This window comes from Erinaceus europaeus, chromosome 2 (genome assembly GCF_950295315.1).
Source record: "Erinaceus europaeus chromosome 2, mEriEur2.1, whole genome shotgun sequence".
NCBI classification, from domain to species: domain Eukaryota; kingdom Metazoa; phylum Chordata; class Mammalia; order Eulipotyphla; family Erinaceidae; genus Erinaceus; species Erinaceus europaeus.
In genome coordinates, this window is record NC_080163.1 from 118651106 (window position 1) to 118770943 (window position 119838).

General features: G+C 50.0%; 5 protein-coding genes across 8 annotated transcripts; 3 read left to right on the plus strand and 2 right to left on the minus strand.

Annotated features, from left to right (window-relative positions):
* The first annotated feature begins 8210 nt into the window (after positions 1-8210).
* Positions 8211-67249, plus strand: PIEZO1 (piezo type mechanosensitive ion channel component 1). Of its 4 annotated transcripts, none has more exons than XM_060185030.1 (50): positions 8211-8560; positions 40936-41031; positions 44387-44509; positions 45317-45359; positions 45472-45607; positions 48570-48738; positions 48866-49079; positions 49165-49330; positions 49404-49511; positions 49579-49660; positions 50288-50388; positions 50743-51003; positions 52009-52120; positions 52208-52386; positions 52485-52633; positions 52707-52883; positions 52983-53373; positions 53467-53643; positions 54253-54378; positions 54470-54670; positions 55734-55938; positions 56061-56165; positions 56695-56848; positions 57027-57270; positions 57344-57440; positions 57579-57750; positions 58012-58101; positions 58170-58267; positions 58609-58668; positions 59040-59143; positions 60838-60952; positions 61034-61078; positions 61149-61321; positions 61474-61556; positions 61672-61851; positions 61992-62250; positions 62327-62515; positions 62602-62878; positions 62989-63103; positions 63178-63325; positions 63405-63619; positions 63709-63867; positions 63944-64091; positions 65368-65556; positions 65658-65750; positions 65841-66013; positions 66085-66207; positions 66313-66392; positions 66478-66667; positions 66744-67249. In XM_060185030.1, the coding sequence occupies exons 1-50, from the start codon at positions 8497-8499 to the stop codon at positions 66991-66993; spliced, it is 7608 nt and encodes a 2535-aa protein (XP_060041013.1). In that variant the 5' UTR covers positions 8211-8496; the 3' UTR covers positions 66994-67249. The 4 variants fall into 4 exon arrangements, with proteins under 4 accessions (XP_060041013.1, XP_060041014.1, XP_060041015.1 ...); XM_060185031.1 differs by having other exon boundaries at positions 62992-63103; XM_060185032.1 differs by having other exon boundaries at positions 61720-61851.
* On the minus strand, positions 13825-35645 carry LOC107522928 (guanine nucleotide-binding protein G(I)/G(S)/G(O) subunit gamma-5-like). The gene is made up of 2 exons (XM_060186369.1): positions 35607-35645; positions 13825-14049 (listed from the first exon to the last, which is right to left on the minus strand). The coding sequence occupies exons 1-2, from the start codon at positions 35643-35645 to the stop codon at positions 13825-13827; spliced, it is 264 nt and encodes an 87-aa protein (XP_060042352.1).
* On the minus strand, positions 67217-74005 carry CTU2 (cytosolic thiouridylase subunit 2). Its single transcript, XM_007531930.3, has 15 exons — positions 73811-74005; positions 72607-72678; positions 70429-70507; positions 70212-70271; positions 69894-69954; positions 69271-69380; positions 68905-69191; positions 68696-68831; positions 68457-68588; positions 68216-68307; positions 68033-68127; positions 67798-67945; positions 67617-67683; positions 67474-67532; positions 67217-67391 (listed from the first exon to the last, which is right to left on the minus strand). The coding sequence occupies exons 1-15, from the start codon at positions 73870-73872 to the stop codon at positions 67316-67318; spliced, it is 1536 nt and encodes a 511-aa protein (XP_007531992.1). The 5' UTR covers positions 73873-74005; the 3' UTR covers positions 67217-67315.
* Positions 74006-74130: 125 nt separating this feature from the next.
* RNF166 (ring finger protein 166) lies at positions 74131-80107 on the plus strand. The gene is made up of 6 exons (XM_007531336.3): positions 74131-74469; positions 76963-77119; positions 78111-78223; positions 78504-78618; positions 78743-78850; positions 79119-80107. The coding sequence occupies exons 1-6, from the start codon at positions 74159-74161 to the stop codon at positions 79182-79184; spliced, it is 870 nt and encodes a 289-aa protein (XP_007531398.2). The 5' UTR covers positions 74131-74158; the 3' UTR covers positions 79185-80107.
* A 4466-nt stretch (positions 80108-84573) lies between these two features.
* On the plus strand, positions 84574-101122 carry SNAI3 (snail family transcriptional repressor 3). Its single transcript, XM_007531355.3, has 4 exons — positions 84574-84876; positions 88467-89042; positions 90505-90707; positions 100975-101122. The coding sequence occupies exons 1-3, from the start codon at positions 84687-84689 to the stop codon at positions 90684-90686; spliced, it is 948 nt and encodes a 315-aa protein (XP_007531417.2). The 5' UTR covers positions 84574-84686; the 3' UTR covers positions 90687-90707; positions 100975-101122.
* The last annotated feature ends 18716 nt before the right edge of the window (positions 101123-119838 follow it).

A 119838-nucleotide genomic window follows, 5' to 3' on the forward strand; every position in this document is an offset into this window, starting at 1 on the left:
GATTTCCTAGATACCTACCAACTTCCAAAACTAAGTAAAGAGGAAGTGGATAACATGAACAGGCCCATCACAGTTAATGAAATTGAAACAGTTATCAAAAATCTTCCCAAAAATAAAAGTCCTGGACCAGATGGTTTTACAAAAGAATTCTACAAAACTTTCAAAGAAGAACTAATACCTCTACTTTTAAAAGTCTTCCAAAAGACTGAAGACACTGGAATACTCCCTGCCAGCTTCTATGAAGCCAACATCACCCTGATACCAAAAGCAGACAGGGACACAACCAAAAAATAAAACTACAGACCAATATCTCTGATGAACATAGATGCCAAAATATTGAACAAAATTCTAGCCAACCGGATACAGCAGTATATCAAAAAAATTGTTCATCATGACCAAGTGGGGTTTATCCCAGGCATGCAAGGTTGGTTTAATACACGTAAATCAATCAATCTGATCCACCACATCAACAAAAGCAAGACCAAAAACCACATGGTCATATCAATAGATGCAGAGAAAGCCTTTGACAAAATACAACACCCCTTTATGATCAAAACACTACAGAAAATAGGAATAGATGGAAAATTCCTGAAGATAGTGGAGTCTATATATAGCAAACCTACAGCCAGCATCATACTCAATGGTGAAAAACTGGAAGCATTTCCCCTCAGATCAGGTACTAGACAGGGCTGCCCACTATCACCATTACTATTCAACATAGTGTTGGAAGTTCTTGCCATAGCAATCAGGCAGGAGCAAGGAATTAAAGGCATACAGATTGGAAGAGAAGAAGTCAAACTCTCCTTATTTGCAGATGACATGATAGTATACATGGAAAAACCTAAGGAATCCAGCAAGAAGCTTTTGGAAATCATCAGGCAATACAGTAAGGTGTCAGGCTATAAAATTAACATTCAAAAGTCAGTGGCATTCCTCTATGCAAACACTAAGTTAGAAGAAATTGAAATCCAGAAATCAGTTCCTTTTTCTATAGCAACAAAAACAATAAAATATCTAGGAATAAACCTAACCAAAGAAGTGAAAGACTTGTATACTGAAAATTATGAGTCACTACTCAAAGAAATTGAAAAAGACACAAAGAAGTGGAAAGATATTCCATGTTCATGGGTTGGAAGAATTAACATCATCAAAATGAATATATTACCCAGAGCCATCTACAAATTTAATGCTATCCCCATCAAGATCCCAAGCACATTTTTTAGGAGAATAGAAAAAATGCTACAAATGTTTATCTGGAACCAGAAAAGACCTAGAATTGCCAAAACAATCTTGAGAAAAAAGAACAGAACCGGAGGCATCACACTGCCAGATCTCAAACTGTATTATAGGGCCATTGTCATCAAAACTGCTTGGTACTGGAACATGAACAGACACACTGACCAGTGGAATAGAATTGAGAGCCCAGAAATGAGGCCCCACACGTATGGACATCTAATCTTTGACAAAGGGGCCCAGACTATTATATGGGGGAAGCAGAGTCTCTTCAACAAATGGTGTTGGAAACAATGGGTTGAAACATGCAGAAGAATGAAACTGAATCACTGTATTTCACCAAATACAAAAGTAAATTCCAAGTGGATCAAGGACTTGGATGTTAGACCAGAAACTATCAGATACTTAGAGGAAAATATTGGCAGAACTCTTTTCCACATAAATTTTAAAGACATTTTCAATGAAACGAATCCAATTACAAGGAAGACTAAGGCAAGTATAAACCTATAGGACTACATCAAATTAAAAAGCTTCTTCACAGCAAAAGAAACCACTACCCAAATCAAGAGACCCCTCACAGAATGGGAGAAGATCTTTACATGCCATACATCAGATAAGAGTTTAATAACCAACATATATAAAGAGCTTGCCAGACTCAACAACAAGACAACAAATAACCCCATCCAAAAATGGGGGGAGGACTTGGACAGAATATTCACCACAGAAGAGATCCAAAAGGCCGAGAAACACATGAAAAAATGCTCCAAGTCTCTGATTGTCAGAGAAATGCAAATCAAGACAACAATGAGATATCACTTCACTCCTGTGAGAATGTCACACATCAGAAAAGGTAACAGCAGCAAATGCTGGAGAGGATGTGGGGTCAAAGGAACCCTTCTGCACTGCTGGTGGGAATGTCAATTGGTCCAACCTCTGTGGAGAACAGTCTGGAGAACTCTCAGAAGGCTAGAAATGGACCTACCCTATGACCCTGCAATTCCCCTCCTGGGGATATATCCTAAGGAACCCAACACATCCATCCAAAAAGATCTGTGTACACATATGTTCTTGGCAGCACAATTTGTAATAGCCAAAACCTGGAAGCAACCCAGGTGTCCAACAACAGATGAGTGGCTGAGCAAGTTGTGGTATATATACACAATGGAATACTACTCAGCTGTAAAAAATGGTGACTTCACCGTTTTCAGCCGATCTTGGATGGACCTTGAAAAAATCATGTTGAGTGAAATAAGTCAGAAACAGAAGGATGAATATGGGATGATCTCACTCTCAGGCCGAAGTTGAAAAACAAGATTAGAAAAGAAAACACAAGTCGAACCTGAAATGGAATTGGAGTATTACACCAAAGTAAAAGACTCTGGGGTGGGTGGGTGGGTGGGAAGAATACAGATCCATGAAAAATGATGAATGAAATAGTGGGGGTTGTATTGTTAAATGGGAATCTGGGGAATGTTATGCATGTAAAAAAAAAAAAAAAGAAGTAGAAACGCAAAGCAGAAATTGACTGAGTTTGGAGTATGGCACCAAAGTAAGAAAGCAGAAGTACACTAGAGTTTGCAGTGAGTACCTCCCTAATACTTCTTCTCCACTTTTCCAAGCTTTGGGTCCATGATTGCTCAACAATTTGTTTGGCTTTGTATGTTAACTCTCTTTTCAGTCACCAGGTTCCAGGTGTCATCAGGATGCCGGCCAGACTTCCCTGGATTGAAGACCCCACCAATGTGTCCTGGAGCTCAGCTTCCCCAGAGACCCACCCTACTAGGGAGAGAGAGAGACAGGCTGGGAGTATGGACCGACCAGTCAACGGCCATGTTCAGCGGGGAAGCAATTACAGAAGCCAGACCTTCTACCTTCTGCAACCCACAATGACCCTGGGTCCATGCTCCCAGAGGGATAGAGAGTGGGAAAGCTATCGGGGGAGGGGTTGGGATATGGAGATTGGGTGGTGGGAATTGTGTGGAGTTGTACCCCTCCTACCCTATGGTCTTGTTAATTAATCCTTTCTTAAATAAAAAAAAAATTTAAAAAAAATTGTCATTGCCATAGTGGGGGTTGTATTGTTAAACGAGAATCTGGGGGATGTTATGCATGTACAAACTATTGTATTTACTGTTGAATGTAAAACATAAAAAAAAATGACTACAACAATAAAAAACAATAAGGTCAACAAAAGTGAAAAAATAAAATTGTCATTGCAGAATTTCACCACTTAAGGTTGGCCTTTTTCATATAGAAAGATACAGAAGGAAAAACACTACAGCACTAAAGTTTCATTCAGTGCTGGGCTCCAACTTGGGTTGTGTGCTGGGCAAAGCAGGCACATTATCCAAGTAAGTTCTTTTGCCAGTCCAAAACACTCCTTTTTAAAAAATATTTATTTACAGGAGTCTGGCGGTAGCGCAGTGGGTTAAGGGCATGTGGCGCGAAGGATCTCGGTTGGAGCCCCCGGTTCCCCACCTGCAGGGAAGTCACTTCACAGGCGGTGAAGCAGGTCTGCAGGTGTCTTTCTCTCCTCCTATCTGCCTTCCCCTCCTCTCTCCATTTCTCTCTGTCCTATCCAACAACAACTACCAATAGCAACAACAACAATAATAACTACAACAATAAAGCAAAGGCAGCAAAAGGAAATAAATACTAAACAATATATATATTTATTTACTTATGCCCGTTTGTTTTATTGTTGTAGTTACTATTGTTGTTTTTGGTGTTGTCATTGTTGGATAGGTAAGAGAGAAATGGAGAGAGGAGAGGAAGACAGAGAGGATAAGAGAAAGAGAGACACCTGCAGACCTGCTTGTGAAGCAACTCCCCTGCAGGTGGGGAGCCGAGGGATCAAACTGGGGTCCTTCTGCAGGTCCTCGTGCTTGGCGCCACGTGTGCTTAACCTGCTGCACTATTGCCCAACTACCAGAAACTCACTCCTTTAAGTTAAGTCCTTTGGAAGCTTATAACACAAGGTCTAGACGCTTTCCCAAGAATAAGTACTAAAGGACAGGAGAAGATGGGAATGAGGATGGGAGGAGAATCTCCAAACCCTCTACAGCCTTTCAGAGGCCCTGTTCCAGGACTTTCCACCCACCACCAGCTCTAAAGCAATTACTATGGAGAGAAAGGAAGTCTGGGAAGTATAAGGTATTTCTCCAGAAATTCTTAGTAGCAGGAGACTAGAAAAGTAAACTGCCAGCCCCAGGGATAGCAATGAATACAAAGTATCCAGCAGCAGCCTTCCAGGTTGCAAGAGAATCAAGTGTATCAAAATAGGACATCTCTGAGATACAATTCCACAACAGGAAAGTGCAGGTGCCTGCTGACAAGGATGCTGTGAAGGGGTGGGGTGAGACCCCCACCAGGCTGAAAAGGATGAGTGATGCATGCTCCTTAGCAAACATTTCTGTGGTATTTTTGTTTGTTTTTGTTGGCTGTATTTGTTTATTTAAATAATAAATTTAATAATGAATAAAAACTGGTCACAAAATAAATTTAAAATAATCAACAGCGGGAATAGAGTTTCAGAAAAAGAACTTTCCAACTTGCTCACCTGGCAGGTAGGGGGCAAAAGATCCCCTCTGCCCAGTCAGTAATCACACTCAAATCCCAGTGCTTTGCAGAGGAAGACACAGAACCACTTTTCCCACCCCCAAGTCCAAAGTCATTTCAGCACCCCTCCCCAGCTCAGACCCTTTTGTCCATTTGTCCTTGCCTATTAAAGGGTAACTGAGGAGCTGAGACATGTTATCATGCACAAGGGCTTAGGCTCAAGTTCCCAGTCTCCACTTGCAAGAGAGAAGCTTCTTTCTTTCTTTTTTTTCCTTTTTGTTGCCCTTGTTGTCTTTTTATTGTTGTTGTAGTTATTAGTGTTGTTGTTATTGATGTCATCATTGTTGGATAGGACAGAGAGAAATGGAGAGAGGAGGGGAAGACAGAGAGGGGGAGAGAAAGATAGACACCTGCAGACCTGCTTCACCTCCTGTGAAGTGACTCCCCTGCAGGTGGGGAGCTAGAGGCTAGAACTGGGGTCCTTCTGCTGGTCCTTGCGCTTTGCGCCATGTGTGCTTAACCCTCTGCGCTACCACCCAACTCCCCAGAGAGAAGCTTCTTGAACAACGAAGCACTACTGCAGGTATCTTTCCTTCTCCCTCTCCCTCTATTTTATCTCTCTCAGCCTCTATCAAGAAAGAAAGAAAGAACCACTAGGAGTGGTGAAAATGTACAGGCACTCATCACACTCCCAGATCTCAGATTGTATTATAGGGTCACTGTCATCAAAACTGCTTGGTACTGGAACATGAATAGACATACTGACCAGTGGAATAGAATTGAGAGCCCAGAAGTAAGGCCCCATACCTATGGACAACTAATCTCTGACAAAGGTGCCCAGACTATTAAATGGGGAAAGCAGAGTCTCTTCAACAAATGGTGTTGGAAACAATGGGTTGACACATGCAGAAGAATGAAACTGAACCACTAGATCTCACCAAATACAAAAGTAAATTCCAAGTGGATCAAGGACTTGGATGTTAGACCACAAACTATCAGATACTTAGAGGAAAATATTGGCAGAACTCTTTTCCACATAAATTTTAAAGACATCTTCAATGAAATGAATCAATTACAAAGAAGACTAAGGCAAGTATAAACCTATGGGACTACATCAAATTAAAAAGCTTCTGCACGGGGAGTTGGGCTGTAGCGCAGCGGGTTAAGCGCAGGTGGCGCAAAGCACAAGGACCGGCATAAGGATCCCGGTTCGAACCCTGGCTCCTCACCTGCAGGGGAGTTGCTTCACAGGCGGTGAAGCAGGTCTGCAGGTGTCTATCTTTCCTCCTCTCTGTCTTCCCCTCCTCTCTCCATTTCTCTCTGTCCTATCCAACAACGACAACAATAATAACTACAACAATAAAACAACAAGGGCAACAAAAGGGAATAAATAAATAAAATAAATATTTTTTTAAAATTTTTTTTAAAAAAAGACTAAAAAGCTTCTGCACAGCAAAATAAACCACTACGCAAACCAAGAGACCCCTCACAGAATGGGAGAAGATCTTTACATGCCATACATCAGACAAGAGCCTAGTAACCAGAATATATAAAGAACCTGCCAAACTCAACAACAAGACAACAAATAACCCCATCCAAAAATGGGGGGAGGACATGGACAGAATATTCACCACAAAAGAGATCCAAAAGGCCGAGAAACACATGAAAAAATGCTCCAAGTCTCTGATTGTCAGAGAAATGCAAATCAAGACAACAATGAGATACCACTTCACTCCTGTGAGAATGTCATAGATCAGAAAAGGTAACAGCAGCAAATTGTGGAGAGGTTGTGGGGTCATAGGAACCCTCCTACACTGCTGGTGAGAATGTCAGTTGGTCCAACCTCTGTGGAGAACAGCCTGGAGAACTCTCAGAAGGCTAGAAATGGACCTACCCTAGGATCCTGCAATTCCTCTCCTGGAGATATATCCTAAGGAATCCAACACACCCATCCAAAAAGATCTGTGTACACATATGTTCTTGGCAACACAATCTGTAATAGCCAAAACCTATTAGCAACCCAGGTGTCCAACAACAGATGAGTGGCTGAGCAAGTTGTGGTATATATATATATCACAATATATATATAATTCAGCCGATCTTGGATGGACCTTGAAAAATTCATGTTAAGTGAAAGAAGTCAGAAATGGAAGAATGAATATGGGATGATCTCACTCTCAGGCAGAAGTTGAAAAACAAGATCAGAAAAGAAAACACAAGTAGAACCTGAACTGGAATTGCATATTGCACCAAATTAAAAGACTCTGGGGTGGGTGGGTGGGAGAATACAGATCCAAGAAGGATGATAGAGGACCTAGTGGGGGTTGTATTGTTATATGTAAAACTGGGAAATGTTATGCATGTACAGACTATTGTATTTACTGTTGAATGTAAAACATTAATTCCCCAATAAAGAAATTAAAAAAATAAATATGTAAAAAAAAAAAAAGTCCGGTCTCAGATGGGACTCCAAACCAGAGTCAAGATAGGAGGGAGCAGCGAAAAATTTATCACCTGCCAGCACCAGAGTACCTGCATTTCTGGAGGCTTTGGCTAAGCTACGGGCAGTGACCATGTCTCGTTGGCATCTGCACAGGATTGAGTGGGTTTGCTGGCCGTTTACTCTCTGGATCCCTCATCCGCCTCGCTTACTACTTTCTGCAACAGAGCCCCCCCCCCCCATGGAATAGTGCCACACCACACCCCAGTGTTCTGTTTCTTATACCCTAGGACCCTTTCTCTTTCTCCTTCTGGTGTTCACCCCAAGGGTGGTCACAACTTAAGCGAAGTGACCTTGGCGAAGTGCCTGGCACAGTGTACTCAGACCCTAGCTTCTACCACCCCCCCCCCAAGGGGACACAGTCTCACGGGGTCACTGACACTCTTATTGCCTACATCCCAAGGCAAAGAGATCAAGGAAAAGCTGCTGCTGGTGGTGGGTGTGGCTGGAGGGACACAGAAAGTCCCGCGGGGACTCCCCGACGCCCCGCAGTCCCCAGGGGGCGCTGCGCCCTCAAGTCTGAGGGACCAAAGCGAAAGTCGGTCTGGCCACGAGGTGCCCCGTTGCGCGTGGGTGCCCCTAGGGAGGCGGGTCGCGACCCGAGTCCAGACCCCGCACGCCCCACCCTACCCCTAGCGACCAGCCTTTGCGCACCCCCAAGTACTCCAAGCGGCGGTGCTGCGGCTGTTGGGGTGGGGCAGGGGTCTCTCTTGGGCGTGAGCCTGTTGGGGTCCCCAATTCCGCCGCTGCTAGCCAAGGAGGAGGAGGCAGTATGCGCGGGCGAAGGGCCAGTGGAGGGGTGGCCGGGCCACGCCAGGCCGTCGGGTAGGCGCGGAGGCGGGCACGCCGAGGAGGGCGGGCGTGGGGGGGGCCGAGCTTATAAAGGGCCGCGGCGGGCGCCGGGAGGGAGCAGCTGAGCCGCCCTCCAACCCAGCCCGGCTTCCCCGAACCGCCCCGCACGGAGTCTCGCGCCCGCCGAGCTCCGCGCTGGGGCCGGGCTGAGCCGGCCGTCGGCTCCCGCTGGGCTCGGGGTCCCCGAGCGTGGAAGAGGAGGAACGGGGCGCACAGGCGGCGGCCCCGCCACCAGCCGGGTCCCGGCCGCGGCGAGCGGCACGTGCGGTGCCCCGCGCTGTGGCCATGGCGCACGGGCCTCGGGAGCCCCGCGCGTCCCCTTAGCGCCCCGGGAGGCCCCGATCCCGCCGGGCATGGAGCCGCACGTGCTCGGCGCGGTCCTCTACTGGCTGCTGCTGCCCTTGGCGCTCTTGGCCGGTGAGTGGGGCAAGCGCGGGCTTTGGGTGGTGCGCCAGGGGCTGTGGCCCCCACCCTACTTTCCGGCCGGGCCTGCGGGGCTGGCAGGGGCGGCGGAGACTCCCGGGACGCGCGGCCCTCGGCGCCCGCATTCCAGAAGCATGAGAGCGCCGGTCAGGCCGGAACGGGAGGGTGGCCTCGGCGGGCCCATCCGAGCACCCGCCTGGGAGAGAGAGGGCGACCTGGGCGGCTGCGAGTCGGGCCAGCGAGCGCGGCGCAACCTCCTCCCTGGCGCCGGGCACTGGCAAGTGGGGGCACAGGGCGGGGGTCGTTCGATTCGTCCGTCTGGAAAGAGTTGGAGCCCTAAAGGGGGATCTGAATCTCCTGTTCTCTTTCCTGTTTGGGAAAAAAAAAAAAAAAAAAAAAAAAAAGCTCAAACTTCCTGACCAATCTGGGAGAAGGCAGGCTTCCTGCCTGGTGCTGTTTAATCTGGAGCCTCCAATGAGCCAACACAGTTGCCCCGGGCTGGGCCCCTCACTCTTCCCTTTCCGTTCCCACCTCCTGCTGTCCTGGGAAGGCCTGCACTTTGAAAAAAAAAAAAGTTTGGGTTCCTCCCTGTCCATCCCATCCCTTGGTTTCTTCCACTACCCAGAGGGCCGGGTCTTGTTCTGCACAGACTGGTGGGAGCCCCTAAGAGGCTCTGCAGGAGCAGGGGGGCACCCTCAGGAGGCTCTGCTTGGAGGACCTAGTCTTGCTTGCCAGGTGTAGATGCCCCTTTTGGAAAGGTGATTTGGTTCCTGAACTCTTCACCTCTTGCACTTTTACCCACGGGAGTATGCCCACACGTTCATCCTGCCCCCAACTTATCCGATGGGTCACAGGAATCAACCCCTCCATGTGGGTCTTCTCCACTGGGCGGGAGCTGGAAAGCAGTCTGAGCTTCATCACGGAAACATGGCATGCACTGCGTTGTGAAAGCATGTGTGTTGGTGGAGATCCATCATGTCATGTTGGGTGGGGGTGTTTTGACTCTGAAAACCTTTCCAGCGCCTCTGAAATCACCCAGGTAGGCCTCTGCCAGCCTCTGTTCTAGGCCAGGAGGGCCTGTGGCCTAGAATGTAGAGATTGGACAGACCATTCTGGCTCCCAGACAGCCTGTGGTTTTTTTTGTTTTGTTTTTTTTTCTCTGTAGTGAAGGAAGGTGGGGAGTTTTCAGGACAAGAATCAATGAAAACCATTGAGGCGGGAGAGGAGGGTTTGAGTCAGCCCTGTGTGGACAAGAGTCTGGGAGCGGCAGGCTCAGATTGACTGGAAGCTCTGCTGGCTGCTTTGGCTTGTATCTCTAGAAACTGAACAAACCCCACAGATACTACTGAGGATGGGGGGCAGGCAGGCCCCACCTTCACCAGATGCTGGAGATGGGAAGGGACTCTCAAGCTCAGACAAGTGCTGGGGGCTCTTCCTGAAATTGAACACACCCCACACATTGGTTGGGAAACTTTTCCTATAAAGGACCAGGTGGTAAATATTTTTGTATCTTTTGATATTTCCCCACCCACCAGGAAGTGGAAAAGCACTCTCAGCTTGTAGGCTGCACCCAACCAAAGAAGTGGGCTGGAGTTTGTGGACCCTAAGATTTAGCCAGGGGGTCCTGGGTTCCCCAGGTCTCTTTCCTCATATGGGGGACAGGGGTTTTGTGACCTGCATGCTGGTGAGACTCATTTGGGGGTCTCCCTGAATGTGAGAAAGTCAACTAAGCATGAATTCTAGGCATGCTTGACTCAGTTTTCCAGAAACTTCTCCCTAAATAAGATCAACTGACTATAAAATCAACTTGGTTTCCAAGTATGACACACTGTACTGACTGACTATGGGACCTGGATTGCACTGTTTCTCTTGAGCCCCAGGCAGAGCAGTGAGCCACCAAAAGCTGGCCTGGGTGATACCTGAGACTTGGCAAGCTCTGTTCTGGGTGTGGGCAGCTCCCTGGGGGCCACCGGCCCTGCTGATGTCAGGGCAGCTAGATATGGCCCTGACTCTGCTGTGAGCATGTCTGAGACAAGTTTGAGTAGAAACAACCAGTTCTGTGGTGTCTGGGGGTGCTCCATGGTGCCAGGATCTGTAGAGGGGTTATCTGAGTCACCCTTGGGTGCACCCCCATTACCACACCCTGTGGGATGGTCTCTGAAAGCTTAACTCTTCATGGTCAAGGCAGAGACCCTGATCCAGATAAGGTGAGAAGGTCTGCATACCTCACTTATGATCCCTGAAGCAGGGGCTCGGGCCCTAAAGTTAGAAGCTTCTAGAGCTGGGCAAGGCATTGATGATTCCCATGCCACAGTCCACGCCTCCTGACCCTCCACCTAAATGCCAGCACTGTAGCAGAAAAATGCTGGGCAACATGGCCTTTAGGGTGGCAGGCACCCTGGGCGTCACTCTACCAGATGGACTATGGCAGACTGTCACCTTTCAGGAAGGGACACTTCCTCCTTTTCATAGCATTTCTACTATTGCTGGCTCAGTAGTGTTGGAGGTGGGTAGGGGTCCTGTCCTTTTCAGAGGATTAGGAAACAGGCTGAGGATGGCATCCTGTGAGGGAGCTAGCCTGTGCCCTGTGCTACCCCACAACCCTCAACACCGGCACAGCCTGCTGTGTCCTATCCTGAGGCCACAGCTTGCTGGTGGCAGGAATAACAGCAGGGCGGGTGTCCTTAAATCAAGGGTTTCTCTGTGACCTTGGGGAAGAGAGCTTCTAGGAGTACCTATAACGGGGGGCTGGCCACAGGAGTAGGAGGACTGGTGGACAGGATGGAAGAGTCTGTGTGGATGTTCCTGGTGCCTAGAGCTGAGCCCAGGTCATCTGTGGTCACTGCAGGTAGCTGGGGCCTGGTAACACTGTCACCAGTGGGGAGGGTGGCACAGAGGAAGCGGTGGTGGCCGGGTGGCCGAGTGGGATGAGTTTCAGTGTCTCTGGCCCCACGTGGCTTCCTGGGCGGTGTCTCAGTCCTGACAAGGCACAAATCTGCTTTTTTGCTTTCAGTGCCTAAAGATGGAGGGGAAGAGGGCTGGGTCTCCTGCCCCAAGCTCAGTCCATGCAGGTCACAGGTGTCTCTTCCTGGCTGAGCTTCCTCTGTAGTAAGTTGGTAGAAATGCCCCTTCCTTAGAATTCAGTGTTGTGGTCTTTGTTACTGATGTTAGAAAAGGGTCAGATTGGCTTTTCTCATGTGACTTTTTCTACTTTTGGTTATAAAAGCAGTGTTGTACTTCCCTAAACAAGGGCCAGCTTCCAGCCTGATCCAGCAGCCCTCAGCCACCTATGTCCTTGGGGCTTCTAGAGGGTCAGGGTGGTGTGTGTGTGTGTGTGTGTGTGTGTGTGTTGTGTCTGTTTTACACCTGAGCTCAGTTTATTTATTCTATGAACATCTTTGAACATCTCTGCTGGGAATGACTGGCTGACTATTTTCTGAGAGAGAAGTAAAGCTATTCCCCCAAGTGTCACAGCTAGAGATGTATCTGTCCCTCCCCTGCTTCTGGTAGAGTGTTTTCTCAGTGGTCAGTGATCTCTGCTGGGAGGATTGGGGTGGCTGAGCTGGCTTCACTGCAGGACCCTGGGCAGCAAGCTGTCTCCCTTACCCCCCCCCCCCCCGCTTCAAGTTCCTGCCCTGTGTAGGAGATGTGTTCAGGTCTCTGATCTCTCAGTCTCTAGGGCTTTGGATTAGAGCAGACTGGCTGCCTTCCCACTTGGTGCTGCTGGACCCAGAGTCCCCAAGTGCTTTCCCAGATGTGCAGGCACATGGCTCTGTGCTGGGGGTCAGTAACCAGCCTCAGGGGAGCCCAGTGGGGGTGACGGTCCCTGCACACAAGAACTGCCAAGGGAGGCCAGTGAGGGATCCATAGGATCCTGCATCCAGCCCAGATCTACACATCCCACAGATTCCTGTGTGCTCCCAGCACTTCTTCCAGTCTCATTTATGCAGGCTTCTTTTCTGATCTCTGGGGATTCATTCTGGGCAGGAACCAGAGCCTCAGTTTTGGTTCTAGGCCAGCAGTGGTCAGAGGGTGGGGAGTGAGGGGTGGGGCAGAGTGCATGCTCCCCTTCCTGACCAGGCCTGGTTTCCTGGACTCCAAGGGAAGGTCAGAGGTAACCCTTCCTCCCTACCCCCAAGCTCCCAATGCTTGGACTCTAAAGGAAAAAAAAAAACCTTTCATGCCTGAGGTTCAATGCCCAACACAGGTGGGGAGCTGGGGGCTCAAACTGGGATCCTTGCTCTTTGCACTATGTGTGCTTAACCCTGTGCGTCACCGCCCGACCCACATATGGAAGGCATAACCATTATGCTATCTCCCCAGCTCCCTGATATGAGATTTTCTAGGGCCCAGTACCCTAGAGGTATTTGGGTGGGATGGGTGGGGGAGTCAGGAGGGATGTGTTGAGGCAGTCTGGGCCAGGGAAAGAGCTGGAAGGAACTGAGTGGACAGTCAAAGATGAAGGCTGGAGGCGTCACATCCTCACAGAGTTTAAAATTATTAAAATTTATATTATACATTAATTTAAAATTTAATTATTTTCATTGGGAAAATAGCTCAGCTGGTGAAGCACATGACTTGCATGCCCGAGACCCCCAGTTGGATCCCCAGTGCTGCATATAGCAGAGTGGCCGCTCATGGCTTCTCTTTCTCTCTCACACGAAGCATACTCTCTCTAACATGAAATAAGTCTTTTTAAAATTTTTTAAAAATATTTTTCTTATCTTTATTTATTGGATAGAGACAGATAGGAATTGAGAGGAAGGGAGATGTAGAGAGGGAGAAAGACAGAGAGAGACACTTGCAACCTTGCTTCAGCACTTGTGAAGCTTTCCTCCTGCAAGTGGGGACCAAGGGCTTGAACTTGGGTTCTTTTGCATTGTAACATATGCACTCAACCAGATGTGCGACTGCCTGGTCCTGAAATAAGTTTTTAAATGACAAAGTAAGACATAAGTCTCACTTTGAGCATGGAAACTATAAATTCCACAAAATACTTCTTTGTTTTACTTTGTATTTTTTTTTGTTTTATACTAAGTATTTTATTGTGTCTGCCACCAGTCTATATAAAATAATTACCCTTGTGAAATAGAAATCCATGAAGATTCAGAGAGGTAGATGTTAAGAACCGACAGAAGTTTACATAGTATGGCACGTGTTATAGGGATAAGCTATAGAAACTTCAAATTTAGCTCCTCTTTTGAATATTGACTGGGTCATGAAAAGTAGATCAAAAAACCTTCCAAAGATATGTTTTACTACAAAAAGGAATAGACTTTCTGAGGTCTGAAGGGATTCGTACTTGAAGACGCTCCGGTCAGCAAGGGGTCATGCTGAGCATTCTGCAGACAGAATTGTTTTAAGTCTGTAGCTGCTTGGGAAACCTTCACGCAGTTCAGCCGGGCTTCCAGCTGGAGCTGCTGAACCACCTTCCTCATAGCCGCGACATTGGAGGAGCTAGATAGATATGGCGCAGGCGAGAACTGAACCGGTTTGTCAGTCCGAGAGTCACTGAGTCGCCCGCGGGTCGGCAGGACCAGACGGCGGGATGGGTTTATGGTGGGGGTGGGGTGGGGGTGGGGTGGGGGTGAGTCTTTACTTTGTATTTTAAAAACATACAAAATAGAGTTTACTTAAATATTTATTTATTTATTTACTGCCTCCAGGTTATCACTGGGGCTTGGTGCCAGCACTATGAATCCACTGCTCCTGGAAGCCATTTTTCCCCCCATTTTTATTGGATAGGACAGAGAGAAATTGAGAGGAGGGGGAGATAGAGAGGGAGAGAGAAAGACACCTGCAGACCTGCTTCACTGCTTGTGAGGTGTCCCCCCTGCAGGTGGGGAGCCAAGGGCTCCAACCTGGATCTTTGCATGCGTCCTTGCCCTTAGTATTGTGTGCGCTTAACTCGGTATACCAACCCCCCCCCCCCAATTTGAATTTATTGTCACCACTGGGATTTTCACTGCTCCAAGTCAGTTTTCAGATAGAAAAAGAAAGTGTATTATCCATGTGAGCTATCTTGCTGGCCCTACGTTACGTGTTTACTGAGGCAAAGAATTTGTTCTATTGAAGATAGATTTGGGAATAAACCTTTGTACAGATTATTGAACCCCTGAAACCACAGTGTATGACAATTCTCAGCATAAAAGTATTAACATACACCAGGTGTATTTACTTGACTCAGTTGTAAATGTGGATCAGAAAACGATAATAGATTTTCCTTATCAAAGTGGGCCACAGCTTAAGAACTTGGCTTCCTTGTTTGTTACTGCTAGAAGAGAAGTGGGGAACTTTTTTTTTTCTGCCAAGGATCATTTAGATATTTACAACATTCCTGGGCCATACAAAATTATCAGCTTAAAAATTAACACTCAATGTTGCCATGAGAAAAGCTCCTGGGTTTATTGAATTTCAGATCTGAGCTGTGGTTTGCTTTGACAGTGCCAGACCAAATGCACTAACCCTGCTGTATACAGCCCTCACGCTGGACATTCCCCACCCCTGCTGTAGAATCAAGACTTATTAAGCACCACTGTGTTAGATTTATTTCATTTCACTTATTTTTGAGAGAGAGGGAAAGAGAGAAAACCAAAGCATTACACTGGCATGTGATGTAGGAATTGAACTTGGGGCTCCAAGTTCACACTTGAGAGTCTATTTTTTTTTTTTTTCAGAGCACTGATCAGCTCTAGCTTATGATGGTGCAGGGGATTGTACCTGGGACTTTGGAGCCTCAGAGATGAGTCTCTTTGCATCACCATTATGGTATCTACCCTGGTCCAAGAGTCTAATGCTTTATCCACTGTACCACCTCCTACGTATCATCTAGCTTTCTTTTCTTTCTTTTTTCTTCTTCTTCTTTCTTTTTTGTGGGGAGAAAGCTCTGGAGTCTCATGCCTATGCAGTTCCAGCACTCCCAGGGTACACATACTCCCTCTTTCTTTTTGTCTTTTAATCTTAGATAGGGAGAGAAGGAGAGACATCACACAACTGTTTACCATTCATGAAAAATTTCCCTGGTGCTGTCATGCTGCTCCCATGTAGTAGCAGGGGCTTGAATGAGAGTCTTCACACATGGTAAACTATGCACTCTACCAAGTGAGATATCTTCCAGATCCAACCTTTTCTTAAATTATTTATTTTCTGGATAGAGACAGCCAGAAACTGAGAGGGTAGGGAGAGATAAAGTGGGAGAGAAACAGACACCTGCAGCACTGCTTCACCACTTGCAAATCTAACATTTTTTTTCATAAGAGAGAACCAGAGCATCATTCTGGCATGTCAGTGTTGGGGGTTTAACTTAGGAGCTCACACACTCAGGTCCTTTGCTCTGCCACTGAGCCATCTCCCTAGCTGGGTGTATATATATAAGCCACATTTCTATATCTGAATTTCCTCCTTCTGAGAGTAGGAGATTATATATATATATATATTTGCCTCCAGGGTTATTGCTGGGGCTCAGTGCCAGCACTATGAATCCACTACTCCTGGAAACCATCTCCCCCCCATTTTTGTTCCCCTTGTTGTTGTTATTGTTGTTGTTGAAAGAAATCGAGCGAGGGGAAGTCAGAGGGGGAGAAAGAGATAGACATCTGCAGACCTCCTTCATCATTTGTGAAGTGACTCCCCTGCAGGTGGGGATCCCGGGGCTTGAACTGGGATCCTTATGCAGGTCCTTGCACTTTGCGCCACCTGCGCTTAACCCACTGCACTACCGCCTGGCCCCTGGGATGATCTTTTTAATGAAAAATTTCTTTTCTACTAGGATTATTGCAGGGGGTTGATGCCTACATGACCCCACTGATTCTGGTAGCTATTTCTTCCCCTCTCTCTACATAGAGTGAGAGACAGAGATGAGGGGAGAGAGAAGGAGAGACAGTGAAGCAACAGTCCATTGCTCAGGAGACTTCCCTCTTGTAGACATCCCCCCATGTGGTGATCTAGGACTTGAATCCAGGTCTTTGCAAGTGATAATGTGTATGCTCTACCCAGTGAACCACTTGCTGACCCCAAGGTAACGTTTATTACATCAAAAGGCACATCAAGGGAATTCTGGTCTACCCTCCTCTGGCTCACAAAGCTAATTTGTACCCTGACACCCACAACTTCCAGTACCCCCTTGGTGTTTTGTAAGTCTAGGAATGTTCCAAGTTGGATTTCAAATAGAGATGATAGAAGATCCTGTCACATCACTGGCAGCTCTTTGCTTTCCCTTTTGGTTTCTCCACATCTTTATTATTATTATTATTTATTTATTCCGTTTTGTTGCCCTTGTTGCTTTATTGTTGTAATTATTATTGTTGTCTGTCTTCGTTGTTGGATAGGACAGAGAGAAGGAGAGAGGAGGGGGAAAACAGAGAGGAGGAGAGAAAGACAGACACCTGCAGACCTACTTCACCACTTGTGAAGCAACTCCCCTGCAAGTGGGGAGCCGGGGGCTCGAACCAGGATCATTCTGCTGGTCCTTGCACTTTGTGCCACATGCGCTTAACTCGCTGCACTACCACCTGACTCCCACTCCACATCTTCTAGTGATGTTCCTGCTAGTGGACTCCAGATCCTGAGCATGGGTGTGGGCTTTCCCTCATGTGCAACCCCCCAGTCCCCTGCAGGAGACAGTGTGAAAGGTGAAAGCAAAGCACCCCGGCACTGACCCCAGCTCTGGGACTCCACAGTAAGACGAGGGAACAGGAAGTGGCATGAGGAATGTGTGCCACACTCGTGGGGCTGCCTCTCTGGACCCCAGAAGGATGCAAAGTCAGAGAGGACCCTGAACCCCAGAGTCAACCAAGAGGGAAAAAGAAGACTTAACAAACAAACAAACAAGAACAACAAAAACTGTTGACCAAGGAGAAGACTTAGCAAGTAGAGAGCACTGGACTTGCATGCCTGAAGTTCTTGGTTAAAACCCGACACCTTGTGTGCCAGAGTGGTACTCTGGCTTCTCTCATATGTAATAACTAAATCTAAAAAAAAAAAAAAAAAGATTAAATATTTCTTTCTTTCCTTCTTCTCCTTTTTTTTTTTTTTTACAAGAGCACTCCAGTTTTGGATTATGACTGAACCTCAGGCATGAAAGACTGATGCATAACTTAACTGGCTGTGCTATTTCCTTGGCAAAATAAATCATAAAGAAAGAAACCAAAAGGTCACACTATTCTTTGCATTCAATATAAATGGAAGAGGTGCTTTTAAGAAAGTTCCTGTGTATACAGAAGCTCTCAGAAAAGTTGTAAACATGTATAACAATCAGCCAGGCGAGTGAGGAGGTTCAGTGGCAACTTGGTATATGCCACTCGGCAGCACCCCTACTGCTGCCATGGTCTGTGTCTCCATCAGCACTGTCCCCACTATGGTTGTGGTCCCTGAAGTGGCTGCTATGGCTTTGCCATGGGGCCTAGCCTGTGGCTGATAATGACACGAAGAATAGATAGGCACTTTTCCTCAGACAGTGAAGTGTAGCTCAGATCAAGTCCTTTGTGAGCCCTTCGAGTCTGTGTATTCTCAGAGCCCGTCGGTCAGGTGCTTGTGTACCTGTGACTCCTCTGTGTGTGTGTCCTTCGAGGGGCCTGGTGACTCCTAGACATTTGGGGTTATGGCAGTGTGGCTCCTCTTCTGCTCATAGGTAAAAGTTTTTTTTTTGGGGGGAGGAGCCTGTTCTTAAATGAATACAGGAATTAGCATGTCTGTGTCCCCAAGTGTGATGGACCCAGACGTGCCCCTGGGACTCAGGCTCCTGACACATGGGGTGGGCCGTTTTTTCTGGCATGTTTCAATAACATAATTACAGGGAGTATTTTTAGGCTCCCTCTAACGGGCCGGCTGTTTACCAGGCTCTGATCGTGCTCCATTCTTCTCCATGAATATATATAGAGAGCTTGGGCCACTTCTTCTTGCTCGGGTTTAGCTAAAGAGGGACAGTGGCTGCCACAACCACCTCCTGTGGTTTCCTCCACCAGCACATGGGCTGGGCAGCAGAAAGAACCTGAGAGCTAGCCTCTCCTTTTGAACAGTGGCGGGGGCTGGGGGGGGTGTACCTCTGTCCCTAAAACAATGAGGTTTTAGGGCTGACTCTATTATTGATAGTAGGAGAGATTCAAAGGGTCTTCCATCTCTGAAAGCCAGAGTGGGCTGAGAGGTATCTCTGCCCCTGACGGCAGGATTGGGAGTGGTACGAGGACTGGGAATATGTCTCTATCCTTGAGAACAGTAGGGAGCTATGCCACTGTCTCTGAGAACTGGAAGGACTAGGGTGTCTTCTGTCTCTGAGAACAGTGGAGGACAATATCTCTGTCTCTGAGGACATTAAGCACTGGGGGGATATGTCTGTCTCTGTCTCTGAGAAAGGCATGTCTGTGAGGGGCATGCATGTCTCTGTCCTAGGCCCATAAACTGCATCTGTCATGTTCTGGTGGGGGAGTCGGGAGTGGGGGGGGGGGGCTAAGAGGAGTTGGCTCAGCTGTGCCCTTCTGTGCCCAGGTGGACCTTTCTCCTCCTCCCACCCCCATCTACTCTACCCTTGGATAGCTGCCTCTCTGAGGGAAACGAAAGAACAAAAGTGCTACATCAGCACATTCCTCTGGAGCAGTCTGGTGACCAGCTCCTGTGACTGGCCTGGGAGGGACAGAGAGAGGTCATTAAGCAGGTGGTTCCAAGGACCTAAGTGGCCTGAGTCTTGGTCTGTCACCTCTTGGAGTCACTGGACCTGGGTCCAATATTCCTGCATCACCTAGCTTGTGTTTGTCCCTTCCCCCACCCTTTTAACTTAATTTCTGCTTAAGGTTAAAACATTATTGAAAACAAACATATCATTGTTTTTTTATATTTATTTCTCATGTTGCCCTTTTTTATTGCTGTTGTAGTTATTGATGTCGTTGTTGTTGGATAGGACAGAGAGAAATGGAGAGAGGAGGGGAAGACAGAGGAGGAGAGAAAGATAGACACCTGCAGACCTGCTTCACCGCCTGTGAAGCGACTCCCCTGCAGGTGGGGAGCCGGGGGCTTGAACTGGGATCCTTATGCCAGTCCTTGTGCTTTGTGCCAAGTGCACTTAACCTGCTGCACTACCACCCAACTCCCACAAACGCATCATTCTAACAGCATTAGTGGGAGTTGTTAAAAGGAAATGGCCTCCCATTCTCTGGCCCTACTCACCAGCTGTTTTCTATCCTTCTGCTGTGCTAACTCTGAACCCAGGACACACCTCTCTGAGTAACTTCTCGTCCCACCCTTTGGGTGCATTTTGGTATTGTCCCCATTTTGGGGGTACACCTTCTTAAGGAAGGAGCCCCTTCAAGCCCCTCCTGAACTTGAGGTCCTGGTACTTATCTATGAGCAGTGGGGACCCCCCTTATTCTCTTCCAGTGACTGGTCACTTGTCCACAGACCTTTATCTTTTCTTCTCCCTTGTGTCTCCTCTTCAAGCCTCTGTGCCTCTATGTCCACTACCATATGTCCTCCCCACCCGGGCTCCCTGCTTCAGACTCCAGTGCATCTACCAGACAGCCTTACCCACACAACTGGGCAGCTGCTTCTACCCTGAAACCCCAAGAACTGCTCATATCCCCTACTTAATAGCCCCTCCCCCCGACTCTTGACTTTGCTGTGGCCTTACTCTCTAGCAGGTGCTCATTCCTAAGTGAGGGAGCAATAGGGACCCTTTTCAAAATAGGATGTGAGACCTGTGTGGTAATCTGGGGGGTACAGCAGTATCAGCTCCAGCTCTGCCTGCCTGGAGCAGTGCTCTGACTTGGGTCACTCCTGGTATCCTGGGGACCTCATGCTTCAGCCTTTCTATCTGGTGACCCCACAGTCTTCTCCAGGCCTATCTGGTACCCCATGTCTCTTTTCCCAAACCTAATGTCTATGACCCACACACTCCCTGATTCCAGTCACCCCTACCTCCTGCCTTCTATAAATGTGTGGAAAAGTTGTCCTACTGTAGGTTTTGGAAGGCATGCAGACAGGGACCCTAAGTATTCTGTTTGAAGAGGTTTTTTTGTTTTGTTTTGTTTTGTTTTTTGCCTCCAAGGTTATTGCTGGGGCTTGATACCTGCACTATGTATCCACTGCTCATAAAGGACATTTTCCCCATTTTGTTGCCCTTGTTGTTGCACTTGTTGTAGTAGTTATTGTTATTGTTGTCATAGCTGTTGTTGTTGTTGGATAGGATGGAGAGAAATCGAGAGAGGAGGGGAGACAGAGAAGAGGAGAGAAAGATAGACGCCTGCAGACCTGCTTCGCCGCTTGCGAAGCTACCCCCTACGGGTGGGGAGCTGGGGGCTCGAACTGGGATCCTTACACTGGTCCTTGCACTTTGCGCTATGTGTGCTTAACCCGCTGTGCTATTGCCCAGCTCCCCCCCTTCTTTTTTTATGGATGTCACTGGAGCTTCATTGCTCAAGGTTAACTTTTTCAGATAGAAAGAGAGATGTCATAGCACCAACACTTCCTTCAGTATGGTGGGACCCAGGCTCAAACCTGGGTTACGCCTATGACAAAGAAAGCAAGTGTGCCATCTTTTTTTTTTTCCTTTGCCTCCAGGGTTATCACTGGGGGGTTAGTACCAGCACTACAAATCCACTGTTCCTAGCAACTATTTTTTTTCCATTTTATTGGATAGGACAGGGAGAAATTGAGAGGAAAGGGAGAGAGATAGACATCTGTGGATACAGGTGGGGAGTGGAGGCTCGAACCTGGATCCTTGCACTTAGTACCAGCTGTGCTTAACTGAGTGCACCACCGCCTGACCTCTCCCCCTCAAGTGCACTATCCAAGTGAGTTATCATGCCAGCCCTGTATGAAGAGTTTTGACAACTTGAATACACAGATGATGTCTTCTCTAGAATAGAGAGCCCTCCCTGTTCAGCCAATGCTTCCATGTTTGGGATCTTTATGATGGAACTAGACTTGGGGCTCTTATGTTTGTTGTGTTCCTGACATTTGGCCAGCCTTTTCTGTTTTTAGGATCTGCTCACCGCACCACTTCACTTATTCATCTGCAGAGACCTCTGGGGACATGATCACACTCATGCGCAGCGACTTTCAGTCATTCCTGCAGGGCAGGAGGATGCTCTCGACCAGCCTGGTCATGAGGTGCCACTTGCAGGTTTTGAATTGTATCACCGTGATCCTGATGACTCACTTTCTACCTTTTATGAAGCATCTCAGAATCTTACTCATCTTTCTTCCTTCCTTTTCCTTTTCCTTTCTCTCTCTTTCTCTTTACATAATGAGAGGAGAGGGCCTGGAAGATACCTCACTTGCATAGTGCATGTCCTTTGTCATGGACATGACCCAGGTTTGAGCCCAGCTTCCATCTCACTGAAGGAAGCTTTGGTGCTGTGATTCCTCTTTCTGTCTCTTACCAGAGCTTTTCTCAGCTCTGGCTTATGGTGGTGCTGGAATTGAACCTCTGTCACTGTTTTTCTTTCTTTTTTTTCTTTTTGCCTCCAGGATTATCGCTGGGGCTCGGTGCCTGCACTACAAATCCACTGCTCCTGGAGGCCATTTTTCCCCCATTTTTTTTTGCCTTTGTTGTTGTTATTATTGTTGTCATTGCTGCCGTTGTTGTTGGATAAGACAGAGAGAAATCGAGAGAGGAGGGGAAGACAGAGAGGGAGAGAAAGATAGACACCTGCAGACTTGCTTCACTGCTTGTGAAGTGACCCCCCCACACACACAGGTAGAGAGCTGGGGGCTCGAACCGGGATCCTTATGCCAGTCCTTGCGCATAGCACCATGTGTGCTTAACCTGCTGTGCTACCCCCCTGCCCCCTGTCACTGTTTCTATATGAAAAAGTTGGCCTGGGGGCCAGGCAGTGGCAGACCCAGTTAAGTGCACATAGTCCTAAGCACAAGGACCTGTGCAAGGACTCTGGTTCCCCACTAGCATGGGGGACACTTCACAAGTAGTGAAATAGGCCTGCAGGTGTGTATCTTTCTCCCTCTCTATCTCCCCTTCCTCTCTCAATTTCTCTCTGTCCTATCCAATGAAATGGGGGGGGGGGGAAATGGCTACCAGGAGCAATGGATTTGTAGTGCTGGCACTAAGCCCCAGTGATAACCCTGGATGAAAACAAGAAAAGAAAAGAAAGAGAGTGGAAAGAGAACCAGAGTGCCATTCTGACACAGACAATGTCAGATACTGAACCCAGGACCTGACGCTTGAGTGTCCAAAGTTTGAACCAGTGTACCACTTACTGGGCTGCTTGTCTGATTTTTTGAAACTGGTTTGTTCATGTTTTTTGTTTTTGCATCAGGAATTACCCCTGGATTCTAGATTTGGAGTTCAGGAGTGTAGATTTAAGCTCTTTATCAGCTACTATGCCTGTTGTTTCTCACCTGAGGCTCTGAACTAAGTCACTTTATTAAATGGTACCTTTTAGGAGCAGGTGCTTTTTATCTGAAGAAGTCCTGTTAGTTCAGGACATGCTGTATGAAAGGTCTGCTTCCTGCCAGGAACCCCTCATTCCCAGGTGCTGATGTATTGTTTTTTCCCTGTGTCCTGACTATATCCTCTGGCCACTCAGTTCCAAAGCTCCCCTGGAGCCTCTGTCCGTCCACACCCAGCAGCCTGCTCTCTTGCTCAGTCAGTTGTGCCAGCTTTTGTCAGCTTCTGGTGCTGTCTTTCTCTATACCCCTCTCCTTGTCTACTTTGAGACAAAGCAGGCCCCTTTCAGAGGGTGCAGTGATGGCCCAACCTGGGTCCCTTCCTGAGTTTTTCTGCTTTGCTGGGTGAGCCCTACTGGCCTCAGGCATACCCAACCTAGCCTTGTGTCTGGTTTGTATTGAATTTTGTTTGAGGCTCCAAAGTTACTTTCCTGCATTCCCAGGTGGCTTCCCATGAGTCCCAGGGGCCATTTGTTCTCAGGTACTATCCTTCCCAGGTGCTATTACACAGTTTTTTAATTTTAAAAAAATATTTATTTATTCATTCCCTTTTGTTGCCTTTGTTATTTTATTGTTGTAATTATTGTTGTTGTTATTGATGTCATCGTTGTTGGATAGGACAGAGAGAAATGGAGAGAGGCAGGGGAGACAGAGGGGGAGAGAAACATAGACACCTGCAGACCTGCTTCACTGCTTGCGAAGTGACTCCCCTGCAGTTGGGGAGCCTAGGCTTGAACTGGGATCCTTATGCCAGTTCTTATGTTTTGCGCCACCTGCGCTTAACCGGCTACGCTACTGCCTGACTCCTGCACACAGTTGTTTTTTTTTAATTATCCTAATTTATTGGATAGAGATAACCAGAAATTGAAGGGTAGGGGAAGATAGAGACAGAGAGACGCCTGCAGCCCTGTTTCACCACTCGTGAAGCTTTCCCCCTACAGGTGGGGACCAGAGGCTCAAACCTCGGTCCTTGTGCACTGTAGCATGTGTGCACCACATGCAGCCCCTATTACACACTTCTGTAGAGGTTGTACTCTCAGGATGATACCCCCTGGTGATGCCTCTCCCTAACTACTGTAGCCATCCCAGACCTTATCAAGGGAGAGGCAGGATCCATGGGCCCTAATCTCCACAGGTCAGGCGGGGCTCTGCAGTGGAGGCTGCAAGGACTGTGGGTAGTTCAGGCCCTGGGGAGGTGGCACCTCAGGGGCCCTGGATAGGGGACAGTGTCTTACAGAAGAAGCTGTAGGGTCCCCTGAGTCTGTGTTTGCTCTGTGACTATGATGGGCCATTTCTGCCTTAGTTTTCCCATCATGGCAGATTGGGAAAGGTTGTGCCTTCATGAGAGTGACATTACATAGACCATGGTGCTGGGAGGCAGTTTTGCACTGGGAGAGGTGGACAGGGGTGAGCTGGTTCGCATGCATTTATTTCTCTGTGTCCTCTGAAGGTGGAGCCCTGCCATCCTGCTGCTCTGCTAGTTCTGACAGCCTCTTCTGGTCAGACTCCGACCCTTGGAGCTGAGGGATCTCTGGGTGGCGGTCTGCCCATGGAAAAATTCTGGCCATGAGGCCTGCTGCTCAGTCCTCCCAAAGGGAGACTGGGCTCAGGCTGGTAAACAAAGCCTGGGCTTGCGCAAGTCCACATGCAGAGGAACCTGCCCCCTCCTACCCGCTGTCCCTCCACCTAATCTCAGGACCACCCCTTTGCTCGCTCCTTTTCTGGGGCCCCCAGACTGGGTTGGAACTGATCATGCCCCACAATTCCCCACCCCTTTGCGGACACCCCTTCTGAGTCTCCCTCCTGTCTACCTATTTCATTTGCCTCAGTGCTCCATGGGGTGGGGAGCAAGGCATGAGGAGCTGAGGCTGAGTTCTCTGGAACTCAAAGAGGGACATGCTCCAGGGCCTGCCGTGTATGAGGGAGACCTCTCACCCTAGAAAGCTAAAAGAAGATAGTGGGTGCTGTCTTCAAGGGAGGCACTGGGGCTGCTTTGTATTCCAAGATGTGAGCCACATGAGGAGGGGCACAAGTCTCTTGGGATGAGGGCCTGTGACTGAGTGCTTTGGTGTCAGAGGGGAGCTGGCTCTGCGGGAGGGCAGCACTGAGGGGACCTCCTTCTAGGACCTCCTTCAGGAGCTAGCACCTCACTGGGGGTGACTCAGGGTCTTCTCTTACGCAGGAGGAAGGGGTAGGGTGGGAGACATTTCCTACAGTCTTAACCTGCTGTGCAGATGTAGGCTCCTTTCTTGACCCACCAGGCCTGCCAGGAACAGAATGTCCTTGTGAAGCTTCTCCCTGTGGCAGGCTGGGCTCCTGACCATCCAGAACCCCTGGCAATAGGTGCCTTACTACCTCCTTCAGGATTTCCACTTCCACTTCCCAGTTCTGGCCCCAGGAGTGACTTTAGGGCCTTGGATGTTTAGGCAGGTCCAGAGGTTGTCACCTGTGTTACTATTGCATCTTGTGCTGCCCTTCAGGTGAGTGGGGGTGGAAGGAGTGTGTGTCTGAGATTGCCTTGAGGCCTCAGAGGCAGAGTTCCCCACTCCCCACCTGCAGGGGGGGACGATTCATAAGTGGTGAAGCAGGTCTGCAGATGTCTCTCTTTCTCTCCCCCTCTCTGTCTTCCCCTCCTCTCTCCATTTCTCTCTGTCCTATCCAACAATAACGGCATCAATAATGACTACAACAATAAAACAAGGGCAACAAAAGGGAATAAATAAATATTTAAAAATAGTAATAATATATAATAATAATATTAAACTAAGTGAAACAGTTTGAAAGAGAAGCTTCTAGGGAGTATGGATCTACCTGACAACGTCCATATTCAGCAGAGAAGCAATTATAGAAGTCAGATCTTCCACCTTCTGCACCCCACAATGACCTTGGGTCCATACTCCCAGAGGGATAAAGAATAGGAAAACTATCAGGGGAGGGGAGGGGATACGGAGGTTTGGTGGTGGGAATTGTGTGGAGTTATACCCCTCTCATCCTGTAGTCTTGTCAATATTTCCATTTTACAAAATAAATAAAGCAATAACTATTTACAAAAAGAAAGGAAGAAAAAGAAAGAAAGAAAGAAAGAGAGAGAGAAAGGAAGAAAGAAAAGATTCTGGCATGTGCCTTTGGAGCAGGGAAGGCCCTTCATCCTGAGGCCTCTGTGCCCCAGTTATGCATTTATAGCACCTGCCCTACCTTATGTTCCTTGGGGTGGAAACACTTTGAGAGGCCCCACTCCTCCCACATCCTCTGTGCTCTGGGCTGCAGCCTGTCAGTCACAGGGGGCAGTGACAGGGTGGGCCCAAATGCCATAGAGCAAACCTGTGATTAGGAGCTCCTGGCAAAGCCGAGGGCACGTGGCATCCTCACCCAAGAGGAATCCACACAGTTACGGGTCCTGGTAACTTCCTGCCTAGTTCATCATGGGGCCTGCACCTTGCTCATTTAGGGGACCCAGGCTTAGGGCTGTATGCTGCTCTCATGAATCCTTTCTGTCCCCCTACCCCAGCATGGTAGCTCTGATGCTGGAACTGACCTATGGGGTCTCTGGCATCCTCTACATCTGATTCTTGTCCCAATGCTCACCTCCCCTGCCTTCAATTCTTGTCCCAGCCTCAGAGGTATTGCTGTTGTTGAGCTGATGACTAAGGTGGCAGGTGGGAAGGGAGACCCTCAATCTCTCAGCTGGAAAGTGGCACCAGCTGATAGGATTGAGACAGCTCTGGACTGGGGAGCTGCTGCCAGTGGGTGCCAGGGCATAAAGGCCCCCAGACCTGGGCTACAGGTTTCATCTGACCTACAGGACCCATCTAGACCCAGGCTGAGTGAGGATAGCAGTGCATCATGATTGACAGGGCAGGCAGGGACTGTGGTATCTGTGTATCTGCATGCTGGGAATGTTCCCAGCCTGGGACCTTAGGGAGGGATATTATTGTCACACTTGGGGGAGTTGGACGCATGCCACTCCTCTGTGTCTTTTTCTTGGCATCTAACTAGGGCCTCCAGGAACCTATAAGCTGAGCCCTGATGGGGTCTTGGGGAGCAGATACATGGGGTGGCCATAGCAGGTGGATACTGTGATTGTGCTGGTTCCAACACCACAGCTGTGTGACTTGGACAGGTGCAAGGCTCTGTGAGCAGCCTTCTCTATCAGACTTGGGTGGTGCCAGAAAGCTCTCCTCTCCTTGTTAATAGGAAAGTGCCAGGTGATGGCATTGGTTTCACTAGTGGAGTGCAAGCCCCTCGTCCTCACCTGCAAGGGCAAAGCTTCACAAGTGATGAAGCAGTGCTGCAGGTGTCTCTCTGTCTCTCTTCCCCTCTATTTCCCCCCTTTCTCTCCATTTCTGGCTATCTCCATCCAATATATAGACAGAGAATTCTTTAAAAATTTTAAAAGAGGGGGAGTCGGGCTGTAGTGCAGCAGGTTAAGCGCAGGTGGCACAAAGCGCAAGGACCGGCCTAAGGATCCCGGTTCGAGCCCCCAGCTCCCCACCTGCAGGGGAGTTGCTTCACAAGCGGTGAAGCAGGTCTGCAGGTGTCTATCTTTCTCTCCCTCTCTCTGTCTTCCCCCATCTCTCTCCATTTCTATCTGTCCTATTCAACAATGACGACGACAACAACAATAACTACAACAAGAAAACAACAAGGGCAACAAAAGGGGATAAATAAATAAAATAAATATTAAAAAAAAATTAAAAGAAGGAGAGAGAGAGACACCTGCAGACCTGCTTCACCACTCTTACAGGTCCTGCAGGTGTCCCTGCAGGTAGGAACTGGGAGCTTGAACCCAGGTCCTTGTGCATGGGAACATGTGCACTCATCCGGGTGTACTACTACCTGCTTCTCTCATATATATCGTATATTGATAACAGTCTCTTTTGTGATTTAAATAATAAGATAAAAAAAGAAAAATGTGGAATCCCTGACAATCACCACACTATTATGCTTTCAGCTGACTTTGGTGAGAGAAGGTTGATGTTCCATTTAGTTCTTTTCTTTTCTTTATTAGTATCTCATATTTTTACAAGTCAGGAAATGGACTTAGACCTGGGTCATCCTAAAAGAAGTCCTTGCCTGCACAAGAGGGTCAGGTCCCCTCTGCCCCCCAAATCAAGTCTTGAAGTGACAGGCCTGGATGTAGAACTAAGCAGTAGGGGCATTCCTACTTTCTCAACTGCCATTGGGGGACCCAAGGTGACAGAAGCTGACAAGCTATAAGACCTTTTGGGAGCTGGCTCACACTCCCACAGTCAGGAAGGCCCCCCACCAGGAGCCAGTAGTGGGGTCCACTCTGCCACACAGGACCTCGCAGGGCCCCACGGATGTCTGCTACTGGCTTTGCTGTTGGAAATTAGATTAGTTTTCCATAAAAACAGGATGCTCTGAGTGAGGCGACAGGCAGCATGTTGCTCTTTTCTCTCACTCCTCTTTTTCCAGGAACTGGATGTATAGCTCCAGCCAGCACTGCTGTCCCTGCCTACTGCTCCCCCGAGTCAGCCTGCGCTCCGCTTTTAAGTGGCTGCCTAATTGGCTCCTCCTCTGCCTGGGGAGCTTGGTCCATCACCAGGAGGCAGTGTGCTGAGTGGGGACACTCCTATGTGTCCCAGTGGACAGGGCATTTGAGAAGGGGCTGCAGGCCTTGCTGGCGCCCCTTATGGGATACTGTGGGTTAGAGGGGCCGAAGGGGGGGGGCATGCTTCCTGGTCATGGGTCCCTGCTGCTGCAGGTGAGTCTCAGGTGATGGCTGATGCCTTGACCTCTCCCCCAAGACAGCATAGAACTTCTGGCACTTAGGGTCCATCCAGCCCTGGATTAAGAGGCTATTTAATTCAAGATGTGGGGGAGAGCAGGGTCCAGGGGTCATATTCACAATATATGCCTGGAGGTTTTAGAGAACCTCAGAATTTCAGGGTAGGGGGTACTGGGGGATATCACTTTTGTCCTAGGGAACTGAGTCCCTGGCTTCTCCAGTTGCTCTGAATCCCAGGGGACATAAGGGGCTGGTCACTGTTCCTAGCAATGGAGAGGGGTTCAGCCTGGTACTCACCCACTGGCCGTGTAGACTTCACTTGTGTCCTTTGGGGGCCCTCAGCATGATCCCTCCATTATGAGTAGATAGAGCACAAAGCCCCTTATCTCTGACCCAGCAAGGCTATCCTCATGCCCTCATGTGGAAGGGTGCTGGAGTTTTTTTCCCAGTAGGCTGAGGCTTTACACCATGAGAGAATTGAGGACAGATTGAAAAGCCTCACCCCCATTCTGGAGAAGGTACCCAATGGAGGAGTTCCAGAGTTCAAAGGTGACTCTTTTCTTGGAAGTATATCCCAGAATTTGTGAAAGCCCATTTTAGGTGGGGGTTGGAACTTGAGGGTGAGTGGGTTGGAGATGAGCAAAACATTTAGTACTAGTAGTGGAAGTTATTTATTTATTTATTTATTTATTTATTTATTTATTTTCACCAGCTCTGCCTTATGATGGTGCAGGGGGTTGAACCTGGGACTTTAGAGCCTCAGGCATGAAAGGTGTGTGTGTGTGTGTCTGTGTGTGTGTGTGTGTGTGTGTCTGTGTGTGTGTGTTTCCCTCCAGGGTTATTGCTGGGGCTCGGTGCCTACACTACGAATCCACTATTCCTGGAGTCCATTTTTTCTCTTTGTTGCCCTTGTTGTTTATCATTGTTGTTATTATTGCTGTCGCTATTGGATAGGACAGAGAGAAACTGAGAGAGGAGGGAAGACAGAGGAGGAGAGAAAGACAGCTTCACCACTTGTGAGACAACCCCCACCTCCCACCCCCACCCCACTCCCCACAGGTGGGGAGCCAGGGGCTTGAACCAGGATCCTTGTGCTGGTCCTTGGATTTCATGCCATGTGCACTTAACCTGTTGTGCTACCGCCCAGCACCCAAAAGTCTTTCGCATAACCATTGTGCTATCTCCCTCACCCACTACAGTAGAGTTTTATTGGGTGAAATACTCCTTGGCAGGCAGAAAAGTCCTGGCAAGTTATTAGTGGCTGTACTTCCTGCATCCAAGACACTAGAAAAGGAAGAAACGGAAAGTGATCTTTCATGCAGAAGGGAAACTGAGGCCACTCTTGACCTCAGGATCAAGCACGGGTTCAAGGGGTTTGAGCCAGGCCTTGTGGTCATGCACTTTGTGTGATTTAGAGCCTCAGGCCTGCTCTTTCCAGGATGGGTGTCCTGGGGGTGGGGCTGGACTGCCTTGCCCAGGCCAGTTATGAATGCACTGTTGATATTTCCCTACTGAGTTCACTTCGTGGGCTTGTTGAGCGTCTAGAGAAGGTGTGGCCACTGTCCCTGCCAGTCTGCAGCCACCTGTGCCCGGATGGAGCTGAAATTAGCCTGGGCAGCATGTGCAAAACTTGGAAACAGGAGGGTCAGTCAGGTTTCCCTAGAAAAGCAGAAGCAACAGGAGGCAGAGAGATGGAGATGTAGGGCAAACACGACACCTTATTATAATATGTACACATGTGACAGGAGGGGTTTACTGTAAGGAACCAACCAGCAAGTCTGACCTCTGCCTGTTGGCATCTTGGGTGAGGGTTGCTATTACAGTCCCTTCCAGATTTCACAGGCAGGCTGTAAGCTAGGAGCTCCTCTTCCAGGCCTTCCTTTCCTCCCCAGATTGGTTGGCTGTGGTTGCCTCCTCAAGGTGGTCTGATGTCTGTCTTACTCAGCAGGCTGATTGAAATGTTAATCGCATCTAAAACATACCTTCTCAGCGATGACGTGACATGGAAACCAGCCGGTGTTTGCTAAACATGTTTGACTAAAATCAAGCCCTTCTGACATGCGGTGAGCCACCACACCCTTCACAAAGCCCGTTACAAAGGCAGCAATCTGCCACCTCCAGAACAAGCAGTGTTGGTTTGCATCGGCATCTTCTCACAGTTCCAGGCTGAAGGCATCCTTATCCTGGACATGCCATCCCTGTCACCACATGCTGGGGATCCCTGTGCTAGCTCTGCGAGGTGATTCTTCTTCTTCTTCTTCTTCTCCTTCTTCTCCTTCTTCTTCTTCTTCTTCTTCTCCTTCTCCTTCTCCTTCTGCTTCTTCTTCTTCTTCTTCTTCTTCTCCTCCTTCTCCTTCTCCTTCTCCTTCTCCTTCTTCTTCTTCTTCTTCTTCTTCTCCTTCTTCTCCTCCTCCTCCTTCCTTAAGATTTTATTTATTTATTTATGAGAAAGATAGGAGGAGAGAGAGAGAGAGAGAAAGAAAGAACCAGACATCAATCTAGTACATGTGCTGCCAGGGATTGAACTAGGGACCTCCTGCTTGAGAGGCCAGTGCTTTATCCATTGCGCTATCTCCTTTATCCACTGGGCCACTTCAGGGCACTTCTAGTCACAGCTGTGGGGCCTTTTCCCCACTGCTGTGTCAGGTGGGTGTCTGTTGTGGGCAAGGTGGTCCTGGGCTGTGGGAGCCCATTATCTCCCCTCTGCTTGGAATTTTCAGGGAAGAGCTAAGACATGCAGAACCCAGGACAGCTACCTTCCTGAATTCCTTCACCAATACCCTGTATACCCAGCTCCGATCTCTATGGGCTAGGGAGTGTGCCTGCCTCTGGAGGGGGTGGCTAGGTGGCATTCCTGCTTACGTGCCAGAAAGGCCCCAGAAAGCAACACTAGTCTGTGACCTGGCCCTGGCCGCCTGCACAAGCCAGACTGGACAGACAGACTGAGTCACAGGGCGGGGGCTCTGAGTCAGCACTTCAACTTCTGTCTGTGCCCAGAACTGGGGAGTGGTAGTGGGCAGTGGGGCTGCCTGGCTTGTGCCCCAACATCTCTGGGGATGACCCTGGCACTTAGGAGTGTTTCCCAGAAGGCTCTGGGCCCAGTCCCTGTGGCCTTTCCTCAAGTGGAGCTAGCTCATTCTTGGTGAAGGAGACAGACAGGTGACAGCCACCATGTGACAAAGATGGAAGACTGGGTAATACTGGTGTCACAGGTTGGGGCAGGTTCATTGCATGAATCCTCTTGTAACAGGGGGTTAGAAAGTGATAAACCTGTTTCTTTCAAGCCTTGAAGTTGTGTCCCTGAGCCTGCTTCTCTGCATCCCCTCAGGGTGTTGTCCTATTACCTGGGCCAACCTGAGAATCTGCATTGTCACTCACAGGTGATGCTGGGTGGCCTGGGAACCCACTGTGGAGACCACAGCTCTGCAAAATGAGTATTGCTCAGATTTGGCCCCAAAGAGACCTGCATGGAAAATGTGATGGCTGTTGGCTGAAAGGGACTTAAAGAAGGCCCAGTGTCCTGTGACAAGACGTTGGGACTGCCTGTGGCCCATGCCTTGGTGTCACTCTGCTACATGCTGCCTTCCTGGGGTCTCCCAGAACTTTGTACTTGGTGTTCTTCACCTGGGGAAGGCTCCCCAACCCCCCACCCCAATTTTTCTCTGTGTTCTCAAAATCTCATTTTTTTAATAAATTTTTTATTTATTTATGTATTTAGTTATTGGATAGAGACAGCCAGAAATTGAGAAGGAAGGGGAAGATAGACAGGGAGAGGGACACCTGCAGCCCTGCTTCACCACTCACAAAGCTTCCTCACTGCAGGTGGGGATCAGGGACTTGAACCTGGGTACTTGCGTACTGTAACATGTGCGCTAAACCAGGTGCGCCACCACCCAGCCCCCAGATTCTCACTTCTTTATGGCCCTTTAGTCACCCACCTTGACCCCCATGACAGTGGACACAGTGGGAACACCATGTCCACCTCCTCTAGCCCCATGATACATCACTATGCCTGTCCCTGGCAGACTGAACTGGGTATGTGATTACTAGATGCCTATGGCAGCCATGAGCCTGCCCCTGCTCTCCCAGAGGCTCATTGCCAGGCCTCTCCTTAGTGGGGACCCTGAATTCACCCTCTGTCTTCCACATGGGGAGCCAGTACCTCTCTCATCCACAGTCATCAATCCAAGCATTAGTGCTGTTAGTGTGGGGTGGTCCTGCACTGCTGTTGGTGCTGGACTGGCTTCTGCTTGTCTGAGGACATCAGGGACCAGGTCCTGATTTAGGAATTCCCTACATTCCTAAATCACCTGGCCACATCACATCACCTCCACCTCCTTTTTAAAATTCTTTTTTTTTTTCTTTATTGCCACAGGGTTCTAGCTGGGGCTTGGGGAAGGCACTATGAATCTAACACTCTCGGAGGCCATTTTTTCCTTTTTTAAATTTTACTATGTATTTTTAAAAAATATTTATTTACTTATTCTCTTTTGTTGCCTTTGTTGTTTTTTATTGTAGTTATTATTGTTGTTATTGATGTCGTCGTTGTTAGAACAGAGAGAAATGGAGCGAGGAGGGGAAGACAGAGAGGAAGAGAGAAAGGTAGACACCTGCAGACCTGTTTCACCACTTGTGAAGCGACTCCCCTGCAGGTGGGGAGCCAGGGGCTTGAACTGGGATCCTTACCCTGGTCCTTGCGCTTTGCGCCACATGTGCTTAACCCGATGTACTACTGCCCGACTCCCAATTTTATGATATCTTATTAGATATGACAGAGAGAAATTGAGAGGGGGAGAGAGAGAGATACCTGCAGACCTGCTTCACTGCTTATGAAGCATCCCCCCCTTCAGGTAGGGAGTGGGGGCTCGAACCCAAGCCCTTGCACATAGTAATATACGCATTCAACTGGATGCATCACCACCTAGCCCTCTTAAATTCCTATAAGCAAAGCTCTGCTCAGCTCTGGCTTATGATGGTGTTGGGAATTGAACCTGTGAACTTGGAGCCTCAAGCATGAATGTCTGTTGCATAACCATTATGCTATTTCCCCAGCCCTTATCATTTCTGATGCTTTCCATGTGCCTTTCACAAGCCTCCCACTGTGTAGGCCCCTCAACTCTATAGGAATTCCACACTGTCACATCCCCATCCCCTGGTTGTGAAAGGAGGCTCTCAGGAGCTTTGTTTTCCTCCATTCTAGGAATTTGGATGAGCTTAGTCCAAGACCTTTGTGTAGCCACTAATTGACGCCTTTCAGGCTTATCTTTTTGGCCAGGGATTTGGAATTTGCTGTCTTCCCTGAGGGTCTGTTATGAGCATAGAGGCTCCACTGTGCCCCAGAACCAGTGAATAGTACCAGGTACTGAGTACCTAGCTTGATGACCTTTCTGCGATGTAGAGTGAACTTCCTCACACTGACCCCTCAGGCAGCCCCACACAGCTCTCTTTAGATCCTCAGATTGGGAGGGAGGCAGTACTGAACTGTGGAGTCCTTTTTTTTTTTTCCTCTTCCCACTAGGTTATCACTGAGTTCTGCACCTGCATGATTTCATTGTTCCTGGTGGAGATATATATATAGTGAGAGCCAGAGAGGAGAGACACCGCAACATTGCTCCTCTGCTCATGAAGCTTCCCCTTGGCAAAGTGTTCCTGTGTGGTGGCCTGGGGTTCAAATTGGATGCCTACACATGGTAAAATGCATGCTCTACTGGGAGAGCTATTTCCTGGCCTCTGGCCTCCACTTTTTACTTAAAGAGACAGAGTCACAATGGAGCTGCTCAAATGTTGGGGGCAGCCAGCAAGGGGATCTGGAACCCTGCTTGCCTTGTATCTGTCTGGACCTCACCTTCCAGCCCCCAGACAGGCACCAGACAATAAACTGGGACTCCAGGACCTTGCCACCCCACCCACCACCTCCCTAGCTGACTTCCTGTTACAGTACTTCTGGGACTTTCCCTTCCCACAAGTCCAAGAAGATGCAAGGCTCTGCCTGTCTCTGGGGAGTCATGACAGGGACCTGAGTTCCAGGCGAGGATCCTAAACAGGGTGACCTTCTGGGAGACAGAGATCACCAGCTCCCCCCACCTTCCCCACTATGGCAGAAGGGCCCTCTGTGCATTGACCTTGGGGACCCAGCAGCATGGCTCACCGTGTCTAGCCCTCAGCTAGACCCAGAACTTCAGGGGATGCCAGGAGGAGGTGATGCCAGGCTACCCAGGCAGGGAAGTCCAGGCCCACACCTGATCCCTGTGTCCATGAATGCAGTGGCTGTTTACCTGTGTGTGGCCAATGCCTGGGGACGTCCCTGGTGTGGAATGTGAGCCCCACCCAGGCCCTGGAATCTGACTGGGGGTGGGGGTGAGGGTGCTAAGGGCTGGACTACAGGGGAGCTAAGCCAGCTGAGCACACACCAGGTCTCGAGTGGGCCCTCTGTTTTGAGGCGAGCTGGAGACTGGGGCCCACAGTGGTGGACCCTGTCTTGTGGGAAAGGTCTGTCTTACAATAGAAAGTGGGGTTCCTAACAGTACTAGTTAGTCTAAGTGCCCCTGAGGGAAAAGCACCCCTCAAGCCTATCTCTGGATAAGCACACAAGAGGTGGGGGGACAAGAGGTCACCCCCACTTCTAGGTGGAGTACTTCCAAGCAGGGCAGCCTGGAAGTTGGGAGCTTGAATTCAGGTGGTTCAGACTCCTTGCTGGCTGGGTCCTCATGTCCCTTGGGTGTTTGCTGCTGACTGTGTGGAATGTCACAGCAGAGCCCATGGGGTCCTGTGTCACTGACATCCCCATCATTTGATTCACCCCTTCCCTGAACCCTGTACCCCTGTAACTGTGTGGTCAGCGTGTGATCCCTACCCCATGACTTCTATTGATTGTGAGCCCCAAACATCGTGGGGTACCAGTACCCCGTCCCATTCCTGCTGGTCCCCTGCAGTCATCTGCGTACAGCAGAGCTGCCAAACCCCTAAAAGTCAGGGCAGTCTGGCATGTGTCCCTGTCTAGAACTGAGTGGGGGTTGGGGGTGAGCTGCAGGGTGCTCCCACATCCAGGAACTGAGTGTGGTGGGCTTTTTCCTCCCAGTGTCCTGTGCCCAGCGCACCATGACCTGTATCTAGAGACTCATTCTGGCTTCACAGAGATGAGGGAGGGCTTGACAGTTAGCTCCCCACCCTGCATGTGTCAGGTGAGCCCAGAAACTCATATTCCTGGACACAGTGCTGGCTTAGAAGTGTCCCAGGCTCTTGTCTTAGCTTCAAGTAGGTGACAGAATGTTCCCCGATCTCTCCTGCCTGGGCTACCATTGGCCCCAGGTGGTCCTGGGTGCTGCCCAGACCTGGCAGGACTTGTTTCCCACAGAGGCCTCATTTCTCTCCCCTGAGAGGAAAGGGTTTCTGTGCAGTCTGAGGTTTTTGAGCTTTGTGACCCTCCCTCTCCAGGCCTTTTTGTCAGCAGTGCTGGGCTTCTGCACATAGAGTGGGGTGGGAGGACCCCTGTCTCCTGCCTCCTCTGCTGGTGTGCTGGGGACACCTGGGCATCTCTCCGTGGGACCAACCTCAGTTTTTATCCTTTAGGGTACGACACTCTAGGAAGGCTGGCTCCCCATGTTTGTGTGTCCACACCAGACTACTCATCCATAGAAGGCTAAACTGAGCCCAACACCTCACGTCTGGGTCAAGGTTCACTTTCCTACCTGCCAGGGCCATGAACAGTGACCCATGAGAGCTGCTAAGAGCTTCCCAGGAGAGGTGACTTTAGGTTGGAAGTGAGGAAGGGACAGCCTGCCATGCCTGTCTATTTTCTCTGATCTCTCCCTCCCCCTTGCTGGTAGGAGCCAGCTTGGAGAGTGTTTATGGGTTTCTCTTCCAGCCAAATAAGGCAAAGTGAGAGCATGGGTGCAGTTGCTGGGGGCTGGCAGACTGGGGCCCAGACCCCCACTTCTGCCATTCTGGGCTTGCAGCTGTCATTTGGGGATATTGAGCCTCCTACCTTGAGTTCCCTACCTGCCAGGAGTTCTGCCTAGCTGGTGGCAGAGGGCAGGTTCACATGGTGGCTGCCAGGGTCAGGAAACCCCGAGAAGGTCTTGCTGTGGCTTGTAGCCTGGGAGCCCAGAGCAGGTACCCTGTACCTCCAGGGAAAAACAGAAGATCTGGCAGTTCTAGAGTCCTGGGCTAGGGTGTCATGTTCCCTGAGCTGCAGGCTAGCTGTGTTGTGGGGTACCATCAGCTGTGGTGCCTGGAATGTTCCAGCTAAGTGGTGTGGGTTCCCTGTGGTCTGACTCTCCCTGCCTTCTTCACTTGCACCTGGCACTGACTGGGACAAGGGCTTAGTCTCCCCAGTGAAGGATGGGCCCCTAGTTGGGAGCTGTGAAAGGTTAAGCATGCAAGGGTTAAGGGTCAAGGGGTTCTGGCAGTGGCTCTCTCCCCCCACCCTTACTCTAACCCTATTGTTCCTGCCGGAAAAGGCATGTTTCCCCCATGAAGTCTCGCTGCTCCATGGTGGAGGGGAGAGCTGGCAATGTGCCCCCCTCCAGCCGGTTACTTCCTTGTTTGCAGCTGACCCTCTGCCCCTAACTTCCCACTCAGTCTCCAAAGCAGAGCCACCTCCTCCTGATGACCTGCTCTGATATCCCTCCTCAATTGGCAGAGTCACTGTGAAACCATGTTCTTGGCAGTTGGACCAGTGACCTGGAGGACAGGGAGAGAAGGGGCACAAGGATGAGAGTGACATGTTCTGAAAACCTGAGGTTTGGAGCTAGAAATCTGGGCTCAGAGTGCCATGTTCTGAAACCCCAGGATTTGGAGCTGGGTGTCGGGGCCTGAGTCCTGACTGTACTGTTGTGAAAGTCTACCCTTGCACATCTTGTCTTCACCTGCCTGGCCCATGCCAGCTTCCTGGCTGACACTGGAGTCATTGGCCCTCGGCAAGCACAGAGCTGAGGTCCTCAGGAAGGCTGGCGCTGGTAGGATCTTCATTCCTTCACTACCTTCTCTGTCACAGAGCCTAGACTGTGCCTCCACTGGTTAGATCAGCTGTGCAGTGTGAGGGACCCTGGGGGGCATTGTTGCCCACCCAGTCAGGACTTGTGCAGGAGGCAACATCATCAGCACCTGTCGTGCCTGAGCCAGTGTGCTGCCTGCTGCCCTCTGCCCCTGCTCACTGTGAGTCTTCAGCTCCAATTCCACTTTTGGCAAAGGAACTTCTTAGAGATTTTTTTCCTCCTGCTCAGCCTTGGGAGGTGGGGGAGGCACATGGATCCTGGCTTCACAAAGGCAGCTCTGCCTGTTGAGCTCTGGTTATGATCCATTCCTTGTTTAGGGGCAGGTTTCTTCTTCCTCTCCTCCTCCTCTTCCTCCTCCTTCTCCTTTTGTCAAATACATTTCACATCTGAACTATTTTTTAAGTGCTCAGTTCAGGGACTTTAATATTGCTAATTTTCAATGCTGCACAATCATCCCCAGAACTTTCCAGCTTCCGGGAGCCGGGCAGTGGCACAGCGGGTTAAGCGCACGTGGTGCAAAGTGCAAGGACCGGCATAATGATCCCGGTTTGAGCCCCAGCTCCCCACCTGCAGGGGGTTCACTTCACAGGCGGTGAAGCAGGTCTGTAGGTGTCTGTCTTTCTCTCCCCCTCTGTCTTCCCCTCCTCTCTCCATTTCTCTGTCCTGTCCAACAACAACAATAATAACAATAACAACAACAATAAACAACAAGGGAGAAAAAAACTTTCCAGCTTCCTAAAGAGTCCCAATCACTCACCCTCCACCCTGCTCAGTCTTGGGTCTGTTTATATCTGGTGGGGAGGCCTAGGAGACATGGGGCGTAGATGCTCCTCCTTGGAGCTCTGCTCTGTGGAGCTACCGCAAGCTTTGGAAAACCCACCCTGCACGTGTCCTCCAGTGTCCTGAACCTGCAGCAGGTCATGATATGAGCATCTCAGGTAGACACCTGTGGAATAGACAGTGAGTGATGCTGATGGGTGGGTGGGTGAGTGGATAGATGGTAGATGGGTGGATGAGTGATGGTGGTAGATAGGTGAATGGATGGATGGTGGGTGATGGATGGATGGTGGACATCAGCAGCCTGGATCTCTCACCAGACTGATATGAGTAGGGGGGGATGTGACCTTCTCTTAGGACAGGGTGGGGTTGGACTGTGGTAGGGAGAAGGCAGAACCAGTACTCTGGGAAACAAAAGGAACTTTAGAAGCCTTTGCTTTGCCGTAAATGCATTTCCCTTTTGCCTCTTGGGCCAGAACAAATCGATTCTGTTTTGTGAAAAAGTATGGTTGTGAAAATCTGTGATGTGAAGAGTGGAGCCATGGTATACCCAGAGGGGGGTAATGGGAGGAGGGGACTCAGCTGGGGGGTTGACTCCAGGGTCAGGTACTACAGGATGGCCTGGGCCTCAGTGCCATGTTCCTACCAGTTGTGTCAGGGTTTTGAAGGGTCCCTCTTTGATTAATTGGGTTTAATTAGGCAAGTGGGAAGAGAGGGGTTTGCTGAGGCCATGGGCCCCAACCCTATGCTCTGTCTCCCAGTTGGATTTCTCTTTGTCCCTGTGACTCCCCCTTCAGCCAGGACACTGACTACATAGCACAGCGGTGGATTCGGGACTAGGTCCAAACTGGCTGTGGAATGTGAGGGCTTCTGTCTGCACCAGGACTGCTCTGCTGTGGGAGCTAGTCCCTGCCTTCTTGCATCCTGGTTTGGGGGCTGGGGACTTGAACTGTGCTTCCTCCAGAGACACTCTGGTGCCCCACAGCATGGGGAGGAGATTTGGGCAGTGCCTCTGGGCTAGGCTTCAGGGCTGCAGGCAGGCAGGGGGCCACTGAGTTGGGGCCAGGAAGTAGGAGGGGTACCTCCCTCATCTTAAGCCCACATGGGGGCAACTGGGTCCAAGTGAACCTGTCAGTCCAGAGAGCCACCTCCCTAATTAGGCAGGGCTGAGGGGGACCAGTGATCACAACAGGCCTAGAAAACCCCAGGAGATGCGCTGGTCAGGCAGCGAGTTTATGGGAAAGAGTGGCTCTGTCCTGGCCAACCCACTCACACACCTGGGACCCCATGCTCTGATGTCACAGGAGCCTGTCCAGGCCCAGGAGTGACAGCCTGACTCCAGTTTATTTGGGGTACTTCCCCCTCCCTCACCACCACATCCTACCCCCCAGTTTTATGAACTCTCAGGGGACTGTCCCAGGCCACACCTGGGGCTGTGTCAGGTCAGTACTGGGGCCTGAGTTGTTGCCAGAACCCTGGTCACACTGGACATCCAAAGACTGGGAATGAGGTTAGTTTGACCCCCCCCCCCTTAGCTCTATTTTTCTTGAGGGGCTAGAGGCCAGGTCCCTTCTGCTCAGTCAGATCTCCATCCATGGGGTAGGCATGGCATCTGTGACCCCTCATCAAGGGGTGACAACAGTGCAGGGCCCAAGCTGTCCCAGTGGAGCCCGAGTTGAATTTTAACATGAAAAGAGGGGGAGCAGATGCTGAGTTGTAGGGCTTCCAGCCCGTCAGAGCTGGCCTGTCCCTGAGGACATCAGGCAGCACAGCACACAGTGCAGACCCGCTGTCATGGTGTCACAGTGCTGTGGTACTGCAGGACAAGAGGGGACATGTGTATCCAGAGGGGTGGCTACTTCTGTGTCCTCTGGTCAGCAAGACTGGGAATGAGTGAAAAGAGCTTTCTTTTTTTAAATTTTTAAAAAATATTTATTTTCCCTCTTGTTGCCCTTGTTTTATTGTTGTAGTTATTATTGTTGTTGTCATTGTTGGATAGGACAGAGAGAAATGGAGAGAGGAGGGGAAGACAGAGAGGGGGCAGAGAAAGATAAGACACCTGCATACCTGCTTCACCACCTGTGAAGCAACCCCACTGCAGGTGGGGAGCCAGGGTATCGAACCAGGATCCTTAGGCCGGTCCTTGTGCTTTGCGCCATGTGCACTTAACCTGCTGCACTACCGCCCGACTCCCCATGATCTTTCTTTCTAAGAAGAGAGAGCACAAGTGAAAGGAGTCAGCCCTGTTGTGTCACAGAGTTAATGGAACAGTGCCCCATGACCACAGTCCCCACTCAACGTGAGAGAGCTGGTTGGAGGGCTGTGTGACAGTGTTCAGAGTGAAAGGATATTTGTCATGTCTGGGGACACAGCATGACAAATATGGAAGAGGGTGTGTGGAGGGACCCTCAGGCTTGTCCCTGAATCCATTGTAAGCCCTCTCCTCCCTGCAGCCTGCCTGTTCCGCTTCAATGCGCTGTCGCTGGTCTACCTGCTGTTCCTGCTGCTGCTGCCCTGGTGCCCGGGGCCCTCCCAGCACAGTCTCCGAGGTAAGGGATGGGTCCCATACTGGTCCTTGTGGACCCAGCAAGTGGAGTGGGTGGGGGCAGTGCTGAGTCATAGCTATGGAAGAAGCCACAAACCTAACCCTCTCCCTGGCCAGGGCCGTAGAAGGCACACTAAGTAATGGGAGTCATGGAGGTGGAACCTGGACAGCTCTGAGGTGCAGCTTTCTAATGTGGGGGCTCCCCCTGTCCTAGATGGCACCTACAACTGGGCCATAGATAGTCAGGTGCAGAGGACCAGGCATAACTCACAGGGTAGAGTGCATACTTCAACATACAGGAAGATATGGGTTCAAGACACTGGCCACCATAGGAGCACCTACACAGAGGAAACTTCATGAATGGTATAGCAGTGCTGCAGTATCTCTTCTCTCTATCTTAAAAAATAAAATATTGGGGGACATGCGGTAGCACAGTGGGTTAAGCATACGTGGCACAGAGCGCAAGGGCCAGAGTTAAGATCCTGGTTCAAGCACCTGGCTACCCCCTGCAGGGAGGTCTCTTCACAAGGGGTGAAGCAGATCTACAGGTGTCTTATCTTTCTCTCCCCCCTCTGTCTTCCCCTCCTTTCTAGATTTCTCTCTGTTCTATCCAACAACAATAGCTATGACAACAATAACAACTACAACAAGGGCAACAAAATGGGAAAAATGGCCTCCAGGAGCATTGGATTCATAGTGAAGGCACCAAGCCCCAGTGATAACCCTGGAGGAAAATAAAATAAAATAAAATATCTGGGGCAAGACAGTGGTGCACCTGGTTAAGCACATGCATTAACTGTGCACAGGGATCCAGGGTTTAAGTCCCTGCTCCCCACCTGCAGGGGGGAAGCTTCATGAGTGGTGAAGCTAGTGCAGGTCTCTCTCTCCTCTTTCCCTCTCCCCTTCCCCCTCCCTCCTCTCTTAATTTCTTTCTGTCCTATCAATTATAAGAAAAAAATGGCTGCCAGGAGCAGTGGATTTGTTGTGTAAGCACTGAGCCCCAGTGATAATAAAATAAAGTAAAATGCCTGAGGCTCCGAAGTCCCAAGTTAAGTCCCCTGCACCACCATAAACTGGAGCAGAGCAGTGCTCTGGTAAAAAAAATAATAATAATTAAATTAAATTAAAAAATCTGCCAGAGCAAAGGAATCGTGCAGGCGTGAAGGCCCAATAGTAAAAAGGAAAGGAAATAGAGAAGAGAGGGGCCAGACTCTAGGGGAAGGGCTCAATATAGGTGCAGGTCTGGGAGAATCCCTCAGGCCAGCTGCTACAGCTGTCACTCAAGTCACAGACCACTTGGCCAGGCCTGTCCCCAGCCCCCACACCCATCCTCCCTCCCCCTCCTATAGCCATCTCTTCTCAGAAATCTATAAAACTTATTCCTGCTCACACAAAGTCAGAAATAGCCCTTCTAAAAGTGGGGAGCAGACTTCTAGCGAGTGGTGGGGGATTGTTTCCAGTTAGGCTGGAGGCACAGGGAAGTGTTGGGAGCAGAGGGAAGGGGTCACAGGGAGACTTCCTGCTTGGCCTCTGTCTGTCCCTCTGCCTGTACTCAGAGTCCTCAGGGGCAGAGGCCTGAGGCTTTCCAAGTGGAGTCTCCGTTCCTTTGGCCTTTGGCTAGTGTGGATGGAAGGTGTGGAGCTACCTGGTGCATCTCAGGAGGGGTGGTCTGGTGTCCCCTTGGCAAAGGGGAACATTACTTGACTGGAACCTGGTCATCCAGGTCAACCAAACTACCCCAGGCTACTTCTACCTCTTAGTAAGCAGACCCTCTAACCTTTCCCTCCTTGTGGCTCAATCCTGGGCATTCTGGCTCCTCCTGCCCCTCCCCCCCCCAAAAAAAAACCACCCAGAGAAAGATGTAGAAACTGGCAAGTTGGAGAGGTTCATAGGCCACCTTTCCAACCCTCATCCTCTGAATCCAGCTTCCTATATCTGCAGTCAGTGAGACACAGGAATGTGGAAGAACTGGACATTTATCCTGGGTCTCACATGTCACACCAGAAGTGTCACCACTGGGCTGGGCCAAGCTGGCCTGGTGCAGGGACAGACTGTTTAGTTAATGCTGAGATGGACAGACAGCTTCTGCCAGGGGAGCAGTGCTGGCTTTAATGGTGACACTGTCCCTGAACTCCAGGAAATTCACAGTGCTGGCAGCCTCACCTGGTCTAGGGTGAAGTCAGGGGCTCCTGCCCACAGAGGAGAAGTGAACCCGCCTCCCCACAGCCAAGGCCCCCTCCAGTGTGCTGAGTCCCGGTGTGTAACCTCCCACCAAGCAGTGACAGGCTTTTTTAAAAAAACATTTTTTAAAATATTTATTTTATTTATTCCCTTTTGTTGCCCTTGTTGTTTTATTGTTGTAGTTATTATTGTTGTTGTCGTTGTTGGATAGGACAGAGAGAAATGGAGAGAGGAGGGGAAGACAGAGAGGAGGAGAGAAAGATAGACACCTGCAGACCTGCTTCACCACCTGTGAAGTGACTCCCCTGGAGGTGGGGAGCCGGGGTTTGAACCGGGATCCTTATGCCGGTCCTTGTGCTTTGCGCCACCTGCGCTTAACCCGCTGCGCTACAGCCCGACTCCCAACATTTTTTTTTAAGAATTTATCTATTTATTCATGAGAAAGATGGGAGGAGAGAAAGAACCAGACATCACTCTGGTACATGTGCTGCTGAGGATAGAACTCAGGACCTCATGGTTGAGAATCCAATGCTTTATCCACTGCACCACCTCCCGGACCACGACAGGCTTGTTTAGGGGGAGCTCAGGCCAGCACTTGAGCCTGCTCACAGACCAGTTCCTACCCCCTCACCCCCATAATTGGGCTCCTGCAGATGGGCCTGAAGGTACCTCCTGAGGTAGTAAGTGCTGGCAGCCTGATTGGCCCCTGCTTGTTTCTGCAGTGAATCCAACCACATAGCTGCGTGACACCCTACCCCCAAAGTAAGGTCACATCCTCCTTCTCAGAGAATTAGGAATCCTGTCCCTGCCTCCCTTCACTTTGTGGCCCAGGCCCCCAGAGCTGAACCCTCTGACCCTGGCTGCTATGCCAGCTGGTGACATGGGTGTCAGCTGCAGGTATAAACAAACCTGTAGGGCCCAGGTGCAGGCCAGCTAGAGGTGCCATTCTGCTGGTTCCCTGCAATTCCTCATCTTACTCCTCTCTCCCACTTCCTCATCGAAAGTGCCTGCCTTTCCTCTTGGAGCAGTTGAGTGTCAGCAAGGGGTGTAAGAGTCAGGACCAGCACTGTCCATGGTGCCTGGGGCCCCAACTGTTTGAGGATGGATCCTGCTGTGTGAATGGGTGAACATGACAAGGCCCCTCCTGCCCAGCCTCACCCTATCCTCTCTGCCCTCAGGCCACACTGGCCGGCTGCTTCGAGCCCTGTTGGGCTTCAGCCTCCTCTTCCTGGCGGCTCACCTGGCCTTCCAGATATGCCTGCATACCATACCCTACTTGGATCAGCTGCTGGAACCCAACTGTAAGTGCTGTGGGACTAGAAGAGGGGGAGCTTGGGGCCTTTCAGAAGTGATGGTAGGGTGTAGGGAACCCCAGTTCTCCTCGTGAAGTAAGGCTCTGCTTGCCTGGGTCTTAGAGTTTATCAATCTGTGTGGCACTGGGTAGGTATTCCAGAGTTAATCCCAGGGTTTGGATACAGCACTGGATATTGCACTGCATGTCTTGGCCATCCTGTGCTCAGAGATGGGATTTTACGGGCACCCAACCTCCTCAATTACAGGATCAACCTCAGTGGTCATTGTTTGAGGGGTTCCAGGCTCCTGATCCCTGCTGCCCATTAGACATCCCAACCCACCTCACCTGTTATGTGAGGATGACTATACCCCCCACGGTTAAGAAAATGGAAAAGCAGAGGGCCAGGTCTGCAGGTGTCTGTCTTTCTCTCCCCCGCTGTCTCCTCTCCTCTCTCGATTTCTGTCTCTCCTATCTAACAACAATAACAACAAGGACAACAAAATGGAAAAAATAGCCTCCAGGAGCAGTGGATTCGCAGTACAGGCACCGAGCCTCTGATAACTCAGTGATAACTCTGGAGGCAAAAAAAAAAAAAAAGACGGAAAAGCAAAATAAAAAAATAAAGAAAAAGAAAAGAAAATGGAAAAGCAGTGCCTGTGGGCTCAGAGGCTCTGAGTCCTAAACCCCAAAGAGTAGCTCTCCTTGACCTTCTACTGGACCTAAGTGTCTCTACTGGATACCCTGGGCATGCAGGGGTTCAGAGATTAGGGCAATTGAGCCAACTAATTGGGCTCCCCCATGCTTTTATCTGCAGGCAGCTCCTGGGAGATCCTCTCTCGACATGTGGGTATCACGAGGTAAGAGCTCCACAGCCTCCCTCATGGATTTACTGGGCCTGAAGCAGGGCAGGTGGGGGAGATCCTGCGCCAGGTTTTTCTCTATGCTGCTGGTGACTCCCTGCCTCCACAGGCTGGACCTGAAGGACATCCCCAATGCTATCCAGCTGGTGGCACCTGACCTGGGCATCCTGGTGGTGTCATCCGTGTGCCTCGGTCTCTGCAAACGTTTCATAAGATCTCAGCAGAACCAACACACCCAAGAGCCGGTGAGAAGCCAGGCAGGACCATTCCCCAGGTGTAACCCAGCATTCGATTTCACCCTCTTGCCTTTTAAATGTGAAGTTTCTTTTTTTTTTTTATTTATTTCTTTATTGGGGAATTAATGTTTTACATTCAACAGTAAATACAATAGTTTGTACATGCATAACATTCCCCAGTTTCCCATTTAACAATACAACCCCCACTATGTCATTTATCATCCTTCATGGACCTGTATTCTCCCCACCCACCCACCCACCCCAGAGTCTTTTACTTTGGTGTAATACTCCAATTCCATTTCAGGTTCTACTTGTGTTTTCTTTTCTGGTCTTGTTTTTCAACTTCTGCCTGAGAGTGAGATCATCCCATATTCATCCTTCTGTTTCTGACTTATTTCACTCAATGTGATTTTTTCAAGGTCCATCCTTGAAAACGGTGAAGTCACCATTTTTTACATCTGAGTAGTATTCCATTGTGTATATATACCACAACTTGCTCAGCCACTCATCTGTTGTTGGACACCTTGGTTGTTTCCAAGTTTTGGCTATTACAAATTGTGCTGCCAAAAAAGATCTGTGTACACAGATCTTTTTGGATGGATGTGTTGAGTTCCTTAGGATATATCCCCAGGAGAGGAATTGCAGGGTCATAGGGTAGGTCCATTTCTAGCCTTCTGAGAGTTCTCCAGGCTGTTCTCCACAGAGGTTGGACCAATTTACATTCCCACCAGGACTGTAGGAGGGTTCCTTTGACCCCACACCCTCTCCAGCATTTACTGCTGTTACCTTTTCTGATGTGTGACATTCTCACAGGAGTGAAGTGATATCTCATTGTTGTCTTGATTTGCATTTCTCTAACAATCAGAGACTTGGAGCATTTTTTCATGTGTTTCTCGGCCTTTTGGATCTCTTCTGTGGTGAATATTCTGTCCAAGTCCTCTCCCCATTTTTAGATGGGGTTATTTGTTGTCTTGTTGTTGAGTCTGGCAAGCTCTTTATATATGTTGGTTATTAAACTCTTATCTGATGTATGGCATGTAAAGATCTTCTCCCATTCTTTGAGGGGTCTCTTGGTTTGGGTAGTGGTTTCTTTTGCTGTGAAGAAGCTTTTTAATTTGATGTAGTCCCATAGGTTTATACTCGCCTTAGTCTTCTTTGTAATTGATTCATTTCATTGAAGATGTCTTTAAAATTTATGTGGAAAAGAGTTCTGCCAATATTTTCCTCTAAGTATTTGATAGTTTGTGGTCTAACATCCAAGTCCTTGATCCACTTGGAATTTACTTTTGTATTTGGTGAAATACAGTGATTCAGTTTCATTCTTCTGCATGTTTCAACCCATTGTTTCCAACACCATTTGTTGAAGAGACTCTGCTTTCCCCATGTAATAGTCTGGGCCCCTTTGTCAAAGATTAGATGTCCATAGGTGTGGGGCCTCATTGCTGGTCCTTGCACTTTGCGGCACCTGCGTTTAACCCGCTGTGCTACTGCCCGACTCCCTCAAAGGATATTCTTAAGGGAATAAATAAATAAATAAATAAATAAAAGATATTCTTTGCAGCCACAGGGAGGCAAGTGTTTTGTAGTTCTGGGGGTGGGGGTTGTGGGGGTGTTGGACTATGCATCTGTCAGGGAGCACCCAGCATAGACAAACAGGTGAATGCTTGAGAAGCTGAGTGCACAGTGGGGCTTCATGGACTATCTGCTATGGTCATGAACCCAGCCTGGCCACTCCAGGAATCTAGCTGCTGGGGAAGCCTCAGGACTACAGGCTCCTCCCACCCCCCACATCCTACCCATTTGTCCAAAAGCTGTGAGACTCAAGGACCTGGGGCTCCAGAGGGACCAGAGGAGGAGAGAGTTCCCCAGGACCACGTAACATTTCATAAGGTCATAAGACCAAGCATTAGTGGATAACTCTGCCAGAACCTTCCAGGTCTGCTGCCCCTCTTTTCTCCTCTAATCCTTAGGCAAGGCTGGCACCCCTACTTCAGAGGCAGCTTGTCTTTTCCAGAGATTTCCCCCCCTCACCCTCATGATCCTCCCATTGTGGCTCCATTGTCCCTTCAGGCTGCGTGGGCACCAGCCAGGCTGCTTCTGGTTTCCTCATTAGTGGGGCTGGGACTTCCAGGAAAAGCCCTACCGGGAAGGGACTGGCCCCACTCCCAAACCTGATCAGCCCCTCTTTGTGCCCAGCACTCTGAACACAGGTGGCAGGGGACTGGTATGGGTCACCTTTATTTAAGTGTCCTTGGTGACAAGTGAGAGCCCAAGTCTCCTGCTGACCCAAGGTGGCTGGTGTAGACAGACCTAAGTGGGTGAGGCATCCTTCCTGGTGGGGTGTCCTTCCCTGGTGCCCAGTTTTTCAGGCCAAGGCCAGGATCAGCCAGTTTGCTACCTGTGTGTGAGGCATACACACTGTAAACATGGGAGGCAGGGAGGCCAGGGGAAATTTTTTCCCAACTCCTGGGGACATGCTAGCTCTGGCTAAGCCTGACTCTGGCACCCTTGCACCTGTCTTTCCACCAGCAGCTGCTCAGTCTCCACTCCCAGAATCCCAGGTTTCTCAGGGCTGGGGTCCAGGCTGGGGGCGGGTGACATCAGGCCTGGCTGCAGGGCCTTTGGCCAGTTTCCCCCTCAGTCTGGCAAGAGCCTACACCCTCAGGCTCTCGGTCTACCCAGAATAACAGGAATTTGGGTGTGTTCTCAGTCCTGTCATTGGTCCTGTGGCCCCCCTCCAGGGATGTCTCCATGGCCCCTCCCTGCGCCCTTAAGCAGACAGGAAAAGGGGGATGGTGGCAGGGAAATGTCCACAGGCCCACCTATTCCTTGAGTACATGCTCAGACTCAGACTGGTCCTCAGTAGAGCACTGTGGGTGGAGGTTCAAAAGACCCCTGCAGAAGTGCCCCCATCCCCAGTGTGACTGAGCACCATGTACCTGACCTATGTCCTTTCCCCTGATCTTAACAGCATGATGATGAGAGGGACTTGAATACACAACACCCAGTGGGGCTGTGCGATACCCCTGCACTGACCATGAAGCGGAAGTCTCGACTGGCTGCCCGCTTCCGGATCACTGCTCATTGGCTGCTGGTGGCTGCTGGGCGCACCCTGGCCATCACACTGCTGGCCCTGGCAGGTACCACTGCTCAGGGGCAGAGCCCCTAGCTTAGACCCTTACATTCTAGGGAAATCACACCTACTCCCTTCCCCATGAGGGGATAGTCAAAAGTGATTCAGGCTGACCTGCCTCTGTCTACTCACAGGCATCGCCCATCCCTCAGCCTTCTCCAGTCTCTACTTCCTGGTTTTCTTGGCTATCTGCACCTGGTGGGCCTGCCACTTTCCCTTCAGCACCCTGGGCTTTAGCACTCTGGGCATCATGGTGGGCTGCTTCAGTACCAGCCATCTTATCTGCCTCTACTGCTACCAGACGTACTTTGCGCAGACCCTGCTACCCCCCACCAGCATCTGGGCCAGGTGAGTACCACCCTCCATTGGTCCCATCTACCTTGCCTGCTGCCTATCTGGCCCTAAACACCCCTCAGTGACCCCATTCCTACAGGGTATTTGGTCTCAAGGATTTAGTGATCCCCGCAAACTGCTCCAGCCCCAACATACTGGTACTCAACACACAGCATGACTGGCCTATCTATGTGAGCCCTGGGATCCTGCTGTTGCTCAGCTACAGCCTGGCCTCCCTCCTGAAGCTGCGCTCACCCACTGGCCAGGTGAGCCTACTCCCACACCCATGTCCCCCACCCCTTTGGGCAGGAGCCTGAGCCCACACCTCTGTATTTGCAGAGGAAGGAGGCTGCTGGGGGCGAGGAGGAGCGGGAGGTGGAGTTGACCGAGCTGGACCAGTGGCCACAGGGCCATCCAGGGGCTGCTGACAAGGAAAGGGCCACCCAGGTGAGGAGTGGGCTGGTGGAGGGCTGGGTTGTGTGGCCAACTGGACTCACAAGTCTTTCCTCTGCAGCTCACGACACCCACACCCGTGGAGGCTGACAACTGCATCGTTCATGACCTGATGGGCCACAGCCCAATTCGGCAGCGTGCCTGTGAGTACCCTGGTCACCAGGGACGCTTCCTTCCATAGGCATGCTGGTGCTGCCCCCTGGTGGTCATGGATGACATCACCTCTTGGCTTCTCCAATTGTCCTGCTCTGGGCCACCCAGGGTGGAAGGGGCAGGTACTACCATCTTAGACAGTGGGTGTTGGAATAGGGGCTAATGATCTTCCTCAGATATCCACCACCACCTGTCTCCAGACTGAGAGGGCATGATTTTTCTGCCTTGAGAAAGGCCCTCAGGGAGGGCCAAGTATTTTTTCTGGGTTTTTCCCCCCTAATCCTTGACAACCATTTGGTGAATTATCTCTGCCTGAAGCAAGAGACTATCTCTGGGACTCTAGGGACTACTATGTGCACACAACAATCAGGGATATTCTATTCCTTTGGAGTGATGGAGAGTGAAGGGCAGCCTGTGGAGACAGGAATTGGGTGGGTGTTGGGTGCTTTGCAGGTGTTTTCTGCCTTGGTGTCTATCCTGAGCTGTCTTCCAAGTGCCCTCCTGCCCTCGGGCCCTGCTCCAGCACCCCATCCCCACTTGGGGGTGAAGTAATAGGAAACTGGGATTTCCCCCACCCCATTCCACCTCCCCTAGTGACTTCTGCCCCTGCCCTTTAGTGCACCCCCGGCTGACTGAGCCCAGAGAGACATCTCCACTGCACGGCCTGGGCCACCTCATCATGAGCCAGGGCTACGTGTGCGCCCTCACCGCCATGATGGTACGGAGCAGCCACCCCTCACCCCCAGTCTCTCACTATGCCAGAGAGCACATGGCAGCCATGTTTCATAGGGGGAGACCTGGTGCCTCTGTGCCAGCAGTGTTTCTGCCACAACCCGCAGTCACACATGTGAACACAGTGTGTGTGGTATGTGACAGATGTCTGAGCATATCTGGTGTGCATTCAGATGTATGTTTATACCACCCATGGTGCCGTGCTCTGGGTATTTGCGTCCTCTCTAAGTGCCCCCTTCTCCTCAGTGATGTCACCACGTCTTGCTGGAAGGCTGGGCAGGGGGCAGTGGGGAGACTACCAGGGTCCTGCACACCTCTCACCCCATGCTCTGACCTGCAGGTGTGGAGCATCACCTACCATAGCTGGCTGACCTTCGTGCTGCTGCTCTGGGCCTGTGTCATCTGGACAGTCCGTAGCCGTCACCAGCTGGCTATGCTCTGCTCGCCCTTCATCCTACTGTACGGGCTGGCACTATGTGGCCTGCGCTACGTGTGGGCCATGGACCTGCAGCCCGAGCTGCCCACCTCACTGGGTCCCGTCAGCCTGCGGCAGCTGGGTCTAGAACACACACGCTACCCGTGCCTGGACCTGGGTGCCATGGTGAGCACTGGGCCCCAGTGGAGGACTGTTACACTGGTTCCCAGAAGCAGATGATGCCAGGTGGACCTTTGTCAGCTGAACTCCACTGCTTGCCACTTGCCCAGAGATGTTCTCTGTTGAGAATGAATGACTTTGGGGGAAACCTGGTTGAGTGCATATAGTAAAAAGCACAAGGACCCACTCAAGGATCTGTTCTCCACCTGTAGGGGGGATGTTTTTGCAAGGGGCAAAACAGGTCTGCAGGTCTCTCTCTCTCTCTCTCTCTCTCTTTCTCTGTGTGTGTGTGTCCACCTCTCTTCATTTTATAGGGTGGAACAGAGATAAATTGTGAGAGGAGAAAATAGGGGGAGAGAAAGATAGGTATCTTCAGACCTGCTTCATTGCTTGTGAAGTGACCCCCCCCCCCTGCAGGTGGGGAGCTGGGGGCTCGAACCAGGATCCTTGTGCAGGTCTTTGCACTTCATACTATGTGCACTTAACCCAGTGCTCCAACGTCTGCCCTCCCCCCCCACCCTTTCTCTCAATTTCTCTTTGTCCTAACCAATAAAATGGAGAAAATGATCACCAGGAGCAGTGGATTCATAGTGCCTGCACTGAGCTCCAGCAATAACCCTGGAGGCAAAAAAAGAAAAGAGAAACCGAGAAAGAGAGAGAGAGAGAGAGAATGAATGAATGACTTTGTCACCACGAGGCCCTGACATGGGCCCTGATTGCTGCCCTGGTCTCAGGAAATCTTTGTGCCACTTTGTGTCTCCACTTGAGATAGGCATCCATCACAATGTCATTATGCTTAGGTATGTCCACTATCTTGTCACAGGTTTGTGGGTCTGGGACACTGCCTGAGCCCATCCACATGCACATGTATGTGACCTGTGTGCCCATAGGCAGACTGGGGCTAGAGGTCTGCAAGATGCTGGGCTGCCTCCTGCTCCTATGCCCCTAGGGCTGGACCCTGGCTTGGGGAGGGGTGTCCAGCCGCAGTTCTCAGCGCCACCTCTGTCTCAGCTGCTGTACACCCTGACCTTCTGGCTGCTGCTGCGCCAGTTCGTGAAGGAGAAGCTGCTGAGGAAGACCAAGGCCCCCGCCACACTGAGCGAGGTGACTGTGAGTGACACAGGTGAGAGTGGGTTGAGGGCCAGCTTAGGGTCCAGCCCTCCCTTCCTCCCTCTTTTCTTCCATAAAGTCACAACTCCCTGCCCTGCAGAACCCACACGCACGCGCACACTGCTGCACAGCCTGGGGGAACTGGTGACAGGCGTGTACATCAAGTACTGGATCTATGTGTGCGCCGGCATGTTCATTGTGGTCAGCTTCGCCGGCCGCCTGGTTGTCTACAAGATTGTCTACATGTTCCTCTTCCTGCTCTGCCTCACCCTCTTCCAGGTGCTGAGGGCGTGGGGTAGACGGGTGAGGTACTGGTGGGGTCCCCTGCCTGTGCACAGCTCTCACCCCCACCACCATCACTCTCTCCGCTGCCCCAGGTCTACTACAGCCTGTGGCGGAAGCTGCTGAAGGTGTTCTGGTGGTTGGTGGTGGCCTACACCATGCTGGTGCTCATTGCCGTCTACACCTTCCAGTTCCAGGACTTCCCCGCCTACTGGCGCAACCTCACTGGCTTCACTGACCAGCAGTGAGTAGGCGGTGCTCCCTGAGCTGGGCAGGCTGCATGGTGGGCTGCTGCTGACACACTGCTCTTCCTCCAGGCTGGAGGACCTAGGCCTGGAGCAGTTCAGCGTGTCCGAGCTCTTCTCCAGCATCCTCATCCCCGGCTTCTTCCTACTGGCCTGCATTCTGCAGCTGCACTACTTCCACCAGCCCTTCATGCGGCTCACCGACCTGGAGCACGTGCCGCCACCCCGGCCATCGCGCTGGGCCTATAGGTGCCTGCCTACCTCCACATGGAGAGGGGTGGCGGCCTGGCCTGGGAGTGAGGCATCCCTGTGCACAGGTAGGAAGTGACACTTTGGGGTCTGCCCTAGGCAGGATGGGGTGATGAGGACCCCGCTGCTGCAGCAGGAAGAGGAAGAGGAGCCCCCCGGGGATGACAGCCCTGCCCAGGCCACAGATGGTAAGGGGGCAGCATGGGATGAAGCTCCAGGGCCCAGCATAACTTCCCTTGGCCTCCCTTCTGAGCCTCTTCTGCTTGGGAGAGAGGACCACAGGCCTGGGAAGCCTGCCTGCCTCACTCCCACTGCCCCCCTCCACCTTGTCACAGCCAACAAGTGGGGCCTGGTGGCCGAGCGTCTGCTGGACCTGGCGGCTAGTTTCTCGGACGTCCTCACACGATTGCAGGTGTTTGTGCGGCGCCTACTAGAGCTGCATGTCTTCAAGCTGGTGGCCCTGTACACTGTCTGGGTGGCCCTAAAGGAGGTGAGAGCAACCACCGAGTCTGCAGAGGGTCTGGGGTAGGGGTACAGGGGCACAGGGGTATTCTACCTGCCACATGCCACCCATGGCCCCCAGGTGTCGGTGATGAACCTCTTACTGGTAGTGCTCTGGGCCTTCGCCACACCCTACCCCCGCTTCCGGCACATGGCGTCCTGCCTGTCCACTGTGTGGACCTGCATCATCATTGTGTGCAAGATGTTGTACCAGCTCAAGATTGTCAGCCCACACGAGTATTCCAGCAACTGCACTGAGGTACTACCCTGGCTGGATGGGGAGGTGCAGGTCTCTGCAGAAAGCCCTTCCAGGACCAGGGCCTTCCTGGGAGAAAGCCATTTCCTGATAAGAGGTGTGGCCTGGGGAGTCAGGCAGTAGCGCAGCGGGTTAAGTGCACATGGTGCGAAGCGCAAGGACCAGCGTAAGGATACGGGTTCGAGCCCCCGGCTCCCCACCTGCAGGGGAGTCGCTTCACAAGTGGTGAAGCAGGTCTGCAAGTGTCTGTCTTACTCTCTCTTCTCTGTCTTCCCCCTCCTCTCTCCATTTCTCTCTGTCCTATCCAACAACAACGACATCAATAACAACAACAATAGTAACCACAACAATAAAATTACAAGAGCAACAAAAGAGAATAAATAAATATTTTTTTAAAAAGAGAGAGAGAGGTGCAGCCTGGCTTGGCTAACTGATGAAGTACAAGTCATGGTGTGAGGGGTGCAAGGACTCGAGGTCTCTGCAAGTGAAGGGAATGTGTTGACTATTCCCTCCTTGGCTGGCAGCCCCACTCATCCAAGGTGGGGGTGAGGACATGGCAGGGCCAGTGGCCCCCCTTGCCCAGGGCAGATGCTGATACCCACCACTCCCCAGCCCTTCCCCAACAGCACTAACCTGCAAAAGGCGGAGATCAACCAGTCTGTGCTGTACCGTGGGCCCGTTGACCCTGCTAACTGGTTTGGGGTGCGGAAGGGCTACCCCAACCTGGGCTACATCCAAGTGAGTGTGGGGTGAGGCTGGGCTGGGAAGGTAGGGTCAGACGTAGGATGGGGGTGGCCAGTCCCTGACTGCACACCTCCGCCTCCCCCAGAACCACCTGCAGATCCTCCTGCTGCTCGTGTTTGAGGCCATTGTGTACCGGCGCCAGGAACACCACCGGCGGCAGCACCAGCAGACCCCACTGCCCGCTCAGGCCGTGTGTGCCGAGGGCACCCGCCAGAAGCTGGACCAAGACCTGCTCAGCTGCTTCAAGTACTTCGTCAACTTCTTCTTCTACAAGTTTGGGCTAGAGGTGAGACTGAGATGGTGCCCCACCCCACCCCCCGCCCCTGCCTTGGGCAGCACTCAGTCTCTGGGGCCACACTGTCCTCTGGGGACTTCACAGAACATCTGCAAAACACAGGATCTTGTGCCCCTGGGGGCATGGGTGGGAGAAGCCCCTTCCCTGTGCCTGGCCTCCCTCAGCAGTGTGATCCCTGGGGCCTGTCTTGGGGTCTTGGAATTGGAGGGCCAGGACTCAGGCAAGGGTGGCATCATAGTTGACTGCATGAAACCTCTAAGCCTCAGTTTCCCCCCCCCTGCATGGTAAAAACAGGTCTGTAGCACCAGGGCCTCCAGGCAAAAAGCACTGCTAGGCTGGGGAGATAGCATCATTTTTGTTTCTTTATTATTTCATTTCTTTATTCATGAGATAGGAGAGAGAACCAGACATCACTCTGGTACATGTGCTGCCAGGGATTGAACTCAGGACCTCATGCTTGAGAGTCCAATGTTTACCCACTGTGCCAACTCTGGGGACTGTGACAGCATAATTGTTATGCAAAAGACTTTAATGACTAAGGCTCTGAGATCCCAGGTTTAATCCCCAGCACTCCCATAAATCAGATCTGAGCTGTGCTCTGGTCTCTCTTTGTCTGTCACTCATTAAGAAATTAATGAGGGGGGAGTTGGGCGGTAGTGCAGCGGGTTAAGCGCAGGTGGCCCAAAGCACAAGGACCAGAGTAAGGACCCCAGTTCAAACCCCAGACTCCCCACTTGCAGGGAGTGTCACTTCGCAAGCAGTGAAACAGGTCTGCAGGTGTCTATCTTTCTCTCCCCCTCTCTGTCTTCCCTTCCTCTCTCTGTCCTATCCAGCAGTAACGACAATAAGGGCAACAAAAATAAGAAAAAATAGCCTCCAGGAGCAGTGGATTCATACTGCAGGCACATCAAGCCCCAGAGACGACCCTGGAGGCAAAAAAAAGAAGAAGAAAAAAAGAAAGAAAAAGAAAACTATGCTGGGTCCCAGTCCTACCCAGCCTGGCCACCAAGGCATTCCTTGCCCTGCTCATGGTGTCTCTGGCTTTGCTCCCCAGATCTGCTTCCTGATGGCTGTGAATGTGATTGGGCAGCGCATGAACTTCATGGTCATCCTGCATGGCTGCTGGCTGGTGGCCATCCTCACCCGCCGGCGCCGTGCTGCTATCGCCCGCCTCTGGCCCAACTACTGCCTCTTCCTGACGCTCTTCCTGCTCTACCAGTACCTGCTGTGTCTGGGTATCCCCCCAGCTCTGTGCATTGGTGAGTGGGTCCCGTGGACACAAGTGCATAGCTGGGGTTTCTGTGGGCTTGGCCTCATAGAAGTTAGGAGGTGTCTGCCTACCCTAGGCTGGGACCCTAATATTCACCCCACAAACACACAGACTACCCATGGCGCTGGAGCCAGGCCATTCCTATGAACTCTGCGCTTATCAAGTGGCTGTACCTGCCCGACTTCTTCAGGGCTCCCAACTCTACAAATCTCATCAGTGAGTGCCCACTGGCCACAGCGCCACCGCCCCCTCTCCCCCGTCCCATACTCACCACCCGCTGGGAGTTCACATTTACTCACCTCACAGGGGAGGGTGAGGACAGTGGAAGTTCCAAGGATGGACACACCAGCCCAGTCAGTAGGGGGACAAATTATCCAGGTCTCATCAACTGTTTCAACCCTGCAACTCCCTGCTGGGGCAGGGGTGGAGTATGTGCATGTCTGTCCTCCAGGTACCTATCTCCCTCTGAGATCCGTACCTCTCAGGTGCATGTCAGTCAGCCTTAAAGGGTGATCTGGGGGTGGAGAAGAGGGGTGCAGAGCACTGCTTAATGACAGGCACCCAGGCACATGGGTGGTGCTCTCTGGAGCCACACGTTCACACAGAGTGTGTACACAAGCAGGTGTGCCTCGTGTGCATATAGATGCCCCTGTGCTGTAGCACACACTGGTGTTGTAGGCTTCCACCAGGCCTGGTGGTTGATGGAGCCTGGTGGTGGTGCAGTAGCAGTTCCCTGTGCCTGCAGGTGACTTCCTCCTGCTGCTCTGCGCCTCCCAGCAGTGGCAGGTCTTCTCTGTCGAGTGCAAGGAGGAGTGGCAACACATGGCTGGAATCAATACAGACCAACTGGAACCACTGCGGGGGGAGCCCAACCCCGTGCCCAACTTCATTCACTGCAGGTGGGCATAGGGTCTGAGGTGCCGGCCTACAGAGGCTGGGGCTTGAGGAACTCCACCGACAGGGTTCCAGCCAGATCTGAGCCCCACAATGTGTGGTGTTGCTGGGCTGGGACCAGGGCTCCCTCTGATGTGGGGGAGGACAACTCTCCGGGCTCATAGTGACCCCTGCCCCCCATAGATCCTACCTCGACATGCTGAAGGTGGCCGTGTTCCGCTACCTCTTCTGGCTGGTGTTGGTGGTGGTGTTCATCACGGGGTCCACACGCATCAGCATCTTCGGGCTGGGCTACTTGCTGGCCTGCTTCTACCTGCTGTTGTTCGGCACCGCCCTGCTGCAGAAGGGCACGCGCGCCCGCCTCGTGCTGTGGGACTGCCTCATCCTCTACAACGTCACAGTCATCATCTCCAAGAACATGCTCTCGGTGAGCCTGACCCTGGCCTCTCCCCTGCCCCCTCCCCCCAACCAGCCCCTGCTGACACTCCTCCGGCCCCCAGCTCCTGTCCTGTGTCTTCGTGGAGCAAATGCAGAGCAACTTCTGCTGGGTCATCCAGCTCTTCAGCCTCGTGTGCACTGTCAAGGGTTATTATAACCGTGAGTAGATTGCAGGCTGGGCTGAGGGGGGGAGGCAGGTAGGGGGGGTCACACCACTTCAGGAGCTCTGACCATGACCTCTTTTCTGTCTCTGTCTTGTGCCCATGACCCCTGACCATCCTGGAACCTGTTCCGTAGCCAAGGAGATGCTAAGCCGGGACAAGGACTGTCTGCTGCCCGTGGAGGAGGCTGGTGTCCTGTGGGACAGTGTCTGCTTCCTGTTCCTGCTGCTGCAGCGCCGCATCTTCCTCAGCTACTACTTCCTGCATGTCAGGGCTGAGCTCCAGGCCAGTGCCCTCCAGGCCTCCAGGTTGGGCTCACCTTGGGTCCTCCCGAGCTCTGTGGGGTGTCATGTCACTGAGAGGGAACTGAAGACTCCACCCTCCTCAGGCCCTTCCTGGAGTCTGAGTGCCACCTGGGAGGGCAGGTGGGCATATGCTCAGGAGGCCTCCCTTTGCTGATGGGCAGGGCCCATGCCTCTTCATTTGTATTTTCCTTTGTCCTGTGTGACTTGTTTTGAGTATGAGGAAGGTATTGGACCAAGCAGAGGCTCACTGCCCTCTCCTCACAGGGGCTTCGCTCTCTATAATGCTGCCAACCTCAAAAGCATCAACCAGCACCGCAAGGCGGAGGAGAAGTCACTGGCCCAATTGAAAAGACAGTAGGTGTCACCTGGGAGGGCACTCTAGTTCCCTGTCCTGCCCACACTCAGCTCCCTCCTCCCTGCAGGATGGAGCGTATTCGTGCCAAGCAAGAGAAGCACAAGCAGAGTCCGGCAGGCCAGCACCATACCCTGGGCGGCCCCCAAGACCCCAGTCAGGAGCCTGGTGAGTGTGAACAGAGACTGACAGGCTCTGTGTCCTGCCCACTGGCACCTGCTCTGGCCATGTCACTTGATGTCCCAGGAGGTGCACAGCCCATGTGTCCTGTGCTGTGTGATCATCTCTGTCCTGTAGGCCTGTCACTGTCCCTCTGCATGTCTCAGCTGCCTGTGACCATGCAGGTCCATGGTGGCTGCTGGTAGCCAGGCCTTGCAGCAGACCAGGCATATTTGTCAAACACACATCTGCTGTGCCATCCATGTTGAGGGCTGCATGTCTTTCTGCTGTGGGGCCACCCCAGCCCTCCTGTGCCTCCGACTGGCTCATGTCACCCTGCCCCTTCACAGGGTCCAGCTCCTCCTCACCACAAAGACAATGGTGGCGGCCCTGGATGGACCACGCCACAGGTACCTCGAGGCTCACTGTTTGACTTGTGACCCTCCTTTCCTGCCATGGGAGCTCTCACCCCTTGGTTCTAGTCTCTACCCTCATGGCAATACAAACTCTGTATTTCTCCTGTATTTTTCTGACTCAGATTCAGCATACCTGCACCTCTGTCCCTTTTTGCCTGCTTCCTGTCCCGTCTGGTCCTGTCCTGTCTGGTCCTGTCCCCCTCATTGCCTGTGCATGTGCATGTACATGTGCTGTCAACCCTACCTCCAGCCACTGTGGCTGTCACTGAGAGGTTCTGGAGCAGGCTGGGGCATCCCAAACAGGAAATGAGCCTAACTCAGGGGGTGGTGTGGGGAACTGGCTCTCAGACTCACCCTGCCTGCAGTCATCCATTCTGGAGACTACTTCCTGTTCGAGTCTGACAGTGAGGAAGAGGAGGAGGAGGCCCAGCCAGAGGACCCCAGGTCATCAACACAGAGTGCCTTCCAGGTGAGGGGGAGGCTGGCAGGCATGCTGCTCTGTCCAGGAAGCTCCAGGTCATGGGCCAAAGCAGCATGAAGACTAAGACCCCCAGATCCTGGGAACTGTCCTTTGTGTATGTGCACACACACACACACACACACACACACACACACACACACACACACACACACACACGAAATTCCCCAGAACAGGTCAGGGGAACTGCTCATCCCTCTGAGCATCATGCCCCATCATGGCCACTGGTGGCCAAGCCTTGAAGAATCCAGCCTGTTTGCTGAACATTCTGATGGCTGTGGAGTCCCACATTTGGTCTGGTTGTCCTTCTAGCTTGTTGTATCTTATAATATTTCCAGATCAGTAAGGAAGCTTGTAAAAGGCCATACAACTTAGATTTGCCAGGTTGTTCCAAAATGCTATAAAGGAAAAAAAAAAAAGTGAAGCGGGGGTAGATAGCATAATAGTTATGCAAAGTGATTCTCATGCCTGAGGTTGGCTCCACAGTCTCAGGTTCAATTGCCCACACCACCATAAGCCACAGCTGAACAGTGCTCTGGTAAAAAAAAAAAAAAAAAAAGGCTGGGCAGTGGCTCATCTGCTTAAGAGCACACATCACAATGTACAAAAACCCCAGGTTCAAGCCCCACCTACAAGGGTAAAGCTTCACTAGTAGTGAAGCAGTACTACAGGTATCTCTCCCTCCCCTCAATTTCTCTCTCTATCCAAAGTAAAAATTTTTTTTATTTATTCCCTTTTGTTGCCCTTGTTTTATTGTTGTAGTTAGTATTGATGTTGTTGTTGGATAGGACTGAGAGAAATGGAGAGAGGAGGGGAAGACAGAGAGGGGGAGAGAAAGACAGACACCTGCAGACCTGCTTCACCACATGGGAAACGACTCCACTGCAGGTGGGGAGCCGGGGGCTTGAACTGGGATCCTTACGCCAGTCCTTGGGCTTCGCGCCACATGCACTTAACCCACTGCGCTACCGCCCGACTCCCTAAAGTAAAACTTTTATAAATAAAATTCTTAAAAGACTTATTTATGGGAGTCAGGCAGTAGTGCAGCAGATTAAGCGCACGTGGCGCAAAGTGCAAGGACCAATGTAAGGATTCCGGTTCTAGCCCCTGGCTCCCCACCTGCAGGGGAGTCACTTCACAAGTGGTGAAGCAGGTCTGCAGGTGTCTATCTTTCTCCCCCCTCTGTCTTCCCCTCCTCTCTCCATTTCTCTGTCCTATTCAATAACAACATCAGTAACAACAATAGTAACTACAACAATGAAAACAATAAGGACAATAAAAAGGGGATAAATAATCTATAAAAAAAAAGATTTATTCACTGATGAGATAAAGCCAGAGCATCCCTGACACTTTCAATGCTAGGAATTGAACTCAGGACCTTATGCTTGAGAATCTTGTTTATTCACTGTGCCTGGTCCACTCCCAAATATTTTTGACCCAGTGGACAGCTGAGCTATCCACTTGTCTTGTCTATTTCAGGAGCCCTGGCTCTCAGTGGGAGCCCTGAGGCACTGCCCTACCTACTGCACCCCTCCTCCACCCACACACACAGAGGTCTTTTTTTTCCTGCCTGACTCAGGGAGGTGAAGGTCCAGCTCACACTGGCTCCTCAGAATCACAGAAGGGCCTGGATTGGACTGGGCAGTCCCAGGAGGCTGGGTGCTAACACTGAGCCTGGCCCACAGATGGCGTACCAGGCATGGGTCACCAACGCACAGATGGTGCTGCGGCAGCAGCAGGAGGAGCAGGCTCAACAGGAGCAACAGGAGCAACAGGAGCAGGCCGGGCAGCAGCCCACAGGTGGGAGAGGGAAGCGTGGGCACCCAAGGGGACTTCTGGGTCATAAGGGTACTGACCCTCACCTCTGTATCCCCTCAACAGGCAGCTTGAGTGAGGAGTTGGAGCCCACGGAGGACGAAGTGACAGGTGCGTGACGGTGTGGGTTGGGAGGAGGGTGGGCCTTCCAGCAGCCCCTTTAACACTCTCCCTGCTACAGGCCACAGCCACACGATGCAGCGTGTGCTGAGCACCATGCAGTTCCTATGGGTGCTGGGCCAGGCGCTGGTGGATGGGCTCACCAGCTGGCTCCTCACCTTCACACGCCACCACCGTGCCATCAGCGATGTGCTGCGAGCAGAGCGCTATGTGCTGGCTGAGAAGCTGCTCCGGGTGAGGGGCACCCCGTCCACTGTGAATGCCCTCCCAATCCTCCATTCCTGCCCACTGTGCCTCAGAACAACCCATCCCCTCACCCCATGCCCCAGGAGGGCTGCAACAGAGCAGGGTCCCCTGGTGTGCTCTGAACCTCATGTTTCCTGCAGGAAGAAGAGGTACACTGGGATGTGCTGGACCAGCTGTACGGGTATGAGCCTGAGGCCCGAGAAGCACCCAGCACTGCATCCAGGTATGGTGGTTGAGGGCCCCCCCCCCCAAGTGTAACTCCATGGGTTCTCAAGGTCCATCAGATTGAAGAGCTTTGGACAGGCTACAGCCACCTCTCGTTCTCCCCACATATATAGTGGGCTGGGGGCTGAGGAGCCACTGAGCAGCATGACTGATGTGACCAGCAGCCTCCTGAGCACCCGCAGTAGCAGTGAGGAGATGGTGCCTGAGCCTGGGCCTCCCCTACCCAGTTCCCGGGAGCTACAGACTAGTGTTCGTACCAGAACTCGTACAGCCAGCGAATTGCTCCTGGACAGGTGGGGAGAGTGCCTGGCAGGGTTCCCGTAGATATGGCCTCATGGGAACTGGGGGTGGGTGTAACCCTGGGTATCTCAGGACCTTGATGGGAGGGGGGCACTTTGGAAAGAGGTGGGAGACAGCCTCCTGGTCCCTACAGGCACCTGCGTATACCAGAGCTGGACGAGGCTGAGCGGTTCTCAAAGGAGCAGGGCCGGGCATTGCGGCTGCTGCAGGCCATGTACCAGTGTGTGGCTGCCCACTCAGAACTGCTCTGCTACTTCATCATCATCCTCAACCACATGGTCACTGCCTCAGCTGCCTCACTGGTGCTGCCTGTGCTGGTCTTCCTGTGGGCCATGCTGTCCATCCCACGGCCCAGCAAGCGCTTCTGGATGACCGCCATCGTCTTCACTGAGGTGGGGCTGTGGCAGGAGGTGAGAGCACAGACTGGGGCTGGACTGGGCTGTGCTGTGCTGACACCCCTCCTTGCAGGTCACCGTGGTCACCAAGTACCTGTTCCAGTTTGGTTTCTTCCCCTGGAACAGCCACAGTGTGTTGCGGCGCTATGAGAACAAGCCCTACTTCCCACCACGCATTCTGGGCCTGGAGAAGACAGACGGTTACATCAAGTACGACCTAGTACAGCTCATGGCGCTCTTCTTCCACCGCTCACAGTTGCTGGTGAGGGCCATATGAGTGAGATCTCTGCAAGGCCTGGGGTGAGGTCATTCACCTGGTCCGAATCCTCACTGTCCTTCCTTCCACAGAGCTATGGCCTCTGGGACCATGAAGAAAAGGACCCGTTATCCAAGGAGCGTGACAGGACCAGTTCAGAGAAAGGGGCTCTGCTAGGGGCCCAAACTGAGTTGTCCACAGGGCCCCAAGAGGACCCAGAGGTGGCTGAGGTCCTCTCTGTAGATGACATTCAGGCAGACACCATGGCCAAGGGCAGGGAAGAGCCCTCCCCAGGGGCTGGTGACACAAAGCGCATCAGTCTGCGCTTTAGGAGGAAGGGGCACCCGACACCCAGAGGACCAGCCACGGGTATGAGCATCCCCTAGTTCCACATTCCTGTTCACCTTTGTGTCCCAAGCATGCAGCCCCTCAGGGAACTCAGGGTGATCAGGAGTCTGAGTGGGTCTGCTTTCCCACAGAAGCTGAGGAGGAGGAGGAGGAGACAGAAGATTCAGGGAGAGAGAAGCAGAGGATACGCCCAAAGGACAGGGTGCGGGCAGCTGGACTCTGGCTGCAGGGCTTCTGCCTGTCTCTGTGAGTGACTAGTCCAGCTTAGGGGTGGGGTGGGGAGAGTCACAGGTGGCATGTGTTGACCCTGCCACCCACAGGGCCCAGGGCATATACCAGCCTCTGCAGCATTTTTTCCACGACATCCTCCACACCAAGTACCGTGCAGCCACAGATGTGTACGCCCTCATGTTCCTGGCTGATGTGGTCGACTTCATCATCATCATGTTTGGCTTCTGGGCCTTTGGGGTAAGCCAAGGCCCAAGTTGCAGGGAACGTGGAGCCAGAGGCCAGCCGCCTCCCCTTACCTCTGCTTCCCTATCCCCAGAAACACTCAGCAGCCACAGACATCACATCCTCACTGTCAGATAATCAGGTGCCGGAGGCCTTCCTGGTGATGCTGCTGATCCAGTTCGGCACCATGGTAGTAGACAGGGCCCTCTACCTGCGCAAGACCGTGCTGGGAAAGCTGGCCTTCCAGGTGGTGCTAGTACTCGCCATCCACTTCTGGATGTTCTTCATTCTACCTGCTGTCACCGAGAGGTGAGCCTGGGTGAAGGGGTGGAGGGTACTGGGTAGACCTGGGTCTCAAGCAGCTATCAGAAGAGTTCACACTGCCCCAACCCATGCAGGATGTTCAGCCAGAATGCAGTGGCCCAGCTGTGGTACTTTGTCAAGTGCATCTACTTCGCCCTGTCAGCCTACCAGATCCGCTGTGGCTACCCCACCCGCATCCTTGGCAACTTCCTCACCAAGAAGTACAACTACCTCAACCTCTTCCTCTTCCAGGGGTGAGTGGGAGCTGGCCAGCCAGGGGCAGGGCACCAGGGCAGGGGAGGTAGTCCTCCTGAATACATGGCCCCACAGGTTCCGTCTTGTGCCATTCCTGGTGGAGCTGCGGGCTGTGATGGACTGGGTGTGGACGGACACCACTCTGTCCCTGTCCAACTGGATGTGTGTGGAGGACATCTATGCCAACATCTTCATCATCAAGTGCAGCATCGAGACAGAAAAGGTGACTGTGCCCTAGGGAGGGGTGTGAAGGGACACGATGATCCCCACTGGGATTGATGGGCAGCAAGAAACAGGGTGCTGGCAGTCCCTGTCTAGGGACTCACAACCCAAGGAGCTGAAAGCACATGTCTAAAACTCCCCTTACAACAGAGGAGGGAGCAGAGTGGTGGTGAGCCTGAGCCCAGCCTACAGCAGAGAAAATTACATGCCCCATATAATCCATATCCCACAAGGCTCACTCAAGCCAAAGTACAACTTGGTGGTTTCTTTTGTATTCAAAGTTGTCAGCCATCCAGTAACCAGTTTTAGAACATTCTAACACCCCAACAGAGTTGCCACCAACAGTCGCTCCCCATCTACCAGCACCTGCCATTCCTTGCAATTCACATAAAGGGGACCCTTTGTATGTTTGTCAGCGTCTCAGGCTCCTTGGTGTCACACCGGGGTCAAACAGAGGTAGGATATTTGAGTGTTTTGTTATGAATAACACTTTTTTTTTTTAAAGAAACTTTTTTTCCTTTTGTTGCCCTTGTTTATCATTGTTATTGCTGTTCTTGTTGGAATAGGACAGAGAAAAATGGGGGGGGGGGAAATATAGACACCTGCAGACCCGCTTCACTGCCTGTGAATCAAACCCCCTGCAGCCAGGGAGCCAGGGGTTCGAACCGGGATCCTGATGCTGGTCAGTGCACTTTCTACCATGTGCACTTAACCCACTGCGCCACTGCCTGGCTCCCATGAATAAAACTTCTAATGGACAGGAGCTTCTGGGGGTGACGCAGGCCTGGAGGAGCAGCCTGTCCCCATTACTGCAGGTCAAGGTCCATTTTCTGCATAGCCTCTCCACTACTTGTTACCTGACTTCTTGCTTCTAGCTTAGCTCCTGTGGTTCTCTTTATTTCTCTGGATGTTGATACTGATGGATACTGATGGTGAGCCTCCGTTCTGTGTTCCTCAGCTATCTGTGCATCTTCTCTGGAGAGCTGTTTTCTCCCATACCTCGTTCTTGTGCTGGTGGATACTCCAGCTGAGGGCTCATTCCTGGGCTGAGCCTCTCCCACTGGTTCATCCCTGTGCAGGTCCCCTGTCCTAACCCCTACAGCTTTGCAGTTTTGTGGTTGAACCAGTGGGGCCACTGGATGAGCTGATCACCATGGCTGTGAGAGCACAGCAGAAGCCTGGTACATGGTCTGGTGCCAAGGGGCAGAGATCTGTGTTGGCAATGCTGCAACAGGAAGGGTTGGGCTAAGTGGTACCTCTTTCCTACCCCTCCACAGAAATACCCACAGCCCAAAGGGCAAAAGAAGAAAAAGATTGTCAAATATGGCATGGGCGGCCTCATAATACTGTTCCTAGTGTCCATCGTCTGGTTCCCACTGCTCTTCATGTCCCTGGTGCGCTCAGTGGTAGGCGTGGTCAATCAGCCCATTGATGTCACTGTCACGCTTAAGCTGGGCGGCTATGAGGTGAGCCTTCTATCCTGCTGCTCCAGCTTCTCACCACGTAGGGATAAGGGGTCTCTGGGGGACAGAGAGGCACCCCCACCACTCGGCCCTGTCTCCACCAGCCCCTATTCACCATGAGTGCCCAGCAGCCATCCATTGTGCCATTCACGCAACAGGACTACGAAGAGCTGTCCCATCAATTTGACCCCCACCCAGTAAGCAATCCCAACACTGCATGTGGGGGCTGGGACGGAGAGTCTGGGGAACCTCCCACCCCAGCTGAGGCACCGCCCTGCCCCCCCCAGTTGGCCATGCAATTCATCAGCCAGTATAGCCCCGATGACATCGTCACAGCACACATTGAGGGTAACTCTGGGGCACTGTGGCGCATCAGCCCACCCAGCCGGGACCAGATGAAGCGAGAGCTGTACAACGGCACAGCCGACATCACCCTGCGCTTCACTTGGAACTTCCAGAGGTGTGCTGAGCTTGGGTGGGCTGAGGGTGGGGCTGCTCTGCAGTGGGCCACACTGTCACACCCTCCCCCAGGGACCTGGCCAAGGGAGGCACTGTGGAGTACACGAACGAGAAGCACACCCTGGACCTGGCCCCCAACAGCACCGAGCGAAGGCAACTTGCCAGTCTGCTGGAGGGCACCTCAGACCAGTCTGTGTGAGTGGGCTGGGGAATGGGACAGTCACCACTAGGGGAAGCAGGTGTGGCTGGGGACTGGCCCAGGCACCACCCTGTCCCTGACCTGCGGGCCTCTTCCCACAGGGTCATTACCAACCTCTTCCCCAAGTACATCCGGGCCCCCAATGGACCTGAAGCCAACCCCGTGAAGCAGCTACAGCCCAGTGAGTGGAGGGGCAGGGGGGCAGGGAGAGGGGATTTGTCTGGGCCAAAGGGTGGCCTAAGCCTCACTGTCTGGCTCTGTCCCAGATGAGGAGGCCGACTACCTGGGTGTGCGCATCCAGCTGCGGAGGGAACGTGTGGGCTCAGGGGCCTCTGGCTTCCTCGAGTGGTGGGTCATCGAGCTGCAAGACTGCCAGACTGACTGTAACTTGCTGCCCATGGTCATCTTCAGCGACAAGGTCAGCCCACCCAGCCTGGGCTTCCTGGCCAGCTACGGGTGAGTGTGCAGTGGTGGTGAGGGGATAGGGGGGCAGGTGACTAGGCTTGGCCTGGACTCATGGTGCCGTCCACAGGATCATGGGGCTCTATGTGTCCATTGTGCTGGTCATCGGCAAGTTCGTGCGTGACTTCTTCAGCGATATCTCACATTCCATCATGTTTGAGGAGCTGCCATGTGTGGACCGCATCCTCAAGCTATGCCAAGACATCTTCCTGGTGCGGGAGACACGGGAGCTGGAGCTGGAGGAGGAGCTCTATGCCAAGCTCATCTTCTTGTACCGCTCACCTGAGACCATGATCAAATGGACCCGGGAGAAAGAATAGGCAGTTCCCCTGCCCAGGATGAAGGGGCTTCACGGGTACCCTGCTCAGGCCCAGGCCATCTGCTGGGGTCTGTCCTTCTGGCCTCCAAGCCCTGATGCTGCTCTCAGAAGCTATGGCTCCTCAGCTGCCAGCACAGGACTGCTGTCCCTTCCATCATCCCTGCTGGGTTCAGAACAGCCTTTGACCAGGGGCCCAGTCCCCCTTCCCCATGTGTACTGTTGAGTTTTCTAATTAAAGACATTTTTATTTATACAAATGGGCAATCACATTTCACCTGCCCATTCCTCTTTCCTGCTAGTGTGGCAGCAGCTGTGGTAATGGCTCAGCTCCCACTCATGTCTGGCTCTCCGTCACTGTCCTCAAGCAGGTACTCCTGGATCTCCTGCATGTCGAAACTCCTGGGGGAGCCACAGGTAAGCACAGGCCCCAACAGGGACACTCATCCAGAAGCCCCTCCCAGGAGCCCTGTCATGTACCCACCTCTGGCTGCGGGTCTGGGCCTCCACCAGGATGTAAGGCGGCAAGGGGTCCAGGGAGGGCTGCAACAGGCAGCAACAGTTAGGGCCCAATGTTGGGGCGGGGGGAGGTCACCTATGCACCTAGGAGGGATGTGGCCCACTCACCATGTCCTTCATGGTCACACGGCAGCTGTAACAGAGCTGCTCCATGACGTGGGCTGTGGGATCCTCCCTGTTGGGCAGAGCGAGACCTATGTATGTGGTTCTGGACCCCTTACGAGTGAGGACTCACCCCAGGCTATGCCTGCTACTGCACCCCCACCCCCTTTCAAGGGCAAGCACTCACCTGAAGCAGGGCCCAGCCCCTTGGCTGCACCCCTGGGTCCTGCACATACCCCCAGAGCAGCAGGGTGTTGTGGGTTCCTCAGCAGGCGGGGCAGGGGGCTCCATCTGGGAAAGCCGGGAGGTTTGAGCTCCAAAAGCTGTCGCGCTATCTGCAAGCACCAATTGAGTGGGAGCCTCAGGACTGAACACTAACACTCCCCCAGGGCCTCATTCCACCTAAGCACCCCAGCACAGACCAGCAGTGTCCACATCCAGAGTGCACATGCAGAGCAGGCAGTGGACACTGGGGGCGCAGCCATCTCTCGGGGCCTTGAGCAGCTTCTCACTTGTCCTGGGCAGAGACAGGACACACAGTGTCACCAGCAAGGGCCTAGCCCCGCTCCACCTCCCATGGGCCCGAAGGTCCCCCACTCCCTCACCTGTACACAGTGCTGATGGTGGAGGGGAACTGGGCCTGCAGCCTCAGCATGAAGGCCTCCATCAGCCGGTGGATGCTGGCTTTCTCGGGAGCCTGGGGTGAGCAGATGGGGACTGAGCAGGAGGTGTGAGCTGCTCGCCCCCAGTCCCGAGTCTGTCATGTTGGGTGGTTGTCACCTCTTCCTGGGAGCACCAGTCTGTGCCGCCAACATCTGAAACACCCTCCCCACCCCCATGGTTCACCTTGGTGTCAATGGCCGGTGTGAAGACTGAGGGAACGGCAAACAGGCGGTTATAGAAGGCAACCTCCTTCAGTGTGTGGTCCCGCATGGGCCGCACCACCACCACGTCCCCATGACGTTCATCAGAGAAGCCCTGAGAGGGGTGGGGATTGGATCAGAGGCTCCCCCTCCACATCACAAGATGCTGCTTTTAAAAGGTGTGGGGAGGGGGGTGGCTGTCTGGGCAGCCTGCACCCTTACCGTGTCCCAGGCTAGGAAGGCCCCTCTCCCCAATGCCAGACTGGTCATGAGCTTGATGGCCAGGCGAGTGCAGCTATCCCCTGTCATCACCTTGGAGTAGCCATGGGTGCGGGCCACATGCATGATCAAGTGGGTGCTGTGGAGACAGCAGGCTGGGGATTCATGGCCAAGGGGAGTTGGGGGACAGAGGCCCCAGGGGAGGGGCTCACCGCAGGGTCTGCAGAAGCTCTTCCTTGGCAGTCAGTGTCCTCACTGAGTCGAACAGTCTGCAAAGAGCCTCAGTCTGGGCAGCTGTGGGTGCCCCTGCTCGGCTCTGGGTCCTGGGCTGGCTCAGCTGCTGCTCCCCCAGGGCTGGGCTGCTACTGTCCCCAACCCCTGCAGCACCCAGGGTGTGCCACTGCTGGAGAAAACCGTCTACGGCCGCCTTATAGACCCCTTGGGCCCCTGCTGGCTTGGGGGCAGAGCAGCGTAGCACTGATGGTGGCAGGCAGAACACCTGCGGGGGAGCGAGAGAGGGTGAACACAGGTATGGGGTGCAGGACCTCCACCCTCTGCAGACCATAGGGACCACTTGCCTCTTCCAAGGCCACCACATGCCACGGAAAGCCCACAGTCTGCAGGATCTGCTTCACCTCAGCCAGGGTGTGTGCTCGGTCCTCCGGGCTCTGGCCACAGACTGCCCCCTCTGAGTGGTAGAAAGGAGTTAGGGGGGGACAGGTGGTGGTGCACCTGGTTAGGCGCACATAGTACTAAGTGCAAGGATCTGGTTTAAGCCCCCAGCTCCCCACCTGCAGGGGGGATGCTTCACAAGTGCAAAGCAGGTCTGCAGGTGTCTCTATCTCCCCCTCCCCTCTCAATTTCCTGTCCAGTAAAATGGAAAAAATGGCCACGAGGAGCAGTGGATTCATAGTACCAGCACCGAGCCCCAGTGATAACCCTGGAGGCAAAAAAAAAAAAAAAGGAATTAGGCTGCTTGGGGAGGGGCTACCATGGAGAAATCACCCTACTTTGGCTGTTCTCTTCAAAACACTTTCAGGAAGATGGAGGGAGAGCAGGCCCACCACAGAGAGTCCAGACTGACAGGACAGCAGTGTCCACATCTCCAGGAAGCATCCCCATTGGAGCTCAGTGTGAGCACCATACACTCAGTTCAGAGGAGCCACAGCACAGGGTGTGGGAGAAAAACAGTGACACATACCATCGACATAGACCACCCCAGGCACAAAGCGGAGTCTTTTGGCAGAATCTTGACTCAGGCCCTGGAGGGGAAGTAACAGGACTGAGGCTCCATAGTCAGAAACCATACGGCGCTTCCCCAGCAAAAAAGGTGAGTCTGGACTTGAAGCTGGGGGCCCCACATGGGGGTTTCCACCAGAGTACTCCCCCTGGGTTGCCTCCCCCTCTAGTCCCACCTCTCAGGAATGCCTCAGAGCAGCAACTGGGCAGATGCCCCACCCCACCCCACTTCCACATCCTTTGCCTGAGCAGCTTTCCCCAAAGGGGTATGGTGACGCACCTCAAGAACCTGCCAGACCATGGAGCTGGATGAAGGCCCCCCTGACCATGCCAGGAGTACCTGGGAAGAAGGAATGTTGCTGGACAACCAGTGGAAGACCCTACCCTACCCCATCCCCAAGCCTGGGTGTGCAGTATCAGGGAGGGGCTGGAGGGATGCAATGGTCACACTGTAAGCCTAGGGCCACACTGCCCAGTGGGGAGACACCACACTCTACCTTCTCGCCTGGAAAGATGAGTCGGTTCTTCCCAAGCATGGCTCTGAACTTGTGGATGTAAAATGCTTTGAAACAGTCCCTGAAACACAGATGACCAGCAGCTACAGCAAGATTGTCCAGGCTGCCTTCATCCGCCTTTCCTGCTGCCACAGGCAAACTGTTCAGACTGCTCAGCTCCAAGGCAGAGAAGCAGCCTGAGATACCACTGAGTCATATTTTCTTGCCTTCAGCATTTTTCATCTTTAAAAGGAACACTGAGGGCTAGGAAGCTGACTCAGCAGCACAGCACATGTCCCAGCATAACAGATCCTGGGCTCCATCCTCAGTCACAATAAATTTATTTATAAACAAACAGATAAATTGTCATCTCTCTACATTAGGGCTCCACAGGGTTGAACAGGGACCTTGAACCTCAGGTATGAGAGTTTCCTTGCTTAACCATTACACTATCTACCCCTGCCCTTCCTTCTTAATTTCTGTTTCTATCCAAAAAAAAAAAAAAATGGTCAAAAGTCAAAACTGAGGATGCCTCTCTAAAACATATTTCCTTTTTTAAAAAAAAATTTTATATTTATTTTCCCTTTTGTTGCCCTTGTTTTTTAATGTTGTTGTAGTTACTGTTGTAGTTATTGATGTTGTTCTTAGATAGGTCAGAGAGAAATGGAGAGAGGAAGGGGAGAGAAAAATAGACACCTGCAGACCTGTTTCACCGCCTGTGAAGCGACTCCCCTGCAGGTGGGGAGCCGGGGGCTCGAACTGGGATCCTTACGTTGGTCCTTGGGCTTTGCGCCACATGCGCTTATCCCGCTGCGCTACCGCCCGACTCCCTGAAAGATATTTCCTATTGGTGCACATCTCATTCTACTAGGTTCCCAAAGGATGATCAAGGAGAGAGATTTTGGAGAAACAATTTACTCAGTACCTTCAGTTTCTCTGCCAGGATGTTTTAGAAAGCAGAGCCCAGGCCAACAAAATCATTCACCAGGATAGTGTGCCTGCTGTGCCGTACATACAGCCCAGGTTTGAGCCTGGCCCCTACCATAGTGGAGGAAGCTTTGCTGCTGTATTATCTTTCCCTCTGTCTCTATCTGGAAAGAAAATAAACTGGAGTCCAATGCTTTCAGACATCAATTTAAAACTAGGAGCCAGTGGCCCAGGGGTAGCCCTGTGGATTAAGTGTTGAACTCTCAAGCATGATGTCCCAAGTTCACCACCATAGTCCCCCCCCACCCCCAGAACCTACTCCATGTGCCAGAGTGATGCTGTGGTTCTCTCATAAATAGATCTATTAAATCTATTGTCCTACAGTCTTGTTTATCATTATTAAATCAATTAAAAATAAATCTATAACAACAACATTCTGAGTCCCATTCTTGCATCGCATGTGTTCTCTCCAACTCTCTCAATAGTATGTAAACTAATTTGAAAACTGAGTCAAGCACTCATGACACTGACCAGATGTTTGAAGTCAGACTCACTGGAACTATGACAGAGTCACAGAATTTCAGAGAAAATAGAACAACATATATATGCCCAGAGTTCTCTGGAGAGAAATCTCTGTTGCTCTCTGACGGCCTGCCAACAGACTGGGGTGAGAGGGTAGCAGTGCATCTAGTGCCCTCTAAATTCCAGAAGTACCATTAGCTACATCCTGACACCTGAGTCATTGCTGGACACAGAAGGTTGCCAGACAGCCATCCCATACTTCCTCCACCACCACCACTCCCAAGCATAACCACACCACACCTACCAGACTTACTTGGAGTGACACTAAAAACAGTACTAACAGTTGGGGAAATGGTTCAACTGGTAGAACATTGAATGCCTGAGGCTATAGGTTTTATTCCCAGCACTACATGTACCAAAATGGCACTCTAGCTTTCTCTAGCTGTCTGGTATGACTCTCCCTCTGCCCGCCCTCCCATGTGTTGTGATTCCCTCTCTCTTATGTGATAAAAAACTGTAGCTTAAAGCTCCCCCACCCCTCCATCAGAGCACGGCTTATCTCTGGCTTATGATAAAGCCAAGAATTGAACCTGGGACCTCAGGCATGAGAATCTTTGTATAATCACTACGCTACCTCCTTGGCCCCTTGAAAGCTTTTCAAAGAAATAAAAATCACAGAAAGTGGGTCCATCCTGTTTGCTGATAGAGACCTACTCCACCTAAAAGCCTCACCTGCAGAAAGCATCTCCTGCTCGAATCACCAACACCGGAAGTCCTTTGCACTTCACACATTTCTGCTCAAGGCTTAGAGGAGACATAGGGATGGGAGAAACAAGAACAAAAATTACACATCTCGCCTGTGGGCTCTGAGAGACAGGCACATTTGTAACACCTCAGGCTGTTCTATGGGGAAGGTTACATTGGATGGACACACACACACACACACAGTGTGTGTGGGGGGTCCAATGTAGGAGTGGTCACCAGCTCGGCAGCCAATAGAAAAGGAGACAATTACTGTGTCCAGAGACTTCACGTGTGGAATGACAACCCCCATTACTCGGGTGAGACCTTTCCTTTCATAGTATACTCTAATTTCATCTCAGGTGGTTCAAAGTCCCATAACCTAGATATACACCAGTTTCTGTGAGAGAGAGTTTATGTTCACACGTATCCATAAACTACTGCAAAATATATACCTGAAAGCAGAAGTACACTAGAGTTTGCAGTGAGTACCTCCCTAACACTTCCTCTCCACTATTCCAAGCTTGGGATCCATGATTACTCAACAATTTGTTTGGCTTCGTATGTAAACTCTCTTTTCAATCACCAGGTTCCAGATGCCACCAGGATGCTGGCCAGGCTTCCCTGGACTGAAGACCCCACCAATGTGTCCTGGAGCTCAGCTTCCCCAGAGACACACCCTACTAGGGAAAGAGAGAGGCAGACTGGGAGTATTGGACAGACCAGTCAACGCCCATGTTCAGCGGGGAAGCAATTACAGACCAGACCTTCTACCTTCTGCAACCCTCAATGACCCTGGGTCCATGCTCCCAGAGGGCTAGAGAATGGGAAAGCTATCAGGGGAGGGGGTGGGTTATGGGGATTGGGTGGTGGGAATTGTGTGGAGTTGTACCCCTCCTACCTTATGGTTTTGTTCGTTAATCCTTTCTTAAATAAAAAATTTTTAAAGAAAGAAAAGGAGACAATTTGTTTAGTGGGGCCCAAAGGAGAGAAAATAATGTATAACTACTAAATAATAGGTGGGAAGGACAAGGGTTGAGGTTTTCTCTCCGAATCAGGATCAAGCTGTCTCACTAGTCTCGAAAATCAGAGCTGCGAGCTCCCTCCCTCTCGCTCCCGGAGTTTTACCCCAGCCTGATAGGCTTTCCCTGTCCACGACCTCCAAATGTGGGCTTTCCCGCCGCTAAATTCTTACCTAAGCCGAGGTGGGGGTCCCTCGGGCGCCGACTCCCCATAGTCTTCGCCCACCTGACACATGGCTGAAACCGCGAGCTGCAAACTTACGAAGAAGCAGTGGTGAGGCGCACCTTCAGAACGTCACCACGGCTGCGTCACATCCACGAAGCGCAACACGGGGGAAGGGAAGCTCTCTTGACATCACAAATGCGCCGTCCCAGCCGTGATGCCCTAAGGGGGGACAAGACGCGCTACGTTAGCGTAACAGTGGCTTCGAAGGTCCTAGACTCTCGAGACGGAGATGTCCGGGTTTCCGTGAGGTTTTCGCGCCCGAGACGCCCAGACTAAGGATCGGGGTCGCGCAATCATGGCGTCACGAAGACATCGTCGCGGCCTGACGCAAGACCAGAGGCGGACCGGTCTCGTGACGTCATCGCCGCGCCGTCGCGGCTGTGACGCGCTGGCCCCGGTCGGGCCGCGCCGGGACAGGACAGGGCGGCAGCAACGGCGCGCCTGGCCCGGGATGGCGATGTTCCGTAGCCTAGTGGCCTCGGCACAGCAACGGCAGCCTTCTGGCGGGCCTGCGAGTGGAGACAGCGGCCTGGAGGCGCAGTATAGCTGCCCCATCTGCCTGGAGGTCTACCACCGGCCCGTGGCCATTGGCAGCTGCGGCCACACGTGAGTGCGCCGGCCCGTCACTGGCTACGGGGCTACCGGTACCGAACCGGGAAGATAAAGCGGGGGTCGGGGGAGATGCGGCTGAGGGGGTCCCTGCGCTGCGCCCTTCCTGTTCCTCCGGGCACGTCCTCTGCCACAGTCCAGTCTCCTGCAGTCGCCCTGGAGATCGACTTGGCCCCCACCTGACTCCTGCAGCCTGCAGGCTTTTGCGTCCCCGGAGTCCTCGGAGGCAGCAGGCGCGACCTCTGCGCCATTCACTTAGCACTGCTTCCCACGGAGTCCCGGGTGGGTGGGTGCAAATACAGGACTCGTAGTGCTTGCTGTCAGTTCTTAAGGACCTGCTGTTTTGCTCTGTTGGTCCCAAAGGTTGCGTTTCCTGGAGTCAGGCGGGGAACTTGTTTGGAGTCTGGCACTGTTTGCTTTTGTTTAGGAGAACTTGGGTCATATCCATCCCAATGCATCCCAGGACAGACACCTTGCCAGATCTCAAAGGCCTACAACAGGCTCCGCCTGGTGTTTCAGGAACTGAAACTTGAGGCTGTGGCTCTTTCAGAGAGTAGCTATTTTCTTGTCTTTTGGCTGCAGCCAGACTGGTAGGGAGGGGCCGGGAGTGTCTGCTCTCCCTTCTTCCCAAGGGAAGCAGCTCTTGAATGAGATTAGTTAGGTGAAGGGTTGGGAAAGAAGGCTTGGCTGTAGATAGAGCTGCTATGGAGGTGAGCCCAGATGCTCTCAGGCTGGTCGGAGGCTCTGGAACATTTACAATTAAAGGGGGCAGGCCTGGGAGGGTCTTGATAAAGGGAGTTGTGCAAATGTGAATAAATGTTTGCCTACTTGTCACCCTGCATGGTGGCAGAAACAGTGTCAGGATCACTGCCACCCCAGGAAGCATGGCCTTCCCACACCAGGAGAGCTATGCACTTGTGGAGTGAGGGTGCTGTGCCCTGTTTTCTTGGTAGAGGCAGCCTCTAATGGAAGTCTTTCTGGTCAGCCCACAATGACTAGGTGCCAGATGTGTTCTGTAATCCCTAGTCCTTCATGCAGGGACCTGACTTGAACCTAATCTTAGGATGCCTTTCCTTTCCTAGGCACTGACATCTTCACAGTGCCTTCACTTTACTGCGTTTTAACTTTGCCAAAAAAGCATTTTCTTAAGGTGAGGTTTTCATAGCACAGGAAGCAGAAGTACTCAGAGTTGTTGAGAAAGCCTCTCTTGTGACCCCCCCCCCGCCAAAACTTCTGAATTTTTGCTATAAGACTCTCCTTGTTAGTTTTTCTCTTGACTGATCCATCTCTACCTCTTTTCTGAGCTCCTTATCAGGTGTAGCTCGGGCACATGTGCCAGTAGGTTTAAGCTGTCAGCCTCAGTCTGCTTCTTTTGAGAAGTTAGCTGGTCTAGTTGTTTCCTTTCACAGTGCCTGACTATCAGCCACTTCCTTCCACAAAATAGATTTTTCTGTGATGAAAACAGAAAGCACCTAGTGGGTGAGGAACCCTTCCTTTAAAGGCCCTTTGGTGCAGCTTGTGAAGAGCCTAGAACTCTCAGGGCCTAGAAAAACTGTTATCCTCAGGGACATTCTAGCAAGGGAGCTGCACAGCTGCTTTTTTTTTTTTTTAACACAGCTGCCTCCAACCTCTACATCTCTTTGATCATGACTAAATCAGGGCTCATAGAAAGTTAGTGTTTACATGTAAGGTGATGACAGGAAGTGGTGATCATAAACATTCTAAGTACTTCCTTCTACCCCAACCCTGTAGTGTGGGGTGCTTACTACTTAGTCTGTACAACAGAAGTGAGAGGCTGAGTAAGAATCTATCAGCTTTGCAGCAAAACCAGGTGCTCATTTCCCTCTCCCTCCACCTAGACTCCTGCAGCAGAGATTCTGTGAACTGCTGGGCCTTTACAGATGCCTTCAAGGTGCACAGTGGGGTTTGTGGGCGAGAGAGCCTGGTGGACCAGGACACTTGCGATTGAGAAACTAACTGGAAACTTTGGTGCCTGCCGTGGGAACAACAATAGACCTGGGGGGCTGGCCTGGGAGCACAGGCTCTTGGCAGTCTCCTTCCTCTAAAAGCTGCTGGCACCTACCCCTGCCACACTTGCAGGGCCCTCCTGCGAGCCATAGGCACTCTTAGTGTGAGAACCAGGAGCTTCCTATATCCACAGCATGGTACCACCACTCTGACTCCAGAAGTTCCAGATAGTCTCATCACCTCTGATCCTGCTCCCAGTACGAACCTATCTTGTCTGTGGATCTACCTATCCTAGATGATTTGAGCAAATAGGGGTCACAGCCCCATGTCCTTAGTGACTGCCTGCTCTCAGCACAGTGCTCCCTGGGTCCATGGTATAGCTGGACCAATGCTGTGCATTTGACAATAGATACTGGTATCATTCCTGGCTCTGAGCTGTAATGTAGCACACACTGATGGGGGTCAAGGTCTGGCCACTGGGCTGGAGCAAGTGCCCGCCCACCTGCGCTCCCTCCCCTGCAGGTTCTGCGGTGAGTGCCTCCAGCCGTGCCTACAGGTACCCTCCCCATTGTGTCCTCTGTGCCGCCTGCCCTTTGACCCCAAGAAGGTGGACAAAGCTGCACACGTGGAGAAGCAGCTTTCAGCGTACAAGGCACCCTGCCGGGGCTGTAACAAAAAGGTATATTTTGGGCCAGGGCTGGGGACTCTAGTGAGTGGCTTGTCCTGTTTCTGCCTCCATGACCCTCTCCTCATGGAAGCTGCAGTGATGGCTGTTGCAGGTGTCTGAGCTGAACTGAACTAAACCCAGAGGCTCCTCTAACATGCCAGTGACCCTTGGGTTGCCTGCCACCACCTCAGGGATGACACTGGGGAGATATCTGTACTGAGAGTCAAGGTGCCTTTGTCACAACACAGCTCCTGGTGGCCTTTACCTCTTGTCTGGGCTAACAGGTCCTACCAACCTCTGTGATAAGAGAGCTGTGAGGGCCTCCTCCAGACCTGGCCCCTCCCTGCAGACAGTATTGTCCCCAAAGAGAACAGGCCATCAACCCAGGTGGCTGCACACACAGGAACCCAGCTCTTTACTGCATTCACGGTCTGTTCACTACAGGGGCCCAGGAGGCAGCTGTTTGGTGCCTAGATACTCTGGGAACCAGGCCAGGAGTGTGAAGACCTTCCCTGGCACCCCAGAACCTGGCTCAGCTCTAGCTGCCTCCTTGTTCTATGAAATGACTTCCTGTTGTGAAACCCTTATCTTCCCCTTGGCATTGGGCTAAGCAACAGAACTGGTGACACCTTCTCCTCAGGGAGTTGGCCATAACACCCCTCCTTCCAGGCTACTGCTGGGAGAACTCCCAGGTCCCCTGAGACGCCAACACTTCCCTCTCCCTCATGTCTGAGCTGGTTCCCACATCAGCAGAGCTGTCCCTGGGAAAGGCCCTGCTGTGCTGGGTTGGTTTTTGTACCTTTTGGCATATGGTGTTTTCACAGAAGAATGTCCATTGTCTGAAAGAATCTAGCGTTTCAGCTCCCATTAAGAAAGGTCTTTTTTCCTCTTTCCTTAATAAGTTCCCTCTGTCCCCTCATGGAATTCCCATGCCCTGCAGTTCCCTGCAGGACACCCCTGCTGGGTGTGCTCTCATCCTGAGGCTGTGGCCTCCCCACACCAGGTGACGCTGGCCAAGATGAGGGTACATGTTTCCTCGTGTATGAAGGTCCAGGAGCAGATGGCCAACTGCCCTAAATTTGTCCCCGTGGTGCCTACGTCGCAGCCCATCCCCAGGTAGGTCCCCACCTGGGACACCGGCTCTTGAGCAGCAGTGCCTGCAGGGTGGAAAGGGCTGCAAGTCCCCGCGTGTGTCTCCCTGCCCTGTAGGAAGGGACCAGGGGCCAGGCCAGTGGCAGGCGGGTGTGGTCCCCAAAAAAGGCCTGCCTACCAGCCAGGCCAGGTGCACAGCCTGGGCAGAAGGCCACCTCCCCAGGTTGGGAGGGAGAGTCCTCAAGGTTGGAGGTCAGTGGACTGCAGGAAGTGACCACACACCACTCACCCCCGCCCGCCCCAGCACCATCCCCAACAGGTCCACCTTCTCCTGTCCCTACTGCGGTGCCCGCAACCTGGACCAGCAGGAACTGCTGAAGCACTGCGTGGACAACCACCGCAGTGACCCTAACCGAGTGGTGAGTTCCAGGACTGTACCAGCACCTAAAGGCCAGAGGGAGGGGGCCTGCAGAGGGTGGGGCTCAGTCTTAGAGTAATGTGTGATGGAGGCCCCTCTTGGAGCTCAGCACTGCTTCTGTCCAGGTGTGCCCCATCTGCTCGGCCATGCCTTGGGGCGACCCCAGCTACAAGAGTGCCAATTTCCTGCAGCACCTTCTCCACCGGCACAAATTCTCCTATGACACCTTCGTGGTAGGTGCTCCCTCCTTCTCCCTCTGACCAGCCTCAAGGTACCCCATCCCACAGACCTGCATTCACTACTGCAGGCTCCTCACTGAGGGTGTCAGGCTTGCAGAGAATCCCAGTGGAATGCCACAGCCCAGACAGCATCACCATGAGGCGCTGGCAGCCTGTGACCTGAAACCCTGCAAGGTGGGAGGAGGTGTGGAAGTGGCTGAGCTGTTCTGTGGGGTGACCTGAAAGGCTGCCTGCCCACCTGTGATTATCTCTTGTCTTCTAGGACTATAGCATTGATGAAGAAGCTGCCTTCCAGGCCGCCCTGGCCCTATCTCTCTCTGAGAACTGAAGACTCCGCAGCTCAGTCTCCAGGGACAGTGTCCAGCTCACCTGCATGGAATATGCCTGGCAGGCCAGGTGGTGCACCATCCAAGCCTGTCAGAACCAGGAGAGACTGCTGTCCCCACACCAGCAGAGGGTGGCCACTGGCCCCTGGCTAAATGTTGAAAACCTGTCTCTTCGGTGCTTCGGGCCAAGCAGATGCCCCACAGTGCGGGCTATGGGGACTGAGAGCAGTCAGCTGTCTTGTTTGTGTCAAAGCCATGGTGTTCTTCCCACATGGAGAAGGACCTGCTGGCCCGCTGCTCAGCAGAAACACTGGAAGGAACCCTGGACACATCTGGCACCGCTTCTACCGTACACATTTCGTACCGGCTTTTGTGATACCTAGAGATTCTGGCATTTTTCTATATTATCCAGTGTGACAACCTTTTCATATTTTATAGAGCAAAGACAAAGCAGTTACTCTTCATATTGCAATACCTGTGTTTGACTAGGAACAATAGTATTTTTATGGAACATTTACAAGATTATATATTTTTAAAAAAAAAAAACACAATCAAAAATGAAACTGGGACAGATCAGTGCAGAGGAATATGGGTCCAGCCATGAGGGTGGCTGAGGCAGCCGGGCCATCCTGGTGTGTGTCAGGGCACCAGAGTTTCCCAGAGTGCTGTGGTATCCAACCACAAAGTGGGCAGGTGCTGGGTCTGCTCCAGGAGACTCAGACCACTGGACATAGGGGGGGCTCCTCTTGGAAGTCCTGGAATCTCCTGCTGTTGCCCCTCTGAGGCTGACTGTGTCCTGCCTCTAGTAGAGGAAGGGTCAGGCAGAGCCAGGAAAGAGTTGTCAGTTGTCATTCAGCTCAAGGCTTAAATTATTGTTGTCTTTAAAAATAATAATAAATCCTTTCAAAGGATCTATAGCAACCTGTATTGGGGCTTTTGTTTCTAAGGCCTGCTAGAAAGTGACCCTTAGTCCTCCTGCTATTTACAAGCCCATTCACACTCTTCCTGACAGCTAGTAAACAGCCTCCCCCGCCCCCAGGCTCCCATAGCCCATACTAGTAAGAGCTCTCACAGAAATCCAGGGGACCCTTACACTGTTTAGGACCCAATGGGACTGACATGTGCTTCTTAAAGTTACCACATACGGGGAGTCGGGCGGTAGCACAGCGGGTTAAGTGCAGTTGGCACAAAGTGCAAGAACCTGTGTAAGGATCCCAGTTGGAACCCCCGGCTCCTCGCCTGCAGGGGAGTCGCTTCACAGGCAGTGAAGCAAGTCTGCAGGTGTCTATCTTTCTCTCCCCCTCTGTCTTCCCCACCTCTCTCCATTTCTCTCTGTCCTATCCAACAACAACAATAATGACTACAACAATAAAAACAAGGGCAACAAAAGGAAATAAATATTTTTTTTAAAAAGTTACCGCATAAACAGGAATACTGACAAGTCCTTACCTCCCACAGAAGAGGGGTATGGGGTATTGAACCCTTCAGCATAGTCACAGATCACAAGAGCTAGAGGGCAGGACACTGTCCAGACATGGACCTCATTGTATTTCTACTGGGGCCCAGGGTCACACAAGTCACAGGCAAACCCTTAGCCCAGGACCACCTGAAGCTAGTCTCAGAAATTAAGTACAGGGAGACTGGCTCCCAAAGCCAGATAGTCCACCTACTCTCATTTGTTCAGGATCCCCAGCCCCAAAAAACCTGCCTCAGAACCCACACCCTTCCTGAAGGTGTGTCGGGGAGTCTAGTCGAGTCTTGGGGTCCCAAGCCTCAGAGGAGCTGCAGATTGCCTCCTATCTCATGGAGATTCAGAAGTCTGGCCCTCTGCTAAGTACATGCCAGGCATCCACAGGGAACCAGAATACTTTCCCTCAAGGTCTGACCTGAGAGAAGGCATGGCCTGTGACACAGCATGAAACCACATGGGCGACTGAGCAGAGGAGGTGTCTGTGAAGGCCGAGTGTGGCCCTTGGATGTTGCAGGCACCACACACTACACTTCCTTCTGTGAGTGCAACACCAGGCTCCCTCACCTCTGTCATAAAACGTGCTCTTGAGCAAGGAACCTTAAACTCACAGCAAAGCATGGGGACTGATAGAACAAGCAGCCACATTAGTGGCGGTGAATATCCTCCCCTTGGGAAACAAACACACTGCCTTCCACCACCTGTCTACACAGGGTCCAAATTTTCACAAATCTGATGTCAGGTTCAAATGATCACTGCACACACTGACGTGGTGCCCCAAGACTGGTGCCCCAGTGAAAGATTTACCTCTACTGGTCCCCTATGAGCCTGGTTCTGAGCACTGTTGCAAGAGTCTTGGTGCCAGCTCAGCCTAGCCCGTACCTTCATGCAGCTGTGTATCTGAGTGGATCTGTGTGTCATTCATGTGTCTAAGTGGATCTATCTGCCCTCAGAGCACATAGACATTTACCCCTCACCACCACCCCAGGCATGTGTTGTGCATGCCTGGGGCCACAACACAAATGCTTGATGTTTTCTGACACAGTCTGACAAGTCTTTTGCTTTCCTAACCCACCACCATCACCACTGCTCAGGTTATGACTATACCTGTTTCAGTTCTCAGGAGCCAGTCTAAGAGGGAGAGGCTTTCCAAATTGGGTGAAACCCAACCGGGAAAAGAAAGAAAGATAGAGGAAAAGTGAGCATTATTATCATAAAGCCTTACCAAAAAGTACATGTGTGTGCAAAGAAAGAAATTGTCAACAGAAGTGGGAATGTAACAATTTCTTCCTGACTTCAAGACTTACCTGCAACTTCCCAGGCCAACCTCCTTGTTATCTGCCTGCTGGGCAGGGCCACTAGTTCTATATAAGTTTTTCTCCCAGGCTCCTTCTGGGAACCCTGCAGTGTTTTTATTGTTGTTTTTTTTATTTCAAACCATTTTCTTTTTGAATATATTTATTTATTATCAGATAGATACAGAAATTGAGAGGGGTGGTGGGGAGAGGCACCTGTAGGCCTTCTTCACCACTCATGAAGTTTCCCCCTGCAGATGGGAACCAGGGGCTTAAATTCAGGTCCTTGTGCACTGTAATGTGAGCACTTAACCAGGTGTGCTACCACCTGGCCCCCACTGCAGTATTTTTTTTCTTTTTTTTTCCGCTTTTTGCTTCCAGGGTTTTTGCTAGGGCTCTCAGTCCTAGCATTACAAATCCACTTCTGGTAGCCATTTCTTTTCCAGTTTATGTTGGATAGGACAGAGAGAAATTGAGAGGGGTGGGGAGACAGAGGGAGAAAAAGACACCTGCAGATCTGCTTCATGGCTTGTGAAGGGACTCCCCCCACCTCCCACAGGTGGGGAGTCATGGTCTCAAACCGGGATCCTTGTGCAGGTCCTTGAGCTTCGTACTATGTGCGCTTAACCCACTGCACCACCACTGCAGTATTTTCTCAGGAAAGCATGGACCCTGGTGCCCGGCAAGTCTTGATCCTGTCAATAGAGGGATATTTTAGGAGGCCATGGGAGGTGCATTCCACTACAGGTCATGGTATAAGGCTTAACTATCAGCCATTTTCAGGACAGAGGGCACAGAGCAGAGAGAATATCAACATGGCACCATTCCTCTGGTGCCTAGGTATGGACAGGACAAATGCTGAGGTTTTGCTCTGTGAGTCCTCCTCAGACCCAGTCCTGACACATCCTTGTAAGTCACCTAAAAATTTAGCCTGGCAACCTGGGATCAAACTGAGAACTCTCTCTCTCTATTGTTAATAAACAACCTTTATTTATTAACAACGTTTATTTATGATAGAGTGCAACATTTAAAAATTTTTATTTATATATTTATTCCCTTTTGTTGTCCTTGTTTTATTGTTGTAGTTATTATTGATGTCATTGTTGGATAGGACAGAGAAATGGAGAGAGGAGGGGAAGACAGAGGGGGGGAGAGAAAGACACCTTCAGACCTGCTTCACCAGCTGTGAAGCGACTCCCTTGCAGGTGGGGAGCCGGGGGCTTGAACTGGGATCCTTATGCCGGTCCTTGCGCTGCACAGATTGTCATTCTCAGAAGTTGGTTGGACTTCGAACTTCCCTTTGGGGTAATTTGTCACAGCAGTTAAGAAGAATATCTCTATCCCCAAAGGTGTTCTCAGGACCTGGGGTCCTTGGGGTATTTCTGGGGTGATATTCCCCAGGTTTTTTGAGGAGTGTGGGAGCTTCCCTAAATAACAAGTATCTGGCTGGGGCAAAAAGCTACCATCCCTACCTTGGGAGGTTGGGTGAAGTAGGACTGTGTGGGTGGAAGGCTGCCCAGGTATCTGCAAGTGCTATCTGCTTGGGAGGGGGGTGGAGAGAAGGAAGGGAGTATAAATAGAAAGCTTGTGAGGATGTGAACTAGTGAGTAAGTAGAAGGTGGCTTCATGTCCTCTGAAATACACGTTTTCATGGCAGCATGGTGCCAAGTTAGGTCCCACTAGTGAGACACACGTACCTATTTCATGACTGTGGGCATATGCTCTTCAGGCTCCCACATCAGATGGGGTCTGTGCCTTGAGAGGCTGACATATCAGCAAGAGTCCACACCCACCACCTCCTAGCTTCCCAGAGACTTGATCTTTTCGTCCACAAAATTGTAGAGGGACAGGCCGTGGTGACTAACATCCCTCCCTGTTGCCTCCATGCTCTTATGACTCACCCTATCTTCACCTTGCTCCCCAAGCCCAGAGCTGGCAAAGAGCACCAGGCTGTCACTGTGGAGCTGGACACCAAGATATGACTGGGAAGGCAGACTTGCAGCACAGCCATACAAACACCTCAGTGTTCTGGGGTTGTTGGTTCTGTGTGTATCCTCTACAAGCTGCCCTGTCCTATTACCTAAGGAACAAATTGTCCACATCAAAAGGGATCAAACACTCAGACAGGCACTGCAGCCCTCTCAAGCCCCCGTCCCCCCTCATCTGTGGCACTGAAGACTCCCAAGACCACTGAAAAGGCATACACCCTCCCCTGTATCTTTTCATAGATTATGAAAAGAACAAACTCTGGTACCATGTAACTGAACCACATTTCCAGAGTTTCCTGCTGTGTCTTTTTCTCCCAACCAAATTAAATTTCCTGCCAACTGGAGCTGACTCTTCTGCAGTCCTATCTCCAGAGGGCAGGCGCCCTTGCGGAATTTATTCCCCCCCCACCCCCGGCTCCCCCACCACCCCCACCCCTTCCAGCACACTGATCCCGGGACTGGCTGGCTGACTGATTAGCAGGCAGTCTTGGTATGCAGAGCTTGTGGCTCCTCTATCCCACTGTGCTGGTAGTGGAGTCTGTGCGCGTCCTGGTTCGTTGTGCAGCCAGCCCTAACCTCTGCCCTTTAGTCCCCAGAGAGTGGGTGCGCCAGGCCCCAGGGGTCGGCGTGACTCGGCTCCCTGGCCAACGAAGTCCCGTGGGGTGACCACACGGCGGCCCAGCCCCGGCCGCACCTGTCTTGGGCGTGGCGCGTGGCCCCGCCCCACCCATTGGTTGGCCGGAGCGGCGCGCTATGCTAATGAGTTATGCTAATGAACCTAGCCCTTCCCTGCACCTGCCGGCTGCGCTGCCCTCAGCAGACAGGATCAGGCGGAGGCCCCCTGAGTCGCCTACACAGGAGATCATCATGCCGCGCTCCTTCCTGGTGAAGACGCACTTCAGTCCCAGGGCCCCCAACTACAGAAAGTTGGAGACGCAAAGAGGTAGGGTGTGCCCACGCCCCCCTCCCCAGCCCTCTCTGGGACTGGGACTCCCTGGAGGGAGCCATGGGGGTGGACACCTATTCCACCAGGTGGGAGAAAGAAACCTGCTCACCAACTTGGTGCAGACTCTGGGGCTGGAGGGAAGTGGATGGCCCTCTTGGCCTTGTCCACTTCAGTCACTCAGGCAGTATTGGAGGCTCTCTCCTCACTTAGAAAACTGTTTGGTTTTCCCTGTGACCTGGTGCACTACTCCTCCGTGTTAGCTGGAGCAGGAGCCATCTCCTTGGTTCAGGAAGTTTGGGAGGGGTGGTGCAGAGAGACCCCAGAGCATCCTGTCCCGGGGTAGTGAGTAGAGAGTAGGGGCAGTGACCCATAGACCCTAACACATTCAGAGTTCTGACCATCTGCCTGTCCAACACCTCTGACCTCTCATCACCTCCAAAGTCCTCTTCTATCAGCTCAGTGGGGGCTATCCAAGGCAGGCTGGCTAAGGGGTTGCAATCCCTCCTCATGACTTAGTGAGGAATCCAGGAATCAAGACTGTCCACTCATTCCTATTCTATGCTAGCAACATGGAAACATGATAAGTCTCCAGGGCAAAACCACTCTATGGAAGCTGCTTAGTAATTCTTGAGGGAGAGGGGAAGTAAGGGTGCTGTGGAGGCCAGGGTGTCCAGCTAATCCTTTCAGAGGCCTGTTAACCTCCCACCCTCAACCCAGTTGGGGAAGAAGCCTCACTGTGCCAGCTGCCACTGACAGGAGTAGGGGCTATCTTCAAGGACTGGGTGCTTTAGCTCTGTGTTTTGAAATCAATGTAGTGAATCACCACCAGCAATGTCATAGAAGAAAACAGCACAGAAAAATCAGATTATAGTCATAGAAGGAAACATCTGTTAAATATACATGTAATAGAACATTGAATTTTACATAGATAATGGTTCTAAAAGTTTCAAACCCACTGTCTAGAGTGCAGGCATGTGGATCTCCCTCCCACTGTATCATCTGAGTCCCAAATAACAGTATGAATGTCCAAATCTAGGCAGCAATGCTCTGAGTTCCTATAGCCACTGTGACCCTTTCTGCCAGGAGAGACCCAAGATTCTTGGAGTTGGAGACTTCAGAGTTTCCTTTTAAAGAGGTACCTTGGGGCCGAGTAAAGTGCACCTATTACAATGCATCAGGACCTGGGTTCAAGTCCCTATCCCCACCTGTGGGGGGAAGCTTCACAAGTGGTGAAGCTGTGCTGAAAGTGTCTACCTCTCTTTTATTATTATTATTATTATTATTATTTTTTAACACCAGAGCACTGCTCAGCTCTGGCTTATGGTGGTGTAGGGGATTGAACCTGGGACTTTGGAGCCTCAGGCATGACAGTCTCTTTGCATAACCATTATGCTATCTACCCCCACCCTCTCTTTTTCTTTCTCTGTCTCCACTTTCCCTCTAAATTTCTATGTCTATTCAAAATAATAAATAAAATATTAAAATAAACAAAGGGCTATCTTTTTTTGCCTCCCCTGAGTATCCCTCAAGACAGAAGGCTATCCTTCTCCCAGGAAACTTACTACAGAATGAGTCAAAGACCCAGCATACTCAGAGGACATGGGAGGGCAGAGGGGTTCACAGTGCCAGTTTCTAGAAGCAAGGAGTCAGTGGTACCACCTGATGCCTCCTCAGCCCTCCTGATGGGTCTTCAGAGCCAGAGACTATCTTTCTAGGCTTCTGGGCCCAAGCTGTCACTACCTCATCATTATTTCTCTTTTTTTCATCTTTTTTCTTTTGTCACCAGTTATCACTGGAGCTCAGTGATGACACTATGAATCTACTGCTTCTGACGGCCATTTTCTTTCTATTTTTACTCGATAGGACAGAGAAATTGAGAGAGGGACGGAGAAAGACAGACACCTACAGACCTGCTTCACCACTTGTAAAGCATTCCCCCTGCATGTGGGGAGTAGGAGCTCAAACCCAGGTCCTTCTATATGGTAGCATATACACTAAACCAGGTGTGCCACTTCTGGCCCCTGCCTCATCCTTATTTCCAAGAAAACAAAAGCTTGGGCCCAATTTTAGGACAGGGGACATTGAGAGAGTATGTGGGGGGAGGAGTTAGGGAAAATGTGAGTGGTGGGAGGTGGGAACCTTATAAATTTCTTTCCTCTCATCTTCACCTCACCTGTCATTGCCTCTTTAAAAAAATTCTGAGGGAGTCAGGCGGTAGCACAGCGGGTTAAGCGCAGGTGGCGCTAAGCACAAGGACCAGTGTAAGGATCCCGGTTCGTGCCCCCGGCTCCCCACCTGCACAGGAATCGCTTCACAAGCGGTGAAACAGGACTGCAGGTGTCTATCTTTCTTTCCCCTTCTTTGTCTTCCCCTCCTCTCTCCATTTCTCTCTGTCCTATCCAACAGCAACGAGATGAACAACAACTACAACAATAAAACAACAAGGGCAACAAAAGGGAATAAAAAAAAAGATTAAAAAAAAAAATTCTGGCCGTGCAGCTGAAGAAATAGCTCAACTGACAGAGCATCAGATTTGGTTGCTTGAGGTTCCCAGTGTCATATGTACTGGAGTTGCACTCTGGCTTGTCTCTCTATCTCTGTCTCATGTGAAACTCTCTCATTTGTAATAAATTTAAATATATATATTCTGGCCATCCCAGTGGGTGTGAGGTGATAGCTTTTATGTGCACTTCCCTGATGGCTAATAATTGGGGATGAGCAACTTGATCTGTCATCATCTATGTGTCTGTTTCTTGTTGTTGTTGTTTTTCTTTTCTTTTTTTTATGAGAGCACTGATCAGTTCTGGTTTACGGTGGTGCAGGGGATTGAACCTGGGACTTTGAAGCCTCAGGCATGACAGTCTGTTTGCATAAGTAACCATTATGCTGTCTACCCCTACCCTCTTTTCTTTCTATCTATCTTTCTTTCTTTTTTACTGCTAAGCTCTGGCTTATAGTGGTGTGGCAGGATTGAACCTGGGACTTTGGAGCCTTAGACATGACTGTCTCTTTGCATAACCATTATGCTATCTACCCCCCACATAGCTACGTGTCTTTTTCCAAATGTCATTACATCTCTGCCACCTTTAATTTTTTTTTTTTTGGTTGCAAGAATTCCTTATATATTCCGGCGACTAGTTTCTTGTTACAAAATGATTTGCATAGATGTCCCTCCTGTTCTCTGGGTGGTCTTTTCCCACACAAATCCTGGAGACAGGAAACAGGGCTAACGACTTATTTCAGGGCATGTGGGATGAGAACTGCACGCAGTGCTGTCTGGGGGTTGAGCTTCAGGGAATTTTACACCTACCCGCTAACCTATCTGCCACGGGTGCCTCCTTCTCATCTTCAGATTTGGTGTGCCGCCCGTATATGGGAGTGTTGGTGTGCTTCCACCCCAGGGCACTTATCAGGAGGCTGCACATTCATATCCTGATGGTCCTGATGGGCAAGGGGTGAGCAGAAGGTGACTGTAGTTAAATGGTTCTGCTGACACTCCCATGGCATCCCTGCCAGTTTCTGCATGGACATTGCATGATGCCAGTCCTCCCGGAGGACTCCATGACCCTCCTCCTCTTCTCCTTTAGAGATCAACGGCTCCTGCTCAGCCTGCAGAAAGCTGGCTGGGCCCCTCTTCCTCCCAGAGAAGGCGGCCTCCTCTTCACCCAGTGACCTTCCTAGGCCCTTGAACCACACCTCTGTCATCACATATGTCTCTCTGCCCCTCCCCTACAATGAAGAAATTCAAGGTGCCTCTGGGTCAGACTCCCTGGAAACCAGGCACGTAGACCTGCAGGCTGTCCAGACCCTCAACACACCCCTCAAAGACAGCTGGAACCACCTCAACCTGCCCCCGCTGCTGGCTCTGCCCACACAGTGGCCCTCAATCCTGGGACCTGATGGGGACCAGGACCCAGACAGACTGCTAGGGGCTGAAAGGGCCTCTCACTCCACCGGCAGCCTCCAGTACTTCCACTGCCACAATGCTCATGCTGTGGTGGCCCTGCAATGCTTCTCCTGCAGACACTGTGACAAGGAATACAACAGCCTGGGTGCCCTCAAGATGCACATGCGTACACACACGCTGCCCTGCACTTGTGCCATCTGTGGCAAGGCCTTCTCCAGACCCTGGCTGCTTCAGGGTCACATCCGCACCCACACAGGTAGGCAGCCCACCAGGAGCATCTAAGTGCGTCTAACTTGCTTACAGAAAAGCACAGAAATTTCACAAATGTGAGGTTCCTAAGGTTGTGGCACAAAGTCTCACAAACTGAAGACTTGGAATATCAGAATAGTTTTCCTAGTTCAAGGTGTTACAGGCTACACTTTTTCTGAGACTCCAGGGGAAATCCTTTCTGCCTCCTTAGATCCTGGAGGCTCAGGTGTCCTGGGCTTGTGACCACCACCCTTTATCTCCTCCTCACTAGACTGCCCTCTATGCATGTGAGTCCTAATTCCCTTCTTGTTAAAACAATACCTGTCACAGGACTTTGGGGTCATATAGTACAGGTTGAACTTAACTTTATGATATCGCAAGGGCTATCTCTCTACCTCCACATATGGGGGAATCTTCTGCCAGGTCTGACTCCTCTCTTCCAGGCCATTTAAAACTCCGGGGCCACAGGAGGAGTAGGGAACCTGGCATGGGGACACACTGCCCATCCAGTGGGAAGAGACAACAACTGAACTCTGAAGACACAGGAGAAAGCCCATCCATGGATCCATGGGTGGAAGAACAGTCAGCAGATAGAAATGAATGGCGGGGGCGGGGGGAGGGAGTTGGGCGGTAGCGCAGCGGGTTAAGCAGACATGGCACAAAGCACAAGGACCGGCGTAAGGATCCCGGTTCAAGCCCTGGCTCCCCATCTGCACAAGGACCAGCGTAAGGATCCCAGTTCAAGCCCTGGCTCCCCATCTGCAGGGGAGTCACTTTACAAGCTGTGAAGCAGGTCTGCAGGTGTCTATCTTTCTTTCCCCCTCTCTGTCTTCCCCTCCTCTCTCCATTTTTCTCTGTCCTATCCAACAACAACGACATCAATAATGACTACAACAATAAAACAACAAGGGCAACAAAAAGAGAATAAATAAATAAATAAATATTTTTTTAAAAGTTAAAGAAAAAGAAATGAAAGGGGATTAGTAAAGTAACACCATGGTTTTTATGACAGATTTTCATGCCTGAGACCCCAAGATCTCAGATTTAATCCCCAGCACTACCATAAGCCAGAGCTGAGCAATGCACTGGTTTAAAACAAAAAGGAAATTAGAAAGCAAAGTAACAGAGCACAGCTGCAAAGAGACATATAAGCTCTAGAAAGAAGGCTATAGGCCAGAAAGAGCTGCAGATAGAAGCACAGCCTCTGGAGAGGAAACATGGCCAATCCAAGGGTGCCACAAGTAGAGAAAAGACCTGTACCATCAGGGTTGTCCTAGGGACCATAATCCCAACACAAAGCCTTTATCCTGACCCCTGCCTTGGCTAAGGCACTATCACTCACCCTCTAGGGATGGAACAGAGCTAGAGACCCTTGGAAGCTATGTGGGGCTCCTGGAGTATTGGGGGAGGGACATATTTGCCCTGAGGCCACAGTGACAGCCTATCTGATCCTCACCTACCCCTCCTAGGTGAGAAGCCCTACACCTGCTCGCACTGTAGCAGGGCCTTCGCCGATCGCTCCAACCTGCGGGCCCACCTGCAAACGCACTCTGACACCAAGAGGTACCGGTGCAGGAGCTGTGCCAAGACCTTCTCCCGCATGTCCCTCCTGGCACGGCATGAGGACAGTGGCTGCCACCCTGGCCCCTGAGAGACAAGGAGCTCAGTGAAGGTAAGGGGGTTAGGTCCTACCCCCAGTGCCCATGGCTGGTCGCCCAGGAGCCAGGTATACTGGTCTCTGCTCCTTACCCATCTCTGTCAGAGCCAGAGGAAGTTAGAGATGTAGAGGAGCTGCCACCCTGCCTACCTAGAAGGGCTTCTCTCCCAGAGAAGCTTTTACTCAAAATGAGATTCACTATTCCATTTTTAAAAAAATATTTTCATTTATTTTGTTTTAATAAGAAAGAGTAGACACAAAGGGAAAGATACTGAGAGAAAGAAACCAGAACACTGCTCAGCTCTGGCTTCTGGTGGTGCTGGGGATTGAACCTGAGATCTCAGAGCCTCAGGCTTTGAAGGCATTTGCATAACCATTATGCTATCTCCCCAGCCCACTATTCCATTTTTAACTAGCTCTTTCCTGCTTCTGTTCTTCTGGGGTTTAAGGGCTTAGGGAGGCAGTTGCCTACAGGATACTTCCTATTACAAGGCTGATGACCTGGCCACATCTTGATCCCTCAGTCACTTAAAAGGACAGTTGTGTGTGCATGTCATGCAGAAGGCCTTCCAGGGCAGTCCCTTCAGGCTTACCTCCACCTGCCTTTGGTGGAACCTGGACCAGTAGTCAATTGTCACCCTTCCCCACCCAATGAGGCACCCCAAGGGGGAGCCACACCCAAAGTATCAGGATGAGTGCAGCCCCATCCACAGTGAGGGGTAATAAAGACTTCTCACTCCAAAAGTAACCTGGAAGTTCTGAGTCTTCCCCCACACTACCCACTGGGTTTACACAAGAGGCCAAACTCTCAGGATTTCAGGTTAACTTAGGCATACCTCACCACAGAGTAGGAAGACTGAGACACAGAGGGTGGGCTCTGTGTTGTGAGACCATTGGGGTAGGAGCCGGACTTGCTTGGATGAAAGAGCCAGGCTGGAACACCACCAATAGGGAGCAAGGGCGCTGCGGTCAGGAAATGAGAGAGACAGTGGGGGCATGGACTTTTGGGGGCTGAGGAGTAGTGACAAGACAAGGACAGGGTAGACCAAGGTCTGGAGGAAGCAAGCAGAATACACTCTCTGCACACAGGGTACTCATTTTCCCCAGTGTCACTTAGAAGGGGAAAATTGCTTCCGGGTGAGTGTTAGCGAGCATAAATCAAACCACCATCCACTGTAAGGAAGCAAAGATGTTTATTGACGAATTGCAATCCGGGCCGAGATGGTGACTGGTGTTAGTCTACCAAGCTCGACCCCGAACAGGGCTCAAGCCACACAATTTATAGGAATTCAGACTACACTCAGGGAGGGGGAGCACATCACCTTATCAACCTACATCCAATAACAGGCTATAGCAAGCACAAAATCCAATCATTTCAAACTTAGCAAAAAGCGGGGTCCATACAAAGCAAAGCGCGGGCTAGTTTCAAATATAGTAAGATCACACAACCAATAGAATTCAACCAGGCAGGGTCGCCACATCCTCCTGCCATCGGCTATGACCACCCATCTGGTAGGCAGCACACCACAAAGTCTGTTCAAAGGTCCTGATAAGGCTTGTCCCCATGTAGGGTCCTTCGAACAATGGGTGGCCTTCACTGATGAGGTCCTGATAAGGCTTGTCCCCAGGCAGGGTCCTTCGAACAATGGGTGGCCTTCACTGATTAGGTCCTGCTTATTCAAGGGGGAAGGGGCAAGGAATTTTCCACCTCATACTACAAGCAACTCATACTAAAAGCACTTAACAAACAGCTGCATAAAAAGGAAATTTCAAGGCTACTGCCTTTTACACTGGTGTGTCCCTACCTCTGCCTGATGCTAAGGCCCAAGATGGCTGGTTTGATTTTTTTTTTTTTAAAGTCTTTGGGGGCCAGGTAGTAGCGTAGCAGGTTAAGCGCACATGGCACAAAGGCAAGGGTCAGCATAAAGATCCCAGTTCAAGCCACTGGCTTGCTTCACAAGTGGTTAAGCTGGTCTGCAGGTGTCTACATTTCTGTCTTCCCCTCTCCTCTTGATTTCTCTCTGTCCTATCCAACAACAATAACAACAGCAACAACAACAAGGGCAACAAGGGCAACAAAATGAGAAAAATGGCCTCCAGGAGCAGTGGATTTGTAGTGTAGGCACCAAGCCCCAGCGATAACCCTGGAGGCAAAAAAAAAAAAAAGTCTTTAAAGAGCTTTTGGGAACATCCCACAGGAAACCTGACCTTGATCTTGGGCTTCTTTAGACCTATGTGTCTATCCCTTATCTCCTCTCCTCTCATGTTCCTCAGCCATGGCCTCTGCACTTATGGGGTGTCCCATGTCTTTAGAATTGCTAGCCTGCTCTGCTGATCATAGCCACATAGCCAGGGCTTGGGGCCCTGTCTTGAATCCCATGAAGACAGAAGCTCTACCAGCCTTTGCATTTTGCATTTGGTCACCTGACAGGAGGGCTCTTTGGTTAGATGCCTGAAAGAAGCTATATTGTAAACTGCTCTATTTCTGGGGCCTGATAGCTAAATGTGGTGATGCACCTGTTGGGAATGAAGGAAGGGAATTTCACAGGCCTAAAATAAGCTGAATGTCCTCCCTTCTGCACCAGCCCATGGAAAATGCTCTTATATTTATATCTGGGTTGGCTGGGACAGGAGGAGTGGAGGGTAGGTTGGCACAGGAGGTAGAAGAGAGGTCAGCACCTGCCAGCACTGGCACGGGTGAACAGGAGCCCTGCTGACAATGACAGCCCCCAAGGATCCATGCCTCCTCAGTCCTCACTGGAAATGTTTATGAGAATTCAGTTTCTGGAGCCCCATCCCCACACCTACAGAAGGAAAGGCAGGAATAGGTCCGCCCTCACTCATGCTTATTTGAGGAAGCTGGCATGATCAGCTTTTTTCAGGAGGGGGGGCATTGGGGAGGGGAGGTGTTATTTGCCTACAACCTATAGGCTACATACTACATGCCCCAACCTATAGACTTTCCTTTCCCTACTCAAATTCTATTCATTGCCTTTCCACTGTATCCCCAATGAAGACCCTGTGATGGCACCCCTCCAGTGTATGGGGGCCCTGCTCCAAAGCATTGTGGGGAGGAAGAGTAAAGGGACCTGAGGAGCCGAAAGCAGCTCTTCTGGTTGCATCCAGCTAAGCTGGGGGTGAGAGTAAAAGCCCAAGTGAACGACAGTCCTGGACAAGTGAGAACATGAAGAGCTGTCTGAGATGAGATGGCACCTCCATAGCATGGGGGTACAATTGTTTGAGGAGGACATGGGCAGGATGCAGTCGGGGGTATGCTAGAACCCACAGGAGAGAAAACTCTGGGGTGCCTGCCTTCCCAGAATCCACGGGCTCAGCCCTGGGAACAGGTGTGAGCAGGACACTGACTGGCCCCACGACGCGACAGAAGCCACTCCCCTGTGAGCTGCAGGCACAGAGGTGATGCTTTCCCTCCCAGAAGCCCAGGGGACTCTATAAATAGAATCTGGCCTCAATATTCTGGGGGATTCTTTTGGAGTTTGAAAATAGCCACTTGTTACTATCTATACTCAAGAGCCCAGGGCTGGCTCTTCAGTGGCTAAGTATAGCTCTGGCGAAGTTCAATGGAACAAAGTTTCCAGCCTCCATCACCATGCAGATGGCAGAACAATCCTGGGACAGTGCCTTGACTGGGAGGCCAAAACTGCTAGGAAAATCTAGTCTGTCCAACATACAGGTGTCCCTGCACATCTGAAGTCAGGTTCCTCTGGGGCCAGACTAAGTCACTCATGGTCTGGAACTCCTTTTGTGTGAGAGCATTGTGCCTCCTCTAGTTCAGACTGTCAAGAAAATGTGCTAGGAAGAGACACTTGAAAGACTTCAGAGAAAGAAAAAAAAAACTGCCAGTTTTGGAAACCCAGCCCCTGTAACGAGTCTATGTCCATCTCCTGACCACTGGCTCTGGATGTAGTGACTCCTCCCTGCTGCCTGGCCTGTGTAGGACCTGCATCATGTGAGAAGGCTCACCCACAGTTGACACTCTATGAGGGTTTCAGTCCCTCCCACAGGTGAAGAAATCAAAACACAGAGAGAAGCAGTCTGTCTGATGGCATGGTGATGGTCAGGGTGGGCAGGTCCTGCGGGGGATCGTTTCACAATCGGTAAAGCAGGTCTGTAGGTGTCTATCTTTCTCTCCTCCTCTCTGCTTCCCCTCCTCTCTGTCTTCCCCTCCTCTCTCCACTTCTCTCTGTCCTATCTAACAACAATGACATCAATAACAACAATAATAACTACAACAACAATAAAAACAACAAGGGCAGCAAAAGGGAAAATAAATGAATATTTAAAAACAACAACAAAAACAAAAGTTTTAGAGCCATAAACCTTTCCATCTTTCAAGACAAGGTTAGCAACACCTTTTTGAGGTTTCAGAGTGAGCCCACAGGGGAGTGGCACTGATATGCCTGTGTGTGCCTTACTATGGGATATGTATTCTCCATTCATCAGTTCAGCCACAAATACACACACACACACACACACACACACACACACACACACACACACACACTTTCATGCATGCATCTGAGTCAGAGATGGGTATGAACCAGACAACTGATTCTCTCAGTCTAAAGCCCTCATTTCAGGACTGGGAAGTGGCACACCTCATTAACTGAACTTATTATCATGATCAAGGACCCATGTTCAAGTCCCCAGTTCCCACCTGCAGGGAGAAGTTTAACAAGAAGTGAAACAGTGCGGTAGCTAGCTCACTCTATCTTCCCCTTCCCTTGCAACTTCTCTCTGTCTCTGCCCAAAATTAATTAATTAAGAAGATTTATCTTTAATTATAGGTCATAGATATACACTTTATATATAAGAAATCAATTATGTATTATATATACTAAGAGAAAAAAGAAATAAAGGCTTTATATTAATAAAGGTCTGTCCAACAAGGGCAACAAAAGGGAAAATAAATAAATATAAAAAAAACTTTTTTAAAAAAAGGTCTCTCACACAAGCATGTGCATGTATCTTGTCCCTGTGTCCTTCACGGTTGTCCTTCTATGCATGTATATAATCTTTTTTTCAGAACTAAAGCCTCACATAGGTCTGATTTCATCACTCCTGGATTTTTTTTTAAGTCAGAGAGACAGAGAGGGAGAGACACCATAACACCAAGGCTTCCTATAGTACCATAGCACTTCCTTTTTGGAGACAGGACTCAAACCTGGGCCACACACATGGCAAGGCACCTGCAGACCTGTTTAACCACCTGTGAAGCGACTCCCCCGCAGGTGGGGAGCTGGGGGCTCTAACTGGGATCCTTATGCCAGTCCATATGCTTTGCCACGTGCACTTAACTCGGGGACCCCAACTCACGCTCCTCCTTTCTCCATTTCTCTCTGTCCTATCCAACAATGACAACATCAATAACAACAACAATAACAACCACAACAATAAAAAAATAAGGGCAACAAAAGGGAATAAATAAATAAATATTTTAAAAAAATGCTTTGGGTTAAAAAAAAAAAAAAAGATGGCCTAGGGACCCCACAGGAAGCAATGGAATCTTGTAGGCATGAAGCTCAAATAAGGAGAAAAAACAGCACTGACTGGCCCCCAGGAACTGGGACATCCAAGACTAGAGTTTGCTCTCCAAGGATGTGCTGTTCCAGCTGCATTTCACAGTGCAGAGTGCAGGCACAGATTACTGAAACAGAGTACTGGAGACATATGGCAGTCTCCCCAGGACTTGGGACCCCATCTCACACCCCTTGATTGCTAGAGACAGCAACTCTTTTGGATGACAAAACTCTGATTATGTGATTTCTCTATTTCTACTGTGCTTAGAACAGACAAGGGCTGGATGTTGGTTCACCTGATAGAGTGCAACATTATAATACGAGAGGTCCCAGGTTCAAGACCCTGGTCCTCACTTGTAAGGGGGTAAACATCATAAGTGGTGGACCAGTGTTACGGATATCTCTCCTCTATGTCTCTCTCTTGCTTTATCTCTCTCATAATCTATGAAAAAGTTAAAAACTGGGAGTTGGGCTGTAGCACAGTGGGTAAAGCGCAGGTGGTGCGAAGTGCAACGAGTGGCTTAAAAGATCCTGGTTCGGTGGGTGGGTGGGGTGGGGAGAATACAGGTCCATGAAAAATGATGAATGAAATAGTGGGGGTTGTATTGTTAAATGGGAATCTGGGGAATGTTATACATGTAAAAAAAAAAAAAAAGATCCTGGTTCTAGCCCCCGGCTCCCCACCTGCAGAGGAGTCGCTTCACAGGCGGTGAAGCAGGTCTGCAGGTGTCTGTCTTTCTCTCCCCTCTCTGTCTTCCCCTCCTTTCTCCATTTCTCTCTGTCCTATCCAACAACAACAACTGCAACAATAAAACAACAAGGGCAACAAAAGGGAATAAATAAATAAATAAATAAATAAATAAATAAATAACTAGCTAAAAACCACCAGGAACAGTGAAATTGTGTAGGCACCAAGTCCCAGCAATAGCCCTGGTGAAAAAAAAAAAAAAAGACATACAGCTTATGGCCTTCCCTGGAACAAATTTAGCAATGTTCTTTCTTTTCTCTTGGACCAGGAGATAGCTCACCCAATAGGGCACCACCTTACCATATGCATGAAATCCCTTGTTCAAACCCACTTGGGATCACCACATACTAAGGGAAGCTCCACAGATGGTAGAACAGTACTGTGGTCTCTCTCTCTCTCTCTCTACCCAAAATAAACAGAATTTTAAAAAACTGACCCAAGAGTAGTAGAGGGGCCAGGTGGTGGTGCACCTGGTTCAGTGCACATGTTACAGTGCGCAAGGACCCAGGTTCGAGCCCCTGGCCCCCACCTGCAGGGGGAAAGCTTCAGAAGTGGTGAAGCAGGGCTGCAGGTGTCTCTCTGTCTCTCTCCCTCTCTATCACCCCCTTCCCTCTCAATTTCTGACTGTCTCTATCCAGCAAATAAAGATTAAAAAAAAATTTTTTTAAATAGTAGTAGAATCACACATGTGTGAGGCCCTTAACACTACAAAAATAAAGAAATTTAAAAAGAATGTATTCCCTCTCCCATGTGGTGACTCCCAGTGGACAGCCCTTAAAGAAGTGAGAAGTCCTGGTCTCCGTCAGACACAGCATCTCTAAAGACTCCAACTGTATAAACCTGTATGTTGTGGGGGGCGGGGGGGAGGTGACACTCTGAGGTCAAAGGCCTCCTCCTGATATGAGGCAGAGGTAGGAGCTCTGACTGAGAAGACCGGCTCCCGGAACACTGAGAAATATCAGTCATTGCAAAAGGACAGGGGTGGGGGTGTCACAAAACAGAAAAAGAGCCCCAGGCCTAGCTGAGGCATCGTCTCCTCATCAGCATGACAGCCATGAGGGAAACACATGCTTAGCAAATGCCTTTCTGTAGTAACCTTGAAATCCTCCTCCAGCTGCTCCAGTGGCCCACATTTTCCACTGCACAGAGCCCTGCAAATGATGTAGATGGTCCTGCCAAGGATGGATTAACCAAGAAGCTACCTACTGAGTCACACCAGCAACCAGTCTTTAGTGACTGTGCCTCTCCCTTCCCCCAAACTCTTCCTCACATCTCCACACAGTTTGCTATTGGACTTTTACTTCAAAACACCTTTTTCATTTTTTTCTTGCAGAGCTAAGGTCTCAAGCATGTATGAATCCGCTGCTCCCAGTAGCTTTATCGTGCAGATAGAGAAGTAGAGTGACAGACCGTGAGAGACAGCCGAATGACATATGCCATAGTATCGGAGCTTCCTCCTGTGACGTAACACTTGCATAGGGTGCAGGGACCTGACTAGGAACTATATGCATGGCAAGGCACATGCCCTGCATGGTAAGCTATCTCTCTAGCCCCCACACACCAGGCTTATGCCTGTTTAAGAGTATATTTGGGGGGACTGGGAGACAGCTCACCCAATAATGTGCACATTTTACCATGTCTGAGCACCCAGATCCTAAGCCCCCTATTGACCACACAGGAACACCATGCAAGAGGGAAGCTTCACAAGCAGTGAAGCAGTTCTATGATGGCCCTCCTCCTCCTCCCCTTGTCCTTCCTCTTCCTCTTCTGTCTCTCTTCCTGCCTTTCACCTTCCATCTGAACAAATAGTCACCAGAGTGTTAGAATCATACAGACATGAAACCCCAGTGAAGATCCTGCAGTAAAGAAAAAAAAAAAAAGTAGATTTGGTTCCAAAAATGAAGTTCAAATATGTAGATTAGCAGTTGAGCAAAGACCATATCTGTAACAACTAGGGCATGACAAACAGTTGAGCTATTTTTAGACAACAGGGAAAAGAGCCCACAAGTGACCACAGCTAAGATGAGCCACTGACCAGATGGCCTGCCTTCTTGGGCTCTCAGTCATAATATCGCCCTGGTGATTGAGACATAGAATGCTAACATAATCAAAATAGTTTTATTGAGGGGGGTGGTATAGGTCACAGGGCATGTTTAAGTAACAACGAATGCACTGCGACATCTGAACCTCTGTGAACTGATCGTCTGGTCAAGGTAACAGACTCCATCCAAAATTTCTTGTGCCTTTGGCATCTATTGTCTTCTCTCCAGCAGCCTTCCCAGGCAGCCACTGAGCTTTCTATCACAGCAGATTTAGCTGGTGTTATCTAGAACTTTTTCCCTTGCTTTAAAATTTTTTTTTTATCAGACCACTGTTCAGTCCTAGATCTGAATCTAGAACTGAACAGTTCCATGCCTCTGAATCTCAGGCATGAAAGTAACTGCTGTGCTAACTCCCTACCTGGCCATTTTCTAGAAGTCTTTATTTTTTCTTAAAGTAGAACTTAGCAGAACTTGCCACTATCTCTTAACCATCTCTTTTTCTCAGTCTCTTACCCCCAGGCCATGCTGAATCTTCTGTTCTTTCCCATCACACATCTTTCTCCAGCCTTAGACTCCACTAAGGTCTGCTGTTCGAGATCTCCCCTTGTAGACCACCTTGGTCTATATATGGAAATTACAGACAATCATGACCTATAGATGAATGCCACTGACACTGTGCTCTATACATATACACCACAGGCCACAGCAATAACTTTCTTTTTTTTAATGTTTTTTCCCCTTGGTGTACTTTTATTTTTTTAATCTTTATTTAAATGTTTATTTATTCCCTTTTGTTGCCCTTGTTGTTTTATTATTGTAGTTATTGATGTCATTGTTGGATAGGACAGAGAGAAATGGAGAGAAGAGGGGAAGACAGAGAGGGGAGAGAAAGATAGACACCTGCAGACCTGCTTCACCGCTTGTGAAGCGACTCCCCTGCAGGTGGGGAGCTGGGGGCTCAAACTGGGATCCTTACACTGGTTCTTGCGTTTTGTACCACGTACTCTTGATTATTCTTTTTTTTTAATATTTATTTTATTTATTTATTCCCTTTTGTTGCCCTTGTTGTGTACCACGTACTCTTAACCCGTTGCACTACCGCCCGACTCCTAGCAATAACTTTCGAGGGCTTCCCTGCCAGTGGACATCCTGGCTCCAATTCACCCATATAACCAATCATCTTTTTTTTTTTAATTATTTATTTATTTATTTATTTATTTATTAGAGGTGTGCAGAGAGAAATACATAGGGAGAGAGTAACCAGAGCACTACTCAGTTTTGGTTTGCGGTGGTGCTAGGGATTAAACGTAGGATTTTGGAGTCTCAGGAATAGTTCTTTTGCATAATCATTATGCTATCTCCCCCTCCCTAACCAATCATGTTTGCTCTAAAACACAGTGACAATCAAGTCTTTCCCCAGACAAAAGCCATACCTATTCTTTGTTCTTGGGGGTCCCAGCATTTGTAGCATATTCATTCCAGTGATTCCTGCTGGCACTATGCCTTGTCAGGCACCATCTTATGCTGTGTCTCTGCTCACGTGTTAGGAGCCCTCAGCAACATTAGCAGGCTGTCAAACTCCTGACACAGACACCAGCACTCCATTAGAGGGAACCCCATAGAAGATTTGCAAATAAACCTGAGGAGCAGAGTATATAAGAACCCTCTATAACCATGTGTTTGGAGGTCATAGGAAGGTATGAATTGCTCTACCTTGAAAGGTTACATGTGAAGGTGAGTTCAGGTTGATCTTGTGAAGTGAGGCCCAAGCTCCATCTCACAGCCTAACAGTCTCCCTTTGATTGGTGCCAGCAGGTCCTCCGTAGCTGAAGATGCTCAGGTCAGGCCCATTCAATCCCAAGTCACTGTGACATTGAATTTGTGCTGTAAGGACGATTTGAGATATAACTGAAAGCGAGAACTGTCTTGGAAGAACACTTTTTTTTTTTCAGGGATGAGACTGCAAAGAAAAAGAGGTCCCTCAGCAACCTTCGATGAGCAGTTGATGCTGGGAGAAACTTGGAGAGCTGGTTGGGTTCTCAGTGAGAGGAGGGGACTGGATATGATTTTTTGATGTTTCAAATAAACACATGATTGGTATTCTTTTATGTGCATCAAGTATTTCTTAATAAACAGGAAGATTTTTACAAATAAACAGAAATTCTTGGTAAGGTTACCAAGAAGAAATGAAGAGGTGGTCTGGGAGGTGGCACAGTGGATAAAGCATTGGACCCTCAAGCATGAGGTCCCGAGTTCAATCCCCAGCAGCACATGTACATGATGCCTTGTTGTTGTGGCCAGGTGTCGGGCTGCACCGCGGAGAAAAGAGAGAGAGAGGAGGTCTGGAACAAGTGGGGTACACAAATCTTTATTATAGGATGGGGGGGTGGCTCAGGCCATGTGGAGTCAGCCGACAATGGCCGTCCCGCTACCTCACCACACAGAGAGAGAGAGAGAGCGCGACCCGAAGGAGCCCAGCGAGAGAGAGGGAGAGAGCTGAGGGCCCAGAGAGGGGGGGGGTGAGGGGGCTTTTATTGGGCAATAACCAGGGGTGATGTGTGGGGGCAGGATTGGTTGAAGGGGGCACTGCGGGGTGTGGTAAAACCTGGGGGCGGAGACTGCATCAGAATAATTCCTCAGCATCAATGCCTGGTTCATTCTCTCTCTCCTCCTATCTTTCTCATGAATAAATAAATAAATTCTTTAAAGAGGCTGGGTGGTGGTGCATTTGGTTGAGAACACGTTACAGTGCACAAGGGCCCAGGTTCAAGCTCCCGGTCCCCACCTGCAGGGGGAAAGCTTCACGAAAGGTTAAGCAGTGTTGCAGGTGTCTCTGTCTCTTTCCCTAACTATCACCCCTTTCCCTCTCAATTTCTGGCTGTCTCTATCCTATAAAAAAAGATAATTTAAAAAAGAGAGAGAATAAATATATTCCACTTATTGCCTTCTCCTGTCTCATCAAGCAGGTATACCTGAAGGTCCTACAACTTCAGTGTGAATTTGTACCTTCCCAGTCCCCCTGCAGTCCCCAGTCAGTCCTTTACTCTGGGCTACTCCCACCTCAGGGCCATTTTCTCTAGATGGGAATATCCAGTGAACCTGGAGAAGTCCCAGGGTAATTAAAGAACAAGGAGTGGGGCTGGGCAGTGGTGTAACCAGTTCAGCACACATGTTACAATGCACAAGAATGCAGATTCAAGACCCCAATTCCCATCTGCAGGGGGAAAGCTTTTACAAATGGTAAAGCAGTGCTACTGGTATCTCTGTCTCTCTCTCCTTTCTCTCTCCGTCCATCTCAGCTTCTTTTTTTTAATCGCTGTTGTGGTTATTATTATTGTTGTCATTTATGTCGTTGTTGGATAAGACAGAGAGAAATGGAGAGAGGAGGGGAAGACAGAGAGGGGGAGAGAAAGATAAACACCTGCGGACCTCCTTCACTGCTTGTGAAGTGACCCCCCTGCAGGTGGGAAGCCGAGGGCTTGAACCGAGATCCTTACGCTGGTCCATGCACTTCACACCATGTGCGCTTAACCCACTGTGCTACTGCCTGACTCCCCACCATCTCAGTTTCTATCTCTATCCAATAAATAAATAAAAACAAACAAAAAATCTTTAAAAAAATAAGGAGTTGGGTGGTAGCACAGCAGGTTAAGCGCACGTGGCACAAAGCACGTGGCGTAAGAATCCCGGTTCAATCAATAACATCAATAACAATATCAATAACTACAATAATAAAGCAACAAGGGCAACAAAATGGAATAAATAAATATTAAAAAAGAAGAAGAAGAAGAAGAAAAAAAACAATAACAACAACACAGAGCAAGGCTGACCAGTGTATGTGACTTGGAATCACTGTATCTAAGAGCCGGGGTCAAGCCATGGCCAGGGCCAAAGTCAGACTTTCTAGTCACAGTCTGAGAACTAATAGTCATCAAAGGAAAGCAGAAAGTGGGGCTTGAGAGCTAGCTCACCAGGTAGGACACATGCCTTGCCATGTGTACAGGCCAGGTTCAATCCCTGGCACCACAAGAGGTGCTATGGCACAGGAGAAACCTCCAGTGCTACGGTATCTCTCTCTCCCTTTCTCTATTTGAGTAAAAAAGCAGTATGGAGCAGTAGAATAATGAGCAGGACCCTAGCTCAGAAAGAAAGGGAGGGAGGGAGAAAGAGGCAGGCAAAAAGGTAAGCAGGGTGACAAACAGTCAAAGGTGGTTAAATCCAGGTGTCCGTCAATGATATGTAAGCAAATGGGTCCACTCATGTGGTTGAATGTCCCTCAACCTAAAGAGGACAGAAATGCTGACACCTGCTATAACAGGGATGACTGTGAGGACAGTGCTCAGTGAAACAGACAGATACTTGACTCTACCTATGTACGAGATCTCTAGAGTCATCAGGTTCAGAGATGCAAAGTGGGCTGTTGGGTGCAGGGGCTGGTGCAGAAAGGGAGCTAGTCTTCACTGAGAAGAAGCCGTCTGACAGCACGTGGGCTGGGTTCCACTTCTCCAGTGCCAACGAGAGGCTCTAATTTCCTCCTGCCTTCTCTTCCCTCCTTACCCTGCACTTGGCAAAACACATGACACATGGCAGGTGCATGGTAACATTCCCTAAGTGAGCAGAAAGGCTCCTTCATAGTCTCCCAAGTCCAAGGCACAAATGGAAAAGTCAGGCAAAGTCAGGCACGGGTCCTGAGATCTAGAGGTAACCTTGTTGTTGTGCTGACAGTGACACACAAGCATTTCCCACCCCCACCACATTTTTGTATCAGGCAACTTGCTCTCTATTCACATCCCAGTCTTATGCTTAGCAATTAACTCTTCTAATTGCTTTGCAAGGGCATGATTCCATTTATTTGTAAGAAAACAGGCTTATCCAGCTCAGATCAGGTCTAACTCCAAAGCTATGTGCACATTACCGCCTCTGCTACTCAGTAGGGCTCTGAGGCCCTACCAGACCTGCCGAAACAAAAGCCATCTCTAACAGACCACTCATGATGCCTACCCTTGTAAACATTTCACTGCTCCACTCTTTCTTTCTTTTAAATATTTTATTTATGGAGCCAGGTGGTGGTGCGCCTGACTGAGCGCACATGTTACAGTGTGCAATGACCCAGGTTTGAGTCCCCAGTCCCCACCTGCAGGGGAAAGCTTTGTGAGTGCTGAACCAGGGCTGCAGGTGTCTCTCTATCTCTCTCCCTCTCTATAGGCTCCTTCCCTCTCGATTTCTGGCTGTCTCTAGCCAATAAATAAATAAAGATAATAAAACATTTAAAATAAATAAATGTTTTATTTATTAATGAGATAGATGATAGATAGATAAGAAGAAAGATGGGGGGGCAGAGTAGATAGCATAATGATGATGCAAACAGACCCTCATACCTGAGGCTCTAAAGTCCCAGATCAATCCCCCGTACTGCCATAAGCCAGAGCTGATCTGTGCTTTGGTTAAAAAATTAATTAATGGGGGAAGTCGGGCAGTAGTGCAGCAGGTTAAGCACATGTGGTGCAAAGCTCAAGGACCGGTGGAAAGATCCTGGTTCGAGCCCCCAGCTCCCCAGCTGCAGGGGAGTCATTTCACAGGTGTTGAAGCGGGTCTGCAGGTGTCTATCTTTCTCTCCCCCTCTGTCTTCCCCTCCTCTCTCCATTTCTCTCTGTCCTATCTAACAATGATGACATCAATAACAAAAACAATAACTACAAGAACAATGGCAAAAAAAGGTAAAATAAATAAATATAAAGAACTTTTAAAAAATTTAATTAATAAGGCCAGGTGGTGGCGCACCTGGTTGGGCACACATGTTACAGTGCACAAGGACCCAGGTTCGAGCCCAAGGCCCCCACCTGTAGGGAGAAAGCTTTGCAAGTAGTGAAGCAGTGTTACAGGTGTCTCTCTGTCTCTCCCTCTCTATCACTCCCTTTCCTCTCAATTTCTGGCTGTCTCTATCAAGTAAATAAAGGTAATTTTAAAAAGTTCTAAAAATTAATTAAAAACAAAAAATTAAAAAAACAAGAAAGCTGGGAGATGACACAGTGGATAAAGCATTGAACTCACTCTCAAGCATGAGAGTCCTATCTTTCAAATAAATAAGATCTTTAAAAAGAGAGAGAAAGAACCAGACATCACTCTGGTACATGTACTGTGAGGATTGAACTTGGGATACTATGCTTGAGAGTCCAGTGCTTTATCCACTGTGCTACCTCGTGGACCAACACCCCTCCACTCTACAGCAACACTGGAGATGACCTTAGGTAAAGGGGAATTTAGGGTGGGGGAGGTAGTATAATGGTTATGCAAACAGACTCTCAAGCCTGAGGCTCCAAAATCCCAGGTTCAGTCCTCTGCACTACCATAAACCAGAGCTTAGCAGTGCTCCAGTGTTTCTCTCTCTCTGTATGTGTGTCTCTAAATAAATAATTAATTAAATAAATAGATAAATAAATAAATATAAAAGGGGGGATTTAGGCATGTAAACTGAAACCATGAGATGTCTGTACTGTTGTGGCTGTTAGCTTGGGAGGTGTTGGTATGTTTCATATTGGTTTGCTCCCCTTCCCCTGACCTCTGAAAGAATTGGTTTGGCCCTTGCTAGTTTAGCGCCCCACTTTCTCCCTGCCACCATGCTAAGGACGTCCAGAGTCCCAGCAGCAGCTGCGGAGGGAGAATGATGGGGAAGCACATGGTGTGGTGATTTGCCCATTTGTGAGTAAAGATTAAACTGCAGCTTCTCAGCCCAGCCGTGTGTCCCCGAGTCTCTGTCTCTGTCTACCGCTGCGACGCTAGCCCAGCTTGCTGGAGCTCCGAATTTTAACAACAAATGGCGTCTAATGTGGGGCGGACCTGCACATCTCTCAGATAAGTGAAGACAATTTGGCTACCTATGTACTATGGCCTTCTCTTCTGCTTGTGAAGAGATCTCCAAAGGCCTCTGCCCTTTCTTCATGAGACTGTTTCGCTGTTTCTGGAACATTTATCTCTGGACCACTCTGTGATTTCTGCCAGCCCGCAGGAGCCCAATGCCAGCCCGCAGGAGCCGGCTTCCTGCCACATGGCGCGGGGCACTGGGCGCCGGCTCCCTCCACGCTGCTCGGCTGACATGGCAGGGCCATGGGGCAGGGCCGTGGCAGCCTATCCTGGCTGTCACCCCGTGGCACCTCGGCCCACGCCTTCTGCAAGGCTGGCCCGCCCGCCCTCGTGCTATGAAGTCTGGACAGATCCCAGACTACCCGGAGACCGCGGGCTCCCTGCCGAAACTGGGCCCCCTGGCTGAGATCCTCAGCTTGGGTCTGAAGGCAGACGAGCTAGAATACGCAGAGATTCGTGCAGAGATCGCAACCTACAATTCCTAAAGCTGAAGTTGCCCAAGAGCCCACCGCTGGACAACGCACTCCCCGAACGGCTAAGACAGCACAGATCTGAATTCGTGTTTGAAATGACATGTCTTCGTAACAAAAGTTTCTCTCCTTGTGTATTGAAGACCATGTGTATGTGTGTGTTTAAAGTTTGGTAACATTAACTTTAAGGTTAAAAATGTAACTTTAAGGCTAAATTCTTACTAGGCAAAGTTAAATGAAAAAGGTTTTCAATGTAATTCTCATAAAGATAAACTTAAATTACATTTAAAGTCTGAGGTAAAAATTAGTTAACAATCAATATATTTTAACTAAGTTGGTCTAAAAAAAAAAACCTGCACACACCTAGGGTGTGTCTCCATCTTGAATGGGTGTAACAAAAGGTTGAAAAGACGTTGTTGATATGTGAAACTCTCAAATTCCTTCTCAATTAGAAAAGTTAGATTGCGCTATGGTTATGCTAATAATTCTCATGCCTGAGGCTTTTTTCTTTCTATGGTTCATGTTTGCCTTTCCACATTTTATTGTTTGAACTTTAAATAGCCTTGGAATTGTGCTGGAAGGGACTTCCAATTGTGATAGAATTATCAGTTGTGGTAAACTTCTAACCTGCTACAAGTTTTGTTTCATCAGTAAGTGAATTGCAGCTGTCAAGTTCTCTACAGAAAAGCAGAATTCTGCTTTACGAGTGGTGAAGCAGGGCTGCAGGTGTCTCTTTGTCTCTCTCTTTCTCTATCACCCTTCTCCCTCTTGATTTCTGACTATCTCCATCCAATAAATAAAGATAATAAATTAAAAAAAAAAAAAAAAGAAAAGCAGAATTCTGATGGCTGACGTTCCCCATCGAGACAGACGTACAACAATTCACCCCCTGGCAATTCTTCGGTGGACATCTGCTTTGGACTTCTATCGGACTCACTGGTACACCTCGGACACTTTGCACAAAACTAGCAGCTTCCTTTATGCTGCTGGGTTTCTCAAAGACTGACTGCAGCCATGCCTTGGGACTCTAGGCCTCACCCTCCCCCCATGCTAGAAAATTCCCGTTGAGGCAAGTAACATCCCCCAGAGGCAGGAAATGTTTTTTTTTAAGTTGATAAAGTTTTTCCCACAGAGGCAAAAAATGGCCCCCTCAGGCATTCACTTGGCAGCACACTGGTTCTTGTTACTCGCTTACATGTTTCTCCATGTTTGTGCCAGTTTCTTTTTTGAAAATGCCTGTACAATATAGGTTTCTGTTCACCCCACACCCCTGATACTGTGGTCATTTAGTTAAAAACAGAAGGGGGAATTGTTGGTATGTTTCATATTGGTTTTCTCCCCTTCCCCCCGATCTCTGAGAGAATTGGTTTGGCCCTTGCTAGTTTAGCGCCCCACTTTCTCCCTGCCACCATGCTAAGGACGTCCAGAGTCCCAGCAGCTGCTGTGGAGGGAGAATGATGGGGAAGCACATGGTGTGGTGATTTGCCCATTTGTGAATAAAGATTAAACTGCAGCTTCTCAGCCCAGCTGTGTGTCCCCGAGTCTCTGTCTCTGTCTACCACTGCGACGTTAGCCCAGCCTGCTGGAGCTCCGAACTTTAACAACAGGGAGGTAGCTCAAAAGATAAAGTGCTGAACTCTAAGTATGATGTTCTCAGTTTGATCTCCTGCATAAATATGCCAGAGTGATGCTCTTGGTTTCTTATCTCTCTCTCATAAATAAATCTTTTAAAAATATATTATTAATATATTGGATAGAACCAGAGAGAAGGAAGGCATATATATATATATATATATATATGGAGAGAGAGAGAGAGAGAGGGACTTACAGCACTGCTTCACCACTTGCAAAACTTCCCTCCTGCAGGCAGGGACTGGGAGTTTGAACCTGGGTTCTGGCACTTTGTAACACATGCACTCAACTGGGTGCTCCACTACCTGACCCCCAATAAAATAACCAAAACTTAGAAACAACCTAGTGCCCAATGACAGATGAGTAGTTAAGAAAGTTGTAGTATATATACTCAATGGAATATTACTCAGCTTTTAAAAATGAAGTCATCTTTACCTCAATCTGGATGGAAATTATCATATTTATATAAGCCAGAAGAAGAAGGATGAATATAATATGACCTCACTTACAGGTAAAACTCGAGAAACAAGGAAAGAAAAGAAAAACAGGGTGAAACTTGGATGGAGTATGGTGTGTTACACCGAAGCAGAGGACTTTGGGATAGGGGAGAAAGGGAGGGTTTGGAAGGATGTTTAAATTAAATGTTAACTTTATTTATTCATATATTTAAAAAAGGAAAAAAGTAGTCTAGAGGAAGTTGGGCAGTAGCGCAGCGGGTTAAGTGCATGTGGCGTGAAGCATAAGGACCCTTGTAAGGATTCTGGTTTGAGCCCCTGGCTCCCCACCTGCAGGGGGGCAGTCACTTTGGGGGCGGTTACTTCATGGGCAGTGAAGCAGGTCTGCAGGTGTCTATCTTTCTCTCCCCCTCTCTCCATTCCCCTCCTCTCTACATTTCTCTCTGTCCTATCCAACAATGACATCAATAACAACAACAACTACAGCAATAAAAAAACAACAAGGGCAACAAAAGGAATACATAAATAAATAATATTTTTTAAAAAGACATTTCAAGAAAAGTCTAGAGATGGTGGTGAGGCTGATGCACACCACTGTGTGCTTATTGCTAGTAAATAATTGGCAGGGGGCCAGATGGTGGTGCATCTGGCAGAGTGCACACATTATAGTGTGCAAGGATTGGGGGGAAGCTTCACAGGTAGTGAAGCAGTGTTGCTGGTGTCTCTCTCTCTCTCCCTGTTTCCCCTTTTTCTCTCAATTTCTGTCTCTATCTAAAAGAAGTATATTAAAAAATAATAATAGGGAGTCAGGTGGTAGCTCAGCAGGTTAAGCGCATGTGGCGCAAAGCACAAGGACCAACAGAAAGATCCCGGTTCGAGCCCCTGGCTCACCACCTGCAGGGGAGTTGCTTCACAGGCGGTGAAGCAGGTCTGCAGGTGTCTGTCTTTCTCTCCCCTTCTCTGTCTTCCCCTCCTCTCTCCATTTCTCTCTGTCCTATCTAACAATGACATCAATAACAACAACAATAATAACTACAACAACAATAAAAAAACAGCAAGGGCAACAAAAGGGAAAATAAACAAATATAAACAATAAGGGCAACAAAACGGAATAAATAAATTAATATTTTTAAAAGTTAAAATAATAATAATAATAATAATTGGCAGACTGGGAGGTAGCACAGTGGATTAAGTGTTGGGCCCTCAAGCATGAAGTCACAAGTTCCATTCCTATCAATAGATGTGCCAGAATGATGCTCTGGTTCTCTCTTCTCCTCCTCCTCTCTCTCATAAATATATAAATAAATATTGTATAGAAACTACTAAATAGGGGACTGGGCAGTGGCACAGTGGGTTAAGCACACATGGTGCAAAGTGCAACGGCCGATATAAGGATTCTGGTTTGAGAACCCACCCACTACCCACCTGCAGGGGGCTGGTTTTACAGGCCATTAAACAGGTCTGCAGGTGTCTATCTTTCTCTCCCCCTCTCTGTCTTCTCCTTCTCTCTCAATTTCTTTCTGTCTTATCCAACAATGACAATAATAATAAGAACAATAATAAGAACAATAAGGGCAACAAAAGGGAAAAATAGCCTCCAGGAGCAATGGATTTGTAGTGCAGGAACCGAGTCCCAGAGATAACCTTGGAAGTAAACAAACAAACAAACAAACAAACAAAACTACTAAATAATTAGGGAGCCAGTGCACAATGGTAAAAAACTTATGTTGATGGTAGGAGTGGTTTCCAAACACCTATCATGGGGAGATGAGAAACTATACCCATGTGTCAACAACTGTCCTATATACTATGGTTCTCTGATAGAATAATTTGAAGAAATAGAAAAAAGGAACTAAGTGTCAGTGAGGATATGGAGGAACTGGAACTTATGCACTGTTGTTGGGATGTAAAATGAGGCAGCTGCTATAGGAAATAGCATGGAGTTCTTCAACAAATTAAATGTAGAATTGAATAGGGCAATAGCAGGACAAATTCTATAGCAGACTCTAATGCCTGAGGCTCAGAAGTCTTGGGTTCAGTTCCTGACATCACCATAATCCAGAACTGAAAAAAATTATCATATAACCCAGCAACTCCACCTCTGGATATATGCCCACAAGAACTGAAAGCTGAACAAGAGCTACTTAGATAACTGCGTTTAGCAGTGTTATGCACAGTTGCCAAAAGAGGGCAGCAGCTCTAGCGCTTGTCACCAGACAATCAGAAAGTAAAATATGGCTCATAAACAATGGACCATACTCAATTCAGTCTTAATAGGAAGGGAACTCTGACACCTATAACAGCATGAGTGAGCTTGAGGTAACATGCTAAGTGAGATCAAATCACACACAGACAAATACTCTATGATTTTACTTACATGAGGTTCTTAGTGTCATCAGAATCAGAGCTAGAAATAAAGAGGTAGTGAGGAATTAGTGTTCAGCAAGACAAAGTTCCAGTTTTATATTTATTTACTTCAATGAGAGATATAGGGGGCAGACAGTGGCACACCTATTTAAGCGCACACATTACAGTGTATAAGTACCCAGGTTCAAGCCCCTGGTTCCCATCTGCAGGGGGAAGGCTTCACAAATGGGCTGCAAGTGTCTCAGTGCCACTTTCTCTATTATATGTCTTCCCCTCCCCTCTCAACTTCTCTCTGTTTCTATCCAATAATAAATAAAAAATAAAAAGAGATATACAGAGAGAAAGATGCAGAGGAAGATAGAAATAGAAAAGAGCACTGCTGGGGACCCGGGTGGTAGTGCAGTGGGTTAAGCACACAAAGCATGAAGCACACCCACCTGCAGAGAAATCCCGGTTCAAGACCCTGGCTCCTCACCTGCAGGGGGGTCGCTTCACAAGCAGTGAAGCAGGCCAGTAGGTGTTTATCTTTCTCTCCCCCTCTCTGTATTTCCCTCTTCTCTTGATTTCTCTTTGTCCTGTCCAAAAACAACAATAACAATAATAACAAGAGCAACAAGGGCAACAAAAATGGGGAAAAAATAGCCTCCTTGGAGGCAAAAAAAAAAAAAAAAAAAGAAGGAAGGAAGGAAGGGAGGGAGAAAGAAAGAAAGAAAGAAAGAAAAAGGAAGAAAGAAAGAAAGAAAGAAAGAAAGAAAGAAAGAAAGAAAGAAAGAAAGAAAGAAAGAAAAGAAAGAAAGAGAAAAGAGCACTGCTCAGCTCTGGCTAATGGCTGTGTTAGAGAGTGAACCTGGGAGCTCAGAGCTTCAGGCATGAAAGTGTTTTTGCACAACCATTATGCTGTCTCCATAGTCTTGAGTTCCAGATACATGTTTCTGTGACTCAGGAGGCTTCTCCCAGTTGCAGTGAGGGCCAGGCTTAAACCTGAGTCATGCCCATGGCAAAACAGCACACTTCTCTTGGGTAAGTTATCTTCTCTCTCTCTCTCTCTCTTTCTCTCTCTCCAGCTAGGACTTTGCTGGAACTTCACATCTGAATGATTCTACCACTCTTCACAGATTTTTTTTTTTCCCCACCAGAGCACTGCTCAGCTCTGGCTTATGGTGGTGCAGGGGACTGAACCTGGGACTTTAGGGCCTCAGACATGAAAGTCTGTTTTCATAACCATTATGCTATCTACCTCTACCCGATTTTTTTTTTTTTTTTTTTTTTTTTGCCACCAGGGTTGTCGCTGAGAATTGGTGCCTACATGATAAATCCACCACTCCTGGCAGCTTCTTCTTTCTTTTTTCCTTCCTTCCTTCCTTCCTTCTTTCTTTCTTTCTTTCCTTCTTTCTTTCTCTCTTTCTCTGTCTTTCTTTCTCTCTTTCATTTTTAGTAGAGACAGAAATTGGAAGGGAAGAGAAGATAGAGAAGGAGAAAAATAGACAATTTCAGCACTGCTTCAACTCTCTTGAAGCTTTCCCAATGCATATGGGGACTGGGAGCTAGAACCCAGGCTCTTTCACTTGGTAGCATCCAGCTCTACTGGATGTGCCACTATCACCCCCACCCTCTGCAAGAGTATTTCCATTTCAACAGGAGATGCTGGGGATGGGTGGTCTTACACTAAGTTGAACACACATGTTACCATTAATAGGACTGGGATTCAAGCTCCCATCCCCATCTGCAGCAGGGAAGCTTCAGAAGTGGTGAAACTGCTGCAGCCTCTTCCTCTCCCCCCACCCCTTGCCTCTCTTTTACCTCCAGGGTAATAGTTAGAGCTTGGTGCCAGCACTATGAATCCACTGCTCCCGGAGGCCATTTTCTTCTTTTTTTTTCTTTTTTCTTTTTTCTTTTTTACAGGATAGGACAGAGAGAAATTGAGAGGAGGGGAAGGTAGAGAGGCAGGGAGAGGGGCCGTGCGTGGCAGCATGAGGCAGTGGAAAAATAAATAAATTAAAAAATAGGGAGTCGGGCTGTAGCACAGCGGATTAAGCGCAGGTGGCGCAAAGCACAAGGACCGGTATAAGGATCCCGGTTCGAACCCCGGCTCCCCACCTGCAGGGGAGTCGCTTCACAGGCGGTGAAGCAGGTCTGCAGGTGTCTATCTTTCTCTCCTCCTCTCTGTCTTCCCCTCCTCTCTCCATTTCTCTCTGCCCTATCCAACAACGACAACAACAATAATAACTACAACAATAAAACAACAAGGGCAACAAAAGGGAATAAATAAATGAATAAATAAAATAAATAAATAAATAAATAAAAAAGAGTCCTTTCCTCTCCTCTCCTCTCCTCTCCGAAAAAATAAAAAATAAAAAATAAATAAATAAATAAATAAAAAAGAGAGGGGGAGGGACTGGGTGGTGGCACACCTGGTTGAGTGTACATGTTACAATGTGTAAGGACCCAGGTTTGAGCCCCTAGTCCCCACCTACAGGGGAAAAGCTTTGCGGGTGGTGAAGCAGTGCTGCAAGTGTCTCTGTCTCTCTCCATCACCTCCTTCTTTCTAGATTTCTGGCTTTGTCTATCCAACAAATAAAATAAAGATAATTTTAAAAAATTTTTAAAAAGATGGAGAGAGAAAGGCACCTGCAGACCTGCTTCATCGCTTGTGAAGTGACTCTCCACCCTTGTAGGTGGGGAACGGGAGCTCAAATCTGGATCCTTGCATGGGTCCTCGCACTTTGTATTATGTGTGCTTACCCAGTGTGCTACCACCCAGCCTCATCTTTTTCTTTCCCTCTCTACCTCTCCTTCGCCTTTCAATTTCTCTGTCCTATCAAACAAAAGAAAGGAGGTGGGGAAGGAGAATTTGTTTACCAAGCCCCAGTGATAATCCTGACAGGGAAAAAAGGAAAAAAAAAAAAAAAAGCTACCTAAAACTGAAGAAAAGAGAGAGGGTGGGGGGATCTAGCTACCTATAATGAGCTGGACCCTGGAGGATGAAAGAGTTTTGTAAACAGACTTAAAATTCTCTCTCTCTTTCTCTCCCCCCCCCCAAGCTTTTATTTATTCATGAGAAACATAGGAGGAGAGAGAAAGAACCAGACATCACTCTGGTACATATGCTGCCGGGGATTAAACGCAGGAACTCACAATTGAGGGTCCAGTGCTTTATCTGCTGCACCACCTCCCAGACCACTTAAATTTTTCTTTATAGGGGAGTCAGGCAGTAACGTAACAGGTTAAGCACCGGTGGTGCAAAGTGCAAGGACCGGCATAAGGATTCTGGTTCGAGCCCCTGCAAGGGAAGTCGTTTCACAAGCGGTGAAACAGTTCTGCATGTGTCTATTTTTCTCTCCCCCTCTTTGTCTTCCTCTCCTCTATTTCTCTCAGTCCTATCCAACAATGATGACATCAATACAACCTCAATAATAACTACAACAATAAAAGAACAAGGGCAACAAAAGGGAATAAATAAATATTTTAAAAATTTCTTTATAATGATTTAATAGTAACTTTCAAAATTATACAATTATATGGGGGAGGCTGGATGGTGGTATACCTGGTTGAATGCACATGTTACAGTGTGCAAGGAACTGGGTTTGAGCCCCCATTCTCCACCTGCAAGGAGAAAACTTTGTGAGTGGTGAAGCAGGACTGCAGGTGTCAGTCTTTCTCCCTCTCTATGTCCCCCCATCCTCTGGATTTTCTGATATCTCTATCCAATAAATAAAGATAATTAAAAACTTAAATTATATGGGCATAGTTTCACATCACATCTACCTCCAAATTTCTGGATCCCCCTCCTCCCCACCCTCCATCAATAAACCACTATAGTTCTCACAAAGTCTTAAGAGACAGTTTGTAGTTTTGAAGTATGTATAGAAATTAATATCTGGGGGAGTCGGGCGGTAGCACAGCCAGTTAAGTGCAGGTGGCGCAAAGCGGAAATTGCACTGACAGACATCAGGATCCCGGTTCAAGCTCCAGGCTCCCCACCTGCAGGGGGTTCGCTTCACAGGTGGTAAAGCAGGTCTGCAGGTGTCTTTCTCTCCCCCTTCTGTCTTCTCCTCCTCTCTTGAGTTCTCTCTGTCCTTTCCAATAACAAGGACAGCAACAACAACAACGATAACAACAATAAACAACAAGGACAACAAAAGGGAAAAATTTTAAATAATTACAAATATTTTTTAGATATTTGTTGGGAAATTGTGAGGATGTGGTTGAGCTTGGTAGGGCTTGACCTGAGGAGTGCATCTATCCTGTCAGTCTCTCTCTCTACTGAGAGGTAGAGCAAGGAGGGACAGGAGTAACCCCAAAGGTGTGCCTTGTCTTATCAGACTCCCTGCCTCACAAAGCACCCTGCATTCCTGATACTATGGCCTATCTATGTAATCATTGTTTTGCCTGAAAGATCCCCACCCATTACATTCCTTTGATCTATCTTCTACCCATGAGACCCTCCCTGCCTGCAGGATAATATTAATCCTACCAGTTAAAACCCTCGCAACAGTTGCTAAGGAAGTTTCTACCTTCCCAGCCCCCTTTTGCCTTTCTCCGCCCCTTTCCTAGCCATTTCCATTTCTGACTTACTACTTCCAGGTCTGCCTTTTAAAAGCATTGACTCTCTGATCAATAAAGATATTGCATTGCCTAGCACCAAGTGTTTGGTTCCTGAGTCATCTCCCTCATGTCTTTGAGTGAGTAGTTCTCTCCAACCCAGAAAGAGGCACCCCCACGCTAGCCCAGCAGATATTTATTTATTCCCTTTTGTTGACCTTGTTTTTATTATTGTAGTTATTATTGTTGTTGTTATTTATGTCATCGTTGTTGGATAGGACAGAGAGAAATGGAGAGAGGAGGGGAAGACAGAGGGGGAGAGAAAGATAGACACCTGCAGACCTGCTTCACTGCTTGTGAAGCGACTCCCCTGCAGGTGGGGAGCTGGGGGCTCGAACCAGGATCCTTCCATCAGTCCTTGTGCTTTGTGCCACCTGTGCTTAATCCATTGTGCTACTGCCTGACACCCAATTGCAAATATACCACCTTTTTTTTTAAATCTATAAATTCCAAGCATAACCCCCCTCCATCTTCTGGTATTTGTAAAAGCCTTGACAGCTTTAAAGCTTTTATTTCCTCTGCCCATCTCTTAGTCCTTGTATAGCTAACTGTGAATCATTAGCGAACCTTTCTTTGTGTACTGATTTACTGTAAGAGAGAAATTCTGCTAAAAATCAGGGCCCAGAAGTTGTAGAGTAAGCTAATTCTGGGTCAGCGCCAATAAACTGTTTTCCTGCACCCCAGGTGTCCTGGCTTTTATTTGGATTTCCCCATTTACATCAACTTACAAAAATGCCTCCAGACCAGGGCTGGGGCGATAGCCATACCTGAAACACCAATGGTCCCAAGTTCAATCCCCAGCACCACCATAAAGCCAGAGTAATGCTCTGGTAAACAAACAAAAAAGGTAGTATGTGTATGTACTATGTAGTATTTATATATATTACATTAGATTTTTAAAAAAATGCCTCTAGACACTTTCACCTTGGTCAAACAATTCCAATTCCAGGAATTACTCCTACAGAAACATACAAGCATGGAAAAGAAATTAAAATATGTGTGTGTGTGGGGGGGGACTGGCAGCAACCTATCACACATCCAACTCAATTGTCGCAGCTTGTTGAACAAGGTCTCTCTTTTACAGGTAACTGGGGTTCTTTCCAAGAAAAAGCACCAAAGCAGAAAAAGCAAGGTGGGAGGACGAGTGATGTTTGTATGGTGGATGGAAAACTCAAAATACTTCCCATCTGATGACACTGGAGGAGCTCTGCTGACCAGAAGAGAACCAAAGAGGGTGGACTTCATATCGTTCTCTTTTTTAAAAAAATATTTATTTATTATTCCCTTTTTGTTGCCCTTGTTTTTTATTATTGTAGTTATTGTTGGATAGGACAGAGAGAAATGGAGAGAGGAGGAGAAGACAGAAGGGGAGAGAAAGACAGACACCTGCAGACCTGCTTCACCACCTGTGAAACGACCCCCCTACAGGTGCGGAACCAGGATCCTTAAGCCGGTCCTTGAGCTTCTCGCACCACGTGCGCTTAACCCGCTGTGCTACTGCGCGGCTCCCTCACTCTCTTCTATCTTAACTATTGAAATGAAAAATTCATAGGCTGCTGGTGGACCCCCCACTTCCGCATTCCAGTATCCTGAGTGGCAGGCTCTCACGTTTGTCGTCAGCACTTTGATGGCCTGTTTGTAACCAATCAGCTTGTGCCATGCCCAGTTTAAAACTAATAAAAGCTGGGTACTACAATACAAGTCTGTGCAGGTTTGGTAGAAATCAGCTTGTAACCCGTTAACGTAAAATAAAACATTAACTCCCTGCCTTCCATGCAGTCTCTGGTCTTGTTCTTTAGTTACTTTTGAACTATAATATGTAATTTTTAGTACACTAACACCTGAGACATTTCATCTAGAGTAAAAAACGAAAATCTGGGTGACATCAGAAGTGGAGAATTCTTCTTTTACCCGAGGTGCAACAGTTTAAATTGGGATTCCAGACAGCAGCGGTGCAAGAAGGACTTAATACCTGGTAGCTGTACACCTAAACGTGGTTCCCAATGGTGGCGCACCTAGTTGAACACACATTTCACAATATTCAAGAACACGGGTTCAAGCCCCGGTCCCTACCTGCAGAGGGGAAAGCTTTGCAGTGGTGAAGCAGGGATGCAGTTGTCTCCCTCTCTCTCTATTTTCCCCTGCCCTCTCGATTTCTGGCTGTCTCTATGCAATAAATAAGTAAAGAAAATACCAAAACAAAAGCACAGATATGCACACATACACACATATATATTAATTTTTTATATTTATTTATTTTCCCTTTTGTTGCCCTTGTTGCTTATTGTTGTTGTAGTTATTACTGATGTTGTCATTGTTGGATAGGACAGAGAGAAATGGAGAGAGGAGGGGAAGACAGAGGGGGAGAGAAAGACAGACACCTGCAGACCTGCTTCACCGCCTGTGAAGCGACTCCCCTGCAGGTGGGGAGCCGGGGCTCGAACAGGGATCTTTAAGCCGGTCCTTGGGCTTCCCATCAAGTGGCTTAAACCGCTGTGCTACGGCCCGACTAATATATATATATTACTCATATATATATATATATATATATATATATATATTTTTTTTTTTTTTTTTTAAACAGAGCACTCATCAGCTCTGGCATATGGTGGTGCACAGGATTGAATCTGGGACTTTGGAGCCTCAGGCATGAGAGTCTCTCTCTCTTTTTAAATTTTCTTTATTTGATAGAGACAGCCAAAAATCGAGTGAAGGTGGTGACAGAGAGAGAGATAGACACCTGCAGCCCTTGTTCACCACTTGTTAAGTTTTCCCCCTGCAGGTGGGGACTGGGGGCTTGAACCTGGGTCCTTGTACATAGTAAAATGAGTCTCTTTGCATAACCATTACGCTACCTAACCCCGTCCATTAACACCTATTCTAATTGGGTGTGTGTGTGTGGGGGGGCTTAACATAACAGATGGAGTTTCAAAAAAAAGGCGGGTCCGCGGTCCCGCGGTAGCGCAGCGGGTTAAGCGCATGTGGCGCAAAGCGCAAGTACTGGCGTTGTAAGGAGCCGGGTTCGAACCCCTGGCTCCTCACCTGCAGAGGAGTCAATTCATAGCAGTGAAGGTCTGCAGGTGTCTGTCTTTCTACCCCCCCCCCCGTCATCCCCTCCTCTCTCCATTTCTCTGTCCTATCCCAACAACGACATCAATAATAACTACAACAAGGGCAACAAAAGGGAATAAATAAATATATTTTTTTAAATTTTAAATAAATAAATAAAAAGCGGGTGTTTGGGGGAGTCGGGCGGTGGCGCAGCGAGTTAAGCGCACGTGGCGCAAAGCGCAGGGACCGGCATAAGGATCCCGGTTCCAGCCCCCGGTTCCCCACCTGCAGGGGAGTCGCTTCACAGGCGGTGAAGCAGGTCTGCAGGTGTCCCTCTCTCTCTCTGTCTTCCCTTCCTCTCTCCATTTCTCTCTGTCCTATCCAACAACGACGACATCAATAACAAAAATAATAACTACAACAACAATAAAAAACAAGGGCAACAAAAGGGAAAATAAATATTTTTACAAAAAGCGGGTGGGCTTTGTAAACGCTGGTTTCTGAACCTGGTGCCCGCCCCACCTCCCCTATCAATTACCAGGAAGAGTAAGAGGAGTCCCAGGACTCCAGGCTGAGGGGTGCTGGGGACCCTAAAGTCTGTTCCGCACTACCCAGCGCAAGAAACCCTTTAGGATTTGCATCCCACCAAGAGACAGAGAAGCAGCGCAGCACGCCTGCGCACATCCCACGCCTGCGCATTCTGGACATTTGGACCGTCACGCGCCTGCGCACAGCTCTGGTCAAGTCAGCGGTCTCCCTCGGCGCCTGCGCAGAGTAGGCAGGAACCTACAGGCCGGCAGGGGCGGGTTCAGCGTCGGCAGCCCATGGTCCGATCCCCCTTATTGGCTGAGCCGTAGAGCGTGCTTCGGACCCGCTGCTGATTGGACTCGCTGCGAACATCTGGAGCCGCGTGGGTCCTTCGTGGGCCGGCCTATTGTGATCCGGTTGCAGGCAGGGCAGGCTCTGGCAGTTGTGCTTGGGTCTGCGTGTCAGCCATGGCTTCGGGGAAGCAGCTCGTGACTGTGACCTGCACTGCACCAGTCAACATCGCTGTCATCAAGTACTGTGAGTTGAGGGGACGTGTGGGGCGCCTCACTGGATAGATGGCGGGAGTACATCCAGGGCGGGGGGCGTAGGTGGGGGGATAGTCTGTTACTGAATTTTTCTTCTGTGCCAAGCTTAAGACCTTTGCCTAGCGATACATCTTCAAGACTGTCAACAGTTTTTGTTTGTTTTCGGAAAAATGTTTCACTCTGCCACCACCACCTTAAACCAGAGTACTACTCAGCTCCAGTTTATGGTGGTACTGGGGATAGAACCTTGGACCTTTAGTACTGCAGACACGAAAGACTTATTGCATAACTATTATGCTATCTCC

What these genes read in the sequence shown, in the direction of transcription:
- PIEZO1 (XM_060185030.1), top strand. Translation starts at nt 8,497, where the DNA reads ATGGAGCCGCACGTGCTCGGCGCGGTCCTCTACTGGCTGCTGCTGCCC. An exon ending in CCCCCCAGCTCTGTGCATTG is followed by an intron (nt 55,939 to 56,060) that starts GTGAGTGGGTCC and finishes ACAAACACACAG; the next exon opens with ACTACCCATGGCGCTGGAGC. An exon ending in ACCCAGAGGACCAGCCACGG is followed by an intron (nt 62,879 to 62,988) that starts GTATGAGCATCC and finishes GCTTTCCCACAG; the next exon opens with AAGCTGAGGAGGAGGAGGAG.
- LOC107522928 (XM_060186369.1), bottom strand. Translation starts at nt 35,645, where the DNA reads ATGACTGCAGGGGACCAGCAGGAATGGGACGGGGTACTG. An exon ending in AGGAATGGGACGGGGTACTG is followed by an intron (nt 14,050 to 35,606) that starts GTACCCCACGAT and finishes AAACCGGTTCAG; the next exon opens with TTCTCGCCTGCGCCATATCT.
- CTU2 (XM_007531930.3), bottom strand. Translation starts at nt 73,872, where the DNA reads ATGTGTCAGGTGGGCGAAGACTATGGGGAGTCGGCGCCCGAGGGACCC. An exon ending in CCTTCCTAGCCTGGGACACG is followed by an intron (nt 68,589 to 68,695) that starts GTAAGGGTGCAG and finishes CACCCCTCTCAG; the next exon opens with GGCTTCTCTGATGAACGTCA. An exon ending in GTGTGACCATGAAGGACATG is followed by an intron (nt 67,533 to 67,616) that starts GTGAGTGGGCCA and finishes TGCCTGTTGCAG; the next exon opens with CCCTCCCTGGACCCCTTGCC.
- RNF166 (XM_007531336.3), top strand. Translation starts at nt 74,159, where the DNA reads ATGGCGTCACGAAGACATCGTCGCGGCCTGACGCAAGACCAGAGGCGG. An exon ending in ATTGGCAGCTGCGGCCACAC is followed by an intron (nt 74,470 to 76,962) that starts GTGAGTGCGCCG and finishes CCTCCCCTGCAG; the next exon opens with GTTCTGCGGTGAGTGCCTCC. An exon ending in TCTCCTATGACACCTTCGTG is followed by an intron (nt 78,851 to 79,118) that starts GTAGGTGCTCCC and finishes CTTGTCTTCTAG; the next exon opens with GACTATAGCATTGATGAAGA.
- SNAI3 (XM_007531355.3), top strand. Translation starts at nt 84,687, where the DNA reads ATGCTAATGAGTTATGCTAATGAACCTAGCCCTTCCCTGCACCTGCCG. An exon ending in AAAGTTGGAGACGCAAAGAG is followed by an intron (nt 84,877 to 88,466) that starts GTAGGGTGTGCC and finishes CTTCTCCTTTAG; the next exon opens with AGATCAACGGCTCCTGCTCA. An exon ending in TCACATCCGCACCCACACAG is followed by an intron (nt 89,043 to 90,504) that starts GTAGGCAGCCCA and finishes TACCCCTCCTAG; the next exon opens with GTGAGAAGCCCTACACCTGC.